The sequence below is a fragment of the Crotalus tigris genome, unplaced genomic scaffold, assembly GCF_016545835.1.
Source record: "Crotalus tigris isolate CLP2741 ecotype Arizona unplaced genomic scaffold, ASM1654583v1 scf7180000017678.2327064, whole genome shotgun sequence".
In the NCBI taxonomy this organism is placed as follows: Eukaryota; Metazoa; Chordata; class Lepidosauria; order Squamata; family Viperidae; genus Crotalus; species Crotalus tigris.
This window is the reverse complement of record NW_024096561.1, coordinates 2217501-2327064: the sequence shown is the minus strand read 5'-3', so window position 1 is coordinate 2327064 and position 109564 is coordinate 2217501. Positions and strand designations below refer to the sequence as shown.

Below are 109564 nucleotides of genomic sequence, written 5' to 3'. Positions count from 1 at the left end.
TTCTACCGGTAGGGAAGCAGCTGGCAAAGTTTCCGAAGTTGAGGCCATTGATTTAATCTGACAGGCCCCTCGATCGTCACGCAAAGAAGCAACGAGGGAGCGGGTTCGCTCGCTCTCCCTGGAAGAAGGCAAGGCTCGAGGGCTGAAGCACGGCCCTCGGCTCCCTTTTATCTTTATTTTTTTTAGTTAGAACACTACAACCGGGTGTCTCCAACTTGGGGCTCCGATCGTATTCCGGTCTGGAATCCCATCGCCCTAAAGAGTAATGGAAGCTGCCTGCCATACTTCCGGAAGGAGGCACGAGGAGTTGGAGCACCCCATCGGCGCTCTCTGCATCGTGTTCTCTGCCTATCGCCTGATCTAAAACACAACACGCCGAGGCTTAGGTCTCAACCAGCCCTGCAGCCCTCCCATTTGAGGCTCCCAATGCCTCCGTCGGTCATTCCCGGTGCTCTTTCCCCGTTCTAGCCCGATCCTTTGCTCGCGGGCGCCGCAGCAGAGAGTTCAGCGGGAAATCCCACCCGCGATCTGCACGAGGGAGGTACCTGTGGACGACGAAGGCAAAGGCGGCCTGTTCTTCTGGAGCGAAGGGAGAGGCCCCGGAGGCGGCTCGACCAGCATACCCTCACTCTGGGTCTTCTCCCTGGCCGGAGGAGGATTATCCTGCTGGGCCCGGCCGCTCTCTTTGGCTTCTGGCCTGCTCTGGGCATGCCTGCTGCTGGGCCGGCTGCTCTGGGAGAGCCATTCTACGGAGAAAGGAGCCTTGGTCATGGCGCGCTGGCTTCGGGTTGTGTGTCCACGCTAGGCGTGCCCGCCCGCGTCCCTTCCCTTATGAGCCGCGGCCCCGAGGCAAGCGCCGCTGGAGTAAACAAACATCAAAGGGCAGATAAGCGCCGTCTAATTATCATCGGGCCTCCCCCGACAAAAGAGGCTGTTCACACATTTTCCAAAGGCAGGCCGAGGCTGGCTCCAATGTGTCTGCCGAGGGCTCAAGTCGCTCTGTGGTAAGCGATTTACAGGCCCCGCCATATCCTTTGCCGCTCAGCCTCAACGACACGAATTGCCCGGCTTTATGGAGGGGGTGGCTTCAAAAGGCCACCGGGACTGTAAATAGTGGCCTGTCTCGAGAGGAGATTTGATTGGGGCCAATTTTTCTTCACATCCATATTTTGCAAGCCTCTTGCTCGCTTAGGAGGTTATCAAATAGGGCCATGATTAGCTTCCACCTTAAGGAGCTGTCAAACTCATTTGTTGGGTTTGGAGACACCACACACACACACACACACACACACACAGAGACATCGGACTGGCAGAGTGACTGCCTATGCCCCTGAGGTATTGGAAATGGTTTTACACACAATGACACAGACACACATACACAAACACACATATGTCAAAGTGCCTGTAGCCCTGAGGTCATTAGAAATGGTTTTACACACAGAGAGACACACAGACACACACACAAATGGCAAAGTGCCTGTGGCCCTGAGGCCATTGGAAATGGTTTTACACACAGAGACACATACACACACATACACATACATACACAGAAAGAGAGATAGATAGACATGAGAATGGCAGAGTGACTGCCTGTGACCCTGAGGCCATTGGAAATGGTTTTAGACACAGAGACACATACACACACATAAACATGCATACACAGAAAGAGAGAGAGAGAGAGAGACTTGAGAATGGCAGAGTGACTACCTGTGGCCCTAAAGCCATTGGAAATGGTTTTACAGAGCTTTTCTCTGCTCCTTTTTCTCCTAAGTTTACTTCATCCTCCCTGACAATCTGGACCAGTCGCTTCCCCTTCCCTCCACAAGTAAACTATTTGGAGTTAAATGGAGCCAATGTCAGTGCCTGACATTCTTGCTCTCTTTTCTCCCAACAATGGTAATTTATTACTTAATAAATAAGATAGGAGTTGTAGTAATTCTATATCACTCCTTTCTCCAAGGACTTCAGCGGTATCTGTTAGCTGCTTGTTTGGATTTGATCACCACAAATGTCTTCTGAGAGAGGGGAGCTGTCAAAAGCGATTGCCTCCCGGTCACCTCATATATTTTTGGCTGAATTACTGGACAGCCTAGTCCAATTATAGAGAAATGGAAAGAGGAGGTAGGCTGAAAATTAGCCTGATTCATACATTTGTCTGTTTTATGGAAGGAGATGAAACTGGGTCAATTGATCTGTTTTCAGTGTTATTTCCACCATTAAAAAAAAATCTATTTTTCTCCTCTAGATGCCATTATTTTATCCTCTTGATCAATATAAATATTTGTAAGGATAACTTTTAAAATGGATAACTCTGCAACAAACCTTGCTGCTCACGGTTTCCATGGAAGGTTAAAAGAACTACATTAATTCAGGTTCCTCTGAGTGCAGCTTAAGTGACAGACTTCATTTATTAAGAAATTATTTCCTATGGCCTCAAAAGCTGTATTAAAGTGTTATGTTTCTTAAGCTCATTCATTTTTTAAAACAGGACAAAAGCTTTTGAATTACAAGCATATGGTGACATTAAAAAATGAAAGAGGGGGTATTGGAAATGAATGCAACCAGCATTCAAACTACTTTTGCACACTCAATTATTGTATTACCTTAAAACTGGATGTGGGAACAATGTATGTTAGCTTCTGTCAAGTGTGGCGATACCTTTCAAAAGGATTTTCCAAATTCTTTCCCTCCCAATTTTGGAAACATACATCCCAATTCAAGAAGTTTTGAGCCAGATGTGTGTGTGTTTTGACATGCATAAAATCCATTATACGTAAACTTGTAACTTTCAGTGGCCTCAACCCATTGCTAATTCTGACTTAATTAACATTAAAATACAGTTTGTTATAGCTACTGTTTGATTAAATATGTATTTGGACAATGCATTAAACCATAAATCATAGCCTGCCGATTTTAATGATTTGTATTCGTAAGATAACTGAAAAATGTGGTTTAGACTGCATCACCACCAGATGGATTCGTAACCCTATGTGTGTGGTCTCAATGGAACTGCATCTACATGGAGGGAAGTGTATAATGGGGTGCCCCAGAGCTCTGTTCTGGGCCCAGTGCTCTTCAACATCTTCATCAATGATTTGGTTGAGGGGATACATGGGGAACTCATCAAATTTGCAGATGACATCAAGCTGGCAGGAATAGCCAACACTCCAGAAGATAGGCTTGAGATACAGAAGGATCTTGACAGACTTGAACATTGGGTGCTATCTAACAAAATGAAATTCAGTGGTGAAAAAAGATTCTACATTTATGCAAGAAAAACCAAATGCACAAGTACAGTATAGGTGCTACCTTGCTCAATAGTAGTACCTGTGAGAGGGATCTCGGATCTCGGAGTCCTAGTGGACAGTCACTTAAATATGAGCTAGCAGTGTGCTGCAGCTGCCAAAAACCCAACACAATGCTAGGCTGCATTAACAGAGGGATAGAATCAAGATCACATGAAGTGTTAATACCACTTTATAACACTTGGTAAGGCCATACTTGGACTACTGCATCCACTTGTGGTCACCATGATATAACAAAGATGTTGAGACTCTAGAAAAAGTTCAGAGAAGAGAAACAAAGAGGATTAGGGGACTGGAGGCTAAAACATAAGGAACGGTTGCTGGAATTGAGTATGCCTAGTTTAATGAAGAGAAGGACTAGGTGACATGATAGCAGTGTTCCAATATCTCAGGGATTGCCATAAAAAAGAGGGAGTCAAGCTATTCTTCAAAGCAGCTGAGGGCAGGACAAGAAGCAATGGATGGAAACTAATCGGGGATAAAAACAACCTGGAATTAAGGAGAAATTTCCAGACAGAACAATTATCAGTGGAACAATCTGCCTCCAGAAGTTGTGAATGCTTGAACACTGGAAGTTTTTAAGAAGAGACTGGACAACTGTTTGTCTGAAATGGTATAGGGTTTCCCGCCTGAGCAGGGGGTTGAACTAGAAGACCTCCAAGGTCACTTCCAACTCTATTATTATAATTATAATTATTATTATTATTATTATTATTATTGAAAGCCAGTGAAGTATACTTCTTATGGGTGTTTGATTTGGATCAGAGAAATGCAGAAGGTTTGCATGCAATTATAAAACTTATTGGATAATTGGTCCAGTCACACGTGTAGTCATCCTAACATATTTCACAAGACATTAGTCACAGAGATATAATACCTGTTAGAGAAAAGGCAAGATATAAACAAAGTGCAGTTCCTAAAATCGAATTCCCAGAACAAAGCAAACATGAAACAAATCAGAGGTCAGATATTGTGTGTAGATCAGTGATAGCAAATCCAGTGATGTGGGCCATTCTCTACAATTTTCAGCACTGGAAGGAAATTGTTGATGTGCCACTTTTCCTGTTCTCCTGCCTTGCATGCCTAGTCACCTTCCAGCACCAGATTACTCTACTGCACTGTAATAACGGGAGTAGCAATAACATCATTTTGTGAATTTTCTAAAACAAGTGTCATCACCAACACTTGAGCACCAAAAGTGCTGCAGAAGGCATTTTTCTTCACTTCCAACAATGTTCCCACAAGCTATCCTCATCTTAAAGTTGTTTTTCCTTGGAAAAAGGACATAATTCAATGGTGGATGTTCTCTTTGTGTAAGAAAGTCCCCCATTCAGACCTCTAGAATGTTTTTCCCAATCTTTTTTCCTAGTCTTTCCATTGTGTTAGGAATATAACTACCATAATTGTTATTCCAATACAATTGGAAAGCATAGCTTAGAGAAAACTGTGGAACATCTTCAGGACAGAGGGATCAAGATGAGAGTTACTAAATGACCTTAGCTAATCTTGAAATTCTAAACGAAGTCAATTATTCAAGAAAACCTAAGATTGGAAAGTAGAGTGGGATGGGAAAATCTCAAAAGAAAAGAATTCCAAATTTGTTTTGTTTTGTTGTTAAAGGAAGAACCCAGACATATCCATGAAATTATCCAGGAATTGAGACCTTACATGGTAATGTAGTAAAAAGGCTGTTTCTTAAGGTCTTTTTATTGTCTATTCAGAATATAGCATAAAGATGAACAAATAGTCTAATTTTAAGGTTTTGCATACTTTAAACTGATTATTTTTAAATTAATACAAACAGGAACTGACATATTTCTGGATCTCCAGATGAGAAACTGGATTCTTCCAGTGAATTCTTTTGATCGTTTCTCAACAATGGGAACATCTATGAATGGTTCCTGTATCTACTGTAGATGTGTTGTGTCTCCTGAAATACTTACCTTCTTGGTCTTGGCAAACTTGAGAGCAAGATCAATAATAATGCTAGATCTAGCCATGTTTAATGGCTACATTAACCTTGAGACAAAAGTGCTTTGTCAGATGTGGATTTTGCCTGTTGGATTGGCATCTCCCATCTTTGCTCTCTGTTGCAATACAGATAAAGGAAGACTAGACAGATAGAACTTTGTCATGATTATCTTAACACCATTCATCTGATTAGAAAGGAATTTCCCTTCAGGTTATGCACTAAAGATCAGATCAATGAATTTTGCTTGGGATTTTTCCAGAATAGATGAGTTTCACAAGTGTGGAAACTCTAGTGTTTTTATTTTCTCCCAGGCAAGACTAACTGGAGATTTTTTAAACTCTTTCTTCATCCCCACCCCCACCCCACAAACCCCCAAACAGAACATAACTCACCTGAGTTGAAAGTAGTAATATCATGTATGTCCTACTTTCTCTGTAGTAACATACCTTTCTGCTTAAATTGTCCAGTGATATCTACTCCTATATGCACAATGGTGACCTTGGTGCTCCATGCAGCTGCCTTAACCCTTCATCTAGATTTCTTGACAATTATATTTTATAGGTGCACATGCAGTAAAATATTAGAAATTGCATAAGAGCTCGCAAATAGGAGCACATGAGTAACAAACAAGCCACAAAGACATGCTAAGTATGACACAAAAACCCCCAAATATTCAAAGTGTGATAAGGTGGTATAGCTTTAAAATTATGACCAGTTTAACATATTGTTTCTTCTGTTTGATATTTTTGGGGTTTTACAGGGGAAAAAAATCAGTTGGTTCCACTCACTATTGGATGTTTTAATATCAAAATGCAACTGTACTTCATGCAAAATAGTCATTTGTCACAAAAGGTCTTCTTGGACAGAAATTATTTTATGGGATAACTATGTTCAGGACTCATTATACAAGGATGCCTATATAATGGTTTGATGAGTTCTTCCTCCCCCCCACACACACACATTAGCTTTGCTTGAAGAACTATTTAGACCAGTTAATCAGGTTGAGAAATATTGATTTTAGATCAAGGGTCCCCAACCCCTGGTCCATGGACTGGTACTGGGCCCCAGCATGCCAGCAACCAGCCCGCACAAACAAGCAAAGCCCCATCCCTGGGATGTGGGCAGCACACAAAACCATGCACTCTTCGGTCTGCAGAAAAACCTTTCTCCACGGAACTGGTCTCTGGTGCCCAAAAGGTTGGGGACCTCTGTTTTAGACTACTGGACTGCCTATGTTAGTAAATTTGCTTAATCTCCCTTTTCTATTGTCAAGTAAACATTAATAATGTAATGATATATAACATGATTTTTTTTTATGTGAGAGAAGATAGTGGTTTAGTATGTAACAGATTTTTGTTGAGGTTTTTCTGTTTTTTGGGGCAAATCATGGTGACGAGCCAAGTAAATTCCTGTAATCTTTGTATAGGTAGTCCTCGACTTACAACAGTTCATTTAGTGACCATTCAATTACAACGGCAGTAAGAAAAGTGACTTATGACTGTTTTTCACACTTACGACTATTGCAGCTTTCCTGTGGTCACATGACCCAAATTCAGACACTTGACAACCGATTCATATTTATGATGGTTGTAGTGTCCCAGGATGATGTGATCTCCTTTTGCGACCTTCTGACAAGCAAAGTCAATGGGTAAGCCAGATTCACTTAACAACCGGGTCGCTAACTTAACAACTGTAGTGATTCATTTAACAATGGCAAGAAAATTTTGGGCTCAGTTGTGGTCATAAGTCAAGGATTCCTGTATTAGCCAATTCTGCTTTGGCATCTTTCATTTTTCTGTGGTCCAACAGGCTCTGTAGGATATAAATGGAAGGGTTTTATATTAAAAAAATGTCTCTAACCAATTATCAGAGCAGGTCTGGTAGTTTTTCAAATAGAATTGTTTCCACAAAATCTTGAAATAAGTGAAGCACAATGACACAATTTATTAATACGTAGCATAGGACTTTGATCTCTAGACTTCAGTGTGCCTGTTTCTGCAGCAGGTTGTGGCATTATTTTGAAACATAGCCAGATCTCATTCTGAAAGGGGGGACTTAATTATATACTGACTTGCAACCAATGTTTTTTATTAATGTGTTGAAATATACACTTCTTAGATAAGCAAAGGCAATTGATTTGTAACCAGGCTAACCTTGTTTTAAAAAAATGCTAGAGGGAAACTTTTGTAGCATATTTAATTAGGGGAGGAGATGCTGAGGATCTGTATGTCATTCTACAAATTGAGAATGACAAACATGTCACACTTCCAAGATTTTTAAGACTGTAGTTATCATCAGCCACAGACAGCCTGGCTAGTAATCTGGATCTGGAATCCAACACTAAGGATTTTCACAGTCTCCTGCTTTAAAGTCACCTCCTTAAAACACCTTCAACTTTTGCTTCACTGGATTTGAACAGAACTTATGTTAATAAATATAGGTGTCTGGAACCAGTAGGAATATAATGCCTTTCTTTTTTTGGGTAGATTTACTTTAACAATTGAATACCAGGATATGTTTTATTGCACAGTTTGATGTATCTTTCTGACTTCTTCAAAGTGGCAAATAATAAAGAATAATGAAGGTGGCACTTTAAACACTAATAGAGATGTATTAAGTTTTCACCAGAAAAAGCTTAAACCGCAATAAAATTGTTAACTTTTAAGCACAATACATTCTCTCTCTTCCTCCCTCCCTCCCTCCCTATGTGTAGTATTTGTGTTTGATGAAACTAAGTCTCAGATTATCCCTGGGGGATATTTTCCAAAACTACAATCATAGGTTTCCAGTGCCATCTTCTGGAAAAATAAGCAATTACAAAGAGAAGAAGGCTGTATATGATTCATCGTCACAATTTTTACAGACAACAGCTTAAAGACTTTTGAAAAATAATTTCATATACAAAAATTCAATAGCATAGATTTGACTGAATTGAAAATGAAAATATTTTCAAACAAAATAAAACATATCACTATTATTAATTTTCTTCAGATTCAATAGGAAAATTGCTTCTAGGTAATATAGTAAATACTTGCTTAAATAAATGATTTAAATCCTTTGAAACAAATCTGTGTGCAATGATAAAATTGTCCCAAACTAATTGTTTAACAGGTGCTGTTTTAATAGAAAATGATAGGAAAAAAAATGAAAGCTTAAGTACATGCATACACAAAGTCACTCCAATCAAATACATACATAGCACACATAGAAATGCATCGTTTGCAAATTTGTACGAAAATTATTTTTGAAAAGGAATCATATGCTGCCTTAGAACCATAAGCTAGAAATAGCAGAGTTGATATAAGAATAGTAGATATTGAACATGATTTTTTTTTTAAAAAAAAAAACACAAATCGGTGGTTATGATTTGGAATTGGGCTCTGCTTTCAGCTTAGCTATTCTGACTTAAGAAACCAAATTCAGGTCTAATCATTTCTGCATATTGAGAATTCAATCTTAGAAGGCCATGCCAACCCCCAAAACTTAATAGATGTATGTGAAGGAATGTTAGGAGTAAGTGGGCAACTAAACATTTTCTTATTACCTGTGGAGCTGACACTATATGAGTACTTGGGTAGCATTAGGTAATTGAGACCAAAAACGATTTTGTCATTAGAGGGATACATTCCCTTGGAGGCACTTAGTGGGAGTGGTAGGACTACCTCTTGTTGATGCATCTTTTTGTCTTCTGATACTTTCCGCCTCTCCCAAACAACAAGAGGAGCTCTCAACAGATCTCCTGCATGTTATCAGATGGAGGACTTTAACTGCTACTTCATTCTGATGAGGGGCCCTAGCTGTATGGCCATTGTGGGGTTCTGTTTTGAATTGTGTTTTGAATGTCTATTCCTAGATTGAAGTAAAGAACTCAAATAATCAGCGTAAGCCCTCTCAGGTCATTATTGAGCTAAACTAGTGGCTTGTAAATGTCTATGGAGATTTTCAGCCACCCAGGTCATAATTATCCCAAAGGAAAAAGCACTTTTGGGATAGTGGCTTGTAACTGGTTGCCTATGGGCTGCATCCAGTTCTTGTCCTTTTTTTAATGTTGTCAACTTTTGTCTCCAGTTTCTCCTTTGGCCACATAGTAAGAGCTGTTGGCTCCAGAGATGTTCACTGCTCCTATTTCATTGGCAGTTTCTCTGCCAGACTTTTTATGCAGAAACCACAGAGAATGTGCAGCAGAATTTTTTTTTTATTATTTGTCTGTCCTCTGTGGTTTGTTCCTCATAACAAGATTCTTGGGAAAGAACTTGCTGAATGAAGCACCTAAAGTGGAGAAAATGAACAAATAGCAAAACTTGAGATAGCCCAACAGAAGAGATATATGGGGACTCTCTCTCTCTCTCAAGCTGGCAGACATAATCACACAATCCAAGCCCGCTCTCTTTTGTGTATCATGAATGCATCACACATTAAAAAGGAGCAAGGCTGATTTTGTGGTTCTAATCACCCCCTTGACTTTGTAGATCCACCCCTATGGATGCCACTGTTTCTCCAAAGGTAATCGGGCTGAGTTTTTTTTTAAGATAGTGAAATATTTGTGAAAAACAGGGTCTTCTTATAAGACATACTCAGATTTGATCTTTATCTGTAATCTCTATCTTCAAGACAAAATAGGTGGGAAAGGATTTAGTCTTAATTTCTTTATATACCTTTAATATGTTCTTCTGAAGCTAATTTATTGTTAAATGAAGGAACTAACAGCAGGAATCTTGCACATGCCTCCAAAGGTTTGGCAGTTCCAAACAGAAACTGAGCCAAGTGCAAATCTCAATCAACATTGTTTTCAAAATGGTGATTCATCCTCATTCTAGCCATTGTCTATCCACTGCAGGATGAAGGCGTCTTCTGGGTCCTGAGCTTTTCTTTGCCAGTTGGGACCGCACTACTTGCTGATGTCGTTGCTCCATCTTGTTTTAGGTCTCTTTCATGGACGCTTCTTATCAAGTGGGATCCATTCTTTGACTGCATTGGTCCAGCTGCCATCAGGTCTTCTTGCTATGTGACCAGCCTAGTTCCATTTCGATTCTTTTACTCTCTTGATGGAATTGTATATTTTCTATAAATGGGGATTTTTAATACATTTTTTGTATCCATTTCAAGGGATAAACTCAAATGAAAATAGTCAATGAGGGAAGCCAGACTAGCTTAATGACCACGCGATTCACTTAGCAACTGCAGTGATTTGCTTAACAACCATGGCAAAAAGATCATAAAATGAGGCACTTAACAACTGCCTTGCTTAACAATGGAAATTCTAGGGTCAATTGTGGTAGTAAGTCGAGGACTACCTGGACAGCTTTTTAGTAACTGATCTGGGAAGATGTTTCTTTAAATAAAAAATGGCCTGAGAGATATATAAACGTCACTGAAACATCGCTTTCATCCTGTGTAAGGCATCTTGTATTTTTCGAGATTGCTTTTCAGGTTTCTGATGAAAGTTGGCATAATTATCAGCTGCTAATGCAAAGATGTCTGCATCATTAAGAAAAGCTATTCTTTGTCTTAAGAAATCTTGTAATTGGCAATCTGGTGGGAACATGTAGGGGTTTTCTTGAAATGCTTGAACTTGGCTCACAACCTTCGCAATATTTCTTAAAAGAGAAAAGATGAAAGAAATAAGTAGGGTTCTTTTTCCATATTTGATAAAGTAGGGAAATAAACACTGTGTTAGGTGCTTAATATTCAATTTTCTAAAAAAACATTTATATAAAACATTCTACAATAAATAATCAAAACTTTCAATTTATCTTGCCTTTAATTATTTCATAAATTAATATACTGAATAGGTTCTTCTAACATTATTGTTAAGCTATATTAACCTGCAAGACAATATTCCATTTTAATAAATTCCATGCCATAAAAACATTACCTAAGTTTGGTCCACTTATATGTGCCATTTCGCATCGTAAATCCTCCAGTTTCAAGTTGCTGTATGTGCATAGTTAGAATATGAGCTGATGGAATTGTTGGAGATGTTTTAAATCTCTCCCCTTCCATTAAGCACAAGCTGTCACTTTTTAAAAATACCTGATATAATTAACACAGATATGCAGTCAGACATTTAGAACACAGCACAACCATTGATGGCAAAGTCTTTGCTATGCTGTCACATAGCAAATATAATATTTAAAGAGAAAAGACTTGGAATTGGAAAATATAATGGATATGTGTATATTATATACTGTATAATATATAATGTAAGTAATGTATAATAATGTCTTATATCTGGACATGGATTTTTATGCCAGATTTCAGTCCCGGAGAAAATAAAGAGCAATTGCAAAATGTTATCTGTCTTGCAAAATGTGATTCATTCAAGGAGACAGAAATGTTCCAGATCTTTGGAAGAGCAAATACTACCTATCACATATACATACATACATACATACATACATACATACATACATACATACGAACACTACTCCTAATAATCATTTTCTTTTTGCTAAAAGTAGAAGACGTTGATAGATTTACTTTTAATAAAAACAAGGTATTTTACTTCTCAAAAGTAAGTGTTTAAAATGTTCTCATCCCCACAGGTACAGGAGCTAGAGAAAAATAATTCAACATGCTTCAACTTTTGCAACTAAATCTGAAATGTTACAACTGCATCAAAAGAAACCCAAGGCAGAATGCAAGGAAAATAGAAACAAGCGAATGGATCATTCAATTTGTGTTTATCCTAGTGTTTATAAGAGAACAGGCTTTTTTTTTTTAAGTCCCCAATAGCCTTCCAAATCTTTATTCGCTCACTGTCAGAAAGGCTATGATTATGACATTTACAAGAAACATTTTGGAGCTTCTGGCCTAAGGGAGTGATAAACCATTAGGCGGAGAAGATGGGGACAGGAGTTCCAGCAAAGGCAAGCCAGCATGTAGAATTGACACAATGTCAGTCCTTGATCAGAAAGATCTTGTTTAACTTTCTGCTCAGCCTTAAACTTGTCTCTGGTTTGGGAACTGTTTCTCTGTAGGCTTCTGTCAAATCTTAGGAGGAAGGCTTGAATACAAACATAGAAAAAATAAGTAAGCTGTCCTCCATCACGGCTTCAAGATTTTCAACAGTTTCTTGAGACAGGAACACAGATGTATTTATTCCAGCTATGTTTGCATGAAAGAGGAATACTATAGTGGGTAAGGGAAGCATATGTATAAAGGAAGGCGAGAGGTCCTTGGTGCTCTCTGAGCTTGCTTGTTTACTTGCAGGCATTTCATTACCCAAACTAGGTAACATCATCAGTGCTAGTGATGATGATAGTGATGACAATACCTGGTTTGGGTAATGAGACGTCTGCAAGAAAACAAGCAAGCTCAGAGAGCACCAAGGACCCCTCATATCAACCCTGAGCTACAAATATTCTCTTTTATAAAGGAAGATGCAGAGCAGGTGTTCTTTTTTTACCATCTCCAGTCCAGTCTAAGCTGGGATAACTTGAAATAGTCTCTAATATTATTCTCTCACACTTGAGGAAGGAAAACATTGACCAAGAGTAGGGATGGTGAGCCTTTGGGGCTCAGTGCCAAGAATTCAGAAAATGCCCACCTTGACTCTACTGATATGTCACTCATTCATACGCACCCGCACAACTCAGAGAGGAAAAAAAAGGCTCTCTGGATCTCTCCTCCAGACTCTCATTTATGGATCCTCTGGAAGAGAGTGCAAGAGACCCTGATCTCACTGGGCCTTTGGAGCCCCAGAAAATGTCATGTTATTTTTGGACATTCTTGGAGACTGTCCCAAGAACAAGGCCTTCTCATATAACTTCTAGAAGGTCCAGAGAGTACAGGGAAAAAAATGGGTATATTACTTGTGATATATACAGTATATGTATGTATGTATGTATGTATGTATGTATGTATATGTATGTATGTATATTACATATATATATATAAAACATAGGTTCACCATCACTGGCCTATAGTTTCCATGCATGTTCAGATGCCCAGTATACTATCTGCTTATCCAGTTGGTGCCTATTCCTGTACCATAGATCGGGGTGGGGTGGGGCCACAGGCAAGTCATTCACAGTCAATTGTATAGTTGTGGCCCACAAACTGAGAATATGCTTGTAATGCCTCAGCCTCTAAGGGGCGCCAGTATTAAGCAAAGATTACAACAGTTTGTATAGTGACCATCTGAAGTTACAAAAGTGTTGAAAAAAGTGACTTATGTCCAATATTTCACATATACAACCATTGCCGCATCGTCATGATAAGGCAATTCAAATTCAAATGCTTGACAACTGACTCATATTTATGACGTTGCAATGTCCCTGGGGTCATGTGATCAACTTTTGTGACCTTCTGAGAAGCAAAGTCCACGGAGAAGCCAGATTCACTTAACAACCGTGTTACTAATTTAACAATTGCAGTGATTCACTTAAGAACTATGGCAAGAAAGTTCATAAAATGAAGCAAAATTCACTTAAATGTTTCACTTAGCAACAGAAATTTTGAGCTCAATTCTGGTTATAAGTTGAGGACTACTTGTATAGCATGTTGGCCATTTGATCATCTACAGAGAAAACATATGAAACAACCCTGAAACCAGGCTTTTCAGCAACTAAACAAACATTTATAGAGGAACAGCCTCTATTTTGATTCATGATAAAGAGCTTATTTGTACTGTACCTCTACAGCCTTCAGTTCTTCCAGTATGTCAGAAACTTTAGAAGGCAAGCTTTTCCAAATCTGAACAGAAATAAAAATAAATTTTAGTTTTCTGAATATTACAAGTGGAATGCATCCTTTGCGTGCTCCAAATATTATAAAAATATATTACCTGTGTAAACTACTATTAAATATGCACACTACTCACAGGCAATTGTCTGACAATGAGATTTTCCAGACCTCTGAGGATTTGCATTGCAGTGGCAAAATTTCTTTGCTTGTAGCAACACTTGGCAGTGAAGAGAAATTTTGATACCAAATTCATCTGTACCTGGAGAACAAATAGAATACATTGTCTAACAATATTTATCACTATTCTCGGCCAATGTTATAACCCATGCTTGGAATCCCAGCACTCAATGTCAAAAAACACATTTCCAGGAAAGACTTTTTTTTTTGGTACACAGTCAGGGAGGACATTATCATTATATGAAGACAACTGGAAATAGCTAAATGCTTTCAACTCCAGTTAGCTAAATGTGATAAAATTCATTACCCATTGGCAACCAAAGCAAAATGCTCACTAAAAAGGGAGATTTGGTGTCAGATTAAATAAATTACTGTAATTGTTTTGTTTGCTGAAACCACAGAGCACATCTTATATATTTTTTCCTGTGAAACTCCTCTTCATCAGATTTATTACGTAACTACAAAAACTCTGGTTTCCAAGTAATTTCTGGTTACTAAGTAATAATTATGTGCATTTCTGAGAAGGAAGGGGGGAGGCTTTATTTTTGGTTAATGATCAGAATATAGCAAGATAAAATATAATAACATACAATAAAGCATCTAGCAAATTAAATCTATAAACTTTAGAAAACTAAATAAACTATAAAATCTAATGATACAAATAGAAAACAAAGAACAAGCATCCTGGTGCATTTAACCTACCACTGCAATAAAATACATATTACATTTTAATACATTTAATATATTAAAATACAAATTATATTATCTGATGATACAATATTTAATAGGCATACAATTTCAGGGTTCAGATAATATATTCCTTTTTAATATAACTTCATTGAATTTCAAAAACCTATAAAATACAGGACATTAAAAAAAAGTTAGCAAAAAAAGCAAGAAAAAGAAAAATTAAAAGTGTAAACAATTAAGCAATTCTTCCCTTTTGGTATCTGCAAGGAATGTTGCTATATTTAGAGACATTCAAGAAACTATCTCAGACAATTGATACCCAAGATAAACTACACTTGATTGTCCTGTACCATTTGCTAATCATGCTATTAAATGGAGTGCCAGTTTGGTAATAGTTAAGGTACCAGGCTATAAACCAGACCATCTTAGGCAGGAAGCCATCTGGGTGGCCTTGTGCCAGTCATTCTCTCTCAACCCTAGGAAGGAGGCAAGGAAAAACCACTTCTAAAAATGCCAAGAAAACTGCAGGGACTTGTCCAGGAGTCAACACTAACTTGAAGACACACATCCACACAGATGTGTTAAACGGCACACACAAATGGCTGGGGAATTCTGAGAGTTGAAGTCCACACATCTTAAAGTTGCCAATTTCAACAAACACTTTTCTATAAGAAATGTTCTTATACTTCCCTTTCCAAAGAGCAGTTGGTAAAACATCAAATCACAGCTCATTTACTTTTGTGCAATGCTATAGACAGAAAACCAAATCTACAATATCAGCTTTAGAGCCTGAGTGACAAAAATAGATTTGCTTAGTAAGGAAAATGACATCAAAATAGGACATGTCAAAAAATGATTGATTTGAAAATTTTCTCGATATGTGGAATAGGAAGACAAGACTTGACGATACCACCATATTCCTCGCTTGCTGTTCAGTGAACCTATATCATATTCAGCGTTGATTAAAGAACCTATCCAAAGTCATACTGTCAGGCAATCTGTGTTAGTAAACAACAAGGATTTATGTCTACTTGAATGGGCAACAGAGAGTCTCTATTCAGCTATAGAGACAAAGTGCAAGCACCAGGTAGGTCTCTCAAATGCTGGACCTGTCAACTCACTAGCAGGCAGATGATTTGTAGGAGAATGCTGAAACCAGCACAGCTGCAATGAACAGGTCAACAGAGTTCCACTTACCCATCGAAAAGGATAGATCTGTGCCCTTGTACTTCTCATTGTATAAAAACAAAGCCGAAAGGTTTAACCTCACCTCTATGGGCTGGAAGGGATTTCAGAATGCTATCATTATAGGGGTGAAGGTAAACATTTTTTTTTAATGTAATTCAGAGGTAACAAAAGATTTCTCTGACAGCAAAAGAGCCGTGATGGTGCAGTGGTTAGAATGCAGTATTGCAGGCTAACTCTGCTGACTGCCAGCAGTTCGATCCTGGCTCAAGGTTGACTCAGCCTTCCATCCTTCCAAGGTCATTAAAATGAGGACCCAGATTGTTGGGGGCAATATATGCTGACTCTGTAAACCACTTAGAGAGGGCTGTAAAGCACTATGAAGCGGTATATAAATCTAAGCGCTATTGCTAATGCTATTGTGTTTCCCCAAAAATAAGACCTATGCCAAAAATAAGTCCTAGCTTGATTTTACATGTATACCCAATACCCCAAAAATAGTTTTGGGGCAAGGCACCCACATAAAAATCAAGTTAGCGTGTGGGGGTGGAGCTGCTCCACATGCCCTGCACCCACTTACTTTAGGACTGCTGCAGCCAGGCCTCCCACGCCCTGACACCTGTCATGCCACCGCCTGAGTTCTGCAGCCACTTGTGGCCACTCACAGCAGGACGCCACGAGGCTTGTTGCGCCAATTGCACTGCTGCCGCTGCTCGTGACTGGAGGCCATGAGACTCGTCGTGCTGCTTGCGCCAATTGCAGCACAAAGCCACAAGGCTTGTCATGCTGACCGCAAGTAGGCGCGGTGAGCCTCACGGTGTCCAGCTGTGAGCAACAGTGGTGCAATTGGTGCAACGAGCCTCGCAACTTCCTGCTGCAAGCGGCAGCAGCGTGATGGGCCTTGTGGCCTCCAGCTGCGAGCAGTGGCAGTGATGCAATCGGCGTGACAAGTCTTGCAATGTCCTTCCGTGGCTGGTGGCAGTGGTGTGATGCACCATGTGGTGTGCAGCTGCAAGTGGCCACAGAAGAACTTGCACAGTGGTGCAACAGGTGTCAAAGCATGGGAGGCCTGGCTGCAGTGGTCGTAAGGTAAGCGGTTAAGACATCCCCGGAAAATAAGACCTAATGCCTCTTTTGGGGACAAAAAAATAAATAAATATAAGACCAGGTTTTATTTTCAGGGAAACACAGCATTACGATCCTACTTTCTTCAGAGAAGAAATATGCATTAACCATATAAGTAAATCACAATAAAGGATCATGTACACAGGCACACACACACACATTCCTAAAATAGGAATTCATACCTTAGAGCTGCAGCTGCTGACAATTTCAGCAGCAACCCAGGTACTGATGTTATCTGCATATTTTAAAAGCTGCAGGAGGTAATCATCTTGGACACAGTTTTTCACAAAAAGGTTATAGGCTGGAGAAGAGAGCAATTCAGAGGAAGAAGCCCTGTAAAAGAAAAACAATTTATAATACTTACAGCCTAAATCTAACTATGCACAAGCTAACACAACTCATTGCAAGGAAAGTAATGAATTGGAATGTATGTATTTCCAACCTGAAGGGATGTAAGGTCAGAGCTCAAAAACCTAAATTCTCAGAATGTATCATAACTGGCAAGTACAAGGTTAAGCACAAAGTAAATGCCTTGGATAACTTATCCTCAAGTTATCCAGTCTTTGATTTGCCTTCCTTCAAAGCCCAGATGGTGCCAGGAATAAAACTAGACTTCTGAAATTCTTCCTATCTCACACCGTCTTATGTAGATCTATATAAGTTTTTATCATGAACCGCAACCTCAGAGATGTTGCAGTGAACTTGCAGGGACACCAAAGGATCTTTTAGTACAATATTTAATATATAGAACAGTTAGTGAGCTTGTTGAGGAGCCCCAGGGCAGCATGGTCTGGATTGGGAATAGCTAGGTGCTTCCTTAACTGAGAAAGTTTGAGAACATCTGCCTTAGAGCTAAACTTGTTCAGATGGTTCTGATTAAATGCACTGTCTTCTATTCTGCCATTTTAATCCATCTAAGAAAGAAAAAGCATCAAAGGGTTTCTGCAGAGTCACCACATATCAATAGAAGGAGCTAGTAAATAACGGCTCTAGCCTGTAATTAAAGTTAAGCAGATGTCAACGCTGCTAATATTGAATATTCTTGCTTTGACAAAATACGCAGAACTGTCTGGCATTTTTAGAGTTAATGCAGATGACAGAGAAAAGGGACGGGGGGGGGGGGAATAACAAAAGCCAGAGAAAAGAAATGGAAGTGAATCTCTGCCCTCTGGGCTAATTGGAAGATGTGACTTGTGACTGCAAGATAAGGGAGGGGTTTAGCAAGAAAAGTTAGATGCCAGCAAGAGGAATTCAGATTCTGGCATAAACCTCCATGATGTGCCGTCAATTTGTAACACTGGTAATAAAGGCTTTAGGATAAACATGCCTGGAAGTTCTTTGAACTGTTTCATTAGTCGGAACCATGACAGCAGAAGCTAAATACTCTGGCATGTCAGCAGTTTTCCACTTTCATCAGTAGGGCTGGCTAAATACCAAACTTACTTTGGGAGAAGCATAGTTTTATCGTTGACCCCGAGCAGTCTTGAATTTAGAAAATGCACTGGATGACATTTATGGAATATTTCCTAAACAGATGAAAGAAAATCACTATGTATTATATATTCTATTTTGCATGGCTCCATTATTGTTTTTTCTAATCCAAACTCACATAGTCTCTTAGGAAATGACCTCCCCAAAAAACACCAATTATACCAGTAAAACAAGGAGCATCAGTGGTATTTCTTTACATTCCATCCATGTCTCTCTCATTAAGAGCCTTTTTACAAGACAATCACAGCAATTTTAGTCCAAAAGAACTAATCCTGATCCCAGCTGAAATACATTCTTAGCAGCTTCATTCTATAAATAATGTGAGTCACTGATAGAAGTGAGCATCTGGTCAATTTTCTTTCAGCTTGGCCTTTTTATGATTTGTGGACTTCAACTCCCAGAATTCCTCAGCCAGGCATGCTGGCTGAGGAATTCTGGGAGTTGAAGTCCACAAGTCATAAAAGGGCCAAGTTTGAAGACCCCTGTTCTAGCTAGATTGGAAAGCAACAAACCAACAAACCCTCAAAAAGGAATGGTAAACAACCTCTTTCTGGTTGCCATAGAAAATATAGTGAATCTGTCCATTTAATCTATAGAAGTCAAATGGAGATTGAATTGCTGTTTGTATCTTTCAAGTCCAATATAGGTTTCTTACAGATGTACTATTCCTCTTTTAAGGGATTAGGGAACATTGTTACTCATAAGGTATTGTAATAATACTTTATGAGGTCCAGGTAGGACTGAAAAGTTGCTTGCTATATAGAAAGGGAATGTGGTCACTGAATGTATTTATGCATCAAAATTGCTAGGGGGAATTGCTGTGTATAGCAATGGGTGTGGCCAGAGACCTGAAAGGATGTTATCTTATAACTTGAAATTCAGGGATTTTACTCTAGCAATATATTTATTGTACATATTTATTGTAGAATATGCTACACCAAACAATTTCTTTCCCAAATAAATAGAACTTTTCCTAAAGTTCAACAACTTGAACTTTTTATGCCACCCAAAGTTCACTTTTCATGAGATGGATGGGCATATAAATTTAATTAATAAATAAGTTGATTTGGGGAAGAAATTTGTGCTGAAAATGGCTAAGGCTATAATTTCAATTTCATTGAAGTTTTTTTTAATAAGCAGAAATCTTTTTTTTTTAATCATTATTTAGTTCTGCAATGCCATCATCCCCAAGATGTCTCTCATACTGATGTCCAGACTGAAAAATGTCCCCTTCCATGCAGGATAACATTAAAATAGCACAAAGGTTAGGGTGGTCCTAAGGTGTGCACGGGGTCTAAATGTTCCCTCTTTGGACAGAAGTTTCTCAATTTGTTCTAGTCTGACTCCTGGCTAATGGTCATTGTCATCTCTTGTTCCATCATGATCATTCAAAGAAGAAAAGGAAACTTTTTAATACTGTGATGTTTAGAATTCCTCCTAGTAATCAGATCAATGTTCCTACAGAGGTTTTCTTTGCAATAACTGAAAAAAGCCCCCCCCCTTTAACTGTCATACTATCTAGAGTCTATCTTCTGCTATATTCTTATTTTAATTTTATAGTGTAAAGAGCTAGAAAAGGAAGGAGAGAAAGCAGTGATAGAGCTAAACTTTGCAGGTATTGTCTGATGAGACAAGTTGACACCATACCTCACACAACAAATTTTATTCAGAACAGGCAAGTTGTTAGTTGTTAAAGCCATTAGAATGTTTTCAAGTACAAAAACCGGGCTTTCAAATATTTAACAAATTTGTATGCTCCTAATCATAATTGACTCACTACATTACCACCAGATCAAAATAAACAACAATGAATAAAATGCCACATAAATTAATTTCCCATTATTAATCACAATAAAGTTAATAGTCAACATTATTATAATTATTAATTTAATATTATTACATTAAAAAATGAAATCCAGTTCTGGATGGTGCTTAGTCAGTCCCCAAATTGACTTAGATTATTCTAACTGACATCAGTATTACTACTATTGCAAAGATTAAAAAAAAAAAATACCGCTCAGGAACTCCTAGAGCAATATTTCTCAACATTGGCAATATTAAGGCTGGCAGATTTCAACTGCCAGAATTCCCCAGCCAGCCATGTTGGCTGGGGAATTCTGGGAGTTGAAGTCCTCCTGCTTTAATATTGCCAATGTTGAGAAACAGTTCTAGATCCTTGAGTTTCACATTGCTTGTTGTGATGGAGAGATTTTTTATATCTATTTCCTGATACAAGATTCCTCATTCAGAGGCAAAGCACTACAGCAGGAGTAAGCAGAATAATGCACACTGGCATCAACATGATCTGAAACATCTGCCTTGGTGCCTCCCAGGCTCCCTGCTCTAACTTAAAAATAAAAATAAAAAAAAGAGAGAATTAAATAGGAAGTTGGCACTTTGCAAAGAGAAAGTATCAGCATTTAACATCCTTTTAGAGCAATTTGTCTGGACCCCACAAAGGGCTATTTTGGCTTCTGCTAAATGTTTCTTGATACCAACATGATTATTTTGGGGGCACTTTTGAATTTTATCCAAGACACTTACTCTTTTTACTGACTGAAAGCTAGAAATTCAAAATACATACTTCTAAATAACTTCTTTCAATTGGAATGAAAACTGGTACGATTTGTCCGGTAACAATGCTCTAGCTTGCCTACAAATTTCATCCCATTCTGGAGGAAAATAATAGAATTTACAGTAATTTATATGTGATGTTCTCTCTTGGGGTCAGTGAGTCAAATCTGACAACCTCTAAGGCAAGGCAGCAAAAAGTAAGCTATTGACATGGTTTTAGTTTGATCTTTCAAAATGGATTCAGTGCTTTCTCCAAATTCTGAATATATTGTTATATATAAAACTGGAGTGTTTACCTGTTCTAATAATGTCAGCTGACAATAAAGTTGTTGTGCAGTATATTCAGTTAAGAAATATGGAGCCTCAGCTATGTTGAGGCAGAAGCCAGATAATTCTTCTGTTGCGGGTCTATAACACAACTGGGATTCAGTGCCTTTTGAGAGTCTCCGGCTAAGATGCTATTTGAGAAGGACAAGAACCATTAGCTACATCTTTCACAAGCAAAATTGAAACCAGTCTTACATAAGATAAATAATTTAATATTGTATTAAATATTATATACAACTATATACAATTATGTACAACTATACAGGTAAGAGTCTTAGATTTTCCTCACATAATAATTCTTCATAATTTTCTTAATTTCAACACTAATTTATTCAACAGCAGAAGAGATTCTACAAATATGACCAAACAGGAACCACTTTGAGAAATTTATTTTTTCTAGATTTTATTTATTTATCTATTTATTTATTTATTTCTCTCCCTTTATTATTTTTACAAATAACTCAAGGCAACAGTGAACATACTGAGCACACCTTCTTCCTCCTATTTTCCCCACAATAAGAGCCCTGGGAGATGGGTTGGGCTGAGAGAAAGTGACTAGCTCAAAGTCACCCACCTGGTGTTCAGGGTGACAACAGGACTTGAATTCACAGTCTCCTGTTTTCTAGCCTGGCGCCTTAACCACTAGATTTATGAAAATAAATCATACATCTCAAATTATTTCATGCAATTAACTGCTCTTTGGTTTTGTCTATAGCTAAGAAGGGAGATTAGAAGATGCGACCCATGGAGGGCTCCTTTTCATAGCATCCGATAGAAGTTCTATCCACTCAAAATCAAGATTCACCTCTTAATTTAGACGTAAACCTTCCATGATAACTTAGCTAAGGCACTCTTTCAAGCAGCAGTCCTAAATAAGGCTACTAAGCATAGTAAGAAAGAATAAAATTGGATATTATCATATATGACTATAAAGCAAAATTAGGGAATTTACCTTTTGTAAAACATTTCCTGTATCTCTTTTGCATGAAAAACGTAACGATCGTGTTTCACGCCTCTCCATCTCTTGTTCCCAGACTTCCATCTTGCAGAACTGAGAAACGTTTCTCTCTTTTTTACTAGCAACGTTATTAAGTAATGACAGCAATTGTCTGCCACAACCATTGAGTGGAACTACCTGCAAAAAGTCCACAGTTACATTCTTTTGCTTCAAACTGTGTCTTAACCTATCTGAAATAAATTTTATTTCCATTCCCCCACATTCTCAACCAATTATATTTAGAATAAAGCACTGGAATATTATATGCTGTAATTTAGAGGTGATTTAGAAGATATTTATATCACGTTTTCTGTCAAAACAGTTAATTACCTGAGAAATGATAAAGTCTTTTAATATTTGCATGAAATTAGGGTTTATGCTAAAGTCTACGGTGTAACAGTCTTCGATCCAAGCTTGAAGAATGGAGAAACTACGGTGGTATATTTTGCTGAACAATGAACAAGATTCTGGGCTGGAGCTAAGAAAATTAAAAAATTTTTAATGAACAGGTGTTTTCACCCTGGCATAAGCATTCAAAAAGATTGTCTTTCAGCTTGTTACATCACACGTAATAAAAATGTAATTTTTAAAATCAAGAAGAAAAACTTGAAATCCAATTATAGATTTTAGCCTAAAGAAGAATGTGCAATCAGTGAAAGAATTGATCAAACTTAAAATGATGCCCTTGGGAATTTCTTTAGATCCTCTAAAAATGCACCACCAGTAACTGTTTTGGCCATTTTAGGCAAATGGCCAAGATCACTTTCCAAACTGCTTGTTAAGTCTTACGCAGCTCCTTTTAAACATGGTTTTAGTATTGCTTTGAAAGAACTCTACAGTTTAAAATGTTCTACTAGTGCTGATCCCATAGTATATCAAGTTCAACCATTAAAGAGAACTAGCTTCTATTGGTTTGTGCTGGCGGCTCTGATATCACTGGGGGAATTGCTTTTGTCAGTGAGAGGTTTCGTGGGGCTTCTATTTTCACTGTTTCTATTACCTGAAATAGGGAAAGTGACTCTATTTTGCTTGCTTCATTCTGGCTCCATATGTAGGAGATGATGCATCATCAGTCATGAGTCCCTATGGGCCCATAAGAGATCAAAGTCCAGCCCACCTTGAATTCCTTTCTTAACTCCCGTTAATTTCCCTTGACCGTTAACGGTTCAGATTCTTATAGAGAGTTTAAGCTTGCAATAAATAAATAAATCTTTATATTCATTTGAACTGCCTGAATCTCCTGATTTCCCCGGCGCTTGACACCATGGCCACATATAGACTATTCCTAGGTGATGCTGGGCTTAGGGCCAGGATTGCCATTCCTTAGCAGCATTAATCAAGGATGGCGCTCATTCCTTACTGATCACTCCCTACTTCCCTCTGCTACTCTCGTCTTCTGATCTCTCAACTGGGTTTCATGCTCATTTGGAAGAGTGCTAAACTTATGTTTAAAAATAGATATGGCACTATTCCAAAAGACAGTTAAACCTATTTAATTCAACTAATTGGTCACAGGTAGCTAAATACAGGCAGTTCTTAACTTACGACAAAAATTTTAGCCCCAGATTTTTGTTGCTGAGTGAGAAATTTGTTAAGCAAGTTTTGCTCCATTTTACGACTTTTCTTGCCACATTTGTTCAGTGAATCACCGCAGTTATTAAATTAGTAATACGATTCTTAAGTCAATCTGGCTTCCCTATTGACTTTGCTTGTCAGAAGGTTGCAAAGAGTGACCTTCTGGGACACTGCAACCCTCATAAATGTGAGTCAGTTGTAAAGCATCCAAATTTTGATCACCTGACCATGGGGTTGCTGCAGAGGTCATAAGTTTAAAAAAGGGTCATCACTTAGTTTTTTCAGTGCTGTTGTAACTTTGAACGGTCACCAAACAAACTGTTGTAAGTCGAGGATTACCTGCAGTCCTTTCCTGTCAACAATCACCCAATCCTTTCTGTTAGAGCAGTGGTTCTCAACCTGTGGGTCGGGACCCCATTTGGGGTAGAATGACCATTTCACGGGAGTCGCCAAACAACGCAGTCCGCCATTTTTTCCCCTTTTCCTTAGCTGTGCTACTCCCTTTTGAAAGCCAATAGAATAGACTCTCTTGAACAGAGTCTAATTCTATTGGCTTTCAAAAGCCAATAGGAATTGTCCAGGCTGTCTCTGCCCTGCTGAGCCCGCCAAAAGTCCCATTCTGCAAACGGTGCTGCACCAGTTGAGTAGTCCTCGACTTACGACCGGTTGAGTAGTCCTCGACTTACGACCGGTTGGGGGTCGCGGCATTAAAAAGGTCGAGAACCACTGTGTTAGAGAGATATTTGGTGTAAGAGGAAATGAAAGTAAGAAAATCTGCCAATCACCTTCCTTACTTTGTTCTGCGCTAAAACTTTAAGGACAGCACATTTGCTAATTTAGTTATTATGACAAGAAAAAGGCTTGGTAATCCAGGTAGGAAATCTAAAGGTGGCAAAAACTTCAACTTTGACTACAAATTAAGCAAATCTTCATAATTATGAAAAGGCACATAATGAAGGCCACTTAAATACTAGTGAACTTACATGTACCTGATTTCAATGGGATTTCATTACTTACCCTGGCAAGGTAATTCTGATCCTATCAAGAATAAATTGTAAAAGTTCCTCTTGTGAGCAGAAGTAGCGAAAAGTGAATAGAAACTGTTGAACATAGCCTTTTAAAAATGCATTTCTGAAGAATACAAAGGAAAACAATGAAGCAAGCTAAAATATGCTTTATTGGACTCAAGAATAACAGAAAAATAGGAAGCAAAAGAAAATTATTCAATTAGGTATCACTTAATATCACATTTTTTTGTTGTTCTCTCTGAAATAGTTTTGTTAAATGCATGATATCAAGTAACACATTTCTTGACTTTACTGTGAGCCAAAAACACTCTTAAGCTGCAGTCTACAAATTTGAAAAAGCAATTTTGTTTCTAAAAACTGCAGAATTAAGCACTCACCTAAGAAGTGGACAAAGCTACTACAATTTCTGTTGGTCTGGATGCTTAAAAATGTAGTAAGAAAAGGCTTACTACATTTTTAAGTTAAGAAATAACCATTTATCTTGCTTTCCTAAGCTTTTACATGACAGGGGCCTTTTTGCTGGACTCTAGACCAAAAAATGTGAGAAAAACAGATCAGCAGTCTTCTTGTCCCCTGCCTGCCCCATGCCTAGATTTTTTAAAGGTTTGAAAAAAATGGTAAGGACTCTAGCCTAGTAATCATTCTTTTCTTCTTTTGTTTTTGCAAACTATCCAGTGGGACGGGCACTAAAATATGTTTGACAGTCATTCTTCTTTTCTAGACTAAATTATTGCACAAATTAACCGATTACAGGTAGTCCTCGACTTATGACGACAATTGGGACACAATTTCAGTTGCTTAAGCAAGGCAATTGTTAAATGAATCATGCCTGATATTACGATCTTTGCCACAGTTGATAATTAAATAACTGCAGTTGTTAAGTGATCACGCAGTCATTAAACCAATCCAGCTTCCCCTGTTAATTTTACTTTGATCACGTGACAATGGTGATGCTGCAGTGGTTGTAAGTGCAAGGATTAAGTTACATTTTTTTCAGCGCCATTGTAATTTTGAGCAGTCACTAAATGAATGGTTGTAAATTGAGGACTAACTGTATATACAGGAGAACAGTTGTGCTTTTATTTCCAGTACATAATGTCCTATTAATTGGAGATAAGAAAACCAAAAGATCTTGAAGATTTTTGATCCCAACTCCAAAATGAATGTAAATCATTTCCCTCGATTACTGAGAAATGAAGGAAAAAAGATCTTGTGAACTAAAAAATATTTTAATTGTACATGAAATTTCTCCATTTAGCCTCTCAACAAGCATTATATTTCCACAGATAGGAAAACTGGAAAAGTCCTATAAAGCTGCTGTACCTAATGAAGTAGATACATGAGCTAGATGAACCAATATCACATTTTCTAGGGAAAACCTGAAGTGGCCTTAAGGCTGGAACTGATACTCAGTTTTATTGTACCATAATCTCTAGTGCAAAAGAGGCTGTACCTGGAATACAGATATGCCATTAATGCAAGTGGCGTTCCGGCTTGAAGACTTCTTGGGCAATTCTGACTGTCATTATACTGAATTTCACTTGGGGTTTTGCTTAGATGATAAAAAAGTAACATGCCATCTAAGGCACTGATGTCCGATGGTTCATTTCTTCCCATATTAACCACTGTAAGAAAGTTGCATGGCTCAACACCCCATTTTTCTGCATACAGAATCTGCAACAAAAGGAGACAAGAAACAAACAAACAGAAAAAATACAGAGGGGAAAAAAATGCTTCCAAAAGATGTGGGGTAAGAAGGGGAAAAATGCAGTACAAATATGGTATGCAGGGGTGTGTGGGGAGTTGGGTTTTTTTTTTTTTGGTCTTCAAGTCAGTTTTTGATTCCTGCCAACTACCTGGACTAGGACTATTTCTAAAACGGGTAGGGATATGCAGCAGAAAACAAATTAGTCATTACCTTAATAGGATTGTTGAATGTATTTATTTTGTCCTACGCCAGGTGGTGATAACCCACTTATTTATTGCCGAGTGCCAGGTGGGCATGGCCCACTGGGTGGGTGTGGCTCTGGTGGTCATGGCAGAATGGGTGGGTGTGGCCATGATGGGCGTGGTCATCTCGATGATGCTCATGGGCAGGGACTCCTTTGGGGGAAGGACACGGTTGGGGGAGATCCAGGGGATCTCTGGTAGATGGGACAGTGGGCAGGAGGCTCGTCCTGAAGGGTGAGGGGAGGCAGGGTGGGGGTGCCATTGTCGCAGGGCAAGGCAATGGAGGGGCCAGGGCGGCTGCTTCCTGACACTATCAGCACAACCCCCACACACAGAGGCCAGCAAGCACATGGGGGCTGACGGTGTCCGGCAGCAGCCACAGGCTGCCGGCCCCTTGACCGGCGCACTCTAGGGCTCTGCAGCCTGCTGCCAGCAGTTCAGAGAAGGCGCCTCTGAGCTCGATGGCCGGCCAACAGCTGAGGAAGCGATGCAGTAGGTCGTACCCAGGAAAAGAAGAGCATGCGAGGCCAGCAGGGATGGGATGAAGGGGAAGGAAACCAGCCATGCTGGGATGCATCCGGCCATGTGGGACCTCGGTGAGTTAGCAGGCAGCTGCTTGAAGAGGGATGGTTGCCATCTCTGGGGCATAGTGCGCGTGCCCACAGAAAGGTCTCTGAGTGCCACCTCTGGCACGCATGCCATAGGTTTGCCACCACTGCCATATGCTATAAATTTGAATAATTTTGTACTGAACGATGCCCTACGGCATGGCAAAACTGCTTCCCATGCAAAACACTGGGCGACATCAGGAAATATAAACAGCATTCCACAGATGCCACAAAAATACCATTTGTACATCACAATGACTTTCATTTGAATGGCTCTTTTACAAAGAGAGAGAAACCGTGTGGATGATGAAGAATCCAACTTTGCAGCTTTACTGAATTAGAGCAATTATGTTGGACAAGTGCAGTTGTCACCTGAATAGTATGTCAATGCATGGAAGCCTAGACATTCACTGATATAGAAATAGACGTCCACACCCAATTTTTGAAAACTCACATAGTTACCTGGAGATACTTCTTCACGAGTTCAAGAAACTGTATCTTTGATTTCATTTCTTCTATCTGTCTCTCCAGCTTTGGCAACAAAGCTTTTATTTCTCCACCTCAAGATTTGAAAAGTGCAATCAGGACCACGTTGCATCAGCACAGATGAACAATTGCTATAAGACAGTTGTTAAATTCATTTCACAAATATACCTTTGCTGCTTCTCTCTTTATACAACAGCCTCTGGTGGAAGGTTATGGTCTTCCTGTAATTTTTTGTCTCGATCATTATCAGCTGGTCAAGTTCCTGGTGGAAAAGGCACAAGAAAATGAAAGTGATGCCATTTCTCTGTGGACTTCTAATAAGGAAAACTGAGTAGCATAAGGATCAATTAACAGCACATTCTTCAAAATATTTAGTAGTGCTTCTTGCCATGGTGGTGCAGTGGTTAGAATGTAGTATTACAAGCAAACTCTGCCCACAATCTAGAGTTCGATCCTGACAGGGTTCAAGGTTGACTCAGCCTTCCATCCTTCCAAGATCGGTAAAATGAGGACCCAATATGCTGACTCTGTATACCGCTTAGAGAAGGCTGTAAAGCATTTTGAAGTGATATATAAGTCTAAGTTCTACTGCTATTGCTGTGCTTCATATTAGATCTTCCCAGTTCCTAGCCAATCCCTCTGATACCTAAACCTGGATATCATTTATAATTTGCTCCAAGTGAAGATATGATCCTCCACATTCTGTTTCAGTAAGTTCTAGACCATGGGTGTCCAATCTTTAGGTTTGCCTGGGCTGCTCTGAGTGAAGAGGAATTGCTTTGGGTCACATATAAAATATATAATATAGTTCATATATATGGATCACATAATCATGTTAAAAGTTTATGATCTTGTGGTGTCACATTACTAGCTGTCCAGGACTGTATGTGGGCCTATGAGCTGTGGGTTGGACACGCCTGTTCTAAATCATATCCAGTGCAACACGTGAAAGGGAAAATAGAAGCTATAACAAGTCATAATGTACTGTATCTCAACAGTTTCTTATAAGCCCTCCAACAACTGACCATTCTGTCCGAAGTAATAAATAGTTAAGCTGGTAAGTCAGATTTATTTTAGCCTATCTCCGGATTTTATGTGAAATAATTAACAAATACATGAGTAAATGAAATGTTAATATGTTAATATTTCTTCACCAAGATTATTTAACATTTCAATTAAGTCCACCTTCAGATACTGAGAGCTCTGTTCTGGGCCCAGTGGTCTTCAACATCTTTATCAATGATTTGGACAAAGGGATAGATGGGGAACTCATCAAATTTGCGGATGACACCAAGCTGGCAGGAATAGCCAACATTCCAGAAGACAGGCTTAAGATACAGAAGGATCTGGACAGACTTGAACACTGGGCGCTATCTAACAAAATGAAATTCAGTGGTGAAAAAAGCAAGGTTCTACATTTAGGCAAGAAAAACCAAATGCACAGCTATAGTATAGGGGGTACCTTGCTCAATAGTAGTAACTGTGAGAGGGACCTCGGAGTCCTAGTGGACAATCACCTAAATATGAGCCAGCAGTGTGCTGCAGCTGCCAAAAAGGCCAACACAGTGCTAGGCTGCATTAACAGAGGGATAGAATCAAGATCACGTGAAGTATTAATACCACTCTTCAATGCCTTGGTAAGGCCACACTTGGAATACTGCATCCAGTTTTGGTCACCACGATGTAAAAAAGATGTTGAGACTCTAGAAAGAGTACAGAGAAGAGCAACAAAGATGATTAGGGGACTGGAGGCTAAAGCATATAAGGAACGGCTGCTGGAATTGGGTATGTCTAGTTTAATGAAGAGAAGGACGAGTGGGGACATGATAGCAGTGCTCCAATATTTCAGGGGCTGCCACAAAGAAGAGGGTGTCAAGCTATTTTCCAAAGTGCCTGAAGGCAGGACAAGAAGAACAGGTGGAAACTAAGCAAGGAGAGAAGCAACCTAGAACTAAGGAGAAACTTCCTGACAGAACAATTAACCAGTGGAACAACCTGCCTCCAGAAGTGATGAATGCTCCAACACTGGAGGTTTTTAAGAAGAGACTGGACAGCCATTTGTCTGAAATGGTATAGGGTTTCCTGCCTGAGCAGGGGGTTGGACTAGATGACTTCCAAGGTACCTTCCAACTTTACTATTATTATTATTATTACTATTACTACTACTACTACTACTACTACTACTATCAGAATATTTTGACTGCCTTTATAGATATTTTTATAAATAAAAATATCTATAAAGATATTGAGAGACAATCAGGGGCTAGTCACATAGCTCAACATCTTCTTTGTGTTATTAAAATCATTTATATCCCAGTTTTCTATTATGAGATATACAAACTTACTTATCACATAAACAAACATATTTTACTTCTTGTTTTGCTGAGTGCATTTTGCCTAAAGTACAAGATTAGTTATTAATTTTTTCTCCTCTTTGAAAACTTTACAAGCTTAATAAAAATTATGAGAGTTCCTTAAGAATGAATTTATAATCCATATAAATATTAATTAGCCCTACTGAAGTTCCTACAATCATTCTAGCCAAGGGCCTTGTAAATATTTGATTGGGAGAGTCAATTCAATCAGCTCAAGTGAACCTCTAAATCAAATATGTTTTCTAAATTGAAAATAAATTCAGAATGCCCCTCAGTGGAATAGAAATGTTTGGATACTCCTGTGCATGAACAAAAAATGCTTTTTCTCTTGCAGAAATATGAATAAAATCTACCTTATTTGACAATTTGATTGGAATTTCTAAACAAAAAATCAGTTCAACATTCCAAATCAATTCAAGGTGACATCAAACCGATGATTTGAATCTGATTTTATTTGATTTACACAGCCCTATTCAAAAATATATTATCCCACTGCAACAAAGATTTGCATGTAAAGCAAAATGAATATACACAAGGAAATACTTCCAATCCCTTTTAAAGATTCATCTGTGATGGCAATATATATATTTATTTTTTTGGGATCACCAAATAATTGAAATAAACAATAAGTCCATTGCAATTATAGTTTTTCTTTTAGTAAGTACAGTACCAGCTTTTGAAAGGAGGAGGAAGAGGAGGAGGAGGAGGAGGAGGAGGAGGAGAAGAAGAAGAAGAAGAAGAAGAAGAAGAAGAAGAAGAAGAAGAAGAAGAAGAAGAAGAAGAAGAAGAAGAAGAAGAAGAAGAAGAAGAAGAAGAAGAAGAATTTTCATTATTTTCAGAAGCAACAAAGCATTGGCTTCTTGAAGATTCATTATTTACAACTATAGATGCTTATTTGCATATTGAAAAATATTTAATAAAAGTAGTAATAGGAATGCAGTGATCCAAAGCCAAAGAGTATCTCTTTGTGTTAGGAAAAAATCCTTAAGTACAGTTCAACATATGTTTTTAATTTGTTGAAATAAAAGCCATCTCTTGCTTGCCTTACAAACCTTTTCCTGAAGGTAGAGATTCTTGAGGGTTACAATGGTAATTTCTCTCATAAGAACACCAGATGGCAAGTGAATTGGTTTTATCTGTGTACTACTAAAACTCTCCTCCCTGTACCCTTTAACTGGGCAAAAGAGTGCACCATACAGCAACAATTTCTGAACCAAGGTATCTCAAATGGGCTAACCTACAGAATGCATCCAAAATCCATGACCATAACTCCCTCTCATATATTGCTCTATATTACATTCTGCCCAAGGTGAACATACAATTCTTCAGTCTTAAGAAAACAGGATGACTTACCATTTTTTTAGCATCGATATTTTGAGTTCCACGAGCTTTTTGTTTTCCAAGTTTTCTAAAATAATTGTGTACATCTAGACTGAACCATTCTGAGCCATAGAATGCACTGCTCCAACCGGGATAAAATCCAGGCAATTCAGAAAGAGAGGAAGAGCTGGAATATATATTTTCTTCCATTCTTTCTTGAATTTCTTCTTGCTTTTGTTCTGTTTCTGTAACATGTGGCCGACTGCAACCCTTTTCGGTCTGTAAACTTTCTCCCTCCATCTGCATTCCAACCAGGAGAGTTTGTGTTTCAACTTCCTTCTCATCGGAATCCATGCCAGCAACATGAACTACATTTGTATGGAAAATTAAAGAGCAAAGAAAGGAAACTGTAGTACTTTACATTAGTTATGTTCCTCTAATCTAGTGGCTAAATTTCCCACCTTTGTTCTCTGTTTTTGTATTTTATTTTTTTTATCTTCGTATGAACTTGGGCAATGCGTACATTGAGTAAATGAAATCAAATAAATTAAAAACTTTGTCTTATGTCTACACAGTATTGAATGATTTGCTATACATTCTACTGAGTTTCACCCATGTTTTACACCCATTATATATTGTTCTTAATTTACACACCACCCACATAAATGCACACAAAAAGTAGATGCTATGGAAAGTATCTCCTTATTTTAAACAGTAGCTTCAGATAGCTCTCGGGCTATTAAAAAACAAAAATGCTAACAGATGTTCCAAAGATTTTACTGGAAATTTGTCTACTTGTCCAGAAAAGTAGACTAAACAGAACATCAGGAATATTAAAGAACATCCTGATAAGCTTATGAGAACAGTATTATTAATCTGCCCTAAATGCTCCCTATGCATTTAGGAGAGTTGGAGCAGATGCATTGCTTAGCCTGCAAGTCACACAGGATGTGGCTTTTCCTACATTCCAGATAGTCAAATTTTAGCAACAGTGATATCTTCAGAAGAACCTCAACTATTATCAGAACATTATTCTGATCAATATATTTAATATTCTACTGTTTCAGATCAAATCCATTTCAGGATGACTGTATATTAGACTGCTTCATCTCATGAAGCATCATAAGTTTAAACGATCTGAGATACATGGCACTTCAACTAAAGGAACGCTAAATCTTAAATCTGATTGCTGTGTGCAACAATAACATTAGCACAACCTTCTCTAGTAGGCTCACTTGTAGCCAGTTTTCCAAGGATATACATCTTTATTTCAAAATCCCCATTGCTCTTCTTCTCCTTATATCTAGTAGACGCTATTGCTTCATAACTTGATTTAACTGCTGCGGGTTTATAGCCATTAGCTATCAATGAACGCATGACATGCCCATTAACTGTTTCATACCTTTTGCTTCCTCACTTCCACTCAGAAAAGTATTTGGTGTGCTTTGGAAAGTCTTGCTTAAATATTGTGGTTCATTAATTCTGAAAATGAGGGAGAGCGTAAGAGATGAACATCTGAATACATATTCATAAATGAAATGCTTTGGGAGGTGGAAAACTTCCAAGGTAAGCTAAAGTATTTGCATCTTCCATCATGTGTACTGTGTGAGTGCATTTCAATCAAAAAATGGAAAAGCTTCAAAGCTTTTAGACATTCAAAATACATGGTACTTTCTTCAGTGGAACAACTTCATACAGTGGCTAGCTAAGGTTCAGATAAAACATTAAACAGATAGAATTTCATCAAGCTGTGAATGATAAAACTTTAAATGCATGTGTACAATTTTACCACCTGTTCTCTCTAGACACCTTTACAACATGGCTATTAAGGGGGAAAAAAAGTCCTATCTTTATGTTGACTCAGGCTTTCAAATATTTATGTTCCCTGATCTAGCTACTTTCTTCACTCTATTTGGGAAGGTAGCAGCAATCCAAAGTATAATGAATTTGCCTTTTGACCTACACTTGCTACTTCCCAAATGATTACGTCAAATTTTTTTTCAGTAATTCAGCTTTCTGAAATCTCCCCTTTCTTGTCAGAGCAAAATTGCAACACAAATGTCCTAAATGAAAATAGAAGTCCACAGCATTCAGATAGTCATTTCATGCTTTAATAACATACAATGGAAAGATGTATGAGGAAATATATAAATTGTGTAATGTGTGCATTAAACAGTGCACTATTTCTAGCACACATGTAAGCCAAGCCTTGTTCCATAATAGTTATACAGCTAAGAAATATAACAAAAATTACCTTTCACTGCACAACCCTTCCAGAGAGTCCTCAAATTATGACTGTAATGAAGCCTGCTCATTACAGTTGTAAGACACAATGGTTATAAAACCTTTTTATGACGTTGTCTGCAGCGATCATTAAGCGAACACCGCAGTTGTTAAGCAAATCAATGATGTGCTCTGGATGTGATTTTGATGAAACCCAGAAGTGTTGGTTTTCAGCAAAACCATCCTAAAATGTGGCCATGTTGCCAAGTGCCCAAACTGTGATCATGTGACTGTGGCAGTGTGTGTGTGTGTGTGTGTGTGTGTGTGTGTGTGTGTGTGTGTGTATGACCGTTGGAATTTTGGATTTGGGTTTTAAGCCCCCTTTTCTAGGTAAGTTGAAACTTCAAACACTTGCACTTGCTAAGCGACCAATCGTTAAGTCTGTATATGTTTTTTTTTACTGTCTTAAGCTTCTTGCTTCATTGCTTTGAAAATGTTGGTTTTAAAACAAAAATCATTATTTTGCGTTCGGCATAGAAATCAATATGAAAAAGTATCCAACTGATCGATTGAAAGCCACTCTTCTAGTATTCTAACCTGACCTTTTGATAAACAATGATATGCAATAGAAACATTTAACTCTTCCCATCTTTTCTGTCTCTAAAGTTGCCCTGTATGTAGACAATATTTGGCAAATATGCTAATGAACCATTTGGAGACTTAATCAGAGAACAGACATGCAAGGATGTTTTTTGTCACTATCTACCAAATTAGTCACGAGAAACACTGCCAAAAGAACAGGCGTTTGCGATATAAGCTCTAATAAAAAAACCCAGCCATATGGTTTGAGTCTGTCTTGCACTTAATGCTGAAATTATGAAGCCAGACAACTTTATTATGTGCTCAGTGAAGTTTTGGAGTTAATATATTTGTATCTAACTAGTCTCTAGAGAACATACTGCATAGCTGGAACAAAAGAGATTTCAGTTTGATTGCAAAACAGCTTATGCTCACAACTGAGTGTTTTATAGTCTCTCCTGAGTCTATTCATGTTTATGTCCGTGTATTCATGTTTATGCCTATACAGATGTGCCTATCAATTTAGGCTCCTACACAATTATAATAATAATAGTAGTAAAGTTGGAAGGGACCTTGGAGGTCATCTAGTCCAACCCCCTGCTCAGGCGAGAAACCCTATACCATTTCGGACAAATGACTGTCCAGTCTCTTCTTGAAAACTTCCAGTGTTGGAGCATTCACCGCTTCTGGAGACAGGTTGTTCCACTAGTTAATTGTTCTAACTGTCAGGAAGTTTCTCCTTAGTTCTAGGTTGCTTCTCTCCTTGATTAGTTTCCACCCGTTGCTTCTTGTCCTGCCTTCAGGCGCTTTGGAAAATAGCTTGACTCCCCCTTCTCTGTGGCAGTCCCTGAGATATTAGAACACTGCTATCATGTCCCCCTCGTCCTTCTCTTCATTAAACTAGACATACCCAATTCCAGCAGCCGTTCCTTATATGCTTTAGCCTCCAGCCCCCTAATTCTTAAATGCCACAGTACATGCCTACTCAATGACTTTCTCAAGTATTTGTTCCTCTTTTTTAATCACAAAGATTAAACATTGGGTTGGTATCCAGGAAATGTGATACAGACATGGTTGTGAAAAGTGAAGGAATTCAGAATAATGGAACACACCAGATTGCAAGCAGACATTTGACCAATGTCCATTCAGAACTGCCAGAGAAAATGGTAGCCAATATATATTAAAAAGTCAATTTGGAGAGATGAGTGCTGGGAATAGTGGAAGAATTAAAACGGCAAACAGAACAAAACAGTAAGATAAGCAAAAGCAAAATTGCCATTAAAAGGTAAATGCAAGAATCACTTGCCTTTCAGGTACCACAGTTCTATCATTTGCTGCACCATAAAGATTTGCTAGCAATTTTTCGTCCCAGTAAAGTTGACAAAATTTCTCAGAAACTGCATTACAGAATGTATTGTATTGGAGATCCTTTAAGGTGAAAATATATTTACCTGATTTAAAAAATAAAAATAAAAATAGTGAGATATGTAAAAAAATTGGTTAGCTTATTGGAGTTTATTTCTCTCCCCCCTCCCCCCATTTCTTTCCAGTGTTGGTTGAAAATAACAAAGTCATATTCCTAGGAAGACAATACAAACAAAAGCAAAACAAAAACTGCACAGACCAAAATTTTTATCCTATATGTGACTTGCAAACTTAAAATATATAGCAACGCTTTTTGAGATATGGATCTGATAACTGTAAAAAAAATCCTCTAAATTACAACAAATTTTACTGACAGGTCTTATTTGCTTTTTTTTTTTTTTTAGTATTTGCAATCTGGTATGAAAATATTAAGGCCTACCTATAGCCAGGGCTTCTGCAACTTTGTCCTGAGATTTATCAAATGCAAACTCTTCTTGGATAAGTTGCACAATATTCTGCAAGGGAACATTCTGTGTTCCTTTATTCTGCTGAGACGTTTCTAGGATGAATGAACCAGCAGAATTTTGATCCACCAAGGCATCCAGTGCGTGATCTGATAAAAGGAATCTATCTTCTGCATCTGTACTGGATTTCTTCCAGGATGCAAGGCACGGATTACTTTCATAGCACTTGGTTTGAGTCTCTTTATTAATTGTTGTTGGCGTTAAACCACCCATCTTCACCTTTATGTCCCCACATTTATTTTGATCATGATAGAATTGATCCTTGATTGCATTACTTAAGGATAAACTTGTTTGTAAGGCTCTGTTAGCATCATAGGTCATTGCAGGTTCCGAAAGGAGCACATGTAAACTTGGACAACAGCTGTAAGTTGCTTTTGAATGGAGGGGTTTATTGGGTATTTGCTCTGATACTGCTATCTGCACGGGTACAAGAGTCAAAACCCTCGTCTCTGGATCCTGCTTTAAAAGAAAATTATTTATAAAAGTCATACTAGATGGGACAGTAGACTCGGGGTTAGCCAAGGGAGATGCTTCCAAAATGCATTTCTCTTGAGGCACATCTGAAGAGTCAGAAACTGGTAAGTTAGGGTTAGAGCAATTAGTATTGCTTGGAAATTCCTCTTCGGAATCCTGTTGTAGTATTTTTGGTTCTTCTTTATTATGCTCCAGAGCACCAGGCATCATACACGTAGTAGACAAATTAGAAATTTCATCACTCTTATTTTCATTGTCATTACTTGAATGTATTGGACTTCTGCTACTCACAGATGCTATTCTTGTCATAGTTTCACAGTCTATAACAGGGGTTGTAATGGCATCTCTGGAAAGCAAGAAGATGATTTATAAGATTCGCTTTGCCAACATGGGTGCTTTATTCAACAAGGTCATGTGAGACGGTTATATCAATGTGATTTTTCACACCGACTATCCATCCATTAATGGTAGCTGTGGTGTGATTCTTGCTAAAGCAACTTCAAGAGCTGAATGCTTATCAGTGGAAACAAAAGAGTAGTGGTTTATGGGTAATGGGTAGTTCTAGGTATCCAGAAGCATATAACTTTGTAAATTAAAAGAACACATGAGAAGAAAGCATTCGTACCGTGTTTCCCCCAAAATAAGACCCTATCTAATTTTTTTTTTGCCTCCAAAAGAGACACTAGGTCTTATTTTCAGGGACTGTCTTTTCCACTCACCTCGCAGCAGAGGTACTGACAGCCCTGCCAAGCCGGTCCATTCCTTCTGCAGCCAAAGGAGCAGCTTCATTCTGCAGCTGAGAATGGAACTCCGGCCTGCATTTCACCATCAGAGGCCTTCTGGAAAGGCCTCTGCAACTGAGAACCGAGCTATGTTTGGTTCTCGGCTGCAGAGGCCTTGCCTGGCTGCAACAATAAACAGGTACAGGGTGTGTGGAGCAGCTCCCCCCCACCCTACCTTGATTTATAGGCATGTGCCTCACCTCAAAACTAGAACTTATTTTGGGGATAGGTCTTTCGGGGAAATATGATATATCTTGTATACTATATTAGGAGCTTGGATGTTTAACTTCTCTTGTTGAAGAAAAAACTAAACATCAATGAATACAGGTAGTCCTCGACTTACGACAGTTCATTAGCGACTGTTCAAAGTTACAACGGCACTGAAAAAAGTAACTTATGATCGTTTTTCACACTTATGACTATTGCAGCATCCTCATGGTCATGCGATCAAAAGTCAGATGCTTGGCCACTGACTCATATTTATGATGGTTGCAGCATCCTGGGGTCATGTGATCACCTTTTGCGACCTTCTAATAAGCAATTTCAACGAGGAAGCCAGATTCACATAACAACAGTGTTGTTAAATTAAAATCTGCAGTGATTCACCCAACAACTGGAGCAAGAAAGATCTTAAAATGGAGCAAAACTCACTTAACAAACGTGTCACTTAGCAACAGAAATTTTGGTCTCAATAGTAATCATAAGTTGAGGACTACCTGTATAGGCTCATGGTTGGTAGCCAGCCCCAATCAGAGCTCCAGGACAGCAGTGTAAAGTTAAAGGAAGGTCTGGGGAGAAAAGGAAATACTCAATAGTAAAGGCAGTGGTGGGATTCAGCTGGTTCACAGCACTTCAGCAGAACCGGTAGCTAATTTTTTGTTGCCTAGGCCCAGAATGGACTGCTGGAAGTGGTATCCACACAGAGAACCGGTTGTTCACATATTTGAATCCCACCTCTGAGTAAAGGTTGTGTAAAACTCAGGGCAAGAATATTCTTGACATTTTGCTGCAGTTCCCCAAATGTTAGATGCTATGAGAAAATATATTTAAGATAAATGCAGGAGAATAAAAATATTCAGTTGGTAAGATACAACAGGTAGTCCTCAGCTTACAAGCAGTTACTTAGCAACCATTCGAAGTAATCTCAACACCACCCAAAAGATACTTATCACCTAGTTGCTCCTTCATGGTCACATGACCACATTTTGGGCACTCAACATCTGACCTGCATTTACAGCACCCTGTGGTCACATGACTATGCTTTTCAACATTTTGGCCGAAAACTGGTGTTTATTTATTTATTTATTTTGCTATTAAGAAAAATATGATTAAAGAATATAATGCACATCATTCTAAAAGACCTGATTTTTTTCTAAAAAGACTATTACATAGCAATATATTGCAACATGATGTACTAAATGAATTTTATTTTATAAATTGATATTCTTTTACCATGATTTGAAGCGGATTTGTTTGAAAGGAACTGTTAAGGTTAACCAAACTCAACTGGGGCAAATTAAAGACAACATCCAAACTTCTCTGTTGATAAAAGAAGGGATAAAGGAACAGATCCAGGGGAGTTTAAATTTGTTTCTGCAAATTTCTGCAAAATCAGATCTTTATGAAGGGATTAGCTTCATCCTAGTGAAAAAGACAGTATCATTGTACAATAAATGTAACTTGCCTCCCATTAACTGGAATTAATCATTGCTTGGACAACACACAACCAGACTTACATTTTATGATTTACATTCTGATGCAGAATAATAGGTTTAAAATGAGTTGCTGAAGAAGTGAAGGCATTTGGTAACATGATCTTTTCTCTGTTTAAAGGTGACTGGCAAGGAACTGGTCCTTCTACGGCTATCAGTTTGCTTTCATTGCTCATAGGCAAAAATCCTGAAAGTGGGAACACAATTAACAAAATGCATGCTGTTTAAAGAAAAGTGAACAGCAGTTGACCAAAAAAACATGTTTGGGCACATTACTTAGATTTTTCTTGTTAAAAAGGAACCAGAAACAGCAAGGTATTTAGAGAAAAATACTCACCTAAGTTAGCATTTCCTGAGCAACTTTCATTTTGAAAAGGCCAGCTAACATTAAAAGAATCCTCTCCTCTGAAGTCCTATCAGCAAAATAATGGATGAGAAAAGAAAGGTCTTAAAAATACTGTTTTCAGCATCCATGCACACAAATGCAGGCACTCACAACATGGTGAGAAATAGAAATGTTTCCTCTACTTTGCCTAAGGGCCTCAATTCTTTATACTTCCAATTTCAAGGAAGTCAGAAGAATATTAGATAGAAGGAACTCCTGGAGCTAAATGCCAATTCTAAATCTAGGCTATTTACAATGGTTTTCCTATTGTGAATGATAGTTGAAGCTCCTCTGTACTATTATCTAGATTTTTGTACAGGCTGCTTTTAACCTCTTTCACCTCAAAGATCCCAATGCATAAAAAAAAATAAAGAAGTTAAGTTAGTTTTCCCCAAAGCAGAGAAAAAGAAAAATCCGGTTACAGGAACAAGAAATGTTAGGTTACTGCAATACTTATTTTTGTTGCTTGAATCAATTGGCAATCAAAATGCCTTTGAAAAGGTCCAAGGTCATCATAAAACTATTGAAGGAAAGAAGGACAGAAGGAATATATACAACTATATATTCATATTTTCTCCTTCTCCAGTTCTGCTGCTATAGCAACAGCAAAAAAGGGGGAGGGAGGGATTTGTTCATCAAAATGTAGACACATGCACACCCCACCCTAAATATTCATACCTGAAATGCCATTTTTGCTAAAACTTCAAGAATCATCTTGCTGCTGATATTTTGTTCAAGCAGATAACTACGACAAATCTAGAAATATGAAATTTCATGTTGAATTATAGATACAAAGAAAGAGATGTGTATTAAAACCCTTTAAAATCATTTAAATTTATGGAGAACCTTTAGTACAGTTAAGTCAAAGTTGCTCAAAATTAATATTCTTTCAAAATCCCATGAATATGTATTGAAAACAGCCACTAGGGCAACCATACAAATTGGATGGATTACAAAAGCCAATAGGAATTTTTATTTGTTGTTACTAAGGTGGTTTATGGAAATAAAATTGAAAATTAAACTGCTGCATTTAATTCACCTTAATTGCATTTGCTAGAGAAGGGCGGTCTTCTGGCTTGCTTCTTGCCATATTCAGAAGAAAATGTTTCAGTTGCCCTGGCAACACCAATTTGTGATCAGGTGGGAAATTGCTTCTTGCCGCTCTCCACAAAATTGCAGCCATACAGTAAATACAGGCCTGTGGGAAATGGCACCGTGAAAAGGCAACTAACTCACCTAGCGAGCCTCACTTTATTTTATTTTATTCCTGGATCTTGAATGCACATGGTTGAACATCCAAATCAACATAAAACTGGGGTGTTTGTTAAAACCATAACTGTCCAACAGATTAATTACAAGCTTTCAGATCAAGTATCTATGGAGATTCTCAGTCATCCAGGTCATGGTTCTCCCAAAGATGCTTTTTCAGAAGGCAACTAGAGGCAACTGGACTTTGTTTTTCCTTGAAGATGTTTTGCTTCCCATTCAAGAAGCATGTCAGAACTGAAGAAGCTTCTTGGATGAGAAGTGAAACGTCTTCAAGGAAAAACAGTCCAGCTGCCTTTTGAAAAGCACAGTTGGGTTCAGATCAAGTAGATAAGCCTATTCTAGGGATATCTTAGGCTGACACAAGTAAGCATAGTAATGGACTTTCCCTCATCACCAAACCAAGCCACAAACACATATTAATAAATTGATCTCCAAATAGACCATTCAGCGATTGTAATATGGAATAAAGTTGAAAATGTACACTGCTGCTTTTCAGGGCTTTGACATTAAGGAAGTTTCTTACGTGAAGCTCAGCCTCACCAATCCTTGATAAGCTTTCAAATTACTGGAGAAACATATGCATGTTTGATATCCAATGACTGATCCAAGGACATCTGAACAATCCTGTGTATATCAACTCAAAAAAATGGCAAAAATGGGATAAGTTCAAATCATGTAAAAAGTCAGGCTCACCAAGTAGTCCACAAATCAATTCCACAGGTAAAATAAGGCTTTTGTATTGAGAGTGGCTAAACAGAATCATGCACGTCTGACTGTTCTGTACCTCCTCCCCTCCTTACCCCCACAAGGATTAGGGAGGTATCTGACTGAGCTACTTAGGCTTTGCTTGTTTTGGACTTAAGCCATCAGTTTCTCCTTGTTACATTGGTAATGATCTGACTATCTCCATCAAGGTCACTGTATTTACTATTTACATTAAGGTAATATTCCAATTCCTGATATGCATCTCTGGACAGTTAGCTCACTCTTAACAATATTTAAGACATTTATCTGTGGCTTTATTGTTTCACATTCCCACAGAATTTATGATTAACTTATTATTTTTTCAGCATTAATTTTTATCTCATTCAATTCCGCTCTTTAACATATCATCACTGGCCTTCTTCATATCACAATATATCCACTTTTTCAGATTTTAGAATCTTAATTATTCCTTGTTCTTGTTAATTGTATTAATTGTAACTGTCTTTTGCTTCTCTGTATATATGAGAGTTGAATGAAAAATAATACCACATATCTTATAAGTTACCAACAAATAGCAGAGGTATATGTACCAGCATGCTATTTATTCTCTAGGTGTTTTATAATTAAGGCTTGTAGGCAGAATCTCCACATCAAAAAGAATACTAAAAATCAATCAAAATTGCAGCATCCTGAAATATAAAGAAACTATGTACACTCAGTATAAATCTAGATTACATTTGTCTTGTGAGTATAGCCCTTTTTAAAGATAATCTTCATTAAAATATAATGCAAAGTTCATATATTCTAATACCTTTTCAGTAATAAAACCCTCTTCTGCTGCCTCAGGAGCCAAGTAAAACCTATCCAATGATTCTAAAAGTAAAACAAAATGCAATTGCAATTTTAATTTTTGCAACATATGAAATGAAACTTACAAATATTAACAACAACAATATATATTTACCTTCATTTCCATATGGAACAAAAGTAATACTTCCATCATGATTTATTGCTACAGAATCCAAACACAAATATGCTAGAAAACAGACAATAACATTAACACCATTTACAATATTAACAGGACTTATAACATCACTGACATCTGTTTGATTATTTGATTATAAATCAGAGTAAAATATGAAATGTTAAATTCTGACAGAGCAAAGTTCAGTGCTACTTGACCATATGTCCATTAGAAGCTTATGTAGCCATTCAAAGATGGAATGCCTTTGATAAATTTTGCTGGCTGTGGGATTCTGGCAGTTGAAGTCCACACATGTCAATGTTGCTGTAATACACTGCTTTATTTAATAGCAGAGGATTTTCTTGTAATCCTGACTTTATGTAGGAATTAAAGTAAGATGGCCGAAACCTCCTCTCAGCCTCTGGGATAAACCTAAGGAGTAGGGAAATGTTGTTCTACAACAGAGGTCCCCAACCTTTTGGGCACCAGGGACTGGTTCCATGGAGAAAAGTTTTTCCACGGACTGGAGAATGCGTGGTTTTGTGTGCTGCCTGCATCCCACAGATGGAGCTTTTCTTGTTTGTGCGGACCGGTTGCTGGCATGCCACAACCTGATACCAGTCCATGGACTGGGGGTTGGGGAACTCTGCTCTACAAAACTGGCATGATGGTGCATTGTAGGACCTTTTGGTTGGATGTACTGTAATTGATTGTGTAGTTGTTAGCACTTTGCTCAGGCTATTCAAGACCCCAGTGAATTTGAATATACAGTATGGTGGCTTAAGCAATTGTCACACTTATATTAGTTTGGTTTCTAAAAATAAAAAGAAACAAGCATAAAGGCAGAGGTCCTAAAGGTGCCGAAGCTGCAAATAAGCACATTGTCTGTGGCAAAGTTTGTGAAGTGCTAAACAAGCATTAAAAACATTCATGAAAGCCCAGAATTCTAAAATAAATAGAGAAGGACCTATTAACAATCTGTACTGATAGTGGAATTTTTACCTGCCAGATGAACACCCAGATGCTCACCTGAGATATTATTACAGAGATAAGCATCCAGACACCATCTTAAATGAGAGTTTATATAACAGTCACAAAATATTAAATGGCTATGTTAAAAACTCCCAAACCGTGCCTTTACTTTATAATTCCTTTGTGGCATATGATGGCATGGAGACAATAAAATAGAAATGTGATGAATTATTGACAATATGTATTCATGTGTCATTATACACAGTTTAAGATTCTTGTTCAAGAATGCCTTAAAGATATATCAGTCTACAGTCTACAAAAAGGGAATGTGAAGTATTCTAGCAACTGAGGCTCCTACAAGTTTCTCATGACATAGGTGGTAAATAATATCTGAATTATGGTTAACATTAAATATATAAGAAGTTCATTTTACAATCCATCTTTCTGTTGTAAGGGATCAACACAGCCCCTTATCCTTTCCTAACCTCCTTTTATTAGCTGGCTGGCCACAAGGTACAAAAGGAAGCCAAAATGCATATCTCAAAAGTACCAATTTACTCCATCTTGAGAGCTCTGAAAAGGATGAAGCATACTGTAAATATTAAAATAGTAATATAAGAGAAAATTGCAAAGGTCATACCTGGATAATCTGTATATTTCTCCAGAGTGAGTAAACATTCATGGCATAAAGCCCAGAGTTCATAATCTTTCAATGGTTTACCGTACTGTATTAACAGATGTTTCAGAAAAACCCACTGAAAGCAAAATGTTATGGACAGTTGAGAAACAAAAAGTGTTTTTGAAGGCATACTAATTACAATGTGTGTTAAATTTAAATTACATGCATGCTAATCTACGAACATAAGTTATTGCATTTGTGATATATACCTTTTCTCAAAATTCTAGATTTTTCTTCTGACTTTGTCCCAAAAATGCATATAGTAATTAATGCCTTAGTGCCTTCAATATAGATATTCAAAAGAATTACTTTTATTTCTTCTTCTAGCACACAGAGAAATAATATTTCTCATGGACATAATTAAAAATCAAAGGTTCCATAAATACAAATACCCAAAGATAATACAATATTATATAGCTATATTATAATTAGAATATGAAACTTTACAATTATATAATTGTAAAGTTTCATATTCTTCTCTAACTTAAAAATTGTGAATAAGGCCATGTAAAATGCACAGACCAGTTATTTTGAGGATTACTTTTTCACCTTTATTGGCCAGTGAAATAAGACAGAATCCTATTAAAAACAATAATATTTATTCTGTCTTTATTATTTTTTATAAATAACTCAAGGTAGGGAATATACCTTTTGCTCCTTCCTCCTCCTATTTGCGCTGCAACAACCCCCTTGTGATGTGAGTTGGTCCAGAGAAAGTGACTAGACAAACTCAGTTTCTAGCCTGATGCCTTAATCACTAGTTGAGACTAGCTCATGCTATAGATTGAGAGATCATTTGGCCTAGAAGTAATTTTAAAAATCAGGGTCAGACTCTGCAACTTGCCAGAAGAAAAATACCGTAACGCTTTTTCTTGGACCACACATTGCTATACGAACAGCAGCAAGCACAGTGTAAAACCAAAGGACCTTGCAACCAGACATGAAAAATGCCAGGAACAGCAACAACAGCACAAGAAAAAAAATATGAATTCAGCAGGATTATAGTTGATTGATATGAGAAGATTAAGACCACTCTTCCCTAGGGCTCCTATGTTCTTTAAATTATAAGTAGTGTTTTCTAATGTGAGGTGGTCTCCTAGTGTCCTTGCCTTTTCTGGTTGAGACAGCTAGCCTGAAACCTGGTTAGACAAAGGAAGCCATCTGTGCTCACCTACCCAGGTCTTGGTGATACACACCAGGGACGTCCTCTTCACCATTATTAAGCTGTGGAGGAGCATGGTTTTATTACAAACAGGCCTGGGCTTCAACAGAACTAATTGGAGTCTAAGGACTCCAGTAATCTAGCATCCAAGATCCTGGATTAAGGTAGGTGGGGAAGGGCAGAAGAAAGAATTGGAATTTAGAACATAGAATCATAGGTCTGGAAAGGACCTCAGAGGTCTATTAGTTCAATCTCCTGCTCAAGATAGGAAACTTTCTACCATCCCAATCAAATGGTTGTCCAGTCTATTTGTGAAAATCTCCAGTGATTGAGCACCCAACTCTGGGAGGTAAGCTATTCCGTTAATTGTTCTGTCAGAAAATTTCTCCTTACTTCTAGGTTGGATCTCTCTTCAACAAGCTTCCACCCATTACTTGTCCTGCCCTCTGGCTCTTTGGGGAATAAGTCAACCCCCCCTTCCCTGTGACAGTCCCTCAAATACTGGAAGACTATTCTTTCCCTATGATCCTCCCCTGGCCTTCCATCATATCTCCCCTTTTGCTTGTCATCCCCATTCTACAGTCTTCTAATGCCTTTCCCAGCCTCTGTTTCTCACACCCTGCCTTATTGCTGATTCTCAGCTGTCTACCATTTCTTCAGAATGGGGTACAGGAGACTAACTTACCACCCTGTCCCCAAGAGGTCTTCTCATTAGATGCCTCTCTGCTCCAAGTCTCTCACTCCTGCGGATGGGGCTGCTCCCCCCTCCAGTTTTTTTTTTTTTTACAAAAAAAGCTTTTCCTTTGCTCCTTGAATAAAAATGAATCTTCAGCACTTTAATTTTACATCATTCCAATGAGTAGATTTGAATTTTCAAAGCACTCTCTCTATAACTACATCCAAAATTCAAGACATTTAGAGCCCAGTCCAACTTTAAGCACCAGATTATTGAACAAAGAAGATTAACGATAAAGGAAGGACTTCAAGGAATCAATGAAGAAGCATATGTAGCATGAAAGATTCCAAGTTATTTTTTATATTCAGGATTAAAGGAACTCAGTGAACTTAAAATTTTGTTTATGGGGCACAATAGAAAATGTTGTTTAGGCAGTAAAACTGCCTAAAATTTTGGAATCTTTAGTACCAAGACAATCAATATTGTATCAAATGCAGTAATGATCTAATGCAGTGGTTCTCAACCTTTTTATACGGCGACCCCGGTCATAAGCAGGCGGCGCGCATGCGCGGCGGCACCACCTGCGCGGCACACATGCGCGGTGCCGCCCCCTGCATGGCACGCATGCGCGGCGGCGCCACCTGCGTGGCGTGCATGCGCGGCAGTGGCCCCATGCGCCATCCCCTGCGTGGCGCCGTCCCCTGCGCCGGCTGACAAAAAAAATGGAGGATCGCGTTGTTTGGCGACCCCCGTGAAATGGTCGTTCGACCCCAAATGGGGTCACGACCCACAGGTTGAGAACCGCTGATCTAATGCCACTGTTTCAAAGTTTTATTATGTATGGACCACCATCTCTTCATCAAGTGTTGAAGACTATTTGATAAGCCAAGGCTTAAGAACACGGCACTCATGCTATACATCTTTCTTCTAGCTGTCATAATACCTCACCCTCAATTAATTAGAATATTTTAAAAATTAAAGTGGACAGCCTCTGAGAAGACTTGAACATCTTTTCAGGTTTAACAAATTTCTATGATTTTGGCTTTTTAAAAATAAAGTTATTTTTATTCTGGCATCCGCATAGGGGACTACCCGAAGTGCCCTCTTGGACTGCCAGTAGTGAGGAATCAATGTTTTACTGCTAAGAGTTTATCTTATTTATAAATATTAAGAACATCCTTTTTGAACGTTTAACCTCATGTATAGTGGAAAAGAAAGCATAATTCTAAGTTTATTTTTGCCTCTGCATCCAATCTACCTCATGTTTGAAAGCTTCAATATTTCAGAGAACTCTCTTTTCTTTCTAAATGGAGGAATTTGGATTTTTTTTTTTTTAGTTTTCTTAGAAAAAAAAAATAATTTCCTATTTCTGAGAAATAAAAAGAATTCTTTCCTGAAAACTGCATCCAGCTTCTAAACAAGTTTAACTAGGGATCAGGATAATAGTAACTCTATGAAAATTATATATTGTCCACCCAGCAATAAACACATCATCTTAATTTGATTTTCACTTCTATGACAATCTGAGGTTGAAATCATCAGGACAAAGCAAGAGAAGAGTTCACACAAAAGTTCTCATTTTATACTGTAGTTCAAAAGCTATAGCAAGCATCTGCAGGAAAAAGAGGCAAGGCAATGAGATTAAAATTAGGGTTAGAGGAAAAAGACTTCTCAGTCACACTTGAATTGTTTTATTTATGAATTGCAAAGAAAAGGCCATTTTTAAAAGTCTGAAGATACAGTTATGAAGTTTTGCAGGCAAAAGCTTTGGCAGTATAATTTTGACATAAAGAAAAGAGGATTATAGAAGCATGAGAACGACATTAAAATTGACTGATCAAGCATCAAGGAAATTTATGTTATTTCTGAGACAAAAGGGAACACTAAAACTAAGAAGGCTGGAATCTGAGGAGCACATCAAGATTCACACAGCGTTGCTATTTCCAAAATGAAATACACCTAATACAAGCAGAAAGTATTCAAATCATTCCTGAACACTGAATCCAACTGCAAATTTTATTCCTCTATTTCTACTTATTTATTTCTACTCATATAATTCCCTTTAGCCTATTTATCTTATTTTACTGCATGAATGGGACGTCTTATATATATATATATGTCCCTGGCATCTTATTTTAAAACCTCAGTGTGCATGGTAAACTAGGGAATAGACCATAGCAGCCTCAGACATAAAATTGCTTCTAATTCTCCATCCACAGGTTGCTATCAAAAAACAATCCACCCACTGCCAGTGGCATACTTTTCTGATACTTTTTCCAGCATTTATTACATCAAGAAGTGATGAAAATATCCAATTGCTCACAAAAGCAATCTGCCCAATGAGTCTGACATGCCACATGTATCAACTTAAAAGAAAAAGTGAATCAAAACCTTGATCCTTATGAAACTGGCCTGCAAAGTGGTTCAAAATAGATTTGCATGCAGATAGTGATTTTTAATTTCGTGTGATAAAGTAGAAATTTACTTCACTTATATTTCAGTTGCATTAAATTTAACCACTTAAGTGTTTAAACCCAAAGGTTTATTAACAATTTCCAGTTCAAACTTTCCTTTTTAAAGTGCTGTTAATAAAAAGTTGCCCAACTAACTTACCACAGCATTCATGTGGTAAAAGAGTTTAATTGTAGAGCCACACTCTCTCATCTCCACAAAGAAATAAAGTCCTTTCTGAGTCAGATTAATTAAAATAGTTTTTAAATGAAGGATTTGTTTTTGCTACCTCATTGTTTCCTATTTCTGAGTCCCCGCCTTCATATTGTCTATCTTCAGTCCAACAGTCTTTTCTCTCAGTGTGTTTTTCGTCAGGTGATCTTAGCATGCTTAGGTTACATTCTTCCTTAAAGGCCATGAATGTGGGAGACATCTTGTTAATATAAAATAAACAGTTTTGACCTGATTTTAGAGGAACTTCATTACAGAATTCTCTTACACAATAGTTTTCTAATGCATTGCATCCAGGATTTGTTTCATCTGTTGCATCTGATGGATTATTTTGACCTGAAGTTTCAGAAACAGCATAACAATATGGCAAAATATCCACTGCTTCTTTGTCATTACTGGATGTCATGTGGTTTGGATACACTGAAGATGTATCTGGGCTCAGATAAAGTTCTCCAAAATTATTATGTGGAAGAGATGCTGATTTTGATTCGGGATGATCACACTGAATTAATTTTCCTTCTAACATAGCACTCTCATTACATCCGGGTTGTAACTGACACTGCGTCCTTGTCAGTGAAGTGTTATGTCCTATAAAAGATAAACATGCTCTTGAGGGTGTCTCAGAGTTAAATGATACAGTTGGAAAAGTTCTAACTTTCCTTAAACAGTATCTCTCAAATGTATCTGTCTCCACTCCAGTTGCATATGGCTTAGCATCTAATTCCCTGTTGTATTTCATAGAACCGCTCCTCTCTTGACTTTTTGTAACCCAGGTTGAAATACTTTGACAGCAAACTCTTTCCTCCTTCTTGTTGATTTTCATGCTTTTTATATCACTGTTTCTGTCATTTGGAGCATACGTGCCAGAAGAATTTTCATTTCTAGCAAACATCAAGTCCTCTGGTGATGGTGTTCTAGTCTCGGCCTCAGTTCTAGTATCATCTAGGCGCTCTTCATATGGTGAAGGGTTCTCATACAATGTTTCTTCCCACATGTTATCAGAACTGTCTAGATACACAGAGAGAGGCTTTCATTAAAACCATTTTTTTTCTCCTGCCCCCTCATCCCATCCTGCATTTGTTAGTGCTCTGAGAATTAGGAATTAATGTGGGGTGCTATTATCAAAAATTAAATAAGGAAGGGTCACTTGAAAAAAATATCAAAATATTGATGGCTTCCCATGATATTTTGCATGCCAATAATCTTCCTATCATTTCACAATCTGGAAGTAATATCTGGATAAGATTAGGCTACCTGGATAATTGCCCATCACCGCTTATATGCTTGCTTGAAAACTTCAACATGTCCACAGTGCCAAGCTGGAGGCTTGGAAATTCATATTTCCTTATAAAAAGAGAAGACTATTTCAAAGTACGGGTAATCCTTAATTTAGAACTGATTGTTTAGTGATCATTTGAAGTTATGACAGGCTTCCCCTGGGCTAAATACTTGTGTCCCAGATTTGAAGTTTTCACTGCCTTCTGTCACATGATTGCATTTTGGGTGCTTGGCAACCGGCCTGCATTTATGGACATTTACAGCATCCTGGGGTCACATAACTGTGATTTACAGTATTTCTTGCCAAAATCTGGCATTTACTTCAGGTTTCTGAGGGGAAAAATGCTCACTGAATAAAATGGATTCGCTTAATGACCACAGTGATTCACTTAACAACAGCTGCATAAAATGTCATAAAACTGAAGGTGATCATGTGGTGACCCACTTAACAACTAGCATGACTTAAGATTAATTTCGGGCTCAATTCTGGTCGTAAGTCAAGGACTATCTGTATCTTTTTATTTTATCCTGTACATAAACACGTAGACGTCACTTCAGCTCATACCTTTTTGGATTTCAATTCATGAGCTTCAAACATTATTTTGATATTATCACTCCAAGGGCCATAATAGGCATCAAACTTTTTTTTTTAAAAAAACCTGTACCTTGAAAGGTGCCACATGATTCAATTGAAAGCATTTTTCTTCCAGCAGCCGAAAGGGCCTGGCAAATATCACTTGGGGAGGAAAACTTGAGTTTCTCTTTGCATAATGATATGACAACCTACAATGACAATTATATAGAAAAGACATTATCAGTTATCTAACTATGTCTTCGTATGATCCAACAGATTAACATTACCTTGGAAATTTCAGCATTTTACATTTGCAGCGGTCCTATAGATATCACCTCTTTTCAACTGATAATTTATTACATGTATACAGATTACTATGTAACATATAACATTTGAAAATATTTTATGCTATTCAAAATATAGATACAGTATGATAATAAAATATAATATAGTTTATATTAGGGAAATAACTTATCTGTCTTTTCTGTACCTAAATTTTAGTTAAAATTCCGCCCTTGGTTCATTTTTTAGTAATGGACTTTAAATGAATAAAAGACTTTGAATTAGGTTTGTAATACATTATAGCAGCAAATCAAGTTTCAATGGTAAACATGCAGTATCTCCTAGATACTAAAACAGCAATTTCCGGGAAACAGAAATATAATTAAAAATGCAGTTCAAGACAAAGCATTGCATTTTGCCCTTCAGAGATTTATACTCTGGACTTGGAAAAGAAAAAAAAAAAACATTATAAGTAAACCCAATGGTGCTCACACCTTCACAAGGTTATGATGGTGATGAAAATGGAGAATGAAAAGACCACCGTTGGGTTCTTTTCATTCAGAAGCTTTGTTCAAGGTTGCTCAAGATTTATTCTGGGGAAGGGCTAGATTGATGACTTTCTGGAAGGCTGTTGTGACATATTTGTAAGATTGAAAAGATTTGGGGCCTTTATCTAAATGAAGTGGATTATCTGGATCCCTTCCAGTCTGTATTTAGACCTGGGCACGGGACCAAGGCTGAATTGATTGGTCAGATAGACGACTTAGGCTGAAACTTGGAAGAAGGGTGTATGCACCTTTGCTCCTACAGATCTCTTAGTAGCGTTTAATAGCATCCATCATTCTATTCTTCTGGATTGCATGCAGGGCAAATGGTGATACCATGTACGAAGAATCTTTCTCTGGAGTGTATGATTCTAACCGATGATCATGAGGGGAGATATCCAGTCTGGGGTTGCTCTATTGTATGGTACCCCAATGCCCAATATCACCCATTATATTTAAAATCTGCATAATGCAGCTTAGGTAGATCATCTGTTAATTTAGGATGAGATATCATCAGAATGCTGCAAAAACTCAGCTGCACACCATCACCCCAGGCCAGACATTCACTAGCAGTTGTTATTTAGCATCTGGAGGCATGTGAGGAACTGCACGGGCTAAAATGACTTTAAACTGAAGGAATAGATGTTGAGGGCTCTCCTGGCTCTTATTGCAGCAGCAAGTATATGTGATGGGCAAGGAAGCCTTTATCCAGTTGGCATTTGAAGGTCCAATTGGTTTCTGCGTCTAATTCAAAATGCTGGACTCAGCTAATGAAGCTAATGCAGGTTGGTTCCTGTCTACCTTCTAGATCAGTGATGGCAAACCTTTTAGAGACTGAGTGCCCCAAAACCGCCCCACCCCGTCCCCACTCCACCCCCGCCTGCCCGCAGAGCCACCCGCCTCCACGGCCCGCCGATCACCCAGGGGGCCCTTCAGCGCCATGGCGGCTACACCGTCCGCCCGCAGCCCACAGCATCATTTGCGCGCGATGGGGCACGAGGGCGGATTCTTGTCCCTGCTGCCCAGCTGCCTTGGCTGCGCTGCTCCACATGGACCATGCACAGGGGCAACTTTCCTCTAGGGGGGCTGCTGGTGAGGAGGGGGTCATGGAGGGAGGTGGGGCTGGGGCAATGGCACACGTGCTCACAGAGAGGGCTCCGAGCACCACCTCTGGCACGCATGCCATAGATTTGCCACCACTGTTCTAGATGATCTTCTCCTATTATCCTGTCCATGTATCCATCTTTGGATAGAATGCTTAGACTGTCTACCCCAAGAGAGTAACTTTGAAGAGCTTGCCCCTTGAGCTCCCTTTGCCCTCCCACAATCCTGTCCTTCTACAAAGCCCTGAATTTTACTTGCATGTTTGAGACATTACTAGCTGGGGAGGAATGGTGGGGAATTGAGATTGCTTTAAATTGGATTTGTGTTTTGATTTTTTTTAAAAATTGATTTAGTGCAATGTTATCAATTATTGTGGGGTTTGAGAGTTTGTTGTTCTGCTTTGTAGGCTGCCTTGAATCTTTGGGAGCTGGCAGAGTATACATGTTTGCCATAAACAAACAAATAAAATATGCGTATGAACAATGTCAAAGTCTTTGAGCCAAACAAACCAAGTAAGGTGCCAAGTCTAAAGTGAAGTATTCTGATTAACATTGCGTACAATCCTGACTTATGTTAGCACACAGTTCATTTTTCTTGATATAATTAATTATTACCGTCAGCATCATAACTGCAATGATCTCCTGTTCATTTCCTTGGAATGCGTTATTTTAAAAATTCCATTGAATGTATTTATTTAGAACGTTTGCCCCCTATAAACTCAGGCACTAGTAAGGGAAACATATATTTCCAAATTGTTATCCTTTTGTTAAAGAAGAATAGTAACTCCTATGCGGAAATGACAAACCATATTAATGCCAGACAACATGTACTGTCTGCACTTCTCTATATAACAATAATGCCTATATTTCTAGTAATATTGTTTTACCCATACTCAGCTTCAGCAAATTATCTTCTAATGAAACAGTGAAAGGAAGAGTGGATAAATGTTGCTATTCAACACAGCAAATCAGGTTCCGTTGATAAAATAATTTTACCTCAACATCTGGCCTTTCTTTAGGATTTTCTTTCTGCATTTGTCCAAGCAGAGCATACAGATCTTGGCTAAATTCCAGATCTGCTTCAGTTTCCATTGTATATTCTAGTGCTGCTGTTAAAGTAGCTCCTAAGGAATACAGATGGGCCTGCAGAAATTAAAAAAACAACAAAAACAAGACACTTTACCATGTACCACTCTGTACATAAACCCAATGTAGAACCGGAAGCTTCATCTAATGCAGAATGCACTACGCAGGCAGTTTTTGGAGCTTCACGGTGGCTCCGCTTTTCTGTGAGGTATGCTGGTTGCCAGTTTTGTTTCCAGGTCCAATTCAAGATGTTGGTTATCACCTTTATCACCTTTAAAGTCCTTCAGGCTATCTGAGGAACTGTCTCATTCACACTGGCATAAGGGAACTGCTGTGGACCCCATCAGTCAAAGAGTTTTGTTTGGCGGGGTCTAGAAGACCTCTGGAACATTGTGTCCCCTGAGGTGAGATCCACACCCATCCTTTTGGCCTTCTGAAAGGGCTTCAAGACTTGGCTATGTGCCTGCTGGCCTGGGGCCCCAATGGGGATGTGACATTGGATTAGATGACATCTCCTTTTCTCCCACCCTCCCAAAATGTGTACGTTGGTCTCTTCCTCTCCATCTTGGTCAAATTAATTTTAACTGAATTTTAAATTTAAGATCTGTATTGTTTTAAAAATTTATTTGACAATGGAATTGAATCATTGTAAGCAGCCCAGAATCACCCTTGGGAGATAGGCAGAAAGAAAGAAAGAAAGAAAGAAAGAAAGAAAGAAAGAAAGAAAGAAAGAAAGAAAGAAAGAAAGAAAGAAAGAAAGAAAGAAAGAAAGAAAGAAAGAAAGAAATTCTCATTTTTATGCCCAACATAAAAGGACCTTTATTGACATGCCATTATAGGATATTTGAAATATTTTTAAATGTAACATTTCACATTTCATGACAGTAATGCTTCTTTTTTTTTCTTGACTAAATACTTGTAGGGGAAAATTCTGTATTAAACTAATGTGGAGTCTGGAGTTAGAGCATATCTGGAAAATATTTACCCATTTCCCTGATTCCCCATTCATTTCTTTGCATTAAAATAAGATGTGAACCCCTTACAAATACAACATAAGCAATGAACAACCTTTAACTACTCCTACAATGTCTCAAATGAAAAATATCAGGATTATATAGTTCTGGGAAGGGACAAATGTGGCAGAGTTAATTATACTGAATAATGCATTTATGGATTTATGCATCGCACTAAGTTGCAATATGATTTGTTTATTTTTTATTTATTATGATGGGTACACATGGTCATCAACAGGATGGAAAATAGGATCTGAAACAACTCTGACATATTGTCAACATGAATGAGTCTTTTAAATTCAGATAAAACCAAAGCCAGTAGTTCATCAGATTTCCACTAGGCGGAGCTTTCTTCAAGTCACTTCAAATATTCATTGCAAGTCCAACAGAACAATACAGTTATACTTCAAACATTTTTAAAGAATTATAAATTTAACTAAACTAAATGAGTTAATAGTTCTTAAAAACTCTTTGAATGAAATACAAGGTAGGAAAGAAAAGAAAGAAAGGATCAAACAGAAATTTCCACATGGGGAAAATACAACTTTTACTTATACATAAGCTTAATGAAAACCCCTATTGCTAGGTTTTATAAGAAGCACAAGAGATGGATAGAGGCACAGCTTAATGGATTTGCTACGAAGCAAACCTGTTGTTTTTAATCTTCAGAGAAAAGAAATTCAGATATTAAATGGCAAAATATCTCCTCTAAGTTTTATTGGACAATTCAAAGATACAAACTTCTAAGACATAAATCATTAGCAGAAGACATTTAGGGTTCCCAGAGCTGTAGAGCTAGTCCACTGAATCTTTGTACAAATTCACCCTACACAAACACGACCTTTGTACAAATATACCCTACATAAACACAATCTTTGTACAAATGTACCCTACATCAGGGGTCCCCAATCCCTGGTCCGTGAACAGGTACGGGACCATGGCATGCCACCAACCGGTCCGCACAAACAAGTAAAGCCCCTTCCGTGGGATGCAAGCAGCAACAAACTCAGGCATTCTCCAGTCCATGGAAAAACTTTTCTCCACGGAACCGGTCCCTGGTATCCAAAAGGTTGGGAACCTCTGCCCTACATAAAAACAACCTTTGGACAAATGCACCCTACATAAACACATGCCCCACCCTTTTGTGGTTCTCCTAGAAAACAAGGGAAACTTGATTCATTCCCTTCAGGTAGTCCTCGGCTTATGACCACAATTCAGCCCCAAATTTCTGTTGCTAAGTGAGACATTTGTTAAGTGAACTTTGCCCCATTTTGCCCCCAAAAGCGAAAGGAACATTGGATTCTTGCCACAGTCGTTAAGTGAATCACTGCAGCTGTTAAGTTAGTGACACAGTTTGTTAAGTGAATCTGGCTTCCTCCATTGACTTTGCTTGTCAGAAGGTCGCTAAAGGGGATCACCTGACCCTGGGACCAATATGAGTCAGTTGCCAAGGGTCTGAATTTGGTTCACGTGACCACGGGGAAGCGGCAATGGTTGTAAGTGTGAAAAATAGTCATATGTCACTTTTTTCAGTGCTGTTATAACTTTGAACGGTCACTAAATGAACGGTAGTAAGTCAAGGACTACCTATATAGGTGACAAAACCAAAATCAATAATCAGAATCTATCTTCAAATAATTTTGGAGGGCAACAAAAAATGAAGAAGAGGGGTGATCGGTTCACCTTCTTTATTGGACATGCTCTAGCAAAGGCTTAAATTTAAATGTTCCCTCACAATTCTATTTAAGTTATAGACAAAATACATGTCAGGGCAATGAATACAGCTTCATTTTTTTAAAATCATGATAAAAAAACTAAAATGAATAGACATCTTATCTTAGTACATGCAACACAGTGAATTTTCTAGTATAGTTATCCACAATACTCTATTCGGTGAACTAACATGCTGACAAAAAAAATCATACATATTTTGCAATCTGAAGAAAATTGGACATGAAAGAAATCAAGAGGGGTGATGAGATATAGTTATGGGAAAATGCTATGGTGATACATTAACATTTGGGATCAGATAAAATATATTAAACATATATTGTACAGTATAAAGTGAGTCAATACACCTATGCAATATTCAGAAATACAGCGTATATTTTTGTCACCGCTTTTAAAAGCAAACTTTTCGGAGAACAAAACTTGGCTGAAAAGTAAGTTATAAATATGTTAAATGCAATCAAGCAATAATTATGCTAATATATTTGGCTATTTAGCAGATAAAGTAAGCAAGTTGATCTCAGTACAGAGTTTTATATATTCTTTGAACTGATGAGTTTCTGCGAATGATTACTATTGGTGTCTATAATCTTTTTGGCTCCAAGGGGCTCCAAGTTGTGAACTATTTAAAAAGCAATCAGCTTTACATTCAACAAAAACAGTCTCAATCCTCCAAATATCATTCAGCACTCCAATGGAAAGATAGGTAGTTTGGTGTAGTGGTTAAGGCATCAAGCTTGAAACTGGGAAATTATGAGTTCTAGTCCTGTCTTAGGCACAAGGCAGCTGGATGTTCTTCGGCCTGTCCCTCTCCCTTAGCCCTAAGAAGCGGGCAAAGACAAGCACTTCAGAAAAATCTTACCAAGAAAACTTCAGAGACTTGCCAGGAGACAGCACTTACTCAAAAGTGCATGCACATTTACACACACACACACACACACACACACACACACACACACACACACAGAGAGAGAGAGAGAGAGAGAGAGAGAGAGAGAGAGAGAGAGAGAGAGAGATTTTTCCAAAGAAATTTTTCCTGAAAGAACATGGGAGATTTCTAAGTGATATTTTGATCCTTGTTATTAGCTGGTTGACACTATATGCTTGATGCATACATAATATTCTTCCATCCCATACATTTTATCCTTAAAAGAACCCTGACAAGAACATGACATTAAAAAAATATCTAGTACATTTGCAATAATATGTTATTGTTTCAACCTAGCTTTTGAACACAGGAAAAATTTACAATATAAGTCAATTTCAGATGGATGTGGCTGCTTGACAGAAACTTCCAGCAGAGTGGGAGAAATTTATCTATCGAGAAAACATGAAAGAACCAACTATTACCTGAAATAGAGGTGTGAGACAAAATAGATATTTTAAACAACAAATGGAGAATTAATATAGATTTTTATCTTATTGCCATGGGCCCCCTTTAATTCTCTTCATTTTGCCTTCAAGTGGAATTTAAAATCCACAAACTTCTCAATTCAAGTATGGAATTTCTTTGCCACTTCCTGGACAACAAACAACCATTTCAAATCCAAATGGCAGAAATGCCACCAAACACAGGGTGAAAATTATTTTAAAGTGTTATGTGTATAATTGTTTTTTTATTGAGCTTTAATAAAACAATCCATTTATCATATTACATTCCATAAAATCTATGTCAGCAAAGAACAAAGACACTGGTGTCTTTTAAAAGAGTATGACAAATTTCTTATTCTGATTAAATTTCCATTTCAAACTTATTCAGTGAAGCTCAGCAGGACCAGGGAAAATATGCAAATCTTAACAGAGGACTAAGGGTCATACAAGGAAAGAGATCCTAAAAGCTTGCACACTATTTCTGAGAGAGTATATTAGTTTAAAGGAACTACCTTTATTGGATCAAGAAAAGAATTTAAACACACAATCATAGATTATAATCTCCCTTCCTTAAATCAAGGGAAAATATCATAAGTCCAAAGAAAAGAAAAGGTTAGATGGATCTAAGCAATATCGTTTACAGAAATCTGCCCATAAGCACTGAAACTAAAAGTTGCAGCTGTATACACAGACAGATTTAGGCAGAGATAAACTTAAGGAAAAGCACAAAAAGCAAAGTAGTTTTTTAACAAGATTTTGCAGACACTAGACTAGAGTACTGCTGCAAAGCTCTTTAGAATAATGTAACTATATATGACTTAAGATTGCCAAAAAAGGAAAAAAAGAAATGCTTGCTGTTCCTATAGTTAATTAAATGAGTCACATTTTAAAAGCCTGTATGTTACAATAGCTTAGCTGCTTAGATGTTTTTAACACTGAGGACTCACATACTGAGAACAAGGGAATCCATATTTGCAATCTGCAGTATCAATTTGAATGGTAGCTTTGTAATATGGACAAATGCCCATTTGAGGGCTGAGCTGACAGGAGCAATAATGCTTAAGCCCAGCAGAAGCCTACAGTTGTGCCAGTGAATAGAATCAATCTATTACACAAATCTCAGGTGGGAATTTATGTAGTAAACCTTATTTGAAATGTGCTGTTATCTCTTTTCAGCATTAGTGCAATTTAGGAAGAAAAGAAGGCAAACGGAATTCCCACAGGGAAAATGAAAGCCCATAAAGATGGGAATTTTTAAAAACTAAACAGTTCATAAAAATGCTCAGTGTTGGCACACTGCAAAAATTTACAGTTTAATTGCAAATTCGAGGCAGAAACTAAATAAAAAAACATTGTAACCTACAGTCTAGGTCTTTTATTCCCTTTTTAAATATATACTTATAGGTTGTTCCACAATACTCTCTATTAATCTGTGGTCCCATTTCCTTGAGTTCAGTCTCCAAGGCTAAAGATGCAGTTCTAGAAGTCACGTAGCATGCGATAACACATCAACTGGGAAGATAGCAATAGCACTTAAGACTTATATACTGCTTCACAATGCTTTACTGACCTCGCTAAGCGGTGTACAGAGTCAGAATATTCCCCCCAACAATCTGGGTCCTCATTTTGCTGACCTCAGAAGGATGGAAGACTGAGTCAACCCTGAGCCGGTCAGGATCAAACTGCTGCCAGTCAGCAGAATGGATGGATGGATGGATGGATGGATGGATGGATGGATGGATGGAAGGAAGGAAGGAAGGAAGGAAGGAAGGAAGGAAGGAAGGAAGGAAGGAAGGACAAGTAGCAATAGCATTTATATACTGCTTTTCCCTCCTCACTAAATAATCATAAACTCCATCCTATCTCATGAAAAAGTTTCAACTCATGGACAATAATGTTTATAATAATATATTACAATAGAGCCAGTTTAGTCTAGCGGTTAAAGGCACCATGTTAGAAAGCAGGAGACCAAGAATTCAAATCCCACCTTAGCCATGGAAGTCAGCTGGGTGACTTTGAACCAGTTACTCTCTCTCAGCCCAACCCACTTCACAGGGTTGCTGTTGTGGAGAAAATAGGAGGAAGTCGTGTTGTATACATTTGCCACTTTCAGTTACAGTATTTGTAAAAATAAAGGCAGGATACAAACAAATAAATATATTTCTTGCGAGTGTAATGGAATTATGAAAATAGGCATCCTGGAAAGCAGAGAACATGATGGAATGTGGGGTAGAATGTAATGGTTAAATAAAAATTTGCTGTACCATTTAAAAAGTACAGTGCAAAGAGATAAAGTATTAGATGGGTCAGGCACAGAAGGCAGAAATAAAAGATAGGTAGCTATGATACTTGCTGAAAAAGTCAGTTGTGTTGGATTGTGTGATTAAACAGAACTGCATTTTCTTTTTTACAGAATTCTTACCCCATCAAAATAGCCACATAGGAGATAACCAGGCTGAGGGATGAAATGCGTCTTGACTCACTTCGCATCCACAAGAGATCCAGCCTCCTTCAGTTCCATTAACTCTTTTATCTACCGCTAATTTTCCTTGACCATTAATAGTTCATATTTTTATAGAGAATAAAACTGTACTCATTTGAACAGCCTTGGATCCCGATTTCTTGCACCTGAAAGACCATTTCTTCTCAATATTATCTTCTGTAAATTTATATAAGTAAGTGATATATGGCCATTACACTCCATTACAGTTACATGTCAAGGACTATCTTCATTGTAAAGTTTGAGAACCTCTGATCTATGAGATTGTGCAAAAGTGGTCATCAACAGATTAAGAATATGGCATCATGTTCTATTACACTATTATATCTAACTCAGGAGAGGCTGTTCTGGTTCTAGGTCAATGTTTAAATACAACGGCCAGTGGGATGGAAACTGATCTGATGCTGATCAGCTGATGCTGAATCTATATAACAGTCTATAGATGGGTTGTTTCCACATGTAGAAAACACTTGCAGATCTGCATTCTCATAGGAATTGATACATCACTTAGATATATTCATGGATCTAGTAGAGTCACTAAAAGCCTAATTGACAAAGTCCTTCAGTTGATAAAACAATTATGTCTCCTCCTAGACAGGGGACATTTCAGGCAATGGATGCATGCCCTAATAATTTCAGTTTTTAATTACCGTAATGTATTCTTTGTGGGGCTGTCAATATGATGGAAAGCTAAGCTAATGCAACATTGAGCAAGTTACTGCCACTGCAATATAATGTTATCCTAAGAATTTTACTGGCTGCCAATTTGTCACCAGGTCAGATATAAGGTTGCTGTATTAACCTACTTCGGGTTCAATATATGTTCAGTCTGACCAATGCAATCTTCCTCAGAAGTTGTCCTGATGATGTCTATAGATATTTCATTTGACACCATGCAGAAAAATATATTATCAGAAGTAACTCTAGTTTTCAGAATCTTGGTTGGTCAGAAATAAAACAAATAATTCAGGGCAAGCTGAAAAAAAATCATTCTGACATTTACAATTTTGTAATGGTATTCTTATGCCACCTGTGACCATTTTCACAAGACAAAATACATTTTATAATGTAATGAATTTATTTTAAAATGCTATATACTGAGTAGAATTTTTAAGACATAAGTACTCTTGATCTTTAGCTCACCGTTCTGCTCAACTGAGTTCTCAAGTAAGCTTGCAGTAATTAAAAAAAAATACAAAAAGTTTAAAAGTAGACTAAAGTTAATATTGAAGTAAATTAACAATTAAAAATGCTTTAAGACATTACTGAACAGATTTGAGAAAGCTGCATTGCTTTGATTTTACTTGATCTTATACGATAATAAAGTATCCCCTAAAGACCTGTACAGTCCTACCAGCAAAGATTTCAGAAACAATTACTAATAATTAGAAATACATCAATGCATATAATTTCTAACTAACAGTCCTCTTCAACTTTCCTTAATTCCTAATAATGTTAAGGGTTGTTTGTGTATTTTTGTTGGCAGAAGTATGGAAGTGGTTTTTAATTACATTCTTCCAGTATGTTTTTTAGACTTCCCAGTCTAAGCCACAATCTTGGAACTCCTTAGCAACTTCTCTTCCATATATTAGCTGGGTTTACAAGCCTAAGCAAGGTAGGACAAATACGGTATCACACCTGCCGAGATGTCACATTCTAGCAAGACCCAATCTAAGAGAGAATTCATCTTAACATTCCTACACAAAGGGAATCCTTGGTGCTCTCTGAACTCTGTTGGTTGCTTACCAATATTTCATTACCTAACTAAGCAATATCATCAGTCATCAAATTGATAATGTACCTAGCTGGATAGTGAAACACTGGCAAGCAAACAGCCTAGTCAGAGAGCATGAAGGACTCCACAGTTCAACCCTGAGTTACCCATATTCTCTTCTTCTGATTCCCACACATGCTCAGTTTCAGGTATGTTATATAACAGAAGCAAAAAATATTAAATAATAGAATTTTCAATAGAAAATCAACACTGATGAGGCCTTTGGATACCTGATCTTGGGAGCTAATGAATTAGTTGGCATAAATAATTCATTCCAATCCTAAATAACATTTAAGAATCACCAGACTAGGAAGATTCATGTGTTAATTATACAGATAATAAAATATTTCAACATTATTTTTACAGGCAATACCAAATAATGTTATATCTTGCTACAAAAGTTTATAGTTAGCCCATGAACATACAATGAAACACGCAAAACATGAAAGTATGTTTCCTATAAATGAATACATTTATCAAATATTTTCTTCCATTATGTCATTATGAAGTAATTACTTAAAAATCATTGTCCACAAATAAAAATGGCAACAGAAGATATATATAATAAATTCTGACTAAATTCTAGAGAGAAACCACATGGATATTCATATTTAGGAACCATGCCAAGCATTCAACATTTTAAAAACATTTCTTTATAATTAAAGAGGTAAGAGTTTATTACTTACCTCAAATGTGTTACCAGTTTCATCAATCTCTGGTGGAACAAAAGCACCTTCTGGATCATCTTTAAATAGAATTTCATATTAAAGTATTAAAATCAATTCAAGACAGATCAAAAATCATTTTAATCAATACATGGTAATATTTTGGCTTAAATTTAAAGATGTTGGTTTTTATTCAGAGTGAGGAGTATTCTGATTTTCCTCTTTGTAATATATTCTGCTCTTCTAAATCACCTGGAATCTTTATAATTTTGCAGAACATATAAATGTATGTGATAAATACAATGCTCCAAATCATTTAAAAATACGTTGAATCCAATTTCATATTAAAAATATCTACATTAGTGAGCGAAGTTTTTCAACATGAAATCTACATTTTCTATATAATACATTATATAGTTTGAGAATAAATATTCCTGACATCAAATTTAAAATGGAGCACTAGAAAAAGAGTTTGCTGTCAATATGTTGATCAAAGAATGTATTTGCATATAAAATGTCTCAATTATTTTGTTTTAAATATTCAAGTACAATGAAGAGACTATTCATAGTCTCTCAAATCTGCTCAGTTCATGCTTTTACGCATCACAATTGAAGCCATTGCCTCATTAGTAAGAGAGACAATTCTATCAGAACATTTCCCACAAAATGTGTTCCCTTGTCATTTCAACAATTACATTAGAGTGAAATGAAACATAAAAATGTACTGTTAATGCACTTACGAGATCTAGCAGCCTCAGTAATGCTGATATTATTATTAAATGTCTCTGTGTGTGTGTTTGTTTGTGTGCGTGGGTTAAAAAACACAGAATAACCTTGTTGAAGATCTCTGAGGCTGTTCTGTTGTTTAACAAATACTGTCAATCATCTATATAAATAAAAATGTAAATGTTTGTTTGTTCAAAATCTTAAATCTCCGAAAGTTCTTCACCTATTGCTTTGAAATTTTGACACAACATTGCATTCGAATACACGGGGTTTTTTATATATCTATATTATATAGATGTCACACCTGTGACAGGTGAAAACATGCTTTTTTGAAAAACAGCATCATCTGTTGGACGTAAAAGCAACACAAGCTACATTTCAGTCAATCTCTATATCTGCACAGACAATGGAACAACAAAAAATATTATATACCCACAAGCATTGTGAAATTAAACATATTACAAACGTGCGCTTTCTCTTTTCTTTCTTTTCCATTTAACCAGGCTGAGCCACAGCAACGCGTGGCCGGGAACAGCTAGTATATTAATATATTTCAGAAGAACACTGAGGATTTTGTTTAAATTTAACTTCATATCCTTAACATTTATAATGCATCAGTTTCTAGAAGACAGTAAGATCCATAAAGTTGAGAGAGGGACAAAAAGAATCTTCCAGAGTTCTAATTTCACTCTGCAAAAATAAATGTGTTCAGATTTAAGAAAGTAACAGCATGACATTCCAGCATTCTCTGTTATCCTCAAATATCCCTAAGAGTTACTTAAACAACTACATAAATCTTGAAATACAAAGTTCACAAAAGGATAAATGGAAAAATTAGGGGAAATTTCATAATTCTGGTTACCTGTCCTGCACCACACCAAGATCTTGCCTCAAAGCAGGACCAACCAGAAATCAGCTTCCCAAAATGAGCAAATTGTGCAAGGATCCAATCAGGAACCAATACCACCAAAACAACCAATCAGGATCAAGCATAAGTCCTAACCCTAACCAATCAGAGACTAGCCCTCTCCAACCGGAACCAATAGGAAGGCAGCTTAACTAAAAACCAGTCAGAAGTCAGTTCACCTAGCTATAAAGGCAGACACCGAATCAGTCCCTGTTTGCAGACTACCTTGCCTCTGAAGATGCCAGTTACAGTTGCTGGTGGAACCTCATGAAGTCTACTGTCATGGTCATTAATCCCTAAAGCTCAACACAGTCCAACAGATACAAATAGTACTTGACTTATCACCACATTTGGGATCAGAATCTTACTTATTGAGCACACTGGTTGTTAAGTGATATGCCTATGTGCTCAATGACTGCAATTCCAGCTCTCTCAGCTGCAGTTGTTAAGTAATCATGGAGTGCCTCAGGAGGTAGGGGAAGCCTGGTACCCATCATCACACATAAATCTGTCAGACCTCAAACAGCTACAGGGCCCATTGGTGTGCAGAAACCTGTCACAGGTCGGGGCCCTCTTCCTGCCCCACCACACCCAGATCCATTTACCTTTGCCTTTTTGTGCACCAGCAGAAAAAACCTTCAGAAAAATAGTGTTCCCTAGCTTTCTGATCAGAAAAACAGCAGAAGATTTTTCTAGAAAAATGTGACACACACTTAATAATACGTACTATAATACTATACAGCAGGGGTCTTCAAACTTGGCTCTTTTATGATTTGTGGACTTCAACTCCCAGAATTCCTCAGCCAGCCAATTCTGGGAGTTGAAGTCCACAAGTTTGAAGACCCCTGCTATACACAGATACATTGTAATGCCACATTACATGAAAACCTTGATTATAAGTAGAGTCGGGTGATGGAAATAAGAATAAAATAAATTATAGAAGCTGAACCTACACCAGATAAACAATAAACTAGAAAACTATAGATTCCTCTGAAGGTGATCAGCCAACCATTTGATTAGAAAATATGTCAAGTGAATTGACAGGAATAAGTACGTGAGCTTCATCAGCATAAAGTGATCTTTAATTAGTTTCTCATACAACTTTAAGGAATATCTCAATAAATGATTATACTGATATTAGAATGTAGTCTTCAAAAAATATTTACACAATCTGTTGGCATCAATTCTTTAATGATACAGTAAGTATTTTCAATTTTTTGACAAATCATGGATGTATGAAAAAAGAGTTTCCATTAAGTGGCTGTTCATGAGATTGTCAGCTTGGCTTGGATTTTGAAATCACATGTTCTTCTAATGATCCATCAACCTACAGGAGGTAATGCAATATCATTCGTTAGACACCGGGGGAAAAAGGTCTAGTTCACATAGAATGTTCTGCCTGATCTTATTAATAAGATGTTAATATCAGCATAGGCCCCATGTAACATCGTAGAAAAAAATTATGCATATCCTTCTGAAGTTAATCAGCATACTCCTGACTGAACAAACACCAGCATTAATGAGGACAAGTAAACAAGAAGCTATCTGAATAGAGGAACTGTTGAAGGAACTCCAACATAAGATATTCATGAAAAATTATTCATGTCTTTGCACATTCATTTTTTTCATGAATCAAGTGAGGCTTTAAAAACACTAAATCTTCCAAGCTGCAACATGAGGCCACTTCTTAATAAAATGGAAATCCAAAGGCAGAGCTTCAGAATTATGAATGTTCCCAACATGGTTGTTCAGTTGTGTATTTGTATGCCAGTCTATTGATTTAAATGATTTTAGAATGAACTAGAACACCATATTAACTGTAAAATTAGCATGGTTTTAAAATCGGAGAAAGAACAATTAACCAGTGGAACAACCTGCCTCCAGAAGTGGTGAATGCTCCAACACTGGAAGTTTTTAAGAAGAGACTGGACAGTTATTTCTCTGAAATGGTATAGGGCAGTGATGGTGAACCTTTTAGACACCGAGTGCCCAAACTGAAACCCAAAACTCACTTATGTATCATCGGGTGCCGGGTGGGCGTAGCCCATTGGCTGAGTGTGGCCCATTGGGTGGGTATGGCTGTGGTGGTAACAGCAGACTTGGTGGGACTAAAAAGTTCAGTCAATCAATTCCAACTTTGCAAGATCTTTTTTTTTCCTGCGAGAAGCTGAAATTGATTGATTGATTGAACCTTTTTGTTTTCCACATGGTGATGGAGGACTAAAGCAAAAAGGTTTTATAAAACCCATCTGAAGGCCTAGGACTGGGGCGCATGTGCCCACAGAGAGAGCTCTGCGTGCCCTCTGTGGCACCCGTGCCATAGGTTCGCCACCACAGGTATGGGGTTTCCTGCCTGAGCAGGGGGTTGGATTAGATAACCTCCAAGCTCCCTTCCAACTTATTATTATTAATAGTAATAATTTGTGTTATGCTGATGACATTGCTCTGACAGCTGAAATGCAAATTATCTGCAAACCCTAGGAATAAAAACCGAGGAATACAGTGAAAAAAGGGGGCAGATTAAATGTAAAGAAAACTCAATTAATGATAACAGATTCAGCAACCAGCCTCAGAAAAGGCAGTGAAGATGGATAACATTTGCCTCTTAGAGTCAAGTATTAATGGCAAAGAAATCAGCAGTCAAGAAATATGCCACAAACCAGCACTTAACAGGACAACAATGAAAGTTTTGGGATAGATATTCAGATGGTGGGATGTGTCTACTGGAATCATGCAGGAAATGGTTTCTCCGTTACATATAGAAGCAAAAGGTGCACTGAAGTAATAGAATAGAAAGAGAGAATTTTGAATGCTAGTTTGGGGAAAGACTCCTAAGAACACCATGGATAGCCAAGAAAACAAACAAATGGATCATCAAACAAATCAATCCAAATGAGCAGGCTCAAATTATCCTATTCAGATACCTTATGTGAAGACTTCTGCCATTAGTTCTCTGGAGAAGTCCATAATGCTGGGAAAATTGGAAGGAAGGAGAAAAAGCGGATAACTAACAAAAAGATGAATGGGCTTGATTATAGCAGCAATGGATGGGCTCCTGGAAGATGAAAAAGATCAGGGACAGACAGATTCTATCTATGTGGTTGCCAAGAGTTGACACTGACTTAATGACACACAATCAATCACTCAATCCTTATAAGGGTAAACTTGATTTATTTTCAATTATTTGTGGCTTAAAACATAGGGTAAAGTGGCTGTTCAAAAGATATCAAAATATGTATCCACAGTCATTACAAATCTTCAAAATATTGTTTTCAAAAATGCCAAGAATCACCAGGAAACCAACAAATATAAACTGCTAAACTCAAACATAACATTAAGCCAGCATCTCTTAGCTTATTGAGCAAGCCAATCTGGGTTGTATATCATACTAAGGCAAAAAAAAAAAAGTCTAATTGCACTGATGATTAGTAATATATAGGACAACTATTTTTAGGTAATCAGGACTATGACAATGGATTAGCCTGTTCTCCTATACTGGCTGTATACTCCTATCACTACTGCAAGAAGAGTTTGAAAACAATTGTTAAATCTACATTTGATTATTAATCACAATTTACTATGTTATTTGAAGTACAAATTATGGCTGATCTTAACTATAGTTCATAGAAACAGTAATGGGACAGGAGAGATTATAAGATCTATACACTGTTAAATTCAACATCATTTAAGACTTCACCCAACATTTTACAATGTAACTAACCTGCAATGGAAGCCAAACTGGCTTTGCAAATATGCAAAGCAATGGAGTTGGAGAAAAGGCAATGAGGATGTAAGTTCATTATAGTTTAAGTCAGGGGTATCCAACCTTGGCAACTTTAAGACCTGTGAACTTCAACTCCCGAATTCTCCAATTCCCAGAATTCCTCAATTCTGTCAGTTGAAGTCCACAAATTTTAACATTGCCGGAGTTGGACAGCCCTGATTTAAATTAAGGCCCAACGACAGACATACCTTGTCAGTAGTATAGAGCCATAGAGTAGACAAAGTTACTCTAGCCATATCAGTGCTAAATGGCTTTCCAATAAAGTTAGAGGAGGTATTTAAAGAGATACCACTATATATTGCATTGTAATCTACCGGAAGTAATATAATTGCATTGCTAAAATAGGAATTTAAAAGTTAACGTGAAACATGATAAAATTTGTCAGGCTGGCATGACAGAAATCCGTACATACACAAAATTATCTGTTCCATTTATCTTGGTTCACATAGGGAGCTTGAGCAATTTAATATCTTCTAAAAAATATGATGGAAATAATTAAGGGGAAAATAATATATACCTGCAGTTTTCCACTTTGTTTTAATCTCAAGTTTTCTCTGGATCCTAGGGAAATTACAAGATCCTTCTTCTATCACAGCGACTCCCAACCTTCTCTATACCCCGCACCCCTAGAACGCTTCTGATATATTCTCGCACCCCTTACAAAAGCTCGAAATAATGGCAAGGAATTATGCATATACACTATAATTTTGAAAACCCAAGTTTTTGCACCCCCTGGAATATCGTCTCGCACCCCCAGGGGGTGCAAGCATCCCCGGTTGGGAACCCCTGTTCTATCAGAACCTTAAGAATGTCTCTATTTTTTTTCCCTGTTGCTCTTTTCAATATTTTCTGGGAGGTCTTGCTTGCCAATTGCCTATAACCAGCAGTCCCCAACCTTTCCGACCCTGTGGACTGGTCAGTGGCAGTGGGGAGTGGGGCTGGTTCCACACAAGTGGTGGATGCATGCACACAACTCCATTTGCACTAATGGAGGGCACACATGCCGGCTGCTTGCACAAATGGAGTTTTGCGCACTTTTCTGCTCGCCTGCTGCTTGCGTGGCCTGGTTCCCAACAGGCCACAGCCTGTTATCAAGCTGTGGACCAAGAGTTCAGGACCCTTGGCCTATATTATTTGCTCCTTGGTATTTCTATGTCTGCTCAACTAAACATGAAATATGGGGTACCTATTGACAACCTTCATGTGCGGTTATTTCTCCTCAGTTTTACCCCTTGATCTGTTTACTTCAATATCTCATCAGAGCCTAGTCCTTGATCCTATTTTTCTGGAGCTAACATTCCACTGTGATATAGTGTTCTTTCTGAAATATTCTGCTAAATAATAAACACCTCAATACTACAAATCCTCTCAACAAATTTAAGATTAGCAAACTTCCAAATCTATCTTTAGTATTTTTTTTCCTACTGTTTCCAATCTCTTAAATAAGGACATCTCTTGGGAATATCTCTTTATAGTTCAAAACAAAAAAGGAAATATTTCCTAGATTCGTACCAGATGGCTCCTTGTAGTTTTCAGAGATCTGATCTGTCAGCATTCTGTTTTCCCAATACAAAGAGAACATTTCCTTTTAAGTACAGATAGCTGGATATAAAAATTGCTTTTTTTTATAATAAAATTTGCAGAATTTTACAAATTTACAAACCACACCGACCCACTAATCTTCCCATAATTATGTGGATCATTTAGCATGGTGATTTACTCGCACTTTCACTGAAAAGAACCAAGAATAAGGATGGAGTGAAGCGGGTATCCTGAAACTTTACTTCTTAAGATTTTATTGCTATCTGATTCTTCCCACCATAAAAAATAAGACCCTAGGAAAGCAGATTCAGGTGAGGGTTCCCTTTTGTGTTAAAAATAGCACCTGTGGTGGGACAAAGGGGGAGACAGAATGAGGAAAGTAGTACCAAGCATTGTGATACAAGTCTCACCCCTTTTTCAGGTGTGTTATTACTGACAGAAGATACTCATGGTTCCTGAAGATACTCATGGTTCCTGATGACCTGGTTTTGTTCTCTTCACAATCTTCCTTTAGTAAGGAAAGTGAGATTGGAACAAAGGTGGATTCCTCCAGAGCTATAGAACTTGGTGCTTACAGAAGCTTGAAGCTTGGCTTCTAGAGAGCCACATTTCAGCAGGCAAAGCTACAAGAACATTGGTCCCTACTCATGGATATCATCCACATTGCCATCCACTGTTACATACCAAGCCACAACTTCACTTATAAATCTCCCAAAGCACCAGAAACATCAAACATACCTTCCAATTCATTCTTTGGCTTATTACTCCATCAGTATACTATACTTTTGCTTATTTCTAATTTCCCACAATACATTTTGTCGCATAGCTATGCTATCTTAGCCAATTGGTAATAAATGGATTCGTAGCTGGCTGACCGGTCATACTCAGCGTATGGTCCTCAATGGAACCGGATCTACATGGAGGGAAGTGTGTAGTGGGTTGCCCCAGGGCTCTGTTCTAGGCCCAGTGCTCTTCAACATCTTCATCAACGATTTGGATGAGGGGATAGATGGGCAACTCATCAAATTTGCAGATGACACCAAGCTGGCAGGAATAGCCAACACTCCAGAAGACAGGCTTAAGATACAGGAGGATCTAGACAGACTTGAACACTGGGTGCTATCTAACAAAATGAAATTCAATGGTGAAAAAAGTAAGGTTCTACATTTAGGCAAGAAAAACCATAGGGGGTACCTTGCTCAATAGTAGTAACTGTGAAAGGGATCTCGGAGTCCTACTGGACAATCACTTAAATATGAGCCAGCATGTGCTGCAGCTGCCCAAAAGGCCAACACAGTGCTGGCCTGTATTAACAGAGGGATAGAATCAAGATCACGTGAAGTATTAATACCACTTTACAATGCCTTGGTAAGGCCACACTTGGAATACTGCATCCAGTTTTGGTCACCACGATGTAAACAAGATACTGAGACTCTAGAACAGACATGTCAAACACAAGGCCTGGGGGCCAGATGTAGCCCATGAAGTGGTTTCATGTGGCCCGCGAAGCCATCCTGGATACAGTGAGGGAACAGCCCCCGCTACCTTGGCTCTGGCCAGCCGGGAGCCAATGTACAATTTTGAGGTCGCCATTTTGGCACTTGCCCTGGTGGACCATGTCTTGGCATTTGCCTCAGTCCCACCCCCTTCTGCTAGAGACCCTCAGATCTGTCCCAATCCTGCCCAGGCCCCCACAGGCACTCTTGACGCAAATGATGTAGAACTGGACACGCCCACTCAGTAGGCCACACCCACTCCATCCACACCCACCCAGTAGCCTGCACCCACTCTAGCCACACTAGCCTAGAAGAGGGAGTCAAGCTATTCTCCAAGGTGTCTGAAGGCAAGACAAGAAGCAACGGATGGAAACTGATCAAGGAGAGAAGCAACCTAGAACTAAGGAGAAACTTCCTGACAGTTAGAACAATTAACCAATGGAACAACCTGCCTCCAGAAGCAGTGAATGCTCCAACACTGGAAGTTTTTAAGAAGAGACTGGTCAGCCATTTGTCCAAAATGATGTAGGGTTTCCTGCCTGAGCAGGGGGTTTATTTATTTATTTATTTATGAGACTTATATACCACTTTAAGTGCAAGCACTCTCTAAGCGGTGTACACCAGTAAGCAATGTATATATATATTTACATTGCCCCCAACAATCTGGGTCCTCATTTTACCTAACCCGGAAGGATGGAAGGCTGAGTCAACCTTGAGCCAGTGAGATTTGAACCGCTTACCTGCGGAACACAGTCAGCTAAAGTGGCCTGCAGTACTGCATTCTAACTGCACTCTAACTGCTGTGCCACCTCGGGTTGGACTCAATGACCTCCAATTATTGTTGTTGTTGTTGTTGTTGTCTCTGTTGCATGAACTGCACTAGCTCCCAGTTTTCTTCCAGGTGCAATTCAAGTTCCTGATTATTACCTTTAAAGCTCTACAGGGTATGGGACCAGGTTATTTGCAGAACAGCTTCTCCCAGAGAATATCTATCCATCGCACCAGAATGGAGAGAGGGGCCACAGTATGGGTCCCTTAGGAGGCACAGTGGCTCAGTGGCTTAATGACGTCGCAGATGGTCTTTGGTCCAGTAGTTCAAGTCCTAGCACTGCATGGTGGAGTGAGCTCCCATCATTCACCTCAGCTTATGCCCAGGTAGCAGTTTGAAAGCATGTTATATACAAGTAAATAGGTACACTTCGGTGGGGAGACAAGCTGGCACTTCTTGCGGATGGTTAGAATCCTGCTGGCACTAGACCTTTCCAGTTGTGACACCCATTTGCGAGGGGACTTTGGTGGAGGGAGAGGGCTCCAGATCACGCAGCAGAAAAGCCGCTCACCTTTCTTTCTGGTACAGAGCTAGCTCACCCCATGGTGCATCTTGGGATACCGGCCAGTGTGAATCAAATAGGGCTAGCAATGTTAGGTAGCCAAAATACTACTGCCATGCATTAAAAAAAACAAGAAAAAAGTAAAAAAAAATAAAAATCTCCAGGTTCCTTTCTTTAAGGAGCCGAGATGGCGCAGCAGTTAGAGTGTAGTACTGCAGGCCACTTTAGCTGACTGTGTTCAGCAGGTCAGCGGTTCAAATCTCACCGGCTCAAGGTTGACTCAGCCTTCCATCCTTCCGGGGTAGGTAAAATGAGGACCCAGATTGTTGGGGGCAATGTAAATATATATATATATACATTGCTTACTGGTGTACACCGCTTAGAGAGTGCTTGCACTTAAAGCGATATATAAGTCTCATAAATAAAATAAATAAATAAATATTGCCATCTAGTGGAAACTTTCAAGCATACCTTTTTTGTGCAGTCCCTGTCCTATGGAACACCCTCTTCCCTGAGATTAATAGATCCTTCTATCCTTCCAGAGATCACAATATCTGGACCTTAAACCTGGCAAGCTCAGGATGGGAGGAGAATGTGGGTGCATCAGAGGCTGTTGGACCAGGCTTTTCTGCTTTTAGTTTGATTGCTGTTGGTTTTTATACAGTTTGTATTGTTTTATGCTATTTTTATAGTGCTTTATTAGTTGCAAGCTACCCAGAGTTGTTTTAAGAGGGGGCAGCTATATAAAAGTTTTAAGTGAATAAATAAAATAAATACACAGAACACACATAAAATCTTCACTAAAGGAAGGGGGGAAGTTATTTTTGCTAGCTTGAGCTTTTTAAATATTAAATAATGTATGTTACCACTAGAGCTAGTTAACGTCAGCTTTTCTCCAGTTAGATTATATATTTAGTGTTCATTATATATTCTATCTATATTTCCTCTCTTGGCTCTCAGATTCTATTTACATTTAAAAACATTCATACAAAAGTATGGTAGCATTTATTGCATAAAATCCTCTGGAAAATACAGTCTAGATCAAAGAAATAAATTTAGAACCACATTAAATTTAATCTAGTACTCTATTACAACACCTAAATGAACATACATTTAGTAGATATAACCTAATTTAGCTTGACGTGAGCTGACATTCATTGTTGCATTTAAGAAATTATGGTTCACACTCTAATTAAAATCCATGTAGAAATCTGACAGAGAGAATATAATGTTTTACTACATTCTCTCAGTGGGAATTTTTTTTACTTTTCAACAAATTGCCTACCAGCCTACATACTTACCACTAATCTGTTCCATGAAGCATACATTGCCATTGGTGTTAAAAGCCAAAGTATCAGGGGTAATGCAAAGTGTCTGGAAGATTGCAGACTGGACAATATTCTTCAAAGACAGAGTACACTCCAGGCAAATAGCCCAGATAGCTTGCTCAGTAAGACAGCTGTCTTGCAGCGATAGAACATCAGCGAGTGACACATTCTCCTGCCAAGACAAAAATTCAGAATTACTCCACACTTCAGGATAGCAAACCTGCGGAAGCTGGCTCCAACACATTTCCAAAAGTTCAAAGCTTTCTAAGACAAAAATCTAAAAGGTACTTGTATTTCAAGTCATACCTTCATGGCCAACGGTTCTAAAGCTGCTTAGTTAATTCTGCTTTATTGTTTTAGATTTCTTTCCTCTCTTTCAATATTTTTCTAGTTTGCAGCTGCAACCATCTCTAAACTTCCAGGTGCATCTTATCCAGAAGAGTGGATTCTGGATATCAAGCATCACAATATCAGACAGCAGAAGGTTCATAGAACAAGGATCTCATGATCAACACTAAAAATTGACATCATGCCTTTCCTTCTTTCTTCCCTTCTAAGATCTTCTTACCAATGTAAATATTATTTTTGGACAGGCAAGTGGGGAAAGACACACATAATCTGCCATGGAAAACTAAAGGAATCCCTGGAGAAAATTATTTTAAGTTCCTATGTCATTTTATTGATTTTATATTGCTTCACTTAACTGCTCTGTGCAGAATCCAGCAGGTTCTTTAGTTATTCAGAAGCTGCAGGACATGAAGCCAAAGAAGAGATGCTTGGAGCAATAATGAAGAAAAACAAAATGAATGAATATGGTTGCCCGCTATATTTGGCAATGTTTCATGGTGGTAAGAGGAGAGAAACATGTACACTTCTCTCTGTTTCCTGCATGTTCAGATGTGCATTTAGAGGCTCTGTCTAAGATGACACTCTGCCTTTGGGGGAAGAATGAAGACGAAGATCCACTGCAGGAACACTGTGACGTAATAGAATTACTCACATTCATTCATACATGGATACCAGTTGGGCAGAGTCTAGGAAGATTAACTCAGACAATGTCTTGTGAGATCATCTGGGATTCTTTTGAGTTCTTTCAGGAAGAGTCTATGGCAGTGTTTCTCAACCTTGACAATTTTAAGGCATGTGGACTTCAACTCCCAGAATTCCACAGCCAGCAATGCTGGCTGTGGAATTCTGGGAGTTGAAGTCCACATGCCTTAAAATTGTCAAGGTTGAGAAACACTGGTCTATGGATATAGACAGAGCCCTCTGTGACATGAACTCTATAGGCTTGAGCCATGACTTTTCTATATCCAATTTTGGCTCTAGATAGACTCACCCTCCCATAAAAAGATTGGGTTCATGACTGGGGGGGGGTCCTCTTGAACTCATGATTCCCACTAGAATAGTAGAAGGAGATCATGGCAAGGGGGGAGTGTGACTCCAGCTTCAACTGATATTTCAGTTCCAGGCCTCTTTAGTCTGAGAGGCCTTCATAACAGTGGCACATGCCTCATCATCTTGCAATACATTATTACATGGGGCTGTAACAACTTGAAGGTTTTGATTGGATCAAAGGTTAAGATTTAGCAAAGTTGATATCAATATTACATAGATGAATCATGTATATCAGGGGTCTTCAAACTTGGCCCTTTTATGACTTGTGGACTTCAACTCCCAGAATTCCTCAGACTGGCTGAGGAATTCTGGGAGTTGAAGTCCACAAGTCATAAAAGGACCAAGTTTGAAGACCCCTGATGTATATTAACCCAGTTACATTGCTGCACTGCACTGCACTGATTAGTAGTTTAATTCTAGGTCCAATTCAGAATCATGGTTATTACCTATAAACCTTTACATAGTACAGATTCCATTTATAAGAATTCCTCCAGCAAAGTCCAACCCATTCCATATTCTTTTAGAGAAGAGATGCTGATGATCTCCACTCTACAAGAATGCCCCATGATGCCCCTTCTCAGAAGCTGTTTTCACACCTTGTAGCACCTCACCTCTTGAGTACACCTTACCCCAATCATCTATTCTTTAGAAAATCTCTTAAGACCTTATTATTCCTCTGGGCAGTTGGATGATAATAATGATAGTGCTACCTTGATTAGCTGAGTTTCCTTTGCATTTTAATGTCTTTTTTTCTTGCACTTTATATCATTTTGCTATGATTAGAAATCACCTTGAATCCAAGAAACAGCTATTAGATAAAATCTTGTACAGGTAACTAAATAAAAATAACCACAGTTCTCAGAAAAAAATGTTTAAACTTTTATGGCAAAATAATTAAAAATCTACTCAGAAACTACAGAACTTCACTTACAGAAATGTCTAAAAAAGTTATATAGTATATACAAGTAATCATCTACAGTTTGGCTTCTAAAGGGGCTAAATGCATACAAAATATGGCCAACTGGCAGATTTCTAAAAAGGGGAAATTTAGAAACCCAACAGGTCTCCTTTTTTAAAAAGAAAAATTCCCATTTCCTTTTTTTCCCTCTTTTCTTTCCACTCTTTTGATATTTTTTGTTAAATCTGCTTCATTTGTCTATTTTTCTTTTTATTAACGAGTCTCTGTGTATATGTGTATATAAAGTATGTATGTATATAAAGTCATATATGAGATTTTAATACTAAATAATTGGTTTAAGATCAAAACCTTTTTCATATAACTCTTTGATGCAATTTGCAGTGGTGGTTTTTTCAATGTTCTATTCAACTTTGGATGAAAAAGTTAAATAATTTTATGTATGTAATATTGTCATCTTAAATTGTAATTAACAGTGAAAGAATTTTTTTTTATCTTCTTTATTTTCAATACTCTAAGCCAGGCATATCAAACTCGGGAGTCACATGATGTCGCGCGATGTATCGGGACTTTTTTTCCCCATTGCCAGCAATGGGGTGGGCGCAGTTTTGGCATGATGCATCTGGCCCATGGGCCAGCAGTTTGACATGCCTGCTCTAAGCTATCTAAATATGTTAATAATCTTCCATTAATATTGTGTAAAATGTACCGTATTGAAACAACAAAATGTATTAAGATTTAAGAGGACAGCTGACGGGGGGGGGGGGGGGGGAGAAAACTTCTAAGGCTTAAACTCATGCCAGACTGGACCAGCCCTCATTTTGGAACCAGAATGTTTGTCTTTTGAAATCACTTAATGTAAGGCAAAGGAATGGAAAAATCTGGGGGTAGAGTTAAAAGAGGGATCAGCTTAGAATCCCTACATAGTCACAAGTGGACTAAATTCAACCCCTCCTTGAATTCCATTGACTTTTATCTAACTCCTAGCAGGTGCTAAGCATTAGCTGAGAAGATTCCTATGTGTAGATTGTTTAACACTAAATCAATGTAATTGGATATTCATGTGTAGACCTGGTTTTTCATTGCTTAACAGTTAATACCGTTTCACTTATTAGGATTTCAATATTATACTCTAGAGTTATGTACATACTTTACTCACTTCCATGTGCTCTTAATTTATTCTATTTGCTCTGTACACATTTTTTAAAAAAAATTACCTCTAACTGTAAATAAAACAAACACTTAAAAATAATAATATTACGGTCCCAATGGAATGTTCAAATAAAGAGCCCACGCTGTTTCCCTAAATACCTGCAATCATATTCTTCTTATTAGTCCAATGAATGGAACAATTAGCTCAATCCACAGTGTGCTTGTAAAACATTCTGGCTTCCGTACTACATTTCCTGGCAAGCCTATTTAAGAATGGAAGACATACTCTCTTGCTAAAAGAATAATGCAGTGCTAAATAGCTAAGCCCCATGGCAAATGCTTTTCCTCTGGTTACAATTCTACTGTTGTAAATATAAATGGTCTTACCATATGGAAAAGGCACAAAGGTGTAAAAATTCTGTACAGACCATGAAAAAGTAATATTCTCTCCAGATGAGGGTGGCCATATTCATGGGAAAGCATTTTAAGCACAAACGGAAGAATAAAATCACCCCAGAATTCCTCTGCTTTTCTGTTCTCAGAAAAAGATGCCCTCTCACTCAAAAGGAAAGGTTCAATTCTAATTTATTTTTAATTGTATAGGTTGCCATCAAAGAACTATTTAGCTTTTCCAGCAGTTTATTAGCTGAAAAGTTTTACTCCTGGATACATTCAAGGGAAAAAGTTCTACACCCCATCCAAACTGAATAGAAAGATGGGGTACAAAATTGTTCAATAAATAAAATAAACTAAGAAATTAATACTATTGTAATGGGTTTTTTTGAAACAATGTGTAATCTTGAAATTAGGAAGATTAGGTAAAGCCACATCCAAACCCAATATGCTAAATGTTCTATTTCAGGGTTCCCCAAGGAGGTCCTTATGACTCCAAAGGGCTGATGGGACTATCCAAGAGGTCAATAAATGGCTGGGGGAGTCAAAAGGAGGTTATTTATTAAATGTCTATCTGTGTTAGTAAATGTTTATGTGATCACTAGGAGATGAAAATGACTTGATGACCCATAATCATCAGTTAAATGTGGGGGGGTCAATAAGCAATTGATAAGTGATCAATGGACAACTGAGGTCAATTAATCTTTTGGGGTCTTTATAAAGCTTCACACGAGTCTCTAGTCTTGAAGATAAGATGACTAGAGGTGAGACAGTATTACTCAGGGTTGGAGGGTCAGCTGTTGATGGCTTTGAGTCATTATTATTATTGTTGTTGTTATTACAATTAAAATAGTATTTATTAAATTATTTTCAACTAATAAATATTTGATTGTTGATGAACTTTCTGAAATTTCACGAAGGGGTTTATGAGCTAGAAAATTAGGGACCCCTGCTCTATTTTGTCCTATTAAAGCACGCCTCAGCAATTGTACTGACTCACCAACGTCAGTCAAATCCATCCTAAAGATCAATGTGGGTGACAGTTGTTGCAACTAATTTCTTGCTGATTTGTTTGCTTCTCACAGGAAAAAAAGTCATGTTCTAATTTAACTTTGATGTAGTAATTAAAGGTTTTAAAATTAGAAGCTGGGGAAACCAGGAGTTTTAGTCCTACCTTGGGTTTAAAACAGAGGTCCCCAACCCCCGGGCGGTGGACCAGTACCGTGTCGTGGCATGTCAACAACCAGTCCACACAAACAAGTAAAGCCTCATCCGTGGGATGCAGGCAGCACACAAAACCACGCACTCTCTGGTCCATGGAAAAAACCTCTCTCCACGGAACCGGTCCCTGGGGCCCAAAAGGTTGGGAACTGCTGGTTTAAAAGCCAGGTTGGTAACTGGGTCAATTAAGTCTTTCAGCCCTGAGAAAAAAAATTTCTGGCAAGCTACTTCCTAAACATGGCCAAAAAAATCTACAGGGACTTCTCTGTAGAGAAGGAATCAGGGATGGCTCAATGGACCATGACAACAACACGCTATGATGGCCTTTCAAACCAAGATATGAAAAAGTTACTTCAAAATTAAACAGTGAGTTTCAAATGCTATTTACAGAGGAATGAAAATTTATAGCTAGTAGTGTAAAGGTGACCTATATGACAGATCTTTTATTTTAGCCAACTATTTGTTTCATGTGTTTCACATAGGAAAATGTTTTGATTAGTTAACTCTTGCCATCTGTAACTTTGGAAGAGGTGTATAAGAATACAAGTTTATAAGACCATCTTGGTCTCCTCAGACAGGCTGATTGAGTCAATTTTCCACTTTCAATTGTCCTATGTACTAACCTTGGCTCTGATGTAATAGAGTTCTTATTATGTAATAAAGAGCCAGTTTGGTCCAGTGGTTAAGACACCAGGCTAGAAATCAGGAGACTGTGAGTTATAGTCCCATTTTAGGCATGAAAGCTAGCTGGGTATGTCACTCTCTCTCAGTCCAATCCACCTCACAGGTTTGCTGATGTGGAGAAAATAGGAGAAGGAAGAAGTATTAGGGATGTTCACTACTTTAATTATTTATAAACAAATAATAAAGGTGGGATAAAAATATTATTACTCCCTAATCTGGGCCAACTAGATGAAGAAAATGCTTCCCCTACCTCACCCTCCTGACATATTTTTTGCAGAAATTATTGGGAAGGTTACTAAAATCTGTTCAAGAGCAGCTGCTGTACAGAATATATGGATTTAATTTTCTACATTGGTTAGGTTAGCAGTTCTATTTAATATGTGCTTGGTTCTTATTTTTAAATGTTGATGTTTTTATTTTCTTCTTGTTTTGCTTTTATTTATTTGAAGCTTTGGCGGCATTCCTCCTGTGGAACAGCTTGAATACAAATATCTATATATAAAAAATCCCTCTTTGACCAAGTTTCTGAAAAGTGAAAACCTGGCTCTGAAATAACATTTGGAGGATGTCAGATTTTCCTTAATGATCTACTTCAGTTGGTTAGTGCTATTATAATTTATATTACTTGCAACTTCTTTGATATCTGTAATCTTTACCTCTATTCTCTGTTTTGAAGCAGAGCAGCATAGAAATACCAGGGATAAATAAAAATAAATAGCATATATTCATTATGGCATCTGGCCATAAATAAATGAATAGTGGAATAAGTGGGAAACAACATGTACATCTCCAAGTACTTTTTAAGGTGCAATATAAAGTTAAAATGCAACACTTTGGAAAAGTAATATAACACTGTCCAAAGTATTACATTTGGACTAAAGGCCAACTTCAATCTTCCATTTTCAAAGTGGCCAACCAGATTTCTACAGGGAAAGCATGACATGAAAGTCTCAAAATAGCTACTACATGTTCCCATTCTCATAAGCATTTGTCTGCAAACCTGGAGCTACTACTGGTAGTTCACAACATACAACTGGTGACTGTCTGAAGGTATGTCAGACGCCCCACCCCAAAAGCTACTTACAAACCCAATTCCAAAGTTACAGCCACTGCACTGTCTCCTATGTTCATCTGTCCTTAAGACCGACTGCAGGGATGCTGCAGCAGGACCCCCCCCCCCATCCATTCCCCATCTCCTCTGACCGGTCTTTGCATGTCTTGGGCCTGCTTCCCACATTCCACTGTGCCCCTCACCTTCCTCTTTACCTCATGTCCCCCAATCCAATGCAGCTATCCAGAAAATGGCAGCCACTTCTGGAAAAATGCCACCCAATAGTGAACTTCCCTAACCCAAGCTCCAGAGATCTTTGAAAAGTAAGTGGTCAATTGATAACACAAGATGACAAGGGTGTGGGGCCCAGTGGGTGGAAAGCAGGCCCAAGGGAAGGGAAGCAGAGCACAAAGTGCCTCAAGGGATGGGGGAGGCTCCCGAGGCACCCCGTGCTCCGTCCCATGACTGCCTCAGGAAGAACAGGACGGGGACCTCTAAGTGATGTTCACATGGGTGTGTCACTTAACGGCTGTCACAAAATGCAACCATAATGGGCAGGCTCCCTTATGGTGATTGGTTGAGGACTGCCTGTATATTGTTATTTCAACCACGTCACACTCAGTTAAGAATTTAATGATGCTTTTAAAGAGACTTTCATTAAGAGAAATATTGCCATGGAACTGAAGTTACTGTAAACTCAGTTTCTCAGGCACATTCTTTAGCAGAACATCCCTTAATATTAGGATGAATTGGAAACATATACTTAATTTGACTTCAGTCTATTTATTTTGGAGCGACTTTTGATAAATACTTACTTCAACCAGATACAGGTAGTCCTTGATTTACAACAGATCAGTGACTGTTCAAAGTTACAACAGCGCCCAAAAAGTGACTTATGACCATTTTTCACACTTATGACCATTACAGCATCCCCATAGTCACATGATTTACATTCAGATGCTTGATGGTTGCATTGTCCTGGGGCCATGTGATCCCCTTTTGCAAACTTCTGACTAGCCAAATGAATGGGGAAGCCAGATTCACTTAAGCACCATGTTACTAACTTAACCACTGCAGTGATTCTGTGGAAAGAAAAGTCATAAAGTGGGGCAAAACTCATTTAACACATTTCTCACTTAACAACACAAATGTTGGGCTCAATTGTGATCATAAGTTGAGGACTACCTGTACTAGTGAATTCAACACAGCACAGAATTCAAACCAGTGACTTTGGCAACTAGTAATTGATCAGAGAGGACACTGACAAGGTAAAGTAACACTGAATTATGAATAGATTCAGCCCCATGACCATGAAAGTCAGCCTTGTTCCTTTTTTTCACTCCGATCATGTCATTGATTCTAATAAGAGGCATTCCAAAGTAAAGCCAGACAGTAAAAAGCCTTGTTTGAAAGCAGTCACCCCTCTTCTTAAAACATTTTACTGATATTGCATGAGAAAGGCAATACAGCTGAATCATGCATATTCGGGCTGTAGGTTTACAATCTCTTTTTACTTCCCTGTCCTACAGGAGACAGGTTCATGCAAGTACAGGTAAGTCCTCAACTTACAACCGTTCATTTAGTGACTATTCAAAGATACAACAGCACTGAATAAAGTGATTTACGACCATTTTTCACACAACCACTGCACTGATCAAAATTCAGACTATTGGCAACTGTCTCATATTTATGACAGTTGCAATGTCCCAGGATCATGTGATCACCTTTTATGATCTCCCAAGTAGCAAAGTCAATGGATAAACCAGATTCACTTAACTAACTTAACTGCAACAATTCATTTAACAACCATGTCAAAAGGTCATAAAAATGGGGCAAAATTCACAACAAATGTCTCATTTAGCAACATAAATTTGGGGCTCAGCTGTGGTCATAAGTCAAGGACTACCTGTAACTCTATCTTTTATGGACTTAAGCCAGTGTGGACTTCTACTCCCAGAATTCCCCAGGCAGCAAGAATTCTGGGAATTGAAGTCCACACATCTGAAAGTTGCCAAGGATGAGAAACCCTTGATTTAGGTTACAAAGAGATCACTTTTAAGCGCTTGTTTCCAAGTTACATCTGGGAGGGGTGTTGTTCAAAGAGACTCCTTGGCGGGTTTATACGCCCCTCCCTCTCGGCAGCTCCTTGCAAGGCGTTCTTGGGATGCGCTTCAAACATACTTGGTGGTACAGGACAGGCTACGCCACTGCCCTGGGAAGGAAATCGACGCCACCTGTACGGTTCCCTCCGCCCGTCCCATGGAGGCGGCGGCACCCCAGCCCCAGAATCGGTTAGCAGGAAGGGCTGTTTTCCCGCCGCCGGAGAGGCTCACCTCGTCCTCTGAGAGCGCAGGCAGGAGATCGAAGTCACAGGACTCTTCCTCCGCAAAATCATCCATTGCGGCTGCTGCCGAGGGTTCTTTTGCCCCGCCCGGACAAGAGGCGACCCGAGAGGACTCGAACTTCCAACGCCCGGACGCTCTCCGGGACCCGCCGCCACCTCCTCCTCCTCTGACCAAGGGCGCCCGTCCCCACGTTCTTCTGTAGCTATTTGGGGTCCGTCTCTTGCTCGCCGCGCCTCCCTCTTTCCCCTCCCGGCGCCGTCCGACAAATGTGTTTGCCGAGCGAGGCGGCGCCCCTGGCAACAGACCTGCCTCGCCCTCGGCCGGGCGCGGGCCAAGAAGGGAGGCTCCGCCTTGTTCCGGGCCAGTGGCCGAAAGAGTGCGAGGCATTGCCGGCTCTGCTTTAAGAGTAACTCCTCTGTAAGCAGAGAAGTTTCCGAGGAAACCCCGCGCTGCAGCTGCTCATTGGCTGGTTATTGCCCGAGTTGGTGGCTCTGAAACGCTAAGCCTTCCCCCCCCCTTTTTTTACGATAAATTACGGAGGCCTTCTTGGTGACTCAAGTCAATGGCGACCAGATGCGGGCCTTACAAATCGTGATAGCTTCAAGTAGCCCTGACTAAGACTTAACACGGAGATTGGAGAACTTTTGGTGTTATATGAGGGGGTCCTTGGGGCTCCGTGAGCTTGCTTGTTTTCTTGCAGACGTTTCATTACCCAAACAAGGTAACGTTATCAGTGCTAGCACTGATGGGCTTTTAAACCATCACACAAGCACTGATGATGTTATCTAGTTTGGGTAATGAAACGGCTGCAAGAAAACAAGCAAGCTCAGAGAAACCCAAGGAGCCCTCATTTCATCCCTTTGCCATTATTCCTCAGCCTAGACAATTTTAAGAGATGTGGACTTCAACTCCCAGAATTCCCTTGTGCATGTTGTGAAACATTGCTTCAAGGATTGCCTTGTCTTTATTTGTGGTTAGTTTGAATATGCAAGTTGGGGTTCTCAGAGCATGGAAGGCCCTAAATACTTACCTGTTTGATTTGGATTTATCCAATGTGCTAGCTGAAATGTTGGCTTGTTAATGATTCACTGTGTCCTGCAAACCCAACCTCCAAGTTAACTTGTATAGCCCTTTTTTGAAGTCCATCCCAGAGTGATTATATTATTTTCTGCAGAAAGTGGGTGAGTTAGATAGTGGAGAATGGAATATATATAAAGTCAAATTAAAATGCGATCCTAAACATTCTTGGTTTGGATGGAGTTCCACTGAAGCACTTGAAGGGTACATTTCCTGGAGAAGAAACTAGGCCAACAAATGCACGTAACAAGACTTTTCTTTTGCCAAAAAAACAAAAACCAAACCCTTTTACACTACAATCAATATGATTAGATCATTACAAACATATGCTACACTAAAATGTGTCAACATTGAACATATTTATACACATTCAGCTGAAATCACAATTGGCATTGGGTAACAATATTTATAGAATAAACAATATCCAGTTTTTCAGTCTTATTACTCTTTAAATATTGTGTTTACTGCCTTGTTTCTGCTCCAATATAATATTCTACCAGAGTAATCCAAGACATATCTAATATGTGAACTTAGAAAATGACAAATATTCATAGGATTTTTAATAGCCTTCACTTATAGCACAATTCTTTGCGTATATAATTTGTATTTTGGAGCCCAGGCTTTAGCTATGATCTTAACTCATATTTATGTGAGGTTAAAGCCCATGGAACAGAATATGTGAGCAACGTCTCTTCAGGTTTCTCCAATCTATACATGAATGCTCAAAAATATGGGAAATAATACAACCTTGAACTTTTAGTATAAAAAGACACATAAAAACTGGGTGGAATTATTCTCAAAATAACACAACAACGGAAGAATACAGTTTGCTCAAAAGGAACAAAAGCAATAGAAAAGGACTTGTGAGATAAATTATTTTATTTATTCTTGCTCAGAGGAAGGACTTAAAGCAATACTATTATTGTCAGGTTTCACACTACTGCTTGGCAGTAAATCTCAGTTCTCCAGACTCTTGTTCAGGAATTGCCTTGGAAATGAACTCTCAGATATAACCTTGTTTTTTTATTGCAGATAAGAATGAAACGAAATGCACAAAAATGATTGGTGTTCCAGAACATAAAATCTAGGCTTTTTCTTTCTACTTTCTGTAATTCATAAATATTGGCTGTTCTCTTGATGGCCAGAAAGATAACTGAATTATGCTTTCATAATGATTTTCACTAGCCTGATAACCTTGGACTGTCATCTAAGCTGTCCATCTGTCCGTCCTCACATTGATTGGTTTCTGGGGTAGTTCACACAGATGGCATTCACACACACACACCCACACACACACACACACACACACACACACAAATTGGAGCTTTGATGGCCTTATCACGGCTCTCATCTTGACTTTTTCGGACTACATCCTAGGGACGCTACTGCTTGGGTATAAACCAGGGGTGTCCAACTTTAAAATCTGTGAACTGGCTGGAGAATTCTGGGAGCTGAAGTCCACATATCCTAAAGTTGCCAAAATTGGACATCCCTAGTGCATAACATCATCCAACCAACCGTGAAGATGTAGTTAATGGTTTCCAAAAGCAAATGATATATCTCCTAAGTCCGTGGTGGCGAACTTATGGCACGCGTGCCACAGGTGGTACGCAGAGCCCTCTCTGTGGGCACGTGCGCCATCACCCCGGTCCTAGGCCTTCAGCTGGGTTTTATAAAATCTTTTCGCTTTAGGCCTCCGCTGCCGGGTGCCCAAAAAAATGGTTCAATCAATCAATCAATTTCAAATTCTTGGAGAAAAAAAAAGATATCGCAAAGTTGGAATTGATTGATTGAACTTTTAGTCCCACCCAGTCTGCCATTACCACTGAAGCCATGCCCACTGAATTGGCCACGCCCACCCAATTGGTCACACCCACCCAATGGGCCACGCCACCCGGCACCTGACGATACATAAGTGTTGTAAGGACCCACCCCACTTTGCATCTTAAGAAGACAGAACTCTTGGAATAGTTCTTCCAACAAGCATCCTTTATTAAGAGAAAATGGTTGCAGGCGTTCTAGACAGAACTTGGGGTCCAAGCTCTCCCATTCAAGGTTTTAAGGGGTTCCCCACTAGCCCCACCCAATCACCCTCTTCTTCCAGCGACAGTCTCAGGCATTACACTCCCACCCCCTTTTCCTTACTGCCGGCTGGATAGAGACTTCAGAGAGAACTATATGAAGGTCTATCTTACTACTTTCTGTTTTTAGTTGTCCCCCACTTAACAGTTGCACCCTTAAGTAAGCTGGGGAAAAATAGCTTTACTATGACTGCCTTTTGTACGAGACAGCAGTAAGAATACAATTGAGAGAAAAGCAAATAATATATTGCTGCACTCTGAATTTTCTCTGTTAAACATGCCTCCATACAAGAACTGTGGAGAGAAGGGTTCAACCTCCATTTTAAAAGGATTTCCGTTCACTATGATATACAATTACCTTTCTATCCATTATTTTTAATATGAGGGAATATTTCCAACCAAAACACCAAGTAAACTTCCTCTGAATGCCACTACTACCATTGATGCCACTGGGGTCTCTGAATAATTTCTTGTTAACCCTGATTTTTTCAGAGACCCGATTCCGAAAATCCCCCCTATGGGTGGAGGAAATGATGGGGTGGGAAGATTCCTGTGTTTTAAATTATATACCAATGCTTCAGTCTGGCCTGGTGCTTTTGATTCATTTCCAGATTGTAAAACACATCTCTATGGTGGAATGTAGTCTGCAATCCCAAGAGGGAGGGGCTGCTTTCGAGAGAGCAAAGAGGCAGCGGGGCTTGTAATAGGCAGGACTAATTCTAGAGGTTGAAATTCCCAGGCTGAAAGATGTTAAAGTAGGGGTATGAAGAAATGAGTGTCATCATCCATTCTTCTATGAGAGAACTGGTAAATTTCTTTTTTTAAAATGTTTTATTGATTTTTAACAATTACAATCTTTAGTGCTTAGTAAGCAACATATTGTCTAGGTTCACATATTTAACATTAACTTCTTCAATGTAAATCTGTTCAGTACTGCACAATCTAATGTTTTTTTGCCTGATCCTCCTTTCTTCCCCATATTTTTTCCATTTCCCCCTCATTACACAGTTACAATTCTTGCTACTGTTGATGCAAACAAAGTTAAATATAAACATCCTCATCTTATTTTACTAATATTATACAAATAACAATAATATCAATTCATAAATCATATCTTGTTTTTCATGCTCTTATTAAAGTCTGTTTTCCCATCACTATTTGAAATATCTTTGTTAGTTATGATTTTCTCAATATTAATTACATTTATATAGCTAAGAAATTTATTCATTGAAGGAGAAGGAAAGTGGGAGTAGCTTAAGGAATATAAATGGGCAGGATTCCCCCCCCCCCAAAAAAAAATACCCACCTAAATTGTCTTCCTCATTCCAAGCAACTTTTACAAAAATAGAAAGAAAATTCCTGGGTGATTTAGTTGCCTTCACCTGGAAAGCCACTTGACAAAGAAAGAAAGCGAGACTTAAAAAACAGAAGATTTGACCTATTAGAAGGGGCATTATATGATTAAATATCTGTTTCAATATGATTAAAAGAATGGATGACCCTTAGATATAATTAGACTTTTATAATGAAAGATATGATTTAGAATTAAAATAGCATTTTTTTTTCCTTTTTTCAATATGGGAAATATGAAAATGGCTGGTATGAATAAATTTTTTAGCTATAGAACTGGTAAATTTCTTATTAAACAATTATAGCTGGGGAGATAGCTCATTTATAACTGAGTGGTTTCTGATTAGAAAAAGTTGTCTGGTCCCAAGAACCAAGAACAACATGTGGAGTTACGTCTGAGTAGCTTCCTTTATTGTCCTTCACCTATAGGCGGAATCTTACCAGACTAAAGCAAAAATTTGTCAAAGAACCTGCCATTTTTCATAAAATTCCAAGAACATTTAAAGGAAATGCTATGATCCTATCACTGAAGCTTCGGGCTTATGTTCAACTTATTTTCTTAAGTTAATAGATTCAAGTTATAATAGTCCTGCTGTGGTAGAAAGGATACTGCATGAAGAAAAGAATCTAGAGGAAAAGGAGCTAAATGGGGGGGGGGTGTCTTTGATGCTCTCTGAGTTTGGCTGTTTTCTTGTAGACATTTCATTACCCAAACTAGGTAACATCATCAGTGCTGGTAAGGAGAGGGGTTTGCTCTCAGTGTATATTTTAGTGGCTCGCCCTGGGGTGGTCTTAGAGGTTCTTTGGTTGAGCTGTTTACTGTTGGCTTGTTTGGCAGTTCCTTGATTGGGTAGTGTTTACTTGATTGTTGGTCCTTTATTTTCCTTTTTGGGTTGTTGATTATCTCTTTTGCGTAGTATATATGCCCTGTTTTGGCAGGACCAAAACACCTCTTCACTAGCAATGTACCCAGATGAGTATAGATCAAGATTAACTCCAAGATCAGATCAATAATCAAGTAAACAATACCCCAATCAAGGAACTGCCACACAAGCCAATAGTAAACAGCCCAACCAAAGAACTTCCAAGACCACCCCAGGGCAAGCTACTAGAACAAGGGTGTCAAACTGCCGGCCTGCTGGCCGGTTTCATCATACCAAAGCCGTGCTCACCCCATTGCCGGCAATGCAAAAAGAGTCGCGATACGTTGCAACACATCACGTGACGTGGTGAGTTTGACACCCGTGCACTAGAATATAAACAGAGCAAACCCCACTTATTAGCATTGGTGATATTACCTAGTTTAGATAATGAAATGTAATGAAACAACTAAGCTCAGAGTGCATCAAGGACTCCTCATTCCAACTCTGAGCTACAAATATTCTCCTTTATTGGAGTTAAATGAACTTTCCAGGGAAGATTATTCCAGAACATAGCTACCGCAACTATAGCTATTTGCTAAAAAATACCTATCTCTTGTGCTCACAAAATGGATTTATAAGCAATGATAGAAGACAGAAGATAGCCATTTTGAAAAATCCAATAGGTAGCAAGTTATGTAGAAGTCAGCAGTTCATCAATTATCATAGAATCTACAAAACAAGATGAAATTTTTGAATATCAAAGGGGTATGAAATCAACAGCACTTTTGTTGAACGTTTTGTTCAGTCAGAGACAGATCTCCCAAACCTAAGTTCAATTGGGCAACCTGTTGTTGATAGTTTGGAAATTACTGAGACACAACAGGTGCAAAGCCTCTCCCTGTTGATAGTGTAATTTTAGTGGCAATCAATCTTTAGCACTTCATAACTTTTGATCATAAGGGGCAGTGGATTTATTCGGTCTCCATGTCTCTTTCACCCTGCTTTGTCTATGAAAATGCTAATCTGGAGTGTTTAAAATACATACAGATGTTTCACCAGTAACTTTCTTAAATCAACTCCTTGAGGCAGATGCAGCTCCCACCTCAGTCATAAAATGAACAGGTTCTTTCCCATAGATAAACAGACATTTTTCTTGTTTTATCTTTTCATGCTGTTTATTCAGGAAATTAATTACTGATTCTCCTCCTTTGCTTGGAAAAAAATATAAACTAGTTTAAGATTATAAACATTTGGCAATGCATCTTTCCTCTTCCTGTGCCAAGTTCTTCTTGTACTTGACACATGCTAAATATTATTAATGTTAAATATTAATAAGCTAAAAATGGGCTGCATCCTTGTCTAGTCATACACAAGCCGATCAATTATTCTCCTTAATAGAGCCTGCGTCAAATACTGTCCACCCTTGATAATCAGCTTTTAATACCATGACAGATAGCCTAGATAGTCCATATTTCTAAAAAGAGAGTCGAAAGCCAAAAGTAATTTAAACATTTGAAGCTTTTGAAAGAAAGATAACAGGACATATGCCCTGTCATCTTGATGATTTTATAATTTGTTTTGTAATGGCAATTACCTTTATGGCTTTGTACCTTTCTACAAATGGCTTAAAAATCAATAGCAAATGTAATGCTAGGTATTAGCTATTTAAAAGTAACTTCTGTTGAGTTTAATGAAACTTATTTCCACTTACATGAGTGTGTAGGACTGTAGCCAGATTGTTTCAAGTTTAATTTCACTATTAATCATATATAGAAGCCACTTGCTGTTTTCCAATCTTACACACCAACTGAAAAAAAACCCCAAGCTTTCCTTAAAAACTTTTAAAAAATAATACTGCAGGCTGAGACATGCTACTATGCCAATCTGGTGCACATTTTTTATACATCAACACATTGCACAATATACTAAACAAAAGTATATTTAGTGATTTTATCACATTAAATCAGATGGGATGGTACACTAATTTTTCAGAGACATCTTTGACTTTCATAACTGTTGGAAAAGCAGAAACCTAATACACTGAATCAAATAAATATTTTTTCCTAATATTGCTTTTGTAATGGAACACTTGGTTGGTGTAGGTGGTTTTTTTGTACACTTGTGTTTCTAGTTTGTTATTGTGGTTGCTGTTGATCAAGATGTTCAGGTAGGGTAGTGAGTTGTTTTCTTCTCTGATAAACTGGATTCCTTTGAAAATTTTGTTGATGGTTCTTTGGGTGTTCCCTAATTGGTCCTTTTTTATTATGGTGAAGGTATCATCTATATATCTGATCCATATTTTGGGTTATATTTGTGGAAATTCTATGGCCTCTAGATGTTGCATAATGACCTCTGTTATAAGTCCTGAAAGCGATGATCCCATAGGTATATCCTTAATTTGTTGGTAAGTTTGTCCATCAAGTAGTCGTGATTTTCTGCAGGTCATACAGCTGTTAGAGAGACACATATTTCACCAGGAAAAGCTGGTATGGAATATGAATATGAATTTCCCCTAAAGGAAACTGAATCCAAACTGAATCAAATATACTTTCCATCCAAAATATGTTCCAAAACAATTGCATATGTGAAAAAAAACTGACTGGCTCATTGAACTCACATCAAATTAATAGGGAAGTTGACTATATTCTAAAATGACATAAATTGTTCTTGTTTATAGGTGAACCAATGGAGTTCATTTGACCATTAATGTAAATCATACAATACTGTACAGAAGGCACAGTTGAAGTAACATTGACTGTAACCTAGGCCTATCCATTATATATCCTGTGCTCTAACATTTGCCCTAGTTTTGATTACTTTAAACCAGGGGTAGGCAACCTTGGCTCTTTTATGACTCATGGACTTCAACTCCCAGAATTCCTGAGTCAGCCATGCTGAGGGGAAAGAGAGAGTTTCCAAGCTGAGCCATGCTGGCTCAGGAATTCTGGGAGTTGAAGTCCATGAGTCATAAAAGAGCCGAGGTTGCCTACCCCCGCTTTAAACAATGATTTAAACTTTATAGATGCATTGTAACAAAACAGCTGGGGACTTTTCAAAGGGGATTTAAAATTATTAAATGCAATGTATGCTCTTTTCTTGGAATACATATACACACGTACCATATGAAAAGCATCATTTCCAGATCCCCCTGTTCTTGCCCAGATACTTTCTGTTCTCAACCCAAGAACAGCATAAGTCATGTTGCATTTCCAGCATGTGTGAAGAATTAAATTAGGCAATTAGTCACTGTCTTAAAATTCAGACATGAAAGCTTAGTAAATATTTAAAAGAGAGAGAAGGCCATGGGCCCAAAATGAATATTCTATGTATGTAGCACAACATAACTCCGTTATTGAGGTGGCCTTTTTTATCCTCTCTTCATCTAGAGCTGTGTATATTTATTTATACTATTTATTTCTTAATGTAGGTTTTTTATTTTTTATATGTGCAATTTTAAAATTTGTAGCTTTTATATGATTGTTGTGTGCTTTCCAGAATTACTTTTGGTGAGATGGGAAACTATACAATTTGATTAATAATACAAATAACAGTTGGGGCTGCATCAGTTGGATTTAAACACCTGCACTGAGAACCAGTTTAGTGTAATGTTGAAAGCACCAGACTATAAATTAGGAGACCGGGAATTCTAGTCCTTTTTCAGGCATCGAAGCTTGCTGGATATTCTTAGGTCATCCACTCTCAGTGCTAGGAAGAAGGCAAAGCCAAATCAGTTTCAAAAAGTTGCGAAGAAAACTATAGGACTGGAGTAAATAATTTAACTTTAAGTAGGCATCAGAGCAAAAACTCCTCACTTCTTTGCTGTCTCCTTTTCAGACCTGTCTCCATCAAGTGCTACTGTTTCTCGGGCTTCCTAAGGTGGCTCCCCAGCCTGCCCCAGCAGTGTAGTGCCCAGCTGCAGTGGTCATGAAGCCGTAGCAAGAATTTGTTCACCCAGCTGCCTTCTCTCCTAATTCCATACACCAATCAAGCTTTTGCCTTTTGCATCCTGCCATTGTGGGAACCTATCTTCATAAAGCCCATTGCAGCTTTTTGAAGTCAGTGCAGATTTACAAAAATAGCACAGTGGTGCAGAGTCTCAGGGAGACATGCAGAGAAAGCTTTGCCAGAGAAGCTGGGTCCAAAAAGGAGACAGCAAAGGAAGCAAGGCACTTCTACTTCATGACATAAGACAAGTGCTACCTATACTAATAGTTTCATCATTTTTTCTTTCCACACACATTTAATCCATTAGGGAAAGATTTGGCCCAACTCTGGGCAAGTATATCCTTTTTTAGACCTGGGGACTTCAACTCCCGGAATTCCTGAGCCAGCCTGAGCCAACTTTTGGGAGCTGAAGTCCACAGGTCTAAAAGCAGACATAGTTGTCCCTTCTCTAGACCAGTGTTTTTTAAACTTAGCAACTTTATGTTGGGTGGACTTCACCTTTAAGCTGTACTGCTGGGGAATTCTGAGAGTTGAAGTCCACACATCTTCAAGTTTTGAAATCTTGCCAGATTTGAAAAACACTAATCTAGACAGTATCTTCTGGGTGGTAATCATTGGAAGCCTTCTACCTGGAAGCTCTCAAAATGTGCTTTTTTATGTCTACCTGAATGAAGCTCTTAATTGGTGCTTCCTTATTCAAAGCTGCAATCTCTATCAGTGCAGAGATAAGTTCCATCCTATTTTTAAACACACTAAGAGCAAACTTTAATAATTACACATGGGCTAATTTTGGATTCTGTTGTTATAGCAGTGGCTCATGGCTTGATCAGTTCTCAGGCAAACACAAATACCCCAAACACTGAAAAATGTAAGTGACATAAGAGCCAGCAATGTTTTAGTTCTTTGTTAACTTCTCCTAAAAAAAAGAAAAGTATATGGTTTCATTTTATGAGTGTGAAAAGATGGATAAGAAGTTTTATTGTGAATTGATTGAAGTAACGTCAAATATATCATTTAGTTATTGTTTTATGAAGACATTCAGGATTTAGGAGGTATAGATTTGAACCAGTTTATTCAATTTACATGTTTCACAGCTAGAGCCTGTGTTCCATTTTTCTGCCCCAACAACTTGATATAGTTACAAGAATGAATACTCACAAGCTAGAAAGGGGAAGAGACTCTCTGCTTATCTACTTTTTAAACTTTGACTTAATTCTCAAGAGAAAGAAAAGTAAAGGGAAGAAATTTACTCAATGAATTGAGAACATAAGTAGAAAAGGAGTTTTCTTTCTTCATCCCCCAAAGACTCTGTACTAACGATTAAAAAAAAATCATGAAGCTGAAACAAAGCATTCGTTCTTTTTATGAATTTCAGCCAGCACTCATTTTGTACTTTTACAAAGAGCTAACAGAGAAATAAGGAAGCTGGCTGAAGAGAGTGAACAATGTCAGACACTTTCCATGTTCATTTAAATTGCTAGGATTACGACAAAAATAACGTTTTGTGCACTGCATCCCTGAATAGCTTGTTCACTAATGGCCTGTTTGTTTCTTGCTGAAAGAGCGATACATTTGGTTTTCAGGCCTTTGTGACATTTCCGAGGATATACGACATCAAAAGGATGTCTCTCTGCACAAAAGAGAGATGGTTATAAAATTATAATATCTGCTACAATGTACTACAGTAATGCTCTCGTGCTTTGTTTCAGGAAAATATAGATTTAGGATTTTTGTGTTCCATAATTTCACAGCATAGTAATATGTGACTTTCAGAGTGAGATCCTACAAACCACAGCGTTGATATTATAAATATGGGGCAGCATCTGTGCATATAAAATCAAGAAAACACACAATGCCCAATTCCAAAATGTGGCTTGGTGGGTTACGATTTGGTGTGTTCTTTCAATCAGCCATTAGGCTTTAAAAGCTATGGCTTATGACCTATCCTGTTATGTAAAGCAAGCCACTTGTGTTTAATTTGCAAGCCTGATTAAACAAGCCAGCATAAGTGTGAATGTGATCAATGCATAATTCTAACATTTCTTGGAAATAACCCATGTAATTTACATCAGAAAAGTAAAAAAAAAATCTATCCCAAAGCAAAATACTTCATCAAAACAATCTCCCAATCTTGTCTTTTAATGAGAATTGTGAGCATACCCTTTGCATGATATTGAAAAATTCATGCTTTCCAGAAGTAGAATAATGAGAAGCCCATCAAAGCAACATGATATGATACAATTGTTTGGAAATTTAAGAGTGATCAGAGAAAATAAATGAACCTTTAGTGATCATGACAGGTTAGAAATGGGCTGAAAGTTATATGATGAATTAAATACTGTACAGATAAATTTAATATCAAAGAAATTGGTAGAAGATAGAAAGATCGTGGCATCAGTGCGTATGAGATATCTAAATACTTGGTGGGTTACTTTGGCCAAAATTTTATTGTGATTTCAGAATGCATGAATGGATACAAAACATACAGATCAGAATGTTTCTTTGCCAAGCTGTACTTGGAGTAGTATGTACTGTATGTGTGTGCATGTGTGAGCCTAAAAACCGCCATAGATTCTGATTTTATATTTCCCAGATTAATACAAATAAAGAAGAACCTGCTTGGTTTAAAGCTAACTCTGAGAACGGTCTTCAAGAATGTTATTTTCACCCCCTAGTCCAGTGTTTCTCAACCTTGACAATTTTAAGGCATGTGGACGTCAACTCCCAGAATTCTGGGAGTTGAAGTCCACATGCCTTAAAATTGTCAAGATTGAGAAACACTGCCCTAGTCTTTTGTTTCAGATGACAGAAAAGAGTGCTTCCATTTCTAGGCAGTCCCCAGTTTACAAACATTTATTTAGCGACTGTTCAAAGTTACAGCTGCACTGACAAAAGTAACTGACAACCAGTCCTCCCAGTTATAACTGTTGCAGCAATCCTACAGTCATGTGAACAAAATTCAGGTGCTTGGCAACCAAAATGTATTTATGATGGTTGTAGAATCGCAGGGTCATGAGATCACCACTTGCAATGTTCCCAACCAGCTTCTAACAATGAAGCCAATGGAGGAAGCCAGATTCACATAATAATTTTATGAATCACTTAATGACTATGATGATTTGCTTAATGATCACAGGAAAAAAGGTCATAAAATCAGGCATAACTCACTCAACAACTGCCTCATTTAGCGACAGATGTTCCAGTCCCCATTGGGGCCATACAGTGAGGACTAACTATATTGAAAGTATTTAAGAAATGATACAATTATTGGTGGATAATAAATTGTTTCTCTAGGGAGTCCTTTGGAAACTAATCTTTTCTTAAGATATGTTTCTATTTATAAATTGGAATAAAGTTTGGAAAGATAGCAGAATTTCTGGAAACATGACTCATGTTAACATTTCTGAGAAATCGCTGTTCTGGAGGGACTTGTATTTTTCAGGTCTGGCTGAGGAATTCTAGGAGTTGAAGTCCAAACAGCTTGAAGTTGCCAAAGTTGAGAAACACTAATGCAGAGAACAAATAATAGGAACATACTCATTTTTTTGCCCTGGATCTGCCCAATTACTTGCTTTATTCCCACCAAATTTTGAAGTTCTCCTCTCCCAGAAATCCAAAAATGATAAATGAAGGGACTCATTCCCCCAAACATTGCACTGTCCCTCATCAAAATCCAACTGTTCCGATGATGGGAAGGATGAATGTTTAAGATTTGACAGTCAGTCTCAGCAAAACAGGGTTAATGTGCCATACAGATGGTATCTCAACCTCAGCAATAGTAAGATGTATGGACTTCAGCTCTCAGAGTGCCCCAGCCAACAAATCTAGGAGTAGTGTGGTTTCTTTATTTCCAGTCAGTCTAAGTCATTTGTGCAACATGTAATGGTGCAACATGTAAATATGTATAAATCACTGTCAAAAATGGTAGCAGGCCTGAAGAATATTCTTATGTTGTATTTGACCATTCTTCAATCTACTTCCTGTCAACTTTGTTGACAGAATTTACATGAAATCTAGATTTTGTGCAGGAAATGACCTTCCCACAGATTTAAGAAGAAGGGAGGGAAGCCTTTAAAATAGGTCTCATATAAACAGCTTCACATGTCTATAGAGATTTTCTCTGAAGATGTTTTGCTTCTCATCCTTAAGAAGCTTCTTCAGCTGTGACTGGGTGGTGGGGAATGGAAGGATTTATACTCCTTGCAGACAGCTGGTCATTTGCATCCTTTAGAGAGCCACCTGGATGTTTATTGTGTAGTCAGGGTCACCTGAGTAGCACAAATAGGTGCGGTGCCTTCTTGGAACTGTTGAAAGGACTGTGTTGTAGACTGGAGTATAAATCCTTCCATTCCCCACCATCCAGTCAGAGCTGAAAAAGCTTCTTGGATGAGAAATAAAACGTAAAAACAAGAAAGTCCAGTTGCCTCCTGAAAAAGCCCCTTTGGGAAAAACAGAACATGTATCATGGTATATCACTAAAGTGACCAACTTTTTTACAGTGAAAAGGAGGACACAAATAAATTGAAGAAAAAAATATCGTAAATAAAAGAAAATTTTATTCATTGCAACAATAATACAGAATACACTATAATATGATAAATGCATAATAAAACATTTGTAACAATAACATTTTATATTGTAATTATGTTTACATGCCGCGCCCCTGCCTGCAGCCGCCCTGCCAGCACTGCTGCCCCACTGTGTAGAGCAGGCCCCGGGGCTCGCAAAGCACTGGCTGTGCCTGCTCCGGCCCCAGGTGGGCAGCCCGCTGTCGACACACCCCTCCTGCAGCCGCCCCGCCAGCACCACTGCCCACCCTGCACAGCCCCATGTAGAGCAGGCCCTATGGCTCCCATAGCACGGGGGGCAGCCGGCCACTGCCGCCCCTCACACTCCCACCTGCAGCAGCCCCGCCGCCCCTGCCTTTTGCGCCCGCAGCCATTATTGCCCTAGCAGGGTTGAGGATCAAGAGAAAGTTACCGTGGCGTTGCTGCTCCAGTCTCCTCCAGGTATCTTCGGGACTAACTAGGAGATGGTGTAGTTGGGTAGCAGGGAGGGGTGCAAAGTTCCTGCCAATTTGCCTTTGCTGCAGACAACTTACATGTGCAAAGTTTGCCAGCTGGGTGTTTTGGCGCGCTTAGCAGCAATTCCTATTGGCTTTCAAAAGCCAATAGGGGAAGTAGCACAGCTCATGCAAAAGTTGGGAAAAAAAACATCAAAAAAAGGTGCTGGAACACCGTTCTGAGCGTTCTATGAGAAAAAAAAGCCCTGCAAATTAGTTTTCAAATATCGAAAAGGAGGACATGTAGGAGGACACTTTTCAAGGGAGGACAGAACTCACAAAAGGAGGACTGTCCTCCCTAAAGGAGGACGGATCACTTTATATATCACAGAACATAAGAGATACTGAAAAAAAAGCATCCAATTCTTTATATCCATAAACAAAGATATTCTGTAATTCAGATAATAAGTTATACTATTTGAGGCCATTAACCTGGTTGGCTGCATATGGCACACATTTTAGGAGAAATATCAGCATAGGGAATTCTTTGTGTGAAAGCATCTTGTATGAGCATGTGTGCATACTGCTAACACTTCTGTTTCAAAACAATACTCTTAAAAAAGTAAAGGTAAACATTCCCTCAAGTCTACTGCAACACATGATTAAAAGGATGCATCCATGTAATTTTCTTAGCAGGAATATGGAAGTGGCTTTAATAGGATTTTTTCTTCTTCTTGGATTTTCCAGTCTAACCTACAGTCCTGGATTTCTTTGTGGTCACCTGTCCAACTGACTTAGATACTGTATGCAAAGATAAGTTCAGGACAACAACATAAGATTTCACAAGTGCCACAAAACCAGGACAAACTATTTTACAAATATATGAACATGCAAAGGGAGAAATTGAGTGCTGTAAAGCATAATTTAATTCAGCATGCAGGTCAGTACAATGCGCAAAACATTTGTGCAATGTGAAATGGCTGACTGTTGCCAAACTTCTAGTTCCCTGGCTTGTTGCTTTTGCATTCCCCCAATCCATTGGCTTCCTGTCAGATCCAGGCGAGGTTTCTAATCATGTGTTTCCAGACTTAGATCACACGCAGGTGTGCCATTGGTGTTTCCTCTGCAGTTGGAGAGCTTTCAGGAGCATCCAATGCCAGGTTTTCCTGGCCAAAATCCTCTTCAGTGTGGATTTGTGCATATTTGTGCCTGGGAGGCACAGAAACCATTTCTTTATCACTCAGTGCCAAATAACCAAGAGGAATCTTCCAACTTTCTGGAAGTGTACTAAATCATGTTTTCTTTCCCAGGTATGCTTATAATCTGTATCTCAATCTTGGCATTGCAAGTTCCTGTTTCATTGGCTAGAATTAGCCCAGTATCCATTATCTCACTCTGGACCTATATTGCCTGGGGGTGTCATTAGTCCTTCTGTTCATGTGGTATTTCCCGGCTGTTACATACATCTGTTCGTGATATGTCCATGGTTTCTCCTATTTATTACTGTGATGTGTTTTCTACTTGTCCCAGACACAGAGATGACTGGATAGAGCTGCTATTACACTGTCTCACCCAGTGGGCCTAAATTGCATAAACTGAGAGTACAGGATTGCTTTCCATATACACTCTGCTTTTTGCAATAAGCCGCATTTACCAGATCTGTAGGCGTAACGGCTATCTTGCTGAGTTCGTTAGGCAGCATAGCAGGCCATACGAACCTCGTGGCAGTCTACGTACCAACACGACAACAACACTGACCACATGAACGACCCTCCCGTATATCAATGGTATGTCTGAGGCAACGGCATGGCTGCTAGCCTCCTTTAACATAAACGTTGCCCATAGACTGGACCAGGCCCTGTGCACCATGATCATGCACCCCAAACAGCTTCTCCCCAATGATGAAAGATCTTCTGTTATACACAGAAATAAGTGTAAGAAATGCCCACATAAGTGTAAGAATTGCCCACCAAAAGGCTCAAGACCAAGATCCATGAACATGAGCTGGTGATCAGGAGACAAGAGCAGCGTGCACAGATATGGGCTCATATGGCCAGTCATGGCCAAATGTTGGATCTTGCCAATGCTGAGGCCATATCTCAAGACGCCACCAAAGGGGGCCAATTGCTCAAGGAGGCCTGGCTGTCTGACGAGAACTCAATCAACCAACATATAGACCTCTTATCTGCTTATCAGACACTTAGGAGGTGGAGGGACTGCACCATAATTCACGACGAATGCAACCACCCCTCTCCTTGCAGGATCAGAACGGCGGGGCTGTGGGTGAAACAATCGTGACCCCAAGGAGGACTATGAATCTATAGCGTGCCCCGAATTCAATTCTGAGATGGACGCTCAGGTTCGGTTAGAAGAGGGAGGGGAGGAGGGCAAAAAGCAAAAGCAGCCAGATGGCCAGCCTCTGGGCATCTGCACGTGTGCTAGGAGAGTGACTGTGGGTGGGGAAACAGCTTGTGAACCCGCTAATATTGCGATAGATGTGGGACAATTAAGAGCACTATGGCCGATTGAAGCGAATGGGCTGGTGACTCACTCAAAGAGCAGGGTGCAGAAGCAGCCAGCCATATAAGTAAACTTCCGGATCCTGTGCTTTCACTCTGACGACGTCGGCAGTTTGGCTGACGAAAGCTAAGTGGTTTTATATTAAACAGCTTTTGTTTATATTTTCATCCTGGTGTTCGATTTTTCTTTTACTTTTCTAACACACACACACACACATATAAATTCAGTTAATCAACAAGAAGGGGTAGGCATGAATGTCACTGAGTCATATGATCTTGAATCCGGATAAAGAAAACTCTACAAATGATAGGATGTTACTCCTAGCACTAAGCATTACCCCAATTACTTTAGCATTACTCCCATCACTGCTTCTAAAATGTTATTCCTTCAATGTTGCAGCATCAATGTACCAGAAATGCTTTGCCAACTTAATAATGCTTTCTTTGTTTGACATGGGAACCCCTCAGTGACCTCCTAAGGCCCCCAGATGCTTCTTACCACATACCAATGGCATTGTGTATGTCAATACACAGTCATAGTACAGTAAAACATATAATAACATATAACAGTGCAGAACATTGTAGAAAAGTTGGGACAGAATATGGGCAGTTCTGAATTCATCTAGCAAAGAGTTGCAATATTGCATCCTACTCAATCAGTGTTTTTTTTTAAATTTGGTACCGTTAGTTGTGTGGACTTCAGCTCCAGAATTCTCCAGTCAGCAATTTTGGAACACAACACAACACAACTTAATGTTGCCAAGTTTTAAAAACATTGTGCTAAACTTTTGCTAGTTCCACAGAGGACCCTGTCACCATTCAGCCATTAGTATCACTTGAAAACAGCAGCGTGTACTGTATTTTGAATGCTTCTAGCTTAAGCTGCTTATTATTCTGCCTGGACATTGCTCTGCAGAAAACCTGGAGAGGTGGCTAAAATTACTTAAGTCTAGCCAGAATAGTGAATCTTCTCTCTTTCATCTAAAAAGATCTAGCTTGACTTAAGTCAACCCTCCTGCCAATTTTGCTGCTTAGATTCCTACACCTTGCTTTTTTATTTTGGGAAGGAGAGAGCCTAGATTAGAACAAATGCAGGTAACTTCTAGTTTGGATCTCAGTAGTAAAATAACCAAACTTTCATGCTGAAAGAGAGACTAATTCTAGCTGAATGTTTTAATTCAGCATGAAAAGACTCTCATTTTGGAACCCTTTTTATTTCTATTCATTTTCATTTTTGCTCAACCAGTCCTTCTTTTTCTCCTTGTATTGTGGCCAACAGAGTAAAGTTCAAATCTTCCTGAAATTAAATCACAATATTGTGCTTTTATCTGTACTTGGATTCAGTATTTTGTTTCCTATGGATAAATCACTTCCATTGTTGTATTTTCAAACTGCCTTACATTCAATATCCCATATGTATCTGTTTGTATTTTTCCAGTGCCAAAGCTTTTATAGCGTTTTCATTGCTTTGAAGTATAATTTATTTTATACAAACCTAAATGTCAATATTGCCCTACTTCAATGTTTTTCTGATTTAGTTTCAGTCGACATATAACTTACTATGTCTTTTAATCATTCCTCATTTTGCTCTGGTAGATAAGAAATTTGATTCTGATGTTGTTAAAAAGTTTTCCATTTTTCTTTCTGTAAATTGACCTCCACTGTCTTTTCTTAAGGTGAAGTTTCTACTGAAACAAATTATTTTGAGTATCTATCCCCAGAAGTTTTGGTAGCTTATGATTTATATCTATCATTATTCTTACATGCAAAAGAATTATTAGCAGTCTTTGGACTTGCTTTGGACAAGGAGCTGCATTTTGCTTGAACTGTGATCTGACATTCACATCACTGCAGAGCATGAGGTCATCTTAAAAGGTCTCCAAATTAGCCATTGTAATTCCAGTCTGCCTTGGGGAAGTCTACATGCTAAATGCTGCTGCCAAACATGAATGTAATCTCTGTATTGCTTACTTGTAGATATAGCAGACTTTTCTTTTATTGCTCTGGCAATCCCTTTGACCCATTCTGAATAGCATATTCATTACCTTTAAATATAATTGTAAATCCCTTTTCTGTTAAACATCTCATTGACCAACATCCTCCATCTAAACCTGGAACACTGAAGACATTTTATGTCAGTATATTTTAAGAGCACGGTACTCTATCTATTCAAAATATCAACTTTTCTTCCCCTTTTAACTTTAATTTTTTTGTAATACTCTCTTCTTTAACAAGATAAACCTCTTCTTCATCATTAGTGACTAAATTAGTAGACCAGAGAAATGCTGTGGACATAGTATACTTAGACTTTAGTAAGGCATTTGACAAAGTAGACCATAACCTACTTCTTGGTAAACTAAAAAAATGTGGGCTAGACAGCATCACCACCAGATGGATTTGTAACTGGCTGACAAACTGTACTCATCAAGTAATTCTTAATGGTACTACATCTACATGGAGGGAAGTAAGCAATGGGGTATCACAAAGTTCTGTCTTAGGCCCAGTATTCTTCAATTTCTTCATAAATAACTTAAATGAGGAAATAGAAGGGGAACTCATCAAATTTGCAGATGATATTAAACTGGCAGGAATAGCCAACATCCTAGATCAGGGGTGTTAAACTGCCGGCCTGTGGGCCGGATCATTGTAGAGAAACCGCCCCACCCCATTGCTGGCAATGGCAAAAAAGTCATGATACTTTGTGACATGTCACGTGATGTTGCAAGTTTGACACCCCTGTCCTAGATGATAGGCTCAAGATCCAGATGAATCTTGGCAGACTTGAACACTGGGCCCTATTTAACAAAATGAAATTCAATGTAGAGAAAAGCAAAGTCTTACACTTACAAGATCACATGAGGTATTAGTACCGCTGTATAAAGCCTTAGTACGGCTACACCTAGAATACTGCATCCAGTTTTTGTCATCACACTATAAAAAAGATGTTGAGACTCTAGAAAGAATGCAGAGAAGAGCAACAAAGACAATTAGGAGAATGGTTGCAAGAACTGGGTATGGCTAGTCTAGTGAAGAGAAGGATCAGGGGTGACATGATAGCAGTGTTCCAATATTTGATGGGCTGTCACAGAGAGGAGGGGGACAACCTATTTTTCAAAGCACCTAATGACCAGACAAGGAACAATGGATGGAAACTGATCAAAGAAAGATTCAATTTAGAAATAAGGAGAAATTTTCTGATAGAACATTGAAGCAACGGAATAGCTTGCCTTCAGAAGTTGTGGGTGCTTCATCACTGGAGGCTTTTAAGAAGAGACTGGACAACCACTTGTCAGAAATGGTATAGGGTCTCCTGCTTGAGCAAGGGGTTGAGCTAGATGACCTACAAGGGCCCTTCAGCTCTGTTATTCAGTATTCTGTATCACATATTGCCAATTATTTAAGAGTTTTATCATAACTATTTGCTTCAGTCAGCTCACCTCTTTTAATAATGTGTTTCTGTATAAATTTGAAAATTCCATTCTATCATTATTCAGTTCTTTCACTGATTGCAGCTTTAACTTTTTGCTAATGAACTTGTGAATCTCTCGTGAATTGCCCTTCTTCACATTTGGAACTTTTAGTCTTCAAATGTTCCCCTTTCTTGCATCTGAAATACATTCTAGTCTTTTCTCTGTACATGTTACTTAAGGATTTAATATTATTTATTCATTTGGATCATATTTTAATAGATTCATTTTCTACCCTGGAGCTCATCTAAAAATATTCCTTGAACAAATTCAAATGTTAATTCTGATTCAGACCTTATTTCTAAAGCATTTATAAGAATCCTTTATATTTCATTCAGGTAGGCTGCATAGTAGTTATGCTGTTAGGTAATTATCCTTGCTACTTTCTTCAATTCCATACACTTCCATGGTAGCATTCAAATTTATTTATCAAATTTATATGTCACTCTCAAATGACCTTGCATAACTTGTATGGGTGTTTTTAAAGTAAGAATAATTTATTTAAGCTTCTTATTTTATGTACTGGCATACGTCAGCAAATTCCCAGTACATATACAGGTAATGTTTACACTTTACTGTAGTCTATTAAGTGTGTAATAGCATTATGTCTAAAAAAATGTATGTACTTTAATTAAAAATATTTTATTGCTAAGAAATACTAATCATCATCTGAGCCTTCAGTGAATTGTAAGCCTTTTTCTGCTGAAGGGACTCGTAAACAACAACAACAACACAATACGATATTTGCAAAGCACAATAAAGTGAAGCAAATAAAATGAGGTATTATGAGCCATAGTGGGGCAGTGATTAGAATGCAGTATTGCAAGCTAATTCTGCTGACTGCCTGCAGTTCGATTCTGACCATCTCAGGGTTGACTCAGCCTTCCATCCTTCCAAGGTCGGTAAAATGGGGATTCATATTGCTGGGGGCAATATGCTGACTCTGTAAACTGCTTAGGGAGGACTGTAAAGCACTGTGAAGTGGTATATAAGTCTTAAGTGCTATCTATCTCTCTATATCTATCTATCTATCTATCTATCTATCTATCTATCTATCTATCTATCTATCTATCTATCTATCTATCGTCTCATGTTTTATGGCTAACATATAATCATAGGTTTATAGAAGTTTTCGGGATCAATCCTCTGCCCAGTGCAAGAATCCGACTATCCCAGAGAAATGTCTACTCAATATTTTCTTGATAACTTCCAGTGATGTAGCACCCACAATTGCAGGAGGCAGGCTGTTCCATTGCTTAATAGTTCTCGTACTCAGGAAACTCCTTCTTATTTCAAGTTGAGATCTCCCTCTGTGAAGCTTCCATCCACTGGTTCTTGTTTTATTTTGCATGCTGTGCAGAATAAATCTACACCCTCTTTCCTGTGACATACCTTCAGATATTGAAAGACTGCTATCAACTTTCCCCCTGCCTTCTTTAAGCTAAACATACCACACTCCTTTAACTGTTTCACATAGAAATTAACTTTCAGCCCCATTATCATCCCTGTTGTTGTTTTCTCATCTTCATTCTCAATCCTTCATCATCCTTTTGGTGAAGATCAGAACTGTGAACAATATTCCAGTTGTAGTCTGATCACAAAGCATAGAGTAAAATTCTCACTTGCTGCAGTCCTGACACTCTAGTATCCTGCAATCCTGACACTTTGGTAATCTCTGAGCCTGGTTGTTTTCTTGCAGGTATTTCATTACCCAGCTAGGTAACATCATAAATGTTAGAAGGGAGTAGGGTTTGCTCTCTTTTTATAGACTAATGGCTTGCCCTGTTAATGTTGGTGGGAATGTTCTCGGTCATTTGTTCATTGGAGTATTGCTTACTTTTTGATCATTGGTCTAGAACAGGGGTGGTGAACCTTGGCTTTTTTATGACTTGTGGACTTCAACTCCCATGTTGGCTGAGGAATTCTGGGAGTTGAAGTCCACAAGTCATAAAAGAACCAAGGTTCCCCACCCCTGGTTTAGAATTAATCCTGGTGTTAATCTCTGCTTATCTGGATGTTTTGGTGAGGAGATGCTTTGGTCTTTTTGTTTCCTTTTTTAGCTTTTTGATTGTTTCTTTTGAATGTTTGTAGATTTTGTTTATTTCTAATGTGCCTGTTGACACACACTATACCTCTATGGATGCAGCCCAAATCTGTTCTAGTTCTTGACATCTATGGCACATGGCTGGCTCATACGTCATCTGTGATCTACCAAGAGACCCAGTTTTTTCTCACAAGTACTCCTGCTAAGCAAGGTACTTACTACCTATCTTGACCTGGTGCCTCTGGTTTCTAGGTACCGACTTTACATTTCACAATTGAAAACATTTTGTTGGATCAAGCAAATCAATTGGTGATTTTCTAATAGACGTATAGTCATCCTAATTAATCTATTTCTCTTATCCCTCTCATCAGGGTTTTCTTATGATCTTTGCATGGATAATGTTTGTGCATTCACAACTTTAATTCTGGGCTTATATCCTGTTGTGCAGCTATATTTATATTCAGTAAAATAGGAATACCATAGCTGAATTGATTAGTAAAAACTCTGAATAATCAGGTTTTTAAGTTCATGTATGTCATATGGCACATGGCACAATAATTATTTATTAGTTCTTTCTTCCTCTGGCCAACATTCACTCAGAAAGGAATGGATCTTAGCATAACAAAAAACTACTGAGTGGGCAGCTAAGCTTGAGCTATAATATCTTTTTTATTTCTTAATAGGAAATACCTTTAAATGGTACTTCACTTACAATACTGATAAAAATAGAAGAGGCTGTCAATATGAAAGGAATAAAGAATAGCAGACACTTGCAGAAAACCCTATTATTAAGAATGGAAGCCATGAAGATTAGCTGTTTCCCTCGCAAAATTCATCCTGTTGCAACATTGCTATATGACTTCATGTCTTCTTCTTCTTTCCCTGCCCATTCCTTCTCTTCTATATCTACTTTTCTTTTTCTTTTTCCCCCTTCCTTTCATCTCAGCACAGATTAAAGTAGTTACATGTCTTCAACACCAGGGGGAGCTGCACATTTCTTGAAAGCAACTGGATTTTGTTACCTTTCCTCAGAGAGGCGGCCAGTAACAAGTCCTTCCTGAGGTTCTCTCTCTCTTTTCTTCTTTCTTCAGAAGCAAAGACAAACAAAAGGAAGTGAACAGATCAAATACCTCAGAATGCTAATGTCTGGCTTCTGGGACAAACTATGGCTGCCACACAGAGGTGTTTGCAAGGAATGCTCCCAAATGCAAAGTGGTGGCTATGAGGTTATAATAGAAGCTCCACCCACTTCTATGTGTGGTGCACATATGCAAACCCATTTTTGGCATGGACAGTCCAGGCCATTTTTTCGGCCTTGCAAGATGTTCACTTTTGCACCCTACAGCAAGGGTCCCCAACCCCCGCTCTGTGGACCAGTATCGGGCTGCGGCATACCAGCAACCAGTCTGCACAAACAAGCAAAACCACATCCATGGGGTACAGGCAGCACACACAAAACCATGCATCCTCTGGTCCATGGAAAATCTTTTCTCCACGGAACCAGTCCCTGGTGCCCAAAAGGTTGGGGACCTCTGCCCTACAGCCTTTTTTTTTCTTTTACTGTATTACACAGCATGCTTCTTTCTTAAGATTCATTCCTTAAGATGGCTCAAATATGTATGTATGTGTGTGTATAAATTGTATATATCAGAGATGAAAGAATAATCATAAATGTTAATATATCAACAGTCTTGGCAAGTTCTAATGCTTAACCTATGAATAAACATAATTCCTGTCTAACAGTACCGACACAGCTCTGCAGATTTACATTTACCATAAATATCCAAATTGTTTTTCAGCATGACATATAATTAAAGCATCTAAATGGTTTCATCCTGTAGATTCTCACACAACCATTACTCTAAGGAACAAAGTAACTCAGAAGGACAAAAGAAAAAACACGTTCCCCACATTTTTCAAGGATATGTATACAAAGGGACTACGGTGTGTCAGATTTGATTGCAAGGGTGGCTTTGATGTACTAACTACAAGCATTGCATATCAGTTAGTGAGACTTGTAGATTTAAAAATGAGAAGGTGAGTGAGTTTGTTTGGAAATCTAAATAAGTTGGAAATCTAAGTAACTTGACTTGAATTGATTCAACTGATTTCCAGAAAAGGCAAGCAGAAGATCATGGCTATGCTCCTTCCCTTGATCAGCAACCCTGAATGTAACTGGGCTGACACACAGAGGAGTGAATTTGAATATATCTTTTCTCCAGTAAAACTCAAGTGTTCATGTCAAAATTCAAGAAAGAGGAAGGATGAGACTTTGGATTATTTTTATCATCTTTTTGCAGTGTTAACAGCCTTGTAGAAACAGGTTCTGAAGCCTCATTTCTTTTCAGAAAGTAAGGTATGAAAGGCATCAATATCATGAGAAAACGTAATAAGCATTCAAGTTAACATTTTGGGTTTTTTGTGCATTTTAAGATTAGGAAGCATTAGGAAGGCAGCAGGTGTCTAAGTCTTATGCACGCATCCAGAGACCCTGCTGTTCAAAGGAAGGTTTGTTTTTCATTTATTTTTAAAGACTTACGTCCTGATACCAACTGAGAGAGCAGATATGTTTAACAACCTGCTGAACACAAAAGTGATCAATGTAACCATGACATCATGCATTTGGAGAAGGCTTAGATGAGAAATTCCCTTATAAAATCTGTGAAGCCAAAACTAGGGACACAAAAGGAGTCCATTAAGAAAAAAGAATAGGTGGCAAACAAGGGAAGGCAGCCAGGTATACTCCAAATTCCAAATAAAACCAATACAGGCATCCAGTTACACTTTGTTACTTCCTACCTCCTTGAATAAACTCATAAATTTTAGCATATTGTCACTGCAGAGAGAATGGATGGAGAGGAAGCATTGGACCTTTAAGAAGAATGCATATAGAGACCTCCATATTTTCTTGCTCGTCTTTTTTTCTTTATCCAGCCTTAACAAGGATTAAGCGGTTGGGGATGCTTCATCAGGGAGACCGTCTAATTTCCTGTATCTATCCAGTGAATCAGAAATGTTCTAGAATAGTGATGGTGAACTTCAAAGGTGACATGCCACAACATTTTAGGGTGGCGTACCAGCGTTCACCAACATCTGGCAACAACTTTTTTCAAAAGTATGTCTGTCTCCTTGCATGATTTTCAGAGACTGCGGAGATGGTGTGAGAATGGGGTGTGCTCTTATGTAACCTCTGCAGTCTTTGGAAGTTGCATGGCTTCTGGAGACTACAAAAATTGCACAAGAACAGGACATGCTTTTGTGCAGTGTTTGTCCAAACCTGCTTCAAGAATGAAGGCTTCTTGTGACCCAGAGCAGCATAATGTAGTTCTTAATAAGATTTAAGAGGATTGTATAGGGACAATCTAGTTTTCATTAGTTCTTCCTTTGCATGGATGGAAGAGTAAAGCAGCAAAGCCAGCAAACAGCTAAACTAGATTCTCAGCAGAAGCTCAGCAATCTTTTCCCCTCTAACCTGGCTTCTAAGGAGGGAATATCAAAAGAAAGAATTTCAGAAGAGTGGAGATACTGAGAGCCACTTGGATCCATTGAGGTTCATCTGTGGGGTGCAAACAACTTCATCAAATGTTAGTTGGGAATCAGAGGCCAGAAAAATCTCATACAATCTACAAAGGATGGGATGTCTATCAGTGGTTTATTGGATCGAACCCTAACATTCTTTCAAAAAGCACCTACAAATTAATGAAGTGTGCATCAACTGAGCATTCCTGAAAAGAATGTTTGATAACTGAAGGGCTGTAATTAAAAAGAGCATCTCTGGGATGCTACCCAGCTAATTTCAGCATGATGGACCAAGACCAATAAGGACTGGAATTGCTTACAATTTAGCTACTATCTTCTAAAGCCAAAAATATGTTTTTCATTTGAATGGCAACTAGCCCTTTGAGCTTATGCCTTAGAAAGTCAAGGTTCCTAGACCAATGCTACAGCCACATTATCAAAGGCTTTGGGCTGTACTTTGGATAGTTGTTCCTCTTCA

General features: G+C 38.3%; 1 protein-coding gene across 7 annotated transcripts; it reads right to left on the bottom strand.

The window, feature by feature from the left end:
• Positions 1-8377: 8377 nt before the first annotated feature.
• On the bottom strand, positions 8378-83618 carry KNDC1 (kinase non-catalytic C-lobe domain containing 1). 7 transcript variants are annotated; one of them, XM_039337459.1, is made up of 31 exons: positions 83208-83618; positions 74033-74231; positions 62967-63025; positions 53805-53951; positions 50970-51087; positions 49085-50034; positions 44468-44582; positions 42856-42927; positions 42703-42764; positions 40957-41115; positions 40596-40673; positions 39870-39945; positions 39557-39719; positions 38537-38608; positions 36480-37384; positions 35982-36126; positions 33276-33355; positions 31907-32241; positions 28347-28440; positions 28155-28252; positions 26588-26808; positions 25124-25237; positions 22862-23009; positions 22487-22669; positions 21504-21665; positions 18586-18668; positions 17325-17475; positions 14102-14224; positions 13915-13974; positions 11153-11310; positions 8378-10874 (listed from the first exon to the last, which is right to left on the bottom strand). In XM_039337459.1, the coding sequence occupies exons 1-31, from the start codon at positions 83604-83606 to the stop codon at positions 10646-10648; spliced, it is 5958 nt and encodes a 1985-aa protein (XP_039193393.1). In that variant the 5' UTR covers positions 83607-83618; the 3' UTR covers positions 8378-10645. The 7 variants fall into 7 exon arrangements, 6 of the variants coding, with proteins under 6 accessions (XP_039193393.1, XP_039193395.1, XP_039193397.1 ...); XM_039337461.1 differs by having other exon boundaries at positions 49295-50034; XM_039337463.1 differs by having other exon boundaries at positions 49085-49614.
• Positions 83619-109564: the final 25946 nt, after the last annotated feature.

Excerpts from the sequence above, each read along its gene's own strand:
- KNDC1 (XM_039337459.1), bottom strand. The coding sequence starts at position 83,606 with ATGCCTCGCACTCTTTCGGCCACTGGCCCGGAACAAGGCGGAGCCTCC. Across the intron at positions 41,116-42,702 it reads AGGGTTTTATTACTGAAAAG|GCCTGTATTTACTGTATGGC; the intron begins GTATTAGAATAT and ends CATTTCCCACAG. Across the intron at positions 32,242-33,275 it reads TGGAAGTGAGGAAGCAAAAG|TTCATGTTGCTGGCATGGAT; the intron begins GTATGAAACAGT and ends ATACAAATGTAG.